Source organism: Bombina bombina, chromosome 2 (genome assembly GCF_027579735.1).
Source record: "Bombina bombina isolate aBomBom1 chromosome 2, aBomBom1.pri, whole genome shotgun sequence".
Lineage (NCBI taxonomy): Eukaryota > Metazoa > Chordata > Amphibia > Anura > Bombinatoridae > Bombina > Bombina bombina.
This window is the reverse complement of record NC_069500.1, coordinates 73817505-73961683: the sequence shown is the minus strand read 5'-3', so window position 1 is coordinate 73961683 and position 144179 is coordinate 73817505.

Here is a 144179-nt window from a genome sequence, read left to right as displayed (position 1 = left end):
CTCTCTCTGAGTCTGATGTCAATTAGGATCCAAAAAAGACACCAGTGCCTCGAGATCCTCTGGTAAATCTCTGGCAGCAACTTCATCTTTAATTGCATCAGAGAGCCCATGAAAGAAGGCAGCAACAAGGGCTTCATTGTTCCAACCTACCTCTGCGGCAAGCGTACGGAACTCAATAGCATACTGAGTAACAGATCTTGTACCTTGCTGAATGGACATGAGTCGTTTAGCAGCAGAGGAGGAGCGAGGCAGAACATCAAATATCCTTCGAAAGGAGGAAACAAATTCAGGGTAATTTGAAATCACAGGTTTATTAGTCTCCCAAAAGGGATTAGCCCAGGCAAGAGCTGTGTCAGAGAGTAACAAGATGAGAAATCCCACCTTAGCTCTGTCAGAAGGAAACGCCTGAGGTAACATCTCAAAGTAAATGCCCACCTGGTTCAAAAACACCTCTGCACTGAATAAGGTCGCCTCCATATCGCTGAGGTAGCAAAGGCAGTCTTAAGACTATCAAAGGCCTTAATGGCAGTAGGTGACCAATGGAGTGGATCATTCTCTTTACGGGTCATGTCTGTGATAGGTTTGACCAAGGAAGAAAAGTTTTTAATAAACTTTCTATAGTAATTGGCGAACCCCAAAAAACGTTGAATAGACCGAAGACCAACTGGGCGAGGCCACTGCAGAACTGCAGATAACATGCAACGGAGATAACATAATCTAGGAAGGTTACTTGAGTTTGATTGAACTTACATTTCTCGAGTTTACAAAACAGGCCGTTCTCACGTAGTCTCTGACGAACCCGTGTAACATCAGAACGATGAGCCTCAAGTGTGGGTGAGTGTATGAGGATGTCATCTAAGTACACCACAACACACTGTTGCAACATATCTCATAGGACATCATTAATAAATTCCTGAAAAACAGCAGGAGCATTACATAGGCCAAAGGGCATTACAAAATACTCATAATGCCTGCTCCTGGTGTTAAATGCTGTTTTCCATTCGTGGCCCTCCTTAATCCTAACGAGATTGTACGCTCCTCTCAAATCAAGTTTAGTAAAGACCGTAGCTCCCTTGAGGCAGTCAAAGAGTTCCGTAATGAGCGGAATAGGGTAAGCATTCTTAATGGTAAGATGATTAAGACCCCTATAATCGATGCATGTTCTTAACTCGCCACCCTTTTTCTTCACAAAGAAGAAGCCAGCCCCTGCAGGAGAGCAGGATTTGTGGATGATCCCTGCGACAGAGCATTGGCAACATACTCCTCCATAGCACAATTCTCTGCAACAGACAGAGGGTACACCCGGCCCCGAGGAGGAATGGCTCCGGGTTGCAGGTCTATGGCACAATCGTAAGACCGGTGAGGAGGCAATGTACCGGCACGCACCTTGTCAAAAACATCTAGTAACTCTCGGTTCTCCTCTGGCAATTGAGATACCGAAGAAGTGCACAAGACTTTAACTGGTTTCCGAAGACAAGTGGAAGTACATTGCGGGGACCACGACAAAATTTCGGACCTGCGCCAGTCTAGACTGGGATTGTGCTTTTAGAGCCAGGGATAACCCAGAACAACCAGAAAATGCGAAGAGTTTATCACCTGGAACTGGAGGGTTTCAAAATGGAGAGCCCCAACAGCCATGGACAATGGAGCAGTTTCGTGAGTAACGAGTGTGGGCTGAAGGGGCCTGCCATCAATGGCTTCAATAGCAAGCAGAACGGACCGAGGCAAAACTGGAATGGAGTGCTTTGATACAAAAGCACTGTCAACGAAATAGCCCGCAGCAAAGGAGTCAACAAGAGCCTGAGTGACTATGGAGGAGTCCACCCAGGAAAGGACAACCGTGACCAAAGGTTTCTCCTTAAGCGGTTCCGGGGACAAGGATAAACCACCCAAGGTCTGCCCCCGACAGGACCTTAGGTGTGAGCGTTTACCGTCCGTGTAGGACAAGACTTCAAAAGGTGGCCCTGTAACCTACAATAGAGGCAGAGCCCCTCCCTCCTCCTAAAGGCCCTCTCTGCTGCAGCGGAGAGACGCGTGAATCCCAACTGCATCGGCTCAGCAGTACCTGGTGACTCGCTTCTGCAAGCGCTCCTTGAAAGAGGGCCTCTCTCTGAGTCTGATGTCAATCAAAAAAGACACCAATACCTCGAGATCCTCTGGTAAATCTCTGGCAGCAACGTCATCTTTAATCGCATCAGAGAGCCCATGAAAGAAGGCTGCAACAAGGGCTTCATTGTTCCAACCTACCTCTGCGGCAAGCGTACGGAACTCAATAGCATACTGAGCAACAGATCTTGTACCTTTCTGAATGGACATGAGTCGTTTAGCAGCAGAGGAGGAGCGAGCCGGAACATCAAATACCCGTTGAAAGGAGGCCACAAATTCAGGGGATTTGAAATCACAGGTTTATTAGTCTCCCACAAGGGATTAGCCCAGGCAAGAGCTGTGTCAGAGAGTAACGAGATGAGAAATCCCACCTTAGCTCTGTCAGAGGGAAACGCCTGAGGTAACATCTCAAAGTAAATGCCCACCTGGTTCAAAAACCCTCTGCACTGAATAGGATCGCCTCCATATTGCTGAGGTAGAGGTGCAGAACCGGACATGCACTTGGTAGGCATAGGTGCAGCAGCGGAAACAGGAGCAGCCATAACTTGTGGGATACTTTGGTCCAAATGTGCAGTGCGAGTCAGCAGGGTTTTCAGGGCTAGTGCAAATTGATCCAAGCAGTGATCCTGTACATCCATCCTTGAAATGATGGCAGGTAAAAGTGGATAATTAGCACTATCAGGATTCATGGCCTTTGCGCAATGTCAGGGTGCCAGGAATCAGACTGAGACGAGAAGTGCAAAAATAATCACACCTTTATAAATAGCAAAAAATAATAAAAAGTCCACAAGTCAAATAACAAGCAAGGAGTCAAAACCAGAGCTGGTAGTCAGACGAGCCGGAATCAGGAACAAGGAAAACAGCAGAGTCAGGAACAAGCCAGGGATTAGGAACCAGGAAGGACGTCAGGCAGCCAGGTAATACACAGGAACTCTCACAAACAGGTCTAAGACAATGCAAAGGCAAAGCATACTGAATAGAGGCCCTTTAAATAATAAGTGATGACATCACAATTCTGAGACTGCATCCTGTCTCACATGGATGATGCACACCAGTCTGGCCATAAAAGGAAGTGCAGGAAATGAGCAGCATCCCTCACAATGCACCATAGTCAGGAAGAGAGGTGAGTAAAATGGCTGCCATCAGCACATGGTAAACAAAACAGGGAAAAACCCTGACAAAAAGAGAGGGGGAGAGAGGGCAAAAGAGAGGGGGAGAGAGACAGCAAAAGAAAGGGGGAGAGAGTAAAAGAAAGGGGGTGAGAGCAAAAGAGGGGGGATACAGAGAGCAAAAGAGAAGGAGAGAGACAGCAAAAGAGAGGGGGAGGAGAGAGACAGCAAAAAAGAGGGAGAGAGAGAGCAAAAGAGAGGGAGTAAAATAGAGGGGGGAGAGAGAGAGCAAAAGAGAGGGAGAGAGAGCAAAAGAGAGGGAGAGAGAGCAAAAGAGAGGGGGGAGAAAGAGCAAAATAGAGAGAGGGAGAGAGCAAAAGAGAGGGGGCAGAGAGAGCAAAGAGAGGGGGATAGAGAGAGAGAGAGAGCAAGGGGTGGAAACGCTGTACTGCAAAAAATGGCCCATGTACACAGGCTTTAGGACTAGTTAATAAATAATTAAAAATTGATTCCACATATACATTCAAAATTACAGTCACCACCGGTGGTCTAAAAAGACTAACAATTACAGTATCACACTTCAAAATTATAACATATATACTAAAAACAATAGTCCCGCTATATTAGTCCAGTATTGTGAACAAGCCTCTGTATATCTAAGAGGAATTTGTTAATGCCAACAAATTCTGGTGTATGAAAATCCTTAGGGGCAACTATGGAGATCTAGTAGCCGTCCCACGGATCACATGCAGACACTCATATCCGCTACCTTATTTTCTTCTGTTGGGCCGCCCGGTATACCTCACCACTTCTGACCTTTTCGGTTGTGGTTGCAGTGATGCACTGGTATTCTTAGTTGGTCAACCTTGCTATTCTTTCCGTACTTCAGTTAGGGTAATGCTTCCGCTTATCTTGATCGCGGTCACATGTATACTCTCCTCCAATCAGGTGTGGTATTTTGAGTGTGTCTTTCAAAAAGATTGTCTTAGAGCCTATCCGTGTCTTCACAGCTGTTATGGCAGAGCGCTTTGCATCTCCTTAGTAGATACTCATCTACACGTTTCAGCCCAAGATTTGCCTTTATCAAGATGTATCCTTTTCATGGAGATTGCCTTTTTATACTGATCTCAATAGTTGCCTCCAATGTTCCCAAGCTCCACCTCTTAAAGGGATTATTCATACACTTCTTAAAGGGATTTCTCATTCACCTCCATATTTATATACCTTGACGTTGCCAAGTTGCCAGAGATAGGGGTATACAATGACAAGAATTTGTGATAAAATACAAAACTTAACACACTAAACAAATCTAGTACAGGAGGAAGAGGGCCCTTCTCCGGAGAGCTTACAGTCTAATGATTGAGGGTAGCTTGCCACATGGTTTGTAGTTGCAGCAGTGAGTTTGTATATAAAAAGTACATGCTAAAAAAAAACATCAATTGCAGAATTTTCACCAAAACATATGAAATGTTTCCAACCACTTGGCTGCCAGAGTAATGCACAGCAATGTATTGCAACCATCCTTGGCAATTAAAGAATTAAAGTAAAATGAAACGCCAATGTTTTCTGTCATGATTCAGACAGAGCATGCAATTTTAAAACAATTCTAATTTAATGGTATTATCTAATTTGCTTCATTCTCTTGCTATCCTCTGTTGAAAAGAGCACGCTCAGGAGCAGCAATGCATTATTGGAAGCTAGCTGCTGATTGGTAGCTGCACGTATACGCCTCTTGTTATTGGCTCACTCGGTATGCTCAGCTAGCTCCCAGTAGTGCATTGCTGCTCCTTCAACAAAGGATACAGAATGAACAAAGCAAATTTGATTATAGAAGTAAATTGGAAAGTTGTTTAAAATTGTATGTTGTAATTGGATCATGAAAGAAAAAGTTTGGGTTTCATATCCCTTTAATAGCACCCATATATACCAAGAAAAATAACAGATTAGCATTTTGTTTCGCTGTATATAAAACATCCCTATTTGTTCACTATTTTTTAATTATTAAAGGGACACTGAACCCAAATTTTTTCTTTTGTAATTCAGAAAGTTTAAGCAACTTTCTAATTTACTCCTATTATCAATTTTTCTTTGTTCTCTTGCTATCATTATTTGAAAAAGAAGGCATCTAAGCTTTTTTTTTTGTTTCAGTACTCTAGACAGCACTTTTTTATTGGTGGATGAATTTATCCACCAATCAGCAAGGACAACCCAGGTTGTTCACCAAAAATGGTCCTGCATCTAAACTTACATTTTTGCATTTCAAATAAAGATACCAAGAGAATGAAGAAAATTTGATAATAGGAGTAAATTAGAAAGTTGCTTAAAATGTCATGCTCAGTCTGATTCACGAAAGAAATTTCTTGGGTACAGTGTCCCTTTAAACCCTTTAACAATAATCTAATAATCAATAAACATGGGGGAAATGTACACAGGCTATAAAGTAATTTGTAATTTATGTTGCTTTTCTGCTACAAGTGGTGTTTATTAAAAATTTAGAAGCGAAATATGAATTTATGGTACTGAAGTTGAATGTAGCAATTATGTTTTCAAATTATGCAAATGCACGTTCAATGTGTACTAAAGCAGAGGTCCATAACTTACGTTTATATGGGACATAATTGTTGAAATTGTTCTAGAGTATTTATGAAAACACGTTTGGAGCTTTAATTACTCCCAACAGAATCTGAATTTGAAGTTAGGTCATAATCTGAGGTTGAATTAGTAATAAGATATAATGATCACAAAGACGTTGATGGGATTCTGAAGCTAACATGTAATGCACTTCATTTAAAGCATTTAGGGAACTCATTCAGAGTTGCATTCATTACCATTTCTTCATTGCGTTCTTTGCTTTCACAGATCTGCAGAAGAAAAAATATTTAGCCACAGAAAAGTCTTGAGAGTTAATTAATTAATTGTTAAAAAAGACTGCCTAATGTGTTTAAAGGCATTTTTTATTTTTGCTTAACCATTAATACAATCCAAGGCATTAACAATTTCATATCATTTTGATGCATAATAGATTAATTTAAGGCACATCTGCATATTCCACCATAGAAGCCTTAACAGTATTTCCAATGAAGGGATAGATTGCGCACTAACTATTCCACATGAGCGAGAAAGGGTTTATTGCAGCTATTTGCGATATTTATTACGAGTTGAAAGTAAACATGTTAGCTTGAGCGCAATCGAATTTAATGCACATCCGTTTAGCGTGACTTCAGAGCTCTGGTTAACTGTTACGTGAGACAAAAAAGTTGCACAAAATACATAAAAAAATACATTTAATTGTACAGTTACACTCATATTAACACGATCTAATAAAAAATATTAAAAAAAAATATTGCATAGAAAAGTTATAATGGCTCAAAGATGGAACTTGATGCCCCGTGTTTCCGGGGAGCCTGCAGGCTCGCCAGAAACCACAGTTATGAAGCAGCGGTCATAAAGACCGCTGCTCCATAACCTGTCTGTCTGCTCTGAGCAGGCGGACAGACATCGCCGGAAATCAACCCGATCCAGTACGATCGGGTTGATTGACACCCCCCTGCTGGCGGCCCATTGGGCGTTGCACCAGCAGCTCTTGTGAGCTGCAGGTGCAAGCTGAATACGGCGAGCGTATTGCTCGCCGTATTCAGCGAGGTCTGTCGGACCTGATCCGCACTGTCGGATCAGGTCCGACAGACCTTGATAAATAGAGGCCAAGGTCTCAGATGTTAGAGAAAAAAGGCTGCAAAGGGCTTTAACACAGAGATACATACTGTACATATACATGTCTAACTATGAGTATATACTGTATATTTATAGCCAAGCTCAACCTCAGCAAAACAAATAGGGACATATGAGGGAGAGAGCAGACATCCCTCCAGGGACTGTTGGATTCTGACACTCTGAGAGTCATAGACCACAGACCGCAGATGAATTAGTGAATGGGAGATTGGGAGAAGCGCAGAAGTGATCGAGACGTTGACGTCTACAAGTGACTGATCCATCCTTCCTTTGGAAGCAAGCACAAATATCCCCACTCCATACTTACCTCATATGATTGGGGTATAAGTAGAATTCCATACGGGACAATTTGTGGGATTTTATTCTGCTTTGTTTCTCTGTGACTAGAACTGCATATTTATAGTCATTTCCTTAACATAGCACACGTACATTACTTTGCTATACAAACATTGTCCCATTCCTATTTGTTCTTATTTGTACTGACTCGCATGTTGTCCTTTAGTGCCAGAGTGGACACATATATACAGAATTTATTCATTACAAGTTGGCCTGTTTATGCTGTTTATGCTATTTATGATGTTTTGAGACTCAGCTTTACATACGGGTTATTGCTTCAACCATAAGCGTGTCATTTATATATAGTCCACCTTTTACGCTCTCATTTATTTTTATATGTATATACATTTTTAAATCCAGTATACACATCTTCTTGCCATTGTATTTCTTTTTACTGAGCGCTGTATACACTCCAGTTTCTTCCTTCTCTTTTCTTTTCATTAGGGAATTCTTGGAAATTTCCCGCATTTCAGGGTAGTGTATTTTCAGCAGCTGCTTCTGATCCAGATCAAATAGTTATTCTGATTGTGTATACACACTCTACATTTACTTATTTACTTATTAACTATAAACTAACTTTTTGTAAAAACGAATTAATCTTTAAACTAGCAGAAGAGATCTGCTTGTTTCTGTTCCCAGCCCCAATTCGTTGTGCGCACCTATTACAAAAGCTTACTACTCTACTTGTTAGAGGAGTATTCTAATTCTTTCCTATATATATATATATATATATATATATATATATATATATATATATATATATATATATATATATATATATAGGGTTGCCAGATGCCCAGCATTCAACCAGACCTTCCAGTATATTAGTAGACTGCCCAGTAAAATCTATACAAAAATACCGGACACTCATATGCCCAGTATTTTTGAAAGTCTGTTAAGTGTCAACTAAATATCAACTAAATATAAAGGGCCTCATATGCCTCTATGCATTACAAATATGACCCCCAAAAAAAGATACACTGTGCATTTTTATTATATGTGTTACAGGCTGCTAATTGTGTTAAATCATTGCTGTGAGTGTGTGCTCCTGGCAGTCAAGAGGATCAAATCACTAGTGAGAATGTTTGTTACTGGCAACTGAGGGGATAAAATGACTACTCAGTTGTAAAAATATAAATGGTTGAAACAAGGTGGAGCTTTTGGGGGGGGGGGGGCATTATGTGACCACCCAATGCCCAGTCATCTATAGATTGTCTGGTATTTTCATAAAGCACAGCTGGTAACCTTATATGTTTCTATGTGTGTACATATGTATGTATGTATTTATTTATTTATATGTGTATATATGTATTTACAGACATATTTACACATATAAACGCATAAATACATATGTATTCATATATGTGCAATATTACATATATATAAGTGCATTGGAGCCCTTTTTTCAGGGTTTTTTTCCTGTTTTGTTTGCCATGTGCTGCTGGCAGCCATTTTACTCACCTCTCTTGCTGACTCTGGTGCATACTGTGTGATGCTGCTCAATTCCTCCACTTCCTTTTATGGCCAGACTGGTGTACATCATAGGTGTGAGACAGGATGCAGTCTCAGAATTGTGATGTTATCACCTACTATTTAAAGGGCTTCTGTTCAGTATGCTTTGCCCTTGCGTTGTCTTAGACCTGTTTGTGAGAGCTCCTGTGTATTACCTGGCTGTCTGAGGTCCCTCCTGGTTCCTGATCCTTGGCTTGTTCCTGACTCTGCTGTTCTCCTTGTTCCTGATTCCGGCTCGTCTGACTATGCGCTTTGGCTCCTTACTTTGCTCGTCTGACTACCAGCTCTGGTTTTGATTCCTGGCTTGTTATTTGACATGTGGACTTTTTATTATTGTTTGCTATTAATAAAGGTGTGATTATTTTTGAACTTCTTGTCTGATTCCTGGCACCTTGACATTACGCAAGGGCCATGAATCCTGATGGTGCTAATAATCCACCTTTACCTGCCATAATTTCCAGGATGGATGAACAGGATCACTGCTTGGATCAATTTGCACTAGCCCTGCAAACCCTGCTGACTCGCACTGCAAATTTGGACCAAAGTGTCCCGCATGTTATGGCTGCTCCTGTTTCTGCAGCTGCACCTAGTCCTACCAGGAGCATGTCTGGTTCTGCATCTCTACCTCAGTGTTATGGAGGTGATCCTAATCAGTGCAGAGGGTTTTTCAACCAGGTGGGCATTTACTTTGAGATGTTACCTCAGGCGTTTCCCTCTGACAGAGCTAAGGTGGGATTTCTCATCTCGTTACTCTCTGACACGGCCCTTGCCTGGGCTAATCCCTTGTGGGAGACTAATAAACCTGTGATTTCAAATTACCCTGAATTTGTGGCCTCCTTTCGAAGGGTATTTGATGTTCCGGCTCGCTCTTCTTCTGCTGCTAAACGACTCATGTTCATTCAGCAAGGTACAAGATCTGTTGCTCAGTATGCCATTGAGTTCGGTACGCTTGCCGCAGAGGTAGGTTGGAACAATGAAGACCTTGTTGCCACCTTCTTTCATGGGCTCTCTGATGCGATTAAAGACAAAGTTGCTGCAAGAGATTTACTAGAAGATCTCGAGGCATTGGTGTCTTTTTTGATCCTAATTGACATCAGACTAAGTGTCTCCTGTTCCGTTGTCTCCTACGTGTTCGTTCCCACCCATGCCTCCCTCTCCTCCCATGCCTCCTGGTCCCGAGTCACCAGGTACTGCTGAGCCAATGCAGTTGGGATTCACATGTCTCTCCGCGGCGGAAAGGGCCTTTAGGAGGAGGGAGGGGCTCTGCCTCTATTGTGGGTTACAGGGCAACCTTTTGAAGTCTTGTCCTACATGGCTGGGAAACGCTCACACCTAAGGTCCTGTCGGGGGCAGACCTTGGGTGGTTTATCCTCGTCCCCGGAACCGATAAAGGAGAAACCTTTGGTTACGGTTGTCCTTTCCTGGGTGGACTCCTCCATAGTCACCCAGGCTCTTGTTGACTTCGGTGCTGCGGGATATTTCATTGACAGTGCTTTTGTATCAAAGCACTCCATTCCTGTTTTACCTTGGTCCATTCCCCTTGCTATTCAGGCCATTGATGGCAGGACCCTTCAGCCCACACTCGTTACTCACCAAACTGCTCCATTATCCATGGCTGTTGGGGCTTTCCATTTTGAAACCCTCCAGTCCCAGGTGATAAACTCTCCACATTCTTCAGTTGTTCTGGGTTATCCCTGGCTCCAAAAGCACAATCCCAGTCTCGACTGGCGCAGGTCCGAAATTTTGTTGTGGTCTCCACAATGTATTTCCACTTTTCTTCGGAAACCAGTTAAAGTCTTGTGCACTTCTTTAGTATCTCAATTGCCAGAGGAGTACCGAGAGTTGCTAGAAATTTTTGACAAGGTGCGTGTCGGTACGTTGCCTCCTCACCGGTCTTACGATTGTGCCATAGACCTGCAACCCGGAGCCATTACTCCTTGGGGCCAGGTTTACCTTCTGTCTGTTGCGGAGAATTGTGCTATGGAGGAGTATGTTGTCGATGCTCTGTCACGGGGGATCATCCGCAAATCCTGCTCTCCTGCAGGGACTGGCTTCTTCTTTGTGAAGAAAAAGGGTGGCAAGTTAAGACCATGCATCAATTATAGGGGTCTTAATCATCTTACCATTAAGAATGCCTACCCTATTCTGCTCATTACGGAACTCTTTGACTGCCTCAAGGGAGCTATGGTCTTTACTAAACTTGATTTGAGAGGAGCGTACAATCTCGTTAGGGTCAAGGAGGGCCATGAATGGAAAACAGCATTTAACACCAGGAGCGGGCATTATGAGTATCTTGTAATGCCCTTTGGCCTATGTAATGCTCCTGTTGTTTTCTAGGAATTTATTAATGATGTCCCACTAGATATGCTGCAACAGTGTGCTGTGGTGTACTTGGACGACATCCTCATACACCCACCCACACTTGAGGCTCATCGTTCTGATGTTACACGGGTTCTTCAGAGACTACGTGAGAATGGCCTGTTTTGTAATCTCAAGAAATGTGAGTTCCATCAGACTCAAGTAACCTTCCTAGGTTATGTTATCTCCGTTGCAGGGTTCTCCATGGATCCTGACAAGTTATCTTCAGTTCTGCAGTGGCCTCGTCCAGTTGGTCTTCGGTCTATTCAACGTTTTTTGGGGTTCGCCAATTACTATAGAAAGTTTATTAAAAACTTTTCTTCCTTGGTCAAACCTATCACACACATGACCCGTAAAGAGAATGATCCACTCCATTGGTCACCTACTGCCATTAAGGCCTTTGATAGTCTTAAGACTGCCTTTGCTGCCGCTCTATTTCTGGCTCATCCTAACCCTGTCCTGCCTTTCGTTCTTGAGGTCGATGCATCTGAGACTGGAGTAGGAGCCCTCTTGTCTCAATGTCCTACGCCTGATGGTTCCTTGCATCTGTGTGGTTTCTTCTCTAAGAAACTGTCTCCAGCGGAGTGCAATTATGAAATTAGCAACACGGAATTACGGCCATAACTTTGGCACTCAATGAATGGAGGCATCTTCTCGAGGGTACTAGCGTGCCAGTGCTCATTCTTGCTGATCGCAAGAATTTTAACTTATCTATCTGAAGCAAAACGTATGTCGCCCCGACAGGCCTGATGGGCGCTATTTTTGTCTCAGTTTAATTATGTGGTCTCCTACCTGCCTGGTAGTAAGAATGTTAGGGCTGATGCCCTCTCTCTACAATTTTCCCCTCTGTCCAAGGAGGAGTCTGTACCTACTCCAGTTATACCTCCTGACCATATTTTTGCTACCATACGTACTAATTTGAATTCTCCATTGGGGGAGGAGATCCTGGTGGCACAAACCAATGCACCTCCTGAGAAACCTAGTGGTAAGTGTTTTGTTCCTGAGAATCTTCGAACTAAACTTTTGCACACTTACCACTATCCTAAAGCCGCAGGTCACCCAGGCAAGAACCAAATGATTTGGTCTGTCACTCACAAATTCTGGTGGCCAGGTCTTCGTTCTGATGTTGCTGCATATGTTGCCTCCTGCTCAGTTTGTGCACAGAATACGACTCATCGACGTCTTCCTGTGGGTCTTCTTCAACTTATTGCTAATGGTGAGCGTCCTTGGACACATCTTTCCATGGACTTCATTGTCGAGCTCCCTGTTTCCAATGGCAATACTGTTATCCTTATGGTGGTTGACCGCTTTTCTAAAATGTCACATTGCATTCCATTGAAGAAGTTGCCTACCGCTCAGGAGCTTGCTTCAATTTTTGCCCGGGAGGTCTTCCGTTTACATGGGTTAACCAAGGAGATAGTGTCGGACCGGGGTAGCCAGTTTGTCTCCAGATTTTGGCGTTCCTTTTGTGCTCAAATGGGGATCCAGCTTTCCTTCTCCTCTGCATATCACCCTCAATCCAATGGGGCTGCGGAATGGTCTAATCAAGCTCTGGAACAGTTCCTCCGTTGCTATATCTCAGATCACCACAATAATTGGTCTGAACTGTTACCTTGGGCAGAGTTTGGTCGTAATAGTGCTATTAATGCTTCCTCCAAGTTATCCCCGTTCATGGCGAATTATGGGTTTCAACCATAATTTTTGCCCGATTCATTCATGTCTCAGGGTATTCTGGCTTTGGAGGAGCATCTCCGGCAACTCCGTTCCACGTGGGTGCAGATTCAGGATTGCCTTCATCGTTCTATGCAGCACCAAAAGTTCCAGGCTAATCATAGGCGTCTGCCTGCGCCTTCCTACCAGGTTGGTGAGAGAGTTTGGCTGTCCTCCCGCAACTTGCATCTTTGTGAGCCTTCCAATAAACTGGTTCCCTGTTATGTTGGTACTTTAGAATACTCCGACGGGTCAATCCTGTGGTCTACGCTCTTGACCTTCCTCCTGCAATGCGCATCTCCAATGTTTTTCATGTCTCCCTCTTGAAACCATTGTTTTGTAATCGGTTTACCACTGTGTTGCCTCGTCCTATCTTTGTTGACAACCATGATGAGTATGAGGTCAGCAGCATTATTGACTCTCGTATGTCCAGGGGCCGCGTATAGTATTTGGTTCACTGGAGGGGCTATGGTCCGGAGGAACATTCATGGGTTCCCTCCTCTGATGTTCATGCTCCTGCCCTTCTCCGTGCCTTCCATGCCCGTTTCCCCAATAAGCCATTTGTCCTCCCGAGGGGGAGGGGTTGCTGAGGGAGGGAACTGTCAGGATTTTTTCCTGTTTTGTTTGCCATGTGCTGGTGGTAGCCATTTTACTCACCTCTCTTGCTAACTCTGGTGCATACTGTGTGATGCTGCTCAATTCCTGCACTTCTTTTTATAGCCAGACTGGTGTACATCATTAGTGTGAGACAGGATGCAGTCTCAGAATTGTGATGTAATCACTTACTATTTAAAGGGCCTCTGTTCAGTATGCTTTGCCCTTACATTGTCTCAGACCTGATTGTGAGAGCTCCTGTGTATTACCTGGCTGTCTGACGTCCCTCCTGGTTCCTGATCCTTGGCTTGTTCCTGATTCTGCTGTTCTCCTTGTTCCTGATTCTGGCTCGTCTGACTACTCGCTTTGGCTCCTGACTCGGCTCATCTGACTACCAGCTCTGGTTTTGATTCCTGGATTGTTATTTGACTTGTGGACTTTTTATTATTTTTTGCTATTAATAAAGGTGTGATTATTTTTGCACTTCTCGTCTCATTCTGATTCCTGGCACCCTGACACCTTTGTAGTAAAGTAGCTGAAAACATGTAAAATAATATTGATACAATATTCATATTTAAATGCTGGAAGATGGACCACCACCGCCACGTAGAAGCTGGATTTAGCTTTGGTGAGTACTATCTTTGGAGTTTAGTGGGTAGTTTGTTTGGGTGTTGTGTTTTTGTAGAATAGGATTTTATTTTATTTTTTATTTTTGGGCAGCAAAAATTGGAGCTAAATGCTCTTCTAAAGGCAAACAAATTTAGTCGAGCAAAGTTAGCATTCGAACAGGAACGATTAATAGCGCTCTACTTGTAATCTTGCCCCATGAGTCTAATTTGTTAAAGGGACAGTCTACACCAGAATTTTTATTGTTTTAAAAGATAGATAATCCCTTTATTACACATTTCCCAGTTTTGCATAACCAACACAGTTATATAAATATACTTTTAACCTCTGTGATTATCTTGTATCTAAGCCTCTGCAAACTGCCCCTTTTTTCAGTTCTTTTGACAGACTTGCAGTCTAGCCAATCAGTGCCTGCTCTCAGATAACTTCTCGTGCACGAGCACAGTGTTATCTATATGAAATACATGAACTAACACCCTCTAGTGGTGAAAAACTGTTAAAATGCAATCTGAAAGAGGTGGGCTTCAAGGTCTAAGAAATTAACCTCCTAGGTTAAGCTTTCAACTAAGAATACCAAGAGAACAAAGCAAAATTGGTGATAAAAGTAAATTGGAAAATTGTTTAAAATTACATGCTCTATTTGAATCATGATAGTTTATTTTTGCCTAGACTGTCCCTTTAAAGTTACACAGAAAAAGTCAAAGCAGAATCAGAATTTGTAAAATCACAATCCTAAATGAACTGATGTATACAGAATCTATATGCATTAAATAGTAAATAGAAAGTGCAACGTTTAAATGTTATAAAGCTTAATATGAAGTTTAAAGTAATTTAAAATGCAAAGCATAAAAAGTGTAAATGCGGCAGAACTCTTGGGCTTGTCTCTCCTTTGCATACAGAAATGCAGTAAAATGCCCCTTGGAGAAGTATAGCAATGTCTGCCTTTTTAGAATCTCATTAAGGATCTTACAGGGCTGGAGGATCATTTTATATATTGTTTGTCTAAAATGAGAGCTTTACATTATCAGGTCCTAAGTACTGGCCTTTGAGTAAACAGTGATAAATATGCTAAGGAGGATTTTTTGTAAATAATTAGACAAATAAGATAAAGGTCTGTTTAAGTAACTTCAGGTTTTTCTCCCCACAGACTTTAATGAAGAGCACAGAAGGCAAAAACCTAACATTTATCGCTTGCGTGCTAACGTACAAAAAGTACAAAAAGTCCAGCACTCACTATACTCCGTAAAGCTGGGGTGCATCCCACATTATATACAAATAAAGGATCCAAAGAGAGCACTCGCCATAAACCAAAGAATATATTTAATCCAACATTTTGGATTAAATATATTCTTTGGTTTATGGCAAGTGCTCTCTTTGGATCCTTTATATATATATATATATATATATATATATATATATATATTTACCCCTATACCTATATACCTATTCCTATAGCTAGATAGGAATAGATATATCATATATATTGTACATTAACATTATCACATATATATATATATAAATTAAAATAATTTCTATGTGAAGAACATAGGAATGTAAAACATGCATAACTTGCCTCATATTTCACGCTTTAGGTCTAAAGAGGTGTCAAGTTAGCACACATGAAAAATGAGTTACCTTAAAGTAAAAGTAAAGTTAGATCTTCTGCTTTGCAGATTTACATAATTACTTACAAAACAATAGCACTTTCATTCCTGATATTTTTTATTTCTGTACCTAAATACCTTTTTCGCCGCTTAGAATCGCAGATTTTTATCTTCCTCAATTCAGCCCGTTGCTGAGGAGTTAATTTATTTCCTGGTCACGTTTCTGAAAAGCACCAATTGACTTTCTGGCCGATCGGCGGCCAGAAAGCTACGTCACAGCCTGCTCGCAGCCAATGCGCATGCGCCGAGTACAATATTAACATGGAGATGTTAGGTGCGCGTTCACAATTTGCGCATGCGCATAATTGGGATTCATTTGTTGCCAAGATACAGCTTGACACATGCGCGTTTTCATTAGGGGATGAGAAAGTTTGCATGCGCATTTGTACCCGGATCAGCGAGTAGCGCATGCGCAATAGATAACAATAACGTGAACAAGCTTTTAGCCTACGTATAGAGCGGGTGGGACCGCTCTATACGTAATGAATACAAAATCCAGGAAGAGGAGGGTGGGAGGAGCAACGGACAGAACGGTAGGGAAATAAATTATACAAATATCAAATATTAGATTGAAGAAAAAAATAAATAAAACCAGCGATAATGTTATATTTGGGCTGTAGATTGTAATGATATATTGCTATGTGGAAAAATTTACTTTCCCTTTAAGGCATATTATTGAAATATTAAATTTAAAATATTAATAATAATTATTAAAAATGATTATAGATATGTTAAAAATAAATATATATATATATTGTGAAAGAGAAAGGGGAAATGTGATTTACCAGGTTTATATTTCTCCTACATTGTTTAAATGTGTATTTGATTTCTAAACCCCAGGGAAACGTATTGTGTAAACAGTGGCTAGGAATGAAGCTGCTGTATTTGGGGTGTAGAGAGGGCGTGGCAGCGTTCCACTCCTCCGTTTACACATAGCTGAAAGTGATGAATCATGAGGGGATTTTTCCTCAACTATGTTCCATCAAATGAGTGTAAATAATTATCCAGCTGCTAGGTGGAGAGAGAGAGCCTCCAGAGCGTTTTCTGACTTGGAGAGACGCACATTGCAGGTAAGCTGAGAAAAACTGCTATAAGTGAGGTTGGTAAAAACAGCATGTTTTTTTTTTAACGTTAATTTACCTGGATTTACTAAGGGATGAGAAACCATGTCAGTAAGAGCTCCAACTGAGCTAGGCTTTTGGTTGTAGGAGTCAGTGTGTTTTATCGTTATAAACACACATTGCTGTAGTCTGCACTTGCAAAAAAATAAATAAAACTGACAGTTAAAATACCCTAGAGGACCGTGCTATTTCCCTATATATATATATAGATTATTTAGAATTTTTTAACACATCTATAATAGTTTTTAAAGTTGCAAAAAGCCAAGATATTGACTCACATCACAATAGGCCTAAATAATGTTGAGGCTGTTGAATATTAAAAGTTCAACAATCCTTTGAAAAGCTACTGGAGACTTTGTTGGTGGACAGAAATTAGAGAAATTACACTGTTGACTTTACATGAAAAGTATAGTGGTGTCACTTGCCATAAACGCATTAGAAAAGCTTATAAACTGCCTGCACACTTTTCTAATGGATTATAATGGTTTTAGTTTACAACCTTAAGAATATAGATGTTCATGATGTTGCTGAGAGGCCTTAATGTAAAGGTAAGGTTATGTTTTCAAAATTGAGCATCACTGCCCCTATACTTTCTGTTTAATTAGTGGGTATAAATGCCATTAACATCTATAGTGCCCAATACATGAAATCTCTCATGAGAAAAATGAATTAAAACAATTCCAACTTTATCAACTTCAGAAATATGTCTGTTTTGTTATAGAAAGGTAGCGTCACTGGATGGACAGGAGGCATCTCAGAAAGCTTGCAGACAGAACGGAGGATTGACTGTGAGCATTCCAGGGCCTTATCAGGTATATTCTCCAAAATGATGTTTAATTCATAGAGACTCTTGCCCTTGTTTCAATGGCATGTCTCTCTATTTTAAATCTGACCAGGTTGTCTCATTTTATTTTTCTTTGATTTAACTTTATAAAGTTTTCTTTTGTACATCAGTTTTGTAAGGTTTTGAGGTTTTTTTTTTATGATGCCAGGATCTCTCACAGTGGAATTAATTGTATGTGGTAAGAAGTTGCACAATAGATGTAGTTCCATTAATTGTAATGGAGATTAATTCACTCACGGATGTGACAAGGAGGATGTACAAATCTCATTGTTACTGCAATTATTTTCTCCACAAGATATTAGTTTTACAGGTTTTATTAAATCTATGTTTGTAAAATATAGAAACTTTATTGAATGCTGCCAGTCAAAAAACCCACCAATCAGCATTGTTCTGTGTAGAACTTATGGGCGCGATCCGATATACGGCGCAGGTTTCGGCGCAATCGTGGAAACCTGCGCCGCCAATAGTTTCAGCTTGCAACTCGAGCTATCACATATACGGCGCCGTCAGATGCTAAAGTGCCGTAAGTCTGACAAACTAGCAATGTCCAGAAATCTGCATAAGTACAAATTTCTGGAGTCGCCAGTGACTTACTGCACTTTAGAAACTGCCGCCGCCTACAAAAACTGACTAAATTATAAAATCACCCGTAACTGTCTAACACGCCACCCAAACATAGCCCGACACGTATACCCCTCTATCTGCAATCCCCCCTCTCACTCCTAACAATAAATGTATTAACCCCTTAACCGCCGCTCCCGGACCCCGCCGCCAGCTACATTAACTATATTACCCCCAATATGATCCCCCTACACCGCTGCCACCTATTTTAACTATATTACCCCCTAATGTGAGCCCCCTACCCCGCCGCCACCTATTTTAAAATGATTAACCCCTAATCTAATCCCCCTACCCCGCGCCACCTATTTTAAAATGATTAACCCCTACTCTAATCCCCCTACACCGCCGCCACCTATAATAAATGTATTACCCACTAAAATACTAAAATGTCCCTACCCTAAACTAAATTACAAATAGCCCTGAAAAGGGCCTTTTGCGTGGCATTGCCCCAAAGTAACCAGCTCTATTACCAGCCCTTAAAAGGGCCTTTTGCGGGGCATTGCCCCAAAGTAACCAGCTCTATTACCAGCCCTTAAAAGGGCCTTTTGCGGGGCATTGCCCCAAAGTAATCAGCTCTTTTACCTGTGAAAAAAAAGAACAACCCCCCCATTACAACCCACCACCCACACACCCCTACTCTAAAACCCACCCTATCCCCCCTTAAAAAAAACCTAAGTTTAACCCCCAAGTGCTCCTTAACTGTCCTGAAGACAGGCTGAGAAGGTCCTGTTCCAGGCAGAGAAGTCTTCTTCCAGGCAGCGACCTCTTCTTCTTCCAGGAACCAGCCGGCGTGGAGCGGAGAAGTTGAAGACCAATGACTGCGGAGCTGAAGAACGTCCTCCCTGGAACTGAAGATCGGCGATGCTGGAACTGAAGACCGGAGCCATGGAGTGTGGAGGATCCTCTTCATATGATCGTCGCCGTACACTGAATCGGAATTCAAGGTATGCGATTAAAAATGGCGTCCCTTGAATTCCTATTGGCTGATTTGAGCCTTCAAATTCAAATCAGCCAATCGGATGAAAGCTACTTTAATTCTGTTGGCTGATTTGATTAGCCAGTAGAATAAGAGCTACTGTAATTATATTGGCTATTCTAATCAGCCAATAGAATTACAGTAGCTCTTATTCTATTGGCTATTCAAATCAGCCAATAGAATTAAAGTAGCTTTCATCCGATTGGCTAATTTGAATTTGAAAGCTCAAATCAGCCAATAGGAATTCAAGGGACACCATTTTTAATTGCGTACTTTAAATTCCGATTCAGTGTACGGTGGCGATCGTATGAAGAGGATCCTCCACACTCCATGGCTCCGGTTTTCAGTTCCTGCATCACCGGTCTTCAGTTCCAGGGAGGACAGTCTTCAGCTCCGCGGTCATCGGTCTTCAACTCCTCCGCTCCACGCTGGCTGGTACCTGGGAGAAGAAGAGGTCGTCGCCTGGAAGAAGACTTCTCAGCCTGGAACAGGTCCTTCTCCGCTGGTCTTCAGGACAGGTAAAGAGCACTTGGGGGTTAGACTTAGGTTTTTTTAAGGGGGGATAGGGTGGGTTTTAGAGTAGGGGTGTGTGGGTGGTGGGTTGTAATGGGGGGGTGTTCTTTTTTTTTCACAGGTAAAAGAGCTGATTACTTTGGGGCAATGCCCCACAAAAAGCCCTTTTAAGGGCTGGTAATAGAGCTGATTACTTTTGTAATTTAGTTTAGGGTAGGGACATTTTTTTATTTTGGGGGGCTTTGTTATTTTATTAGGGGGCTTAGATTAGGTGTAATTAGCTTAAAATTCTTGTAATCTTTTTTTTTTTGTAATTTAGTGTTTGTTTGTTTTTGTAATTTAGTTTAGTGTATTTAATTATATTTTAGTTTAGATAATTGTAGTTTATTTAATTAATTTATTGATAGTGTAGGTGTATTTGTAACTTAGGTTAGGATTTATTTTACAGGTAAATTGGTAATTATTTTAACTAGGTAGCTATTAAATAGTTATAAACTATTTAATAGCTATTGTACCTAGTTAAAATAAATACCAAGTTACCTGTAAAATAAATATAAACCCTAAAATAGCTACAATGTAATTATGAATAATATTGTAGCTATCTTAAGGTTTATTTTATAGGTAAGTATTTAGTTTTAAATAGGAATATTTTAGTTAATAAGATTAATATTATTTAGATGTATTGAAATAATAATTAAGTTAGGGGTGTTAGGGTTAGATAGGGTTAATATAGTTAATATATAATATAAAATTATTAACCCTAATATAATTAGGGTTAATATAGTTAATATAGGTGGCGGCGGTGTAGGAGGGTCAGATTAGGCGTTAATATAGTTAATATAGGTGGCGGCGGTGTAGGGGGGTCAGATTAGAGGTTAATATATTTAATATAGGTGGCGGCGGTGTAGGGGGATTAGATTAGGGGTTAATATATTTAATATAGGTGGCGGCGGTGTAGGAGGGTCAGATTACAGGTAAAAGATCACCTTTGACCGTGACAGCCTAGAGTCTTTCTGGTCTGCAATAAGTATTCCAAAGATACAAGCAGAAGAGTTGGCTATGCTGAATCAGCCGATTTCGCGTGAGGAGATTGGTATTGCTATTGATAATCTTAAGCTTAATAAAGCCGCTGGCCCTGATGGGCTTCCGGCCGAATTCTATAAGTTATTAAAAGAAGAACTGCTATCACCATTAGAGGCCATATTCAACAATTATTATCTTTCAGACAATGGGATTTCTGATAATTTCGCGGCAGCTAATATTTCACTTATTGCGAAAAAAAATAAAAATCCAGAGGATATGGCCTCATATAGGCCAATATCTGTACTTAATACTGATTACAAGCTTCTTGCTAGTATTATAGCCTCCAGATTGAATCGTTGCCTGCAGGGTCTGATCCATCCGGATCAGACTGGCTTTATGACCTCTAGAAATTCGTCACGGAATATACGTAAGGTTACTACGTTTTTAGATTTTATGTCGAATTTGCTACCAGAGTCTAGTAATGACGAAATTCGTGATTCAGCAGTCTTAACCCTTGACGCAGTCAAGGCTTTTGACTCTATTGTCTGGGAGCATTTATTCTGCTCACTGCAGAAATTCGGCTTTTCTGGTAACTTTAAGCTCTTCATTCATAAACTTTATTGCAAACCGATTTCCTATCTTTTTGGTTAATGGGATACGTTCACAGGGGATTGTTTTACAGCGTGGCACCAGGCAGGGGTGTCCATTATCCCCCCTCTTGTTTAACTTGGCCTTAGAACCCTTAGCAGTTAGATTCCGTGAGGTTTTAATAGGTATTTCTCTGGGTCTCCACCGTTTAAAAACTCTCCTCTATGCGGATGATATGTTGATTTTTGTAGATAAGCCCTTGCAATCGATCCCAGTTATTCTCCAACTCCTAGCACAGTTTAGTTCCTTTTCCGGCTACCGGGTGAACTTGGAGAAGAGTGAACTCATGTACTTGGGTAATAACTCACTTTGCCCGGGAAAATTCCCTTTTAAAGTGGTTAACGCAATTAATTATCTAGGACTGGAGTTGCACAAAAATCCGAAATTATGGTATAGTGCGAATGTTGTCCCTTTGCTGAAAAAAATTAAAATAGATCTTCAATTATGGGCTTCATTTCCCTTATCAATTTCGGCAAAGGTAAATCTAATAAAAACGATTGTTTTTCCCCGTCTTCTGTATGTGCTTCAGAATCTGCCACTCTTCATCTCCAATGCAGATATTAGGAATTTATATAGTTGTTTTTCCAAATTTATATGGAAAGATAAGAGACCCAGGATAGCATTAGCTAAGCTTATGCAGAAATCAAACTGCGCCGGGTTCGCCTTGCCCGATGTTAGGCTTTATAACACGGCGGCGCTGGTGAAGTTCACCTTGGATTGGGTAGCGGATTCCGACAGGTTAGCAGTTAGTCAAGAGGAAGCCTTTTATACCCGCCCATTTGCGCTTAAAGCACTGTTACATTGTAATACAAAACAGTTGCCCTCTAACATTAGTAGAATGATATCTTTTAAAAATGTCGTAGTTGCGTGGCGGAAGTTTTGTATGTGTCTCGGAGTAGATCCCTCTGTCTCAGAATACCTTCCGATTCAGGGTAATCCGAACTTCATCCCGGGCTTATATCATAAGGTGTTTAAAGTATGGGGAAATAAAGGCTTGTTGTGGGTTAAGCAATTATTAGGGCCCGATAATCTGATTCAGTCCGCTGAGTTTTTGTTTCAAACTTATGATCTTCCAAGGTCCGATTTATTTGCCTACTTTCAGATTCGCCATTTTATGCGTGAACAAAGCTGGGAGAATAGTGTGCCACTAGAATGGTCCCTCATTAGAGCTGTAATTAAGAAATTTAACACGGGAAGCTCCTCTATCTCTTTAATGTATGATATGATGCTTTCTAAACAAAGTGATAAGTATCTGCAGAATATAAGTAATTGGTTGCTTCCGGTTATCACTGATGTTTCCGAGGAGAGGATCATTCAGAGTTGCAATAGGGCGTATAAATGTAGGGTCTCGATGTCCTGGAAGGAATCGCATACGAAGCTTTTGAATAATTTTTATTTGCATCCCCTGAAATTACAAAAATTTTCTCATATTGGAACAAATAACTGTCCCAGATGCTCAAATTCTAGGGCTGACTTATTTCATATGTTTTGGTCCTGTCCCAAAATTAATCAATTGTGGTGTAAATTGGGTCACTGGTTTAATACATTGTATGGGGTAAATTGTGTTCTCACACTTCAAGATGTGATTTTATTGATCACAGAAACACACAGAAACTTGGGGTCATTAACTCGTATTCTGAATACGATTATCTTAGCCGTGCGTCATCTTGTCTTATTAAATTGGAAATCGAGGAGAGCACCGAGCCTTGAGAGGTCTTTTAAAGAAATCCAAGGTCAAATTATATTTGAGTCATATCATTTACTGGAAGCATCTGAGAAGAGAACCAAGGAGTTCTTGCAGGGATGGTTACCAATTATCTTGTCTTATCCGCTTCGGATACAAAGGCAGATTCTTGCCCCGGTGCGATCATCGGTTTGCTTTGCTGAATTAGTGTTATTGGGGAAATTCCCGGCATCCTGGTTAGTTTCGGCGGCATAACTGGGTGTACATTTGTAGTCGTATTCTGGCTGAGGAGAGGGTGCAAGGTATTATCTTGTATGATGGGCACGCGGAGGGGGGCTGTGGGTTTTTTTTTTTTTTTTTTTTTTTTATTGCAGATGTATTTTTTATCTTTAGGGAAGGCAAATAAGAAGGCAGGGGAAGGGTAAAGGAATAAGAGGGAGAAAAAAGTCAAAAAAGTTAAGCTGTTGATATTTATTGTAACGGTATATGTACTATTTGGTGATATAGAATGAACATGTTTTTTGATTTAAGATATACCAGAAAATGGCGCCTCTGCTATTGAATGTTTTGGTGCACTGCTTTTGTATTATTGTGTTTTCTTTGTTTTGTTTTTTTTTTTTGTTTTTTTGTTTTTTATCTGTACACTTCTGCTCTGTTTCTTTTTTGTATAATAGAATTGATAAATCAATAAAAAGAATTATAAAAAAAAAAAAAAAAAAAAAGATTACAGGTAAAAGAGCTGATTACTTTGTGACAATGCCCCGCAAAAGGCCCTTTTAAGGACTGGTAATAGAGCTGGTTACTTTGGGACAATGCCCCGCAAAAGGCCCTTTTAAGGGCTGGTAATAGAGCTGGTTACTTTGGGGCAATGCCACGCAAAAAGCCCTTTTCAGGACTATTTGTAATTTAGTTTAGGGTAGGGACATTTTAGTATTTTAGTGGGTAATACATTTATTATAGGTGGCGGCGGTGTAGGGGGATTAGATAAGGGGTTAATCATTTTAAAATAGGTGGCAGCGGGGTAGGGGAATTAGATTAGGGGGTAATATAGTTAAAATAGGTGGTGGCGGGGTAGGGGGATTAGATTAGGGGTTAACCATTTTAAAATAGGTGGCGGAGTGGTAGGGGGATTAGATTAGGGGTTAATCATTTTAATATAGGTGGCGGCGTGGTAGGGGGATTAGATTAGGGGGTAATGAAGTTAAAATAGGTGGCAGCGGGGTAAGGGGCTCACATTAGGGGGTAATAATTTTAATATAGATGGCAGCAGTGTAGGGGGATTACATTAGGGGGTAATAATTTTAATGTAGGTGGCGGCGGTGTAGGGGGATCACATTAGGGGGTTAGACATTTAATGCAGGTGGCGGCGGGGTCCGAGAGTGGCGGTTTAGGGGTTAAACACTTTATTAGGGATTGCGGCGGGGGATTGCGGTTGACAGGTAGATAGACATTGCGCATGCGTTAGGTGTTAGGATTTATTTTGCAAGATAGACATTGCACATTCGTTAGGTGTTTTATTTTGCAGCCAGTTTAGGGAGCTAAGGGGCTCCAATACTCAGCGTAAGGCTTACTACGCATGCAATTTGTGGCGAGGTGAAAATGGAGTAAGATTTCTCCATTTTCGCCACGTAAGTCCTTGCGCTTTATATTGGATAGCAAACTGCGCGGGTTTGTTATACCTGTCTATGGGCCAAAAAACTACGGTCGAAGGCAGAAATATACAAGCGTAACTTCTATGTTACGCTGTATATAGGATACTAAACCAGTGCAATATTTGGCGTCGCCGGCTTTTGCGGGTGACGCTGCATATCGGATCGGGCCCTTGATGATTACAGAGGTTAAAAACACAACTTAAGGTAAGTAAAGCAATTACACATTTTAACAAATAGGAGGATACAAGTTTTACATTAGAATGCCCCTTTACAAAAACATTTCTATCTTGTTTAGTTAATATGCTTTAACAAATTGTGAGGAGCTACGATTTTCTAGTTAGTACAAATATCTGTATAGCAGAATATCAGGGGTCAAGTCCTACAAGCAAAAGTGTGGGAACTCACCAAGACTTCCACCTCCTCACAATTAATATTGTTTTAAACACACACACATACATACACACACACACGTATTTATATGTATATAATCTATACACTTTGGTTAATGAAAGCAAATAAAATCCTATGAAGGGTTGAATGGTTGCCTGAGAATCTTCCTCTGTCCCAGAATCTCACCCACTGAAAGTGCAACAGTCCTACTTCTGCTGTGGGGAGCTAAATAACCCCAGAACAAGCCACACAGAAATGTAAGTACCATGTGTTCCACACAGTGTGAGGTGTTCACACAACAGGACCGCTGACCGGCTTGCATTTAGTGTAGTGTAGGAAGTGTTTCTGCCCATTACTAGAGTATCTCACTATCCCTCTAACCAGACTGTGCGCCAGCTCCTTCCACCAGCAGCAGCAGTGTTTACTGAAGCGTTCCTGTTCTCTTAGTTCCTCCTGCAAAAATAGAGCAGGAACTCCGTTACCACGCGTTCCTGCTCGACTTGACCCCTGCAAAATATCCATCTTTAATTAAAGTAATGGTAAATCCAAGTGTTTAACAAACTGTAAGATTTACCATCACTAAAAATAAACTCTAGTTTCTGTCATCAATTACTACAGAAGGGGTGCTAAACTCATCCTTTCTGTGCTGAAGTATATCAGCGCCTCCCATGGCACAGCGCTCTTCTTCAATGAGGTGAAGTTTCCACCTCTAAATCTATAGCCGTGCGTTTCAACTGACATCCTAGTACGGCTAGAGGTGGAAACATCACCTCATTGATAAAGGAGCGCTGTGCTTTGGGCCGCAGGAGGCGCTGATTTTAGCGATATACTTCAGCACAGAAAAGGTGAGTTTAGCACCCATTTTTTATTAATTGATGACAGAAACTAGAGTTTATTCTATTGATGGCAAATCCTAGCATTTGTTAAACACTTGGATTTACCATCACTTTAAATCACCATTTATTCACCTTTGCAATAGAATTTTTAAATTAACATTTAAAATATAATCCTAATATACCCAACAACTTTATTCCTTATCCCCAAATGATATACAATTTAAGGAAAACATAACCCTGCCAATTGTGACTGCTAAAGTAAATAAAGAGCTACGATTTACAAAGCCACAAGCAATTTGGAGACAATTTTATATTTTTTTTTTTATACATTTAGCAAATGTCTTCTTCATACGTCTTTTAACATTTTTTTTCCTACAATCATCTCTAATATGTCAAACTTTTAAAGTAAAATAGGACATATTACAATTATAACGGTTTACAACTGTCCATGGTAAGTGTTATAACTGATGGAAAGGGCAGATGTAATTTGTAAATGTCAAGATAAAGAGTATTAAAATGAGTCTTAAAATGAATAGCTTATGCATTCACCTCTTTTCCCAAAGGCATGTTATTTCAGTTTGGAAAGTAATTGCATTAAATAACTCAATGTTTTGCAGTAGAAGATTGGCCCTTTAAATTTATTTAACCATGAATCTTCAGTTTATTGAATTTGTTACAAGTCCCTTATGAAAACTTACATCTATCTATCAATCTTTATCTACATATCTATTAACATATTTATCTTAATATCTATCTGTCTATCTATCTATATTTATATCTATATATCATCTCAATAGAATGTGTATATTTTTCTTTTGTTAATTGGAATCAATGACCCAAGAGCACTTCATATCATGGGAATTACATGTCTACACCTTTGGAACATACACAAGAGTGTCTGACTAGGATATCATCATCATGGGTTCCACAGTGTCCCACCTAAATATTCCCATGGTTATTATGCCGTTTCTAACATTTATTGGCCACATCAATGTCAGAGGGTTAAAGTAAACAAGATACCTTTAGTTTGATCTTTTGAAAAAATAAATAAAAGGAAGGCTAATGAACCACTCCTTTAAATGAAGGCAGACTCTCAATGAGCCACTTGGCATGTAATATTTTTCAAATAAATTGTGTAGTAAAAAGCATACAGAGGAGAGAAGCATACATACCATACATTTTAAAGGCAATCAGCCATAATAACCACAATACCCAAGCAATTGGCAATAGAGTCCACATTTAGGAATACAAGATAGGAAACAGTTAATTGCATGGAGTGGACAATTTTCTAATTTTAACAGTAGCAAATTAAAATCTTCAAAATTAAGTTTTTGTAGAAGACCATGTTCAATGGAAAGAATTGCAAGATAGTTGATGAATGCAGACAATATTTAAGCAACATAACTTGCTTAATGCTTTTTATCCTTCAGTCACATACAGTGGGAAGGTTGTAAAAAATCAGAGAACAACCCATGTTTCTCCAAATATTCCTTCAAGTTGTAGTTCATATATGGAATTCAGCAGGTGAAGCGGGCATAAGTTGTTTGCAAATATGGCATCATACACTGTGAAGTGTGGACGTTCACTTACTAGAGACTGTGGGGCATATCTATCAAGCTCCGGATAGAGCTTGAGGCCCCGTGTTTCTGGTGAGCCTGCAGGCTCGCCAGAAACACCAGTAATGAAGCAGCGGTCTAAAGACCGCTGCTCCATAACCTGTCCGCCTGCTGTCCAGCCTGCTCTGGTGCAATGCTGAATACGGAGAGCGTATTATTACTCTCCGTATTCAGCGAGGTCTGGTGGACTTTGATAAATAGAGGCCCCTGTGTCACACATATGGTTAATATGCCTGTACCTTTAACTAGTCTCCTTCTCTTCCTCTCTATGATGTCAGCATTCTATAAAAGGCACCTGTTCTATATGGGAGGTGCTTGGTTATCATTCAAGCTTGTGTGTGTTAGTTCTCCCAGAAGCGTGTTGCTAATCCTCTTGCTGTTTTATTTTGGAATTCCTCCTGCATTTCCTTATCCAGATTGTTCCTGTCTGCCTACATCAGTCTGGGATCATCACTCCGTTAGTGCTACCGCTTCTGCTCTCACATCCTGCTACTTGAATCCAGATTCAGGTACACTTATCTTTCAGCACTTCTAATTAGTATACTCTCAGTGCGCAGCCATATCAAACCTCCTTTTCAGCTGCTGCTGATTACCTGCAAAACATTATGGGCTCCATGTACGAAGCAGCGAAAGCTGCTCTGGAGCCTTTGCGGGGCAGGTTCGCATATGCGAGCCTGCTTTCCGCAATGTAAGAAGCAGCGATCACTAGACCGCTGCTTCCTACACCCTACGCCACCTCTTAGGTGGCGAGGCAAAATCACCAAGAGCACGCTAGCTATCGGTGATTGACAGCCCCTTTAGTCACGTGATTGGTCGCGAGCTGCTGGTGCAACGCCGCCCCCTACAGACTCGAGGCCAATGGGCCGCCAGCAGGGAGGTGTCAATCAACCCGATCGTACTCGATCGGTTTGATTTCCGGTGATGTCTGTCCGCCTGCTCAGAGCAGGCGGATAGGTTATGGAGCAGCTTCATAACTGTTTCTGGCGAGTCTGAAGGCTCGCCAGAAACATGTGCCCAGAAGCTCACTACGGAGCTTGTTAAATGGGCACCTATATATCTATTTGCTGATATATATTTAACTATAACTGTACCTGGGACTTTCTCAGCTGTGTCCTCTACCTTCCTCTGCTTTGGGGATAATACTAATCCAGCTACTTCTCCAAATTTGACTATACTAATTTGTAGAGGAGACGTGGAAGTCATTTCTCCTATAAATCCTTTCCCTGCATACAAATATACCTTTTATTCTAAACTATTTCTGGTGTGTATTTAATTCCCTTCTTACATTACATAGGAATTTCAGGTTTCGCTGGCACATTTGAGGTGTGATACTGTGTAAGTAGGAAATAAGAAGAGTAGGAAATAAGAATTTCCGTAGATCTTATCAATTCTTCATATCATTCTTAACTTTAAAATAGTAGTGAACAAATTGCAAATGTTCTTCATGGATTGAAACTGCTGGTCCAGCTCACTAATGATAGAATCAAGTGCTACAAGAAAAATATTAACCTTGAATGCATTTTTTGCTTCTTCCACTAGTGGTTTCAGGTTCTTCAGAATGTTCATTTAATCTGCCACAAGTTTTGCCTCAAAAAGAAAATCAGGCCCCCTATCCCAAACTGATATATTTGTGGCTCCAGTTACCATTGAAATTAATATGAGTTGAAGAATCTTATTCCTCTCTTCAAAACTCTGCAGAACTTTCATCCAGAATGTCGTTAGTAGAATTTCCATAAAGTTTGAGAAGTAAATCTTCAGGTCTACTGCTTCAGAGTAAGCTTTACTTGAAAAATTTTGTAACACAATATTGTCTAAGGCCTAGATTTGGAGTTCGGCGGTAAAAGGGCTGTTAACGCTCCGCGGGTTTTTTTCTGGCCGCACCATAAATTTAACTCTGGTATCGAGAGTTCAAACAAATGCTGCGTTAGGCTCCAAAAAAGGAGCGTAGAGCATATTTACCGCAAATGCAACTCTCGATACCAGAGTTGCTTACGGACGCGGCCGGCATCAAAAACGTGCTCGTGCACGATTCTCCCATAGGAAACAATGGGGCAGTTTGAGCTGAAAAAAAACCTAACACCTGCAAAAAAGCAGCGTTCAGCTCTTAACGCAGCCCCATTGTTTCCTATGGGGAAACACTTCCTACGTCTGCACCTAACACTCTAACATGTACCCCGAGTCTAAACACCCCTAACCTTACACTTATTAACCCCTAATCTGCCGCCCCCGCTATCGCTGACCCCTGCATTACACTTTTAACCCCTAATCTGCCGCTCCGTAAACCGCCGCCACCTACGTTATCCCTATGTACCCCTAATCTGCTGCCCTAACATCGCCGACCCCTATGTTATATTTATTAACCCCTAATCTGCCCCCCACAACGTCGCCGACACCTGCCTACACTTATTAACCCCTAATCTGCCGAGCGGACCTGAGCGCTACTATAATAAAGTTATTAACCCCTAATCCGCCTCACTAACCCTATCATAAATAGTATTAACCCCTAATCTGCCCTCCCTAACATCGCCGACACCTACCTTCAATTATTAACCCCTAATCTGCCGACCGGAGCTCACCGCTATTCTAATAAATGTATTAACCCCTAAAGCTAAGTCTAACCCTAACACTAACACCCCCCTAAGTTAAATATAATTTTTATCTAACGAAATAAATTAACTCTTATTAAATAAATTATTCCTATTTAAAGCTAAATACTTACCTGTAAAATAAATCCTAATATAGCTACAATATAAATTATAATTATATTATAGCTATTTTAGGATTAATATTTATTTTACAGGCAACTTTGTAATTATTTTAACCAGGTACAATAGCTATTAAATAGTTAAGAACTATTTAATAGTTACCTAGTTAAAATAATAACAAATTTACCTGTAAAATAAATCCTAACCTAAGATATAATTAAACCTAACACTACCCTATCAATAAAATAATTAAATAAACTACCTACAATTACCTACAATTAACCTAACACTACACTATCAATAAATTAATTAAACACAATTGCTACAAATAAATACAATTAAATAAACTATCTAAAGTACAAAAAATAAAAAAGAACTAAGTTACAGAAAATAATAAAATATTTACAAACATAAGAAAAATATTACAACAATTTTAAACTAATTACACCTAATCTAAGCCCCCTAATAAAATAACAAAGCCCCCCAAAATAAAAAATTCCCTACCCTATTCTAAAATACAAATATTACAAGCTCTTTTACCTTACCAGCCCTGAACAGGGCCCTTTGCGGGGCATGCCCCAAGAATTTCAGCTCTTTTGCCTGTAAAAAAAAACATACAATACCCCCCCCCCCAACATTACAACCCACCACCCACATACCCCTAATCTAACCCAAACCCCCCTTAAATAAACCTAACACTAATCCCCTGAAGATCTTCCTACCTTGTCTTCACCATACCAGGTTCACCGATCCGTCCTGGCTCCAAGATCTTCATCCAACCCAAGCGGGGGTTGGCGATCCATAATCCGGTGCTCCAAAGTCTTCCTCCTATCCGGCAAGAAGAGGACATCCGGACCGGCAAACATCTTCTCCAAGCGGCATCTTCTATCTTCTTCCATCCGATGACGACCGGCTCCATCTTGAAGACCTCCAGCGCGGATCCATCCTCTTCTTCCGACGACTAGACGACGAATGACGGTTCCTTTAAGGGACGTCATCCAAGATGGCGTCCCTCGAATTCCGATTGGCTGATAGGATTCTATCAGCCAATCGGAATTAAGGTAGGAATTTTCTGATTGGCTGATGGAATCAGCCAATCAGAATATAGTTCAATCCGATTGGCTGATCCAATCAGCCAATCAGATTGAGCTCGCATTCTATTGGCTGTTCCGATCAGCCAATAGAATGCGAGCTCAATCTGATTGGCTGATTGGATCAGCCAATCGGATTGAACTATATTCTGATTGGCTGATTCCATCAGCCAATCAGAAAATTCCTACCTTAATTCCGATTGGCTGATAGAATCCTATCAGCCAATCGGAATTCGAGGGACGCCATCTTGGATGACGTCCCTTAAAGGAACCGTCATTCGTCGTCTAGTCGTCGGAAGAAGAGGATGGATCCGCGCTGGAGGTCTTCAAGATGGAGCAGGTCGTCATCGGATGGAAGAAGATAGAAGATGCCGCTTGGAGAAGATGTTTGCCGGTCCGGATGTCCTCTTCTTGCCGGATAGGAGGAAGACTTTGGAGCACCGGATTATGGATCGCCAACCCCCGCTTGGGTTGGATGAAGATCTTGGAGCCAGGACGGATCGGTGAACCTGGTATGGTGAAGACAAGGTAGGAAGATCTTCAGGGGATTAGTGTTAGGTTTATTTAAGGGGGGTTTGGGTTAGATTAGGGGTATGTGGGTGGTGGGTTGTAATGTTGGGGGGGGGTATTGTATGTTTTTTTTTACAGGCAAAAGAGCTGAAATTCTTGGGGCATGCCCCGCAAAGGGCCCTGTTCAGGGCTGGTAAGGTAAAAGAGCTTGTAATATTTGTATTTTAGAATAGGGTAGGGAATTTTTTATTTTGGGGGGCTTTGTTATTTTATTAGGGGGCTTAGAGTAGGTGTAATTAGTTTAAAATTGTTGTGATATTTTTCTTATGTTTGTAAATATTTTATTATTTTCTGTAACTTAGTTCTTTTTTATTTTTTGTACTTTAGATAGTTTATTTAATTGTATTTATTTGTAGCAATTGTGTTTAATTAATTTATTGATAGTGTAGTGTTAGGTTAATTGTAGGTAATTGTAGGTAGTTTATTTAATTATTTTATTGATAGGGTAGTGTTAGGTTTAATTATATCTTAGGTTAGGATTTATTTTACAGGTAAATTTGTTATTATTTTAACTAGGTAACTATTAAATAGTTCTTAACTATTTAATAGCTATTGTACCTGGTTAAAATAATTACAAAGTTGCCTGTAAAATAAATATTAATCCTAAAATAGCTATAATATAATTATAATTTATATTGTAGCTATATTAGGATGTATTTTACAGGTAAGTATTTAGCTTTAAATAGGAATTATTTATTTAATAAGAGTTAATTTATTTCGTTAGATAAAAATTATATTTAACTTAGGGGGGTGTTAGTGTTAGGGTTAGACTTAGCTTTAGGGGTTAATACATTTATTAGAATAGCGGTGAGCTCCGGTCGGCAGATTAGGGGTTAATAATTGAAGGTAGGTGTCGGCGATGTTAGGGAGGGCAGATTAGGGGTTAATACTATTTATGATAGGGTTAGTGAGGCGGATTAGGGGTTAATAACTTTATTATAGTAGCGCTCAGGTCCGCTCGGCAGATTAGGGGTTAATAAGTGTAGGTAGGTGTCGGCGACGTTGAGGGGGGCAGATTAGGGGTTAATAAATATAACATAGGGGTCGGCGATGTTAGGGGCAGCAGATTAGGGGTACATAAGTATAACGTAGGTGGCGGTCGGCAGATTAGGGGTAAAAAATTTTAATCGAGTGGCGGCGATGTGGGGGGACCTCGGTTTAGGGGTACATAGGTAGTTTATGGGTGTTAGTGTACTTTAGGGTACAGTAGTTAAGAGCTTTATAAACCGGCGTTAGCCAGAAAGCTCTTAACTCCTGCTATTTTCAGGCGGCTGGAATCTTGTCGTTAGAGCTCTAACGCTCACTGCAGAAACGACTCTAAATACCGGCGTTAGGAAGATCCCATTGAAAAGATAGGCTACGCAAATGGCGTAGGGGGATCTGCGGTATGGAAAAGTCGCGGCTGAAAAGTGAGCGTTAGACCCTTTAATCACTGACTCCAAATACCAGCGGGCGGCCAAAACCAGCGTTAGGAGCCTCTAACGCTGGTTTTGACGGCTACCGCCGAACTCTAAATCTAGGCCTAAGTGTTTTAGAACTTCTGGTAGTTTTTTTGGGCAATAGGGGAAACTGCTTCCCTTTTAATACTCCCTCTGGTCTCACTCACCATGCAGTGAATGTCCAACCTTCTCTTTCAAAATATTCCACCTCTCAGGGCTATTACTAAAAAGTATATACAGACAATTTAGATGTCCAAAATTGTGATCTTATTAGCGCAGCATGGTGTTGCATGTAAACCAGCAATATTTAAAGAATGGGAAGCAATAAGACAAAATATGGGCTATTTTTCCTGTATGTGGTGGTCTAACTCCTTTATTTTTCTCAGTCATATTTAGCTACATTATCAATTTCTTAATCTCTTAAATTTTCAAAATCAATTCCATGTTCCTCCTCTCTTTATAAATGTTTTTTGCTATTTCTGCACCTCTCTTTTGGGAAAAAAGCGCTTCTCTCTTTTTATTTATGCAAATTTTGACTCTTAGGGAAGTCTCCCTAAGGGTGATGCAAGAATCCAGACGTGGACCCGTTGCTCAGTGTGCCTAGAGGGATATGGCTGCACCTCACTGATGAGGCCCACAATAGGCCGAAACATACGTCTGGGGTTTTGTTTTTTCTCTCGTTCAGAGAGGGATTGCCTGGTATTTCGGGGCTGGACTGTACTGTGAAGTCAGGATCAGACTGATATGCTTCAGGAAAGGCACATGTTGAGCAAAAACAAGCCATAGAACAAGCTATTATGCTATTGTTCATTCTCAGGTTGAACGCTTCTCTCTTAATATTTACACTATCCTCTCTCTGTCTTTTGCCTTTAAGAACATCTGGCCAATAGTAAGATCGTTCCAATCTCGTTCTTCTTCTAAACTTTCCATACTGTAGGAATTGGTGAGGGCAGACACAGTTATACTACTTATTGTGGATGTTCATCATAAGCCCTTTGGACTGGTGACTTGCTGCAGCTTGTGGCCTCTCCTTCTATTTCTTCATTATAAATTTCTCCCACAGAGAATCCACATATTCTTCTGTGACATTCTCAGTTCATTTTTGTTTCTTAAAGTATTTTAATAATAATTTTTCTTTATTTTTCCTCTTCTTGCTCTCATTCTCCCTTCCCCTTTCTTTTCTGTGAACCAGACTTATAGTGATACAGTTTGAATTAATTATTTTAGTACACAATAAAGGTTATTGGATGGAAAAACTTGAAACAATACTTGAACAAAACTCTCACTAAATTGTACAAGGATTTTATGTCTTTTTAAAAAGTTCAAATAGAACAATAGAATCAAATATAAAAGAAGCCTTAAGGGACAAACCTCCCATTACGTCTTTACTTATTCTAGACCCTTACTAAAATAAATACACAACACCATATGTGGGGAAAGACCAGTCACGGTCGCGTTTATTAACATAAACCTTTATCACGGCAAAAATGCCATATCAGGCAACTTTTTCAATTTTTATTAACTTGTAACAAGTTCATCAAAAATTGGTGGCGGAATCTAAATCCTATCCTAACCCCTACTGTCAGCCGGCCAGGACCCCCATTCGGGGGACTGCAGCGCAGCACGGGTTGCTTGCACCCAATTGGCAGAGAGAGATAGTTTCAAAACTATATATCTTCACCCAAAGATTTGTAAGGGGGAGAACCCCCCGGGTCGGCACCTGGTGGGCGTCCCTCCCCCATCTAAGGACGTCACTCACATCTCTCTCCGCCCGCTTCAGGGGTCCTGGCCGAATGCCAGCTAGGGTGTCCAATTCCAGCCCGAGAAGGCGCCCACGCCTGGCGAGTCGTAAAAACACACCATCACATGGTGGAAACTAATGTACAAGACCTGGACTTAACAGGCTAGCTCACTTAAAGCTACCCGGGCCAAGCCTGACTAGGCCCTAACCATTACCACTACTATGCTGACATATCTTCTCTCCGGGCTGGGTGGGTGGGAAAGCTCTTCTTGAAGTCTGGACGCAGGAACAAAGAGGCCAGATCTACTGCAACAAGAACCTTTAAAGGTGAGTAGAAACCCCCGCCCCCTTACTTGCAACATTGTATTACCTAGAACTATCCAGAATTCAAGTCCTTTGTCCCTTAATTTTGCTACAGGCCCACTAGAGGGCCCTCCACTTCCATAAGGGACAAACCTCCTATTACGTCTTTACTTATTCTAGACCCTTACTAAAATAAATACACAACTGATAATGCTAAATGTAAACTCTGTTAGATAAGAGATAAGAAATAAATAGGTAAAAAAATCGTTTTTTGACGTTTCAAATAACTCTATTAGCTTAACTCAGGTTAATACAAATTTAATACAAATCTAATAAAAGACAAATTATGTTAAAATCATGGATCCATGGTACAATATATTCACAAATTACATAAAACAATGTCACATAATTTATAGAATAAAATCATGTGATAACACTAATGACATACAAAATTAGCTGAAAGTCAATATCGTTGGGGAATAGAACTCCCTGCGAACAAATGTGAAATGTTCAAAAAACAGTGAAAAAATATAAAATCCCTAGTGAGTGATCAAACAAAAATTCAAAAAATAAAAAACAAAAAATGAAAAAAATGAGTGAATCGTGGTAAAGTCAGTGAGAAAATGATAATTCCAATATGAAAATTCAAATATGAAAAAACTGTGTGTCTGTTAATAAATCCTCCTTAAGTGTGTCCTCAAAAAAGTCAATACAGGTGTTAATGTGGTAGGTGAGGGGATGTCCGGTAAACCCTGGGTTCAATCCCTTAATCCAACCTGTAGAAAGAAATCTGAAATAGTGCAATAATGCTAACAATAAACAAATAATTAAGAAAAGTGCTCACCAATATCTGCCAACGTGTTTCGGCCCTTATCTGGGCCTTTTTCAAGACTATCAAATGGTGTGTAATGGTGGCTCTATTTAAGACTGTTGTTATCCAATCAAAATTATCAGTATTTTGGCGACAATTCTTTAGTTTCAACCCGGAAGGGAATATGTATATCTTAATTCCAAATGTGTTCCTTTATAGGTCACCCTTACAAATCACTTGAGACTAAGTTTCAGTTATAATCAATAGTGACCTGGAGCTTTGTTTGTACCTTTATTTCTTAATTCCTTTGTTTCTAGCAATCGATGGAACCGGAAGTGCCTTGACAGTACCACGCGTTAATACTATTTCCGGTTTCGCTCTTTATTTTACTTCCGTTTAATATTGGTATCACTTCCGGTAGCGGTAGCGAGCGGTAAATGGCACGCGTGCCTATTCTATAGGTGTAAATGTAAAGAGCTGACTAGCCAAAGGACCAATAGTATATTTGAAGGACTTACTGGCCAAAGAACCAGTAGTGTATATCTGAGACATAAATGGGGTAGACTAAAATCGTAAGGATAAAACCGATGGGGAATATACATATATAAAAGCGAAAGTTGGAATTAGGCAAAATAAATAAATTAAATTAAATTAATGCCAAATGCATTGGATATCGGCATGAATTAACATTATAAAAAGGCATAAATCAACATTTGTAAAATACATGGTTATGACCTAAAAACCGCTTAAAAAATATATATAAGTATGACATAAAAAGAAGAAGTTACAAAACTTAAAAAATACACAGAGGAACAATTCTAAATATGAGCATATACATATACATGATAATGTGCTCCTAAAACCCTACACATTGAGAGTTATACACATTAAAAATATTGTCTAAAATATCTAAAACTGACTGAAAATACAGAGATAAATATAGAGATAAATATACTTGATTCTCCAAATAAGTAAAAGGGGAAGATCAAAATTGGTGTGCAACTAAGTGACATAGGAGTTACAGTGGATATCATAAGTTCCCTATAGTACCTAATGGGATACCTATCCCTATTGAACATCTAATATTCCTTAAACGAGTTCAAAATAACTGGTCTAGCTAGTATGAAAATACATGCACAGTGGTTATGTGATCTCTCAAATAAACTGATTCTTAAGAGGATTCATTTTAGGCTCAATAGGTGTGATAGGTCTTCCCTATTATTCAAACCCCTAGGGTATAGGCAATCTATGTTAAAAATCCATCTAGATTCCGCAGTTAGTAATCTTTTTTCTTGGTCTCCACCCCTCCAATTTGGTGTAATTAATTGGATACCAATATAGCTAAAATCTTTTTGCTTAGCTTGGTGTTTGGTTAAGAAATGTCTGTATAGTGCTGTTTTGGTGTTTTTATGTTTAATCTTTAATAGGTGTTCCCTGATTCTATCTCTCAGGGTTCTGGATGTTTGTCCTATGTATTGGAAACCACAACTGCACCATATCATGTAGATTACTCCTTTGCTGCTACACTTTATGAAATCCTTGATCTTGTATTTAACCCTCGTATTAAACGAGGTAAACTCCTTGGTTCTCACTCCCCTCTGGCAGGCTTTGCAGCTCACACACGGAAATAAACCCTTGACTTCTCTACCATATACAACTCTTGTATTGGTCATTATATATATATGAATACTGGGCGGGGCGTTAGCCTATCCCCTATAATTTCGTTGTTTCTTAGTAGTGGCCAATGTTTCTCTACGATCTTTTCCACAAAATATCTATTTTCGCTGTACTCCATAATAAAGGGGATGGTTAGTTGATCTCCGTCAAGGTTATTGTAGACTTTCTTTGGTTTATATGACAGGAGATCTTTCCTATCTCTCTGTCTAACTTCTATGTCATTTTCAAGGGCTTCTTCTTCATAACCCCGTTCCAGAAATCTGTTTTTTAGGATAATGGCTTGCTCTTCCCTTTTCTTAGGGTCTGAACAATTCTTCTTTAATCTCAACAGTTGTCCCTTAGGTATATTCGACTTCCATCTGTTAAGATGGCAACTGTCTTTATGGATATCATTGTTACAGTCCACTTCTTTGAAGAATGTGGACGTTTCCAATTTGCCATTCCTCTTAAGAATCAGTTTATTTGAGAGATCACATAACCACTGTGCATGTATTTTCATACTAGCTAGACCAGTTATTTTGAACTCTTTTAAGGAATATTAGATGTTCAATAGGGATAGGTATCCCATTAGGTACTATAGGGAACTTATGATATCCACTGTAACTCCTATGTCACTTAGTTGCACACCAATTTTGATCTTCCCCTTTTACTTATTTGGAGAATCAAGTATATTTATCTCTATATTTATCTCTGTATTTTCAGTCAGTTTTAGATATTTTAGACAATATTTTTAATGTGTATCACTCTAAATGTGTAGGGTTTTAGGAGCACATTATCATGTATATGTATATGCTCATATTTAGAATTTTTCCTCTGTGTATTTTTTAAGTTTTGTAACTTCTTCTTTTTATGTCATACTTATATATATTTTTTAAGCGGTTTTTATGTCATAACCATGTATTTTACAAATGTTGATTTATGCCTTTTTATAATGTTAATTCATGCCGATATCCAATGCATTTGGCATTAATTTAATTTAATTTATTTATTTTGCCTAATTCCAACTTTTGCTTTTATATATGTATATTCCCCATCGGTTTTATCCTTACGATTTTAGTCTACCCCATTTATGTCTCAGATATGCACTACTGGTTCTTTGGCCAGTAAGTCCTTCAAATATACTATTGGTCCTTTGGCTAGTCAGCTCTTTACATTTACACCCATAGAATAGGCACGCGTGCCATTTACCACTCGCTACCGCTACCGGAAGTGATACCAATATTAAACGGAAGTAAAATAAAGAGCGAAACCGGAAATAGTATTAACGCGTGGTACGCTCAAGGCACTTCCGGTTCCATCGAGTGCTAGAAACAAAGGAGTAAAGAAATAAAGGTACAAACAAAGCTCCAGGTCACTATTGATTATAACTGAAACTTAGTCTCAAGTGATTTGTAAGGGTGATCTATAAAGGAACACATTGGGAATTAAGATATACATATTCCCTTCCGGGTTGAAACTAAAGAATTGTCACCAAAATACTGATAATTTTGATTGGATAACAACAGTCTTAAATAGAGCCACCATTTCACACCATTTGATAGTCTTGAAAAAGGCCCAGATAAGGGCCGAAACACGTTGGCAGATATTGGTGAACACTTTTCTTAATTATTTGTTTATTGTTAGCATTATTGCACTATTTCAGATTTCTTTCTACAGGTTGGATTAAGGGATTGAACCCAGGGTTTACCGGACATCCCCTCACCTACCACATTAACACCTGTATTGACTCTTTTGAGGACACACTTAAGGAGGATTTATTAACAGACACACAGTTTTTTCATATTTGAATTTTCATATTGGAATTATCATTTTCTCACTGACTTTACCACGATTCACTCATTTTTTTCATTTTTTGTTTTTTATTTTTTTAATTTTTGTTTGATCACTCATTGACCCTTTTTTGATCACTGTCACATTGTTTTGGATTTTAGGGACTTTATATTTGTTCACTGTTTTTTGAACATTTCACATTTGTTTGCAGGGAGTACCATTCCCCAAAGATATTGACTTTCAGCTAATTTTGTATGTCATTAGTGTTATCACATGATTTTATTCTATAAATTATGTGACATTGTTTTATGTAATTTGTGAATATATTGTATGATGGATCCATGATTTTAACATAATTTGTCTTTTATTAGATTTGTATTAAATTTGTATTAACCTGAGTTAAGCTAATAGAGTTATTTGAAACGTCACAGAATGGTTTTTTTACCTATTTATTTCTTATCTCTTATCTAACAGAGTTTACATTTAGCATTATCAGTTGATTTTACTTCCTCGGCCTTTGTTAGGTGCTCCTAGGTCTTTTACATTATATCACTTCTATCTAAGGGCTAGCTAGGTACCCTTTTGTACCCAGGAGCTAGTAGGAATACTGTGTGAGCGCTGTGAGATACCTTATTCATAAAATAAATACACAACACCATATGTGGGGAAAGATTGGTCACGGTCGCGTTTATTAACATAAACCTTTATCACGGCAAAAATGACATATCAGGCAACTTTTTCAATTTTTATTAACTTGTAACAAGTTCAGCAAAAATTAGTGGATGCATCTAAATCCTATCCTAATCCCTACTGTCAGCCGGCCAGGACCCCCATTCGGGGGAATGCAGCGCAGCACGGGTTGCTTGCACCCAATTGGCAGAGAGAGATTGTTGCAAAACTATAGAGATCTTCACCCAAAGATTCATAAGGGGGAGAACCCCCTGGGTCGGCACCCGGTGGGCATCCCTCCCCCATCTAAGGACGTCACTCACATCTCTCTCTGCCCGCTTCAGGGGTCCTGGCTAACCGCCACAAGAGAACAGATCCCTGCCCTCTTGCCGCCACCTATAAAAAACCAACTAGCTCCATTAACTTCAGTAACATTGTAAAATTTTCTTCTTTTTTTTTTTTAATATAAAACATTTAGCAAACTCTTTCTGATGTCGGCCAGAAAAATGTAAACCCCAGCATCTGCCAGGTGAACACCATCTGGGCAGTATAGAGCCTTGTTGTCGGCTGTAATGGAGTCATGCCTGATGACGAAGCCGCCTAAAGCCGTGACCGCTCTCCCCACCTTGTACGCTGCCCTTTGTGTCACAATATGTCTCCAACGCAGCCATGCAACCACATTAGACCACCCAACTTGCACACCTTGGAGCCATGCATACACCCACTGCAAGTCAGCGACCATCTTTCTTATCAGGTAGAATGCTGGGACCGCCCCTAAGTCATTGCCCCCCAAATTCAAAATCACAATGTGAGGTTTCCCCCACCTCCTGTGAGCATCCTGGAGGAGGGCTGGCAACTCATCCCAAGCCAACCCCTTACAACCCAGCCAACGAATGTTGGCTCTTGATGCCGGAAATCCCAGCTGCTGCCCATCCGGTAGTCGCAGTGCCCTGATGGCCGCCCAATGAATGAATGAGCGGCCCACTATCCAAACGCGAGTTGGGGGGGAGTTCTTGCCTGTAAGGACATGATATAAATGCTGAGCAAAAGCGCTGACAATGGTTGCGCACCCCTGCAAATAGATAAATACCCCCGAGCGACCCCCCCAAGCCCTTGGTGACTAGCAGAGTGGGTCCCGCCCACTGGGCTCATGGGCTGTCCCTTATTCACCCAGCACTGGACGAATATATACAATTTGTATCTCCCAGACTTCCAATGCCCTAGCCGCTTAATAACTTTGCTAGAAGAACCGTCCGCAGTGGCTGACATCGCCGCCCCAATACGGAACGAATGAGACTCTATCTTGGTAGGGTCAAATCCTGCTGCCCCTGCTGCTTTTGCCAGGACCTTATGGAACTGGAAGACATATAAGGATGACCCAACCTTGTGTATGAGCAGCTGCGGGGGGCCTACCGGACGCACCTTACAGAATGCTTAGAAATTCCGCACCAGGCAGCAAATCTCTAAGTCTAACCTGCCCAAACACAGCCAAGCCCCTTTTCCCGCCTGGTCAGTCTTAAACCTAGGTACAAGCAACATGAGCCCGTTCTTAAAAGGCCGTACATGTTCCCATAGTATACCACCTACGCCCCAGGAGCACGAAGATGCCACTAACTTGCCAATCCTAAGGGCACCCGCGAATGCTAACACGAATGCCATGTGAAATTGCAGTTCTTCAAACTCTGAGGAGCATACCTCCTTCAAGCCCCCCATCAAGGCCCGCAGCCGGAGAAGTGTTATGGATTCCCTGTGGTCTTTTAGGCATGGGTCCAATCGGCCCAATCCCTTCAGTACTTGCCTAACCAGGAATGACCCAGAGAAGTCCCCAATGCCGAATGTTTTATTAAAAAACGCCATGGCAGCTAACCTACTCTGTGCCGCTAATTTGGAGATCCCTTCCTTGCACAACCACGCCAACCATTCCAAAACCTGTACTTGCGATGCCTTATGAACCGCAAACCCTTGCTGACCAGTAAAACATTCCCACCCCTTCCAGTGACTCACAAAAGTTTTTCAGGTCTTAGACGCCACTGATGCCTGAATCAAGGGGATAATAGTTTCCCAGCCTCTGCAATCTGCCAAAGAGGAGGGCATGTCAAGCCTGTCTGCTCATTCCTTGGTGAGGCCTGCCTAAATAAACCCCAATTAAACCTAGACAGAGCGTCAGCTATCACATTCTGCACACCCGGCACGTGCCGCGCCACAAAGCAAATGTTCAGCTGCAAACAGCGTAACACCAAGTGTCTCAAGTAAGTGACTACTCTCGGGGAGGATGCGGATAATCTATTAATGGCATACACCATGCTCATGTTATCTGACCAAAACACTACCGATTTGTTAGCCTGTGCTGAGCCCCACAGCTCCACTGCCACTATAATAGGGAACAGTTCAAGCAGCATCAAGTTCTTAGTGACACATGCGTCAACTGAGTCCCCAGGCCATGGAGCAGCGCTCCCCGACCCCACCAGGTAAGCACCATAGCCATGCCCCCCTGCTGCATCTGTAAACAAGTGCAATGCCTGATTAGACCGGGGGCTGTCCCGCCACAGACAAACGCTGTTGAATTTCTCCAGAAATTCTTCCCAAACCCTGAGGTCGTCCCTCTAAACCGACGAGCCAGACCCTGAGGACCCTTCAATTGTTCTTCCAACCTCCGATTGAAGACCCTCCCCATAGGAATAGCCCTGCTGGCAAAATTTAGCATGCCAAGTAAGGATTGCAACTCCTTAAGGGACACCCAGGATGCCCTTTTAACCAACAAAACCGCTTATGACAGGTGGACAACCTTGTCTTTTGGAAGCCTGCAGACCTCTGCGGCTGTATCAATTTCTATACCCAGAAATGTGAGACATGTGCATGGCCCCTGAGTCTTATCGGCAGCCAAAGGGACCCCAAACCTGCCCATCATGTCATGCATGACTTCCATCAAGTTCCCACATTCCGTGGAGCCCCCACTTCCCACCAGGAGGAAGTATTCCAAATAGTGGGCCACGGCCCCACCACCCAACACCTGCACCACCCAGTGTAAAAATGTGCTAAAACTCTCGAATAGAGCGCATGACAATGAGCACCCCATGGGCAGGCAACGATCGACATAAAAGTCGCCGTCAAACTTCATGCCCATCAGCCTAAAAGCCGACGGATGTAAAGGGAGCAGCCTGAAAGCTGATTCTATATCCAGCTTGGCCATCAGGGCCCCCCTACCCTTATCCCTGACTAGATCCAAGGCCTCGTCGAAGGACTGGTAGTGCACCGAACTAAGCTCGGTGTCAATGGCATCGTTCACTGATGCCCCTTTTGGGTAGGACAAGTGATGTATCAACCTGAACTTGCCAGAGTCCTTTTTTGGTACTACCCCCAGAGGGGATACCACCAAATCCGGTAGAGGCTTAACCGTAAACGGACCCCCCACTCTACCCAACAATAATTCTTTAGCTAATTTATCCCTAACCACCCCCGGGAACTCATAGGCTGATTTTAAATTCCTATGCACCATGGAACCTACCACCTGGCCCGACACAGGGATCCTAAACCCCTCATTCAACCCTTGTCTGAGAAGATCAGCTACCACCTTATTCGGGTACTGCGCCAGCCAGATGGACATGGCCTCCGGCCTAAGGGGCGTTGGCGCCCTTGTTTCCAGTGCCCCCTTTTGAGAACTGTTTTCCCCACCAGCCTCTTGCTTCTTAATACATTCCACCCCTGGGTGTGGACCGCTGCAGAACTTGCAGATGTGACGAAAGGAGCAACTTGCCCCTCTGTCACACTGTTTCTCCTGGAACTTCCAACATTCCCGCCCCAGTCTCTAAGGACGTGGGGGGGCCAGGTCGCCTGCACCGTAGGCCCATCTTGCCCCAATTTAGACCACAGGTACAGATCCTGAGTCCAAAAATGGAGCATGGGATTCCCTACCATATTTCTACGGAAGGCCATGTCATACTCACGCCATGCCCCTTCCCTAAATCAAGCATGAACATCATCAATAGTGTCCTCATACTTGAACAGGTTGTGCCCTTGCATCTGCCATTTATCCAAATAGCAGGTTGCCAGCACCCTGAAGCACCTCTGCCATTCTTCGTAAGTTTCTGGCCTCTGAACATTCTTAGCGCCTGTGCCGTCCGCTGCCCTCTGTTTCGCCCTGCAAGCCTCAGGTGAAAGTTCGAAGATGTTCACATAGCGACCATCCTGAATCCTTTTCACCACCTTTGCTTTCAAGTGACCATACAGTGAGTGGACTAAACACGGGTAAGTATCACACAGAGAAGCCACCTTTCTCTCTACAGCAACACCTAGAGAGGTCTGAGTTACAGATCCCACAGGGACAAATGGAACCATCTCAGAGCCCGCAGCCTACGCCACCTGGTTCTTAACCTGAGCTGCCACCAACTTCTTAATCATTTTAAACATTTCCTTCTGGCCTTTACCCAGTAGCCCCAGGTCCCCCACACTATCTGAACCTGATTCACTAGAAAATGCAATGTGTTCTGCGTGTATAGATGTGCCAAGAAGGTACTCACCGCTGGGAGCCAAAGGTGGCGCGGGTCTTGCTCCGCCCTGTGTCAAAGCCGCTGATGGTGAGGGGTTAACCGGCTGTGATCCAGCTGATCCTTGCCTGCTTGTTGATGCCACCTGGGCTACTGCAGTATCCCTGCCAACCTGGGGAGAGAAAGGGACATGGGGAGTACTGCAGAATGAAACCCCCGAGGGGCCCCCCGCCACCTCACCCACAAACAATTGCCCCCTGTTACCTTCCCCAGCAGTCATACCCAAAGCAGATGCCACAGCCTTCCTTATCAAATCCTCACTCACACTCCCTGCTTGCCCAATGGCCATCACCAACGACTCCTGACATTGAATCGTTACCCCCTTGCGCTCATGTGCATATCAGCAAAATCACTATGTCTGCCCAGCTCATTGCCAAGTCCCTCATCATGTGCATTTGCGATATCCACACCCGCCCAGGCTCTTTCTGCTCACACATGTCCCAGAGCCATCCTTTCTGCTGCTTCCCCCTTCTGGGGTCTTTGCTGATGCCTTCCAGCCTGTGCATCTAGCCCCCCTCCCATCAGGAGCCTCATCCTCCACCCGGAGCCTCCCCAACTTACTTGGGGCGCCTCCGGAAGACCCGCTCCTTTCTCTGCTGCAGCACCTCCCCCCACTTCTGCACCGACGCTGATTGCCCCAACCACACCCAGGGACATAACTGCCGCCAGGGACTGGGCCAATGAGGGACAGATGCCAAGGCCACAGGCGGTAGGCCCCTCAACTGCTGGCATGTGGCCAGCCATACATCCATGGCCGTGTTCGGCCCTGCCACGCAGGGAACCGCTTCTCCATCCTGACCTATACTGGGGGCAAATTGAGCAGCCGCAGTATCAACTGCCGGCCACTGCGTGCGCATACCGTGAACCACAGGGCCCACCGGAGCAGACGCACTCCCTGTGGGCCCAGCTACAGCTGCTTTGTTCTGCCCCTAGCATAGGGAACCCCTAGCAAGCCTGGGGCATGAGAACCCTGGACATTTGGGCCCTGCTGTACCACCTGACTCACCACCCTCCCTTGCATACCAATCCCCCTCTTAGCTACGGGCCTGGGTCCTGCCACTCATTTAGTAGAAGGTCTAGCCCTGGGGGTGGGAGGTATAACTCCCTCAGAACCTGATTCTTCCATGTCTCTTGCAGGGTCTTGCATCCCTGGAACCTTCTTCACCACTGCAGCATATCTCTTTGGAGGGACAGATTTCCTCTTCGCACGCCGCATCTTGCTCAAGAAAAACACCCGTCTGTCACAAAGCTCTTCTTGAAGTTTGGACGCAGGAACAAAGAGGCCAGATCTACTGCAACAAGAACCTTTAAAGGTGAGTAGAAACCCCCCGCCCCCTTACTTGCAACATTGTATTACCTAGAACTATCCAGACTTCAAGTCCTTTGTCCCTTAATTTTTCTGCAAGCCCACTAGAGGACCCTCCCCTTCCAAACTCTCAGATTAAAAAAAAACTCAAGAGGAGTAGGTAGAAACATATCACAGCAGGATGACTCCCATAGTGTCCATATTTATTTATAACAGCAGCCAAAGTCTATGTTGGCATTCAGTCCTCGAGGTGTTACTGTGTCCAAGGATGGAGGCTCGGTGGATTTTCACCTTGGACACAGTAACACCTCGAGGACTGAATGCCAACATAGACTTTGGCTGCTGTTATAAATAAATATGGACACTATGGGAGTCATCCTGCTGTGATATGTTTCAACCTACTCCTCTTGAGTATGATGCCAATACAATGTTAATATACTACATTTTGACCATATTTGGCTTATGGTTGCTTGCTACACCCCACATGCCCTGATACCATATTGGGTATAGAGGGCTGTGTTATTTGTTGAACCATTGGTTTTTGTAGCGGAATAAGCCATTTTCTACAGTTATGTGGTTAATCACCCTGTTGCTAATAATATAGATACCTGTTTTTTATGTAAAAATGTTGTTTCACTATTGTTTGATTAGGGCATCCATCTATGGCCCTTGTTTTGTTTACCACTTTGTCACTTTACATTTGTGCCCATTGGATGTTTGGCTGCATTTGCGACTTCTCCCACGCATCACCATGGTAACCGGAGGTATTTGTTTACCCGGTGTTTGCCATGGATACCTGTGACACAGACATTTCCATGCAGCGCGGTGTGGCGTGATGACGTCATGACGCGCTTGCCAGGAATCAGCTGTTCTTGGATGTCCAGGTGAGTTTGATATGCGCGGGAAGGAGCGGCGCAGCCGTGCAAGCTGATTGGCTGTCACTTTCTATACCATTGAGAAATGCTCACAGTAGAGCCGAAACGTCTGGTTTCTCTTTTGTTGAATAAATCGGATCTTTGAAAAATTCCTGTGTGCCGGCTGTTCTTGGATCACATTCAACAACGGAGGCCGTCCGTTGGACCCAGTTCAATTCTACTGTGTGTATTTTGCCCTGCCGAGCACCTAGTGGATGCTTATTTGGCGAGTGCCGTTTCCAACAATCGATATATATATATATATATATATATATATATATAAATAGAAAAAGATAGAATATACCCCTAACTAGTAGAGGTATAAGCTCTGGACCTATTGAGGCGCACGAGAAAAGAGAACTTGCCCTTAAATTGAGTGGAACAAATCTATTCTACTAAGAGTATGGGGAAAATATTGAGAGTATTATATATACATACGAAAAAAATAATAATAATAATAAACAAATGATGAAATATGAATATATATCAATGCACACTTTAGAAAGTGTAAACTGAGGACCAAATTAAATAAAAATCCAATATATAAAAATATCTTAACTAGAATTAAAATATATATAAATGTGTGGACCTTTCTATAAGAGCTGCTAAGAGCACAGGACCCCCAAAATTCGAAATATCTTTTCCAAATATTTCTAAAATGGAGTATTATGTGAAAGAGGAGTATGGGGGAAGTGCTCAAAGCGCTAGTACAGGGTGGTCTGTTTTAGGAAACTGTAAACCAAAATAAAAAAATGCCTGATAACAGCTCTGTGAAAGTTATTACAAAACTATTAAAAAACATAAAAAATAAAATAATAAAATAGCGCAAAATTACTACAACATAACATCAACATTAAATAAACAGAACCAAATGTGCAGATACAGATGGAAATATGGTGGAGTGTGTGCTGAATGCTGCAGAGAAATGAATAAAAGTCAATTATATCTGGGGAGAGCCCCAATATGTGCCGGCAAGTGGTGAGAAAAACAGAAGTGCGGTAGGTATATAGTTCTTTTCGCACCCCTCACACTGTGACCTCCGATCCAGGTGAAAACCCCTTAAAGGGCCATTAAACCCAAACATTTTCTTTCATGATTCAGATAGAGAATACAATTTTAAACAACATTCCGATTTTCATCTATTATCTAATTTGCTGCAATCTTTGTATATACTTTGTTAAAGAAATACCAATGCACATTAGTGAGCCAATCACATGAGGCATCTATGTGCAGTCGCCAATCAGAAGCTACTGAGCCTATCTAGATATGCTTTTAAGGAAAGAATATTAAGAGATTGAAGCAAATTAGATAATAGAAGTAAATTAGAAAGTTGTTTAAAATAGTATTCTCTATCTGAATCATGAAATAAAAAATGTGGGTTTAATGTCCCTTTAAGGATGTGTACTCACAGCAAGCACCCTCAATCAGTATGAGGTAAGGTATCGGCAAAAATACTCTCTGCAGCTTGTGAATCCTGGGTAGAACTAAAGTGCTCTTTTCACTATGATTTGCAGCTTCTCCTCAGAATCCAATCTGTGTCACTCCTTTCACTACGATATCCAAAGAGGCTTATGCAAAGCCGTGGAATATGTGGATGACAAAAGTGATGCAAGGACTAGTGCAATATTGTCACACACAAGTTTATTTATAACAACCAAAATACAGCGTTTGTACTCACATTTATATACCTCAATGTGGTCTAAACAAAGACTATGATCTTCATTTGTTTTTATAGTAGTTTTGTATAGTAATTTTGTAAATTTGTAATTTTGTATGAAATGTTTTTAATAATATGTGTTGAAATATAGTCTTGGGTTATAATCACTAGACAGAAAAATTAATTATACATAAAAAAAAATATGATTTAAATGTAAAGATTACTGCTGAACATTCTGACCCATTGGGGGGGGGGGTAAAAATCCAAAATGGAAACTTGAATGTATACAGATAAATCAAGATAATTAGTACACAGGTGCGATATAAGAAGGTGATTTCCCATAATCCATAGCATGAATAAGGGTCTGTGTTGACTCGAAACGTTGCTGTTTTTTACTTTGTTTGTTACCTCAATAAAGTGGAATTTTTTTACCTACAAGTGCTGACGCTATTTGCTTTACTATATATATATATATATATATATATATATATATATATATATATATATATATATATATATATATATATTAGAAAAATATAGAATATACCCCTAACTAGTAGAGGTATAAGCTCTGGACCTATTGAGGTGCACAAGAAAAGAGAACTTGCCCTTAAATTGAGTGGAACAAATCTATTCTACTAAGAGTATGGGGAAAATATTGAGAGTATTATATATACATATGAAAAAAATAATAATAATAATAAACAAATGATGAAATATGAATATATATCAATGCACACTTTAGAAAGTGTAAACTGAGGACCAAATTAAATAAAAATCCAATGTATAAAAATATCTTAACTAGAATTAAAATATATATAAATGTGTGGACCTTTCTATAAGAGCTGCTAGGAGCACAGGACCCCCAAAATTCGAAATATCTTTTCCAAATATTTATAAAATAGAGTATTATGTGAAAGAGGAGTATGGGGGAAGTGTTCAAAGCGCTAGTACAGGGTGGTCCGTTCTAGGAAACTGTAAACCAAAATAAAAAAATGCCTGATTCACAGCTCTGTGAAAGTTATTACAAAACTATTAAAAACCAGTTATTAAGAGTTATATTGCATGATAATATAAACCTCTTACATTCACCAAAAATGATACAGCGATGAATAAATACACATATATATATCTAAAATAGCGCAAAATTCCTACAACATAACATCAACATTAAATAAACAGAACCAAATGTGCAGATACAGATGGAAATATAGTGGAGTGCGTGCTGAATGCTGCAGGGAAATGAATAAAAGTCTATTATATCTGGGGAGAGCCCCAATATGTGCCGGCAAGTGGTGAGAAAAACAGAAGTGCAGTAGGTATATAGTTCTTTTCGCACACCTCACACTGTGACCTCCGATCCAGGTGAAAACCCCTTAAGGATGTGTACTCACAGCAAGCACCCTCAATCAGTATGAGGTAAGGTATAGGCGAAAATACTCTCTGCAGCTTGTGAATCCTGGGTAGAACTAAAGTGCTCTTTTCACTACAATTTGCAGCTTCTCCTCAGAATCCAATCTGTGTCACTCCTTTCACTACGATATCCAAAGAGGCTTATGCAAAGCAGTGGAATATGTGGATGACAAAAGTGATGCAAGGACTAGTGCAATATTGTCACACACAAGTTTATTTATAACAACCAAAATATAGCGTTTGTACTCACATTTATATACCTCAATGTGATGACGTAACTTAGAGCATGAAGTGAGGTTATAAACCGATAAAAAAACAGTCAATGCGATGGTCTGCGATGTGCCAGTCTCAATATAATGTTCTATTTCAGCCTTACGCGTTTCGAAGGAATGTTACAGAACCTCCGTTCTCCCTTCTTCGTCAGAGGCTTAGAGCATTATAAGAGAGGGCAACTCACCGCAACATTTTAAACTCAAGTGGGGACTGGCTCCGTCCTGCCCACTAACCATTTGGCCTATTCTATTGGATGGCTAATAGGGGTGTGTAGCGAAACCGGAAGGAGTCCTTATGATTCCGATTGGATGTCATGCCTAAAAACAGGGCGTGAATAGAAAGCCCTCATCACTCGTTCTGACAGTAATGCTACACGCCCATAAAGAAATACCGTATGTTATTCATGACTTGGGTAGAAAATGCAGGACATTCGTCTATATGTTTGTACCTATTATTTTCAAGAACGGGCTTAGGTGCTAAAAGTATTTGATCAAATGGCTATTACTGCAATATTTATTCACTAACCAAAGTTGGCCAATTAACATTTTATCGTAGTTTTTACTTGCACCTATAACATTTCAGAAAAAACACTCATTGCTATAGTCAGCTTAGGGTTATGAGGTTTATACATGTCATTTTTCATCTAGTAAAACAAGTTAAAAGAGTATATATTTTAAAAACATTTATCCAATACATTTAAAATGCCTCTAAAGAATATATATATATATATATATATATATATATATATAAACAGTTACGAAGTTACTAACGATCTTTAAAATCAGTTTTAAACAAGTAGATAAATAACATCATATATGTATATATATACACCCGCATATGTGGATATTGATTACTTCTAGATGTATAACCCACATATACTAAACAAATTACTAATCTGTGGAACTTATAGATGCACAAGTGACTAATATATGAACCACACAATAAATGAACCACACAATAAAGAACTGGCACTAACGCAGACAATCTAAAATAAAAATCAAACTACTGAAATAATGCTGAGTATTAAATATTACATAAAACAATTAGGCCTAGATTTAGAGTTTGGCGGTAGCCGTGAAAACCAGTGTTAGAGGCTCCTAACGCTGGTTTTAGGCTACCGCCGGTATTTGGAGTCACTCAAAATAGGGTCTAACGCTCACTTTTCAGCCGCGACTTTTCCATACCGCAGATCCCCTTACGTAAATTGCGTATCCTATCTTTTCAATGGGATTTTTCTAACTCCGGTATTTAGAGTCGTTTCTGAAGTGAGCGTTAGACATCTAACGACAAAACTCCAGCCGCAGGAAAAAAGTCAGTAGTTAAGAGCTTTCTGGGCTAACGCTGGTTTCTAAAGCTCTTAACTACTGTACTCTAAAGTACACTAACACCCATAAACTACCTATGTACCCCTAAACCGAGGTCCCCCCACATCGCCGACACTCGGAAAAAATTTTTTAACCCCTAATCTGCCGACCGCCACCTACGTTATACTTATGTACCCCTAATCTGCTGCCCCTAACACCGCCGACCCCTATATTATATTTATTAACCCCTAATCTGCCCCCCTCAACGTCGCCTCCACCTGCCTACACTTATTAACCCCTAATCTGCCGACCGGACCTGAGCGCTACTATAATAAAGTTATTAACCCCTAATCCGCCTCACTAACCCTATCATAAATAGTATTAACCCCTAATCTGCCCTCCCTAACATCGCCGACACCTAACTTCAATTATTAACCCCTAATCTGCCGACCGAATTTCGCCGCTATTCTAATAAATGTATTAACCCCTAAAGCTAAGTCTAACCCTAATACTAACACCCCCCTAAATTAAATATAATTTAAATCTAACGAAATTAATTAACTCTTATTAAATACATTATTCCTATTTAAAGCTAAATACTTACCTGTAAAATAAACCCTAATATAGCTACAATATAAATTATAATTATATTATAGCTATTTTAGGATTTATATTTATATTACAGGTAACTTTGTATTTATTTTAACCAGGTACAATAGCTATTAAATAGTTAAGAACTATTTAATAGCTAAAATAGTTAAAATAATTACAAATTTACCTGTAAAAGAAATCCTAACCTAAGTTACAAATAAACCTAACACTACACTATCAATAAATTAATTAAATAAAATACCTACAATTACCTACAATTAACCTAACACTACACTATCAATAAATTAATTAAATACAATTGCTACAAATAAATACAATTAAATAAACTAGCTAAAGTACAAAAAATAAAAAAGAACTAAGTTACAAAAAATAAAAAAATATTTACAAACATTAGAAAAATATTACAACAATTTTAAACTAATTACACCTACTCTAAGCCCCCTAATAAAATAACAAAGCCCCCCAAAATAAAAAAATGCCCTACCCTATTCTAAATTACTAAAGTTCAAAGCTCTTTTACCTTACCAGACCTGAACAGGGCCCTTTGCGGGGCATGCCCCAAGAAATTCAGCTCTTTTGCCTGTAAAAAAAAACATACAATACCCAAGCCCCCCAACATTACAACCCATCACCCACATACCCCTAATCTAACCCAAACCCCCCTTAAATAAACCTAACACTAAGCCCCTGAAGATCATCCTACCTTGTCTTCACCATACCAGGTTCACCGATCGGTCCAGAAGAGCTCCTCCGATGTCCTAATCCAAGCCCAAGCGGGGGGCTGAAGAGGTCCATGATCCGGCTGAAGTCTTCATCCAAGCGGGGCAGAAGAGGTCTTCCATCCGATTGAAGTCTTCATCCAAGCGGCATCCATCCGGAGCGAAGCGGCAGCATCCTGAAGACCTCCACCGCGGAACATCCATCCTGGCCGACGACTGAACGACGAATGACGGTTCCTTTAAATGATGTCATCCAAGATGGCGTCCCTCGAATTCCGATTGGCTGATAGGATTCTATCAGCCAATCGGAATTAAGGTAGGAATATTCTGATTGGCTGATGGAATCAGCCAATCAGAATCAAGTTCAATCCGATTGGCTGATCCAATCAGCCAATCAGATTGAGCTTGCATTCTATTGGCTGATCGGAACAGCCAATAGAATGCGAGCTCAATCTGATTGGCTGATCGGATCAGCCAATCGGATTGAACTTGATTCTGATTGGCTGATTCCATCAGCCAATCAGAATATTCCTACCTTAATTCCGATTGGCTGATAGAATCCTATCAGCCAATCGGAATTCGAGGGACGCCATCTTGGATGACATCATTTAAAGGAACCGTCATTCGTCGTTCAGTCGTCGGCCAGGATGGATGTTCCGCGGTGGAGGTCTTCAGGATGCTGCCGCTTCGCTCCGGATGGATGCCGCTTGGATGAAGACTTCAATCGGATGGAAGACCTCTTCTGCCCCGCTTGGATGAAGACTTCAGCCGGATCATGGACCTCTTCAGCCCCCCGCTTGGGCTTGGATCAGGACATCGGAGGAGCTCTTCTGGACCGATCGGTGAACCTGGTATGGTGAAGACAAGGTAGGATGATCTTCAGGGGCTTAGTGTTAGGTTTATTTAAGGGGGGTTTGGGTTAGATTAGGGGTATGTGGGTGGTGGGTTGTAATGTTGGGGGGCTTGGGTATTGTATGTTTTTTTTTACAGGCAAAAGAGCTGAATTTCTTGGGGCATGCCCCGCAAAGGGCCCTGTTCAGGGCTGGTAAGGTAAAAGAGCTTTGAACTTTAGTTATTTAGAATAGGGTAGGGCATTTTTTTATTTTGGGGGGCTTTGTTATTTTATTAGGGGGCTTAGAGTAGGTGTAATTAGTTTAAAATTGTTGTAATATTTTTCTAATGTTTGTAAATATTTTTTTATTTATTGTAACTTAGTTCTTTTTTATTTTTTGTACTTTAGTTAGTTTATTTAATTGTATTTATTTGTAGCAATTGTATTTAATTAATTTATTGATAGTGTAGTGTTAGGTTAATTGTAGGTAATTGTAGGTAGTTTATTTAATTAATTTATTGATAGTGTATTGTTAGGTTTAATTGTAACTTAGGTTAGGATTTATTTTACAGGTAATTTTGTAATTATTTTAACTATTTTAGCTATTAAATAGTTCTTAACTATTTAATAGCTATTGTACCTGGTTAAAATAAATACAAAGTTACCTGTAAAATAAATATTAATCCTAAAATAGCTATAATATAATTATAATTTATATTGTAGCTATATTAGGATTTATTTTACAGGTAAGTATTTAGCTTTAAATAGGAATAATGTATTTAATAAGAGTTAATTAATTTCGTTAGATTTAAATTATATTTAACTTAGGGGGGTGTTAGTGTTAGGGTTAGACTTAGCTTTAGGGGTTAATTCATTTATTAGAATAGCGGTGAGCTCCAGTCGGCAGATTAGGGGTTAATGTTTGAAGTTAGGTGTCGGCGATGTTAGGGAGGGCAGATTAGGGGTTAATACTATTTATGATAGGGTTAGTGAGGCGGATTAGGGGTTAATAACTTTATTATAGTAGCGCTCAGGTCCGGTCGGCAGATTAGGGGTTAATAAGTGTAGGCAAGTGGAGGCGACGTTGTGGGGGGCAGATTAGGGGTTAATAAATATAATATAGGGGTCGGCGATGTTAGGGCAGCAGATTAGGGGTACATAGGGATAATGTAAGTAGCGGCGGTTTACGGAGCGGCAGATTAGGGGTTAATAATAATATGCAGGGGCCGGCGATAGCGGGGGCGACAGATTAGGGGTTAATAAGTGTAAGGTTAGGGGTGTTTAGACTCGGGGTACATGTTAGAGTGTTAAGTGCAGACGTAGGAAGGGTTACCGCATAGCAAACAATGGGGCTGCGTTAAGAGCTGAACGCGGCTTTTTTGCAGGTGTTAGGTTTTTTTCAGCTCAAACAGCCCCATTGTTTCCTATGGGGGAATCGTGCACGAGCACGTTTTTGAGGCTGGCCGCGTCCGTAATCAACTCTGGTATCGAGAGTTGAAGCTGCGTTAAAAATGCTCTACGCTCCTTTTTTGGAGCCTAACGCAGCCTTTTTGTGGACTCTCAATACCAGAGTTATTTTTATGGTGCGGCCAGAAAAAAGCCGGCGTTAGTTTTTTGGGTCGTTACCGACAAAACTCCAAATCTAGCGGTTAGAAATTAAAAATAGTTAATTCTGTGATAGTAAACATCTATTTTTTTGTTATTTGTTACGACACTGGATGGTTAATTATTGCTTCCATAGGGAACCTTAAAGTAAGAATGTTACTAGATCCACATCCTTATTAAGTCCTAATGGTGCTAGGGTTCCCTTTTTATGGATCCAAAATGTCTCTCTTTTTCGAAGATCTAAGGTTCTACTTCCTCCCCTTTTCTTTTGTTTTACTATTTCTAATATACAACCTTTTAGGCCTTTTGGATCCTTATTGTGAAAGTGTGAAAAATGTACCGGGACATTGTGTGTTGTCAAACCTGCTTTTATATTGTTAATATGTTCCAAAAGCCTAACCTTAAAGGGGCGGGTGGTGCGCCCTATGTATTGCAATCCGCAATCACACTGCAGAAGATAAACCGCATATGTTGATTTGCAGTTGCATAGGGTGTCAATTACACACACTGTATCTTTACTAGTAGACCTGATTTGTTTTGTGGGTTTCCTATTATAGTGGTGCTCACATGCCACACAGTTGGCTCTATTGCACTTAAAAAATCCCACTGATTGTGAGTTAAGCCAATTCACCTCTTTTTTACATTTTCCTTTTAATTCGCTCGGTGCCAAGATGTTCTTAAAATTTTTGTTTTTTCTAAAAATTATCTTGGGACCCGAGGTTGTGACATCTTTGAGCAATTCGTCCTTCTCTAGAATGTGCCAATGTTTCTTCAGTACTTCTTGTATTGATTTTGCAACTTCGTTATATGTAGTCACAAACATAACCTCTTGTTCTTTTTTCCTATTTTTCTTAGTTTGTTGTGACTTTAACAGATCGTCTCTACAAGTATTTTTATCTTTATGGTATGCTTTCTCAATATTTTTCTTTCTATATCCTTTATTTATGAATCTTTCCTTCAAATTTAAAGATTCAGCTTCAAAGTCTTCCAACTTACTACAGTTTCTCCTTATGCGTTGAAACTGTCCGTAAGGGATATTTCGGATCCAATTAGGATGATGGCAGCTACTAGCATGAAAATACCCATTTCTGTCATTTTCGTTTTTAAATAATCTAGTAAGAATCAAGTCATTTTCATGTGACAACACTAGATCCAGAAACTCAATTTCTTTTTTGCTTGCCTTGAAAGTAAATTTCAAATTTGAGTCATTTTTGTTTATAAAATCAATGAAGTCTATAAGGGTTGTGTCTTCTCCTTTCCAGATCATCACTATATCATCGATATAGCGGCCCCACATCCCTATATCTGATGTAAAGGGGTTGTTATTCCATATCATATTATCCTCCCAGTGCACCATATAGAGGTTCGCAAAGCTAGGGGCAAATTTTGTGCCCGTAGCCATGCCACTGGTTTGTAAAAAATACTTATATTCAAAGAGAAAGAAATTGTGTTCCGTGATGAACCTGATGGCTTGCAAAAGAAAATTCTGAGTACTCTCGGGTAAGGTGGTCCTCTGGTGGAGCCAATACTCAACTGCTTTAACCCCCTTTATATGGGGGATGCAGGTGTATAGGCTTCTTACATCTAAAGTAACCCATTGGTACTTCATTTCCCACTTAATAGGACTTACTTTATTAATGATATCCGTTGTGACCCTAATGTATGATTTTAAAATTGGAACCAATGGTTGTAGATATACATCCACGAATTCCGATGATCTTGTGGTTAGAGAATTTATGCCCGACACTATCGGTCTGCCGGGGGGAGCATTTGTTCTTTTATGCACTTTCGGCAAGTGATAGAATATAGCAGTCACTGGGTCATATTGAGAAATTTAAATTCATTATCGCTTAATGTTCCTTAATGCTTAGCATCATCCAGTAGGCTGTTATATATTTTCAGGAAGCGTGAGGTTGGATCTCTGTCCAGTTTCACATAAACTTCCGAATCCCCTAGTAATCTATTTGCTTCATCAATATAATCAATTCTTTCCTGGATAACAATCCCCCCCCCCTTTGTCCGCTTCTCTAATGACTATTGAACTGTCATCTTTCAATAGATCCAGCAAGACTTTCTCTTTTTTGTTTAGATTCCCATCCTTAATTTTGAAATTACTGCACATTTTATCCAAATCCCTTTGTACCAAGCTATTAAAAACCGGGATAAAATTTCCTTTGGATTGTGATTGAACACTGAGTTTGGTTTGAAGGATGTATGTGGTTCATAGGTCAATAACGGATTCACACTATCAGCTTCTCTCAAGTATTCATTTTCTTCCTGAAGGGCCTCCAGGACCCTTAATGCTTCAGTATCATCAGTATTGAACTCTTTATTTTTGGTTCCTGATGCTTGTTGAGAAGCCTCAATTTTGTTAAAATATCTATGTAAGGTAAGTTTGCGTATGTATTTACTAAAATCTAAAAACAAATTAAAAGCATTTGGCCCCCTCGTTGGTGCAAAAGAGAGACCCCTTCTTAGGAGTTTTTCTTCATCTACTGTAGGGGTTATTTTGGATAGATTAAATACTTTCATTAAATCTTCTATTTTTACATTTTCCGTTTTTACATCCATGAGGGTTTCCTTCTTTTGTTTCCGAAATCCCTTTCCTCCTCTACATCCTCGTCTAGTTTTTCTATGCCTCTTTTCTTTCCTTTCCCCCTCCATGAGGGGGGGTCTCCTGTCTCTCTAGCCTCTCGTCCCAAAACTGGGACTCTCGATTTATGTTTGGGGGTCTGTGATAGTGGGCCCCTGGAAAACCCTGATGGTCTATAGGTACTCTAGTTTCATGATAGGGTGCATACTGATCTCTATCATGATTGTCGTAGGTGTTATAATGTCTCTCTTGTTTAAATGATTTTTCCTGATCTCTTTGCTTACTAATTGAATTCGTAGAATATGAATTTTTAGTTTTATGTCTTAATTTGTTTTTGTGGAAATTATTGTTTGTGGTATTTGTGAAATGTTGTCCTGGAATATAGCTGTGACGTTTATTGTACGTCCCACTATTAATATAAGACCCCCTAAGTTCATGTGTTTTTGAGAATTTTACATTTCTTTTAGATTTATTATCTGTACCTGGTTGGTCCTTGTACAGTTGTCTAAAACTCTTATTTGTGGCATAGTCAGCTGAACAAATGTCAGCCCAATTTGAACTAGAGGGATTTAATCCTGGGGTATTACATAAATTGGAATCAATTACATCTTCACTCTCCATCCCTGGTTCCCCATCCCCTTGTGTATCAAGGATATTCATTTTTCTTTTCATTAAGAGCCCTTAAAAATTTGTTGAGTTTATTGGACTCTACTTGGGTTTCAAATCTCTCTATTTTCTTTTTGTTTTAATTATCAAGTTCTCTATAGTATACGTCTCCCTTGAAATTATTAAGTTTCTCTCTTATATCCTTAATCTGATCCGTTAGCTCTTTCACTTTCTTTTGTCTAAATCTGATAAGTATATCTAGGAAGGTAAAGGAGCATGTTTCAAGAGCTGTTTCCCATTTGGATAACAGCTCCACCTCAGTATTATCCATTATGGAGTCTTTTTCCATTTTCAAACCTCGAGGGATAATTTTGTACTTCACGTATCTCTCGAGGTTAACACTGTCGTGCCAGTTTACCAGTTGTTTTTTGCTCAACTTTTCAAGTTTTTCAAATAATTTTTTAGGATCTGTCATATTTAGATTTTCCAATAGTACCCTACCCTCTTCTTCACTAATAGATAACCTTTTGATTTTTTGAGAGGGATCAAAATATGTCCCATATTCTAATTCAGTCATAATTGGCTGGTCTCTTCCCTCTGCTGCCTCTTCCAGAAGGAAAAGAAATGCAAAATACTAGAAAAAGATAGAATATACCCCTAACTAGTAGAGGTATAAGCTCTGGACCTATTGAGGCGCACGAGAAAAGATAACTTGCCCTTAAATTGAGTGGAACAAATCTATTCTACTAAGAGTATGGGGAAAATATTGAGAGTATTATATATACATACGAAAAAAATAATAATAATAATAAACAAATGATGAAATATGAATATATATCAATGCACACTTTAGAAAGTGTAAACTGAGGACCAAATTAAATAAAAATCCAATGTATAAAAATATCTTAACTAAAATTAAAACATATATAAATGTGTGGACCTTTCTATAAGAGCTGCTAGGAGCACAGGACCCCCAAAATTCGAAATATCTTTTCCAAATATTTATAAAATGGAGTATTATGTGAAAGAGGAGTATAGGGGAAGTGCTCAAAGCGCTAGTACAGGGTGGTCCATTCTAGGAAACTGTAAACCAAAATAAAAAAATGCCTGATAACAGCTCTGTGAAAGTTATTACAAAACTATTAAAAAACAGTTATTATGAGTTATATTGCATGATAATATAAACCTCTTACATTCACCAAAAATGATACATCAATGAATAAATACACATATATATATATATATCTAAAATAGCGCAAAATTACTACAACGTAACATCAACATTAAATAAACAGAACCAAATGTGCAGATACAGATGGAAATATAGTGGAGTGCGTGCTGAATGCTGCAGGGAAATGAATAAAAGTCTATTATATCTGGGGAGAGCCCCAATATGTGCCAGCAAGTAGTGAGAAAAACAGAAGTGCAGTAGGTATATAGTTCTTTTCGCACCCCTCACACTGTGACCTCCGATCCAGGTTTATATTATCATGCAATATAACTGTTAATAAGTGTTTTTTAATAGTTTTGTAATAACTCTCACAGAGCTGTTATCAGGCATTTTTTTATTTTGGTTTACAGTTTCCTAGAACAGACCACCCTGTACTAACGCTTTGAGCACTTCCCCCATACTCCTCTTTCACACACACACATATATATATATATATATATATATATATATATATATATATATATATATATGTCTATATTTGTCTATATATGTCTAAATATGTATTAATGTGTATATGTGTATATATGTATTTATTACACTTTTAATGTGTGTGGGTTAGCACGCATATTACACATTGAAAGTAAACAGTTAATGTGAGAGCGTAAGTCTGATGCCCGTTATCTTTAGAACTTCGGATATCGTGACCGGGTTAACTTCTTCTCCCATAGACTTCAATAGGGCATGCTGTTCAAAAACACTTATCACTCACACATAGTGTGTTAGACCAAATGTGCTAAAGCCAAAATTAGTTATGCATATTTAACATTCTAATGTTCTTCACATAGAAGAAAATGTTCTTTTTATTTTAAAATGTATATCTATTTCTTTAATCATATATATATATATATACAGTCTCCCACAAAAGTGAGTACACCCCTCACATTTTTGTAAATATTTTATCTTTTCATGTGACAACACTGAAGAAATGACACTTTGCTACAATGTAAAGTAGTGAGTGTACAGCCTGTATAACAGTGTAAATTTGCTGTCCCCTCAAAATAACTCAACACACAACCATTAATGTCTAAACAGTTAGCAACAAAAGTGAGTATAGCCCTAAGTGGAATGTCCAAATTGGGCCCAATTAGCCATTTTCCCTCCCGGTCTCATGTGATTCGTTAGTGTTAAAAGGTGTCAGGTGTGAATGGGGAGCAGGTGTGTTAAATTTGGTGCTATCGCTCTCACACTCTCTCATACTGCACCAAACAATTCACTAACAGCACCTTTTTCCTTCTGTTTTTTTGTTGCCAGTGGAACAGAGGAGACTTCTTTCCTCTCCAATATCCAAATCTTGAAAGAATCCACAGCACCAAATTTTATAAACCAAACTTAGGAGTTTATTGTAGCAACGTTTCGGGAGCAATTCCCTTAATCATGCAACTATCTCATACTGGTCACTGGAAGTTCAACATGGCACCTCATGGCAAAGAACTCTCTGAGGATCTGAAAAAAAAAGAATTGTTTTTCTACATAAAGGTGGCCTAGGCTATAAGAAGATTGCCAAGACCCTAAAACTGAGATGCAGCACGATGGGCAAGACCATACAGCAGTTTCACAGGACAGGTTCCACTCAGAAAAGGCCAGAGGTTGTCTTTGGGAAATAGACATATGAGTGCAGCAAGAATTGCTGCAGAGGTTGAAGGGGTGGGGGGTCAGCCTGTCAGTGCTCAGACCATATGCCGCACACTGCATCAAATTGGTCTGCATGGCTGTCGTCCCAGAAGGAAGTCTCTTCTAAAGATGATGCACAAGAAAGCGCGAAAAACAGTTTGCTGAAGACAAGCAGACTAAGGACATGGATTACTGGAACCATGTCCTGTGGTCCGATGAGACCAAGATAAACTTATTTGGTTCATATGGTGTCAAGCGTGTGTCGCGGCAACAAGGTGAGGAGTACAAAGACAAGTGTGTCTTGCCTAGAGTCAAGCATGGTGGTGGGAGTGTCATGGTCTTGGCCTGCATGAGTGCTCCTGGCTCTGGGGAGCTAAAGTTCATTGATGGAAACATGAATGCCAACATGTACTGTGACATACTGAAGCAGAGCATGATCCCCTCCCTTCGGAGACTGGGCCGCAGGGCAGTATTCCAACATGATAACGACCCCAAACACACCTCCAAGACAACCACTGCCTTGCTAAAGAAGCTGAGGATAAAGAGACCTAAACCCTATTGAGCATCTGTGGGGCATCCTCAAACGGAAGGTGGGGGAGCGCAAGGTGGACTCCAGTGGCAACATGTGAAGCTCCGGTGAACTCCATGCCCAAGAGGGTTAAGGCAGTGCTGGAAAATAATGGTGGCCACACAAAATATTGACACTTTAAGTCCAGTTTGGACATTTCTACTTAGGGGTGTACTAATTTTTGTTGCCAACAATTTAGACATTAATGGCTGTGTGTTGAGTTATTTTGGGGGGACAGCAAATTGACACTGTTATACAGGCTGTACACTCACTACTTTACATTGTAGCAAAGTGTAATTTCTTCAGTGTTGTCACATTAAAAGATATAATAAAATATTTACAAATATGTGAAGGGTGTACTCACCTTTGTGGGATACTGTATATATGATTATTTTGTGTAAAGTATATACCTATACCTACAGTTGTAATCAAAATTATTTAACCCCCATTGCAAATCAGGTTTATTGTCAAAATTTACAGACTTTCAGCTGTTTGCAATTTAACAAATAAAAAAAACAATTGAAATAGTTCAACACAAAGAATGCTTCAATTGAACTGAAAATGCAACTTTTAATGAATTCTGCAGTCTCAAAATTATTCAACCCCCTGAATAGAATCCCTCACAACAGCACAGATATGCAAAACCGGTGTTGTCTCAAGAACACCTGATGCAACTAATCTAGGGCTTCATTAGTTGCACCAAGAGTGTTTGAGGTAGAACACATCAAATATCTGAACTAGCTAGGGGTTTGTTCAGTGTCACATTTGACTGCATGTTAAACATAAGTCAAAAGAATGGTCCAAAAAGTTAAGAGATCATCGCCCTTGACAAACAAACAAGATAAAATTGATAGTACTCAATGTTCCTAGAGACAACATTAGAAGCATAGTTCGCAAATTCAAAGTTAAAAACAACAGTGATTACACTACCTGGACGGGGCAGAAAAAGGAAGCTATCAACTGCTGCAACCAGATTTCAGAGAAGGCAGGTTGAGAAAAACCCTTGAGTGACTGCAAAAGACCTGCAGCAATATTTGGTAGCAACAGTAAATAAGATGCGTTCTAAACGCAGAAGGTTTCCATGACAGAACTCCAAGACATACACGAGAGAGAGAGAGAGAGAGAGAGAGAGAGAGAGAGAGAGAGAGAGAGAGAGAAAGAAAGAACCTTTAACCCCTTCACTGTCTATTGATCTAGGCCCATTTTGGTATTTTTCATTCCACCATTTTCCCGCCAAATGCGATCATATAAAAAATTCATTCACTTTTTCACAAACTTTGGGTTTCTCACTTAAATTATTTACATACGGCTTGTGCAATCATGACACAAATAGTTGTTAAAGCTTCTCTGGGATCCCTTTGTTCCGCAATAGCAGACATGCATGGCTTTGCCATTGGTTTTGGTAATTAGAAGGCCGCTCATTGCAGCTGCACAACAGACTAAAAAAAAATAATAATAGGCACTTTTACATTAATACAAATTAGACATATTGATAAGCCAATAAACACACATGCCAATTATACTGATAATGACCCTGTTCAAATCCTTTAAAGAGACATGCACACATATTGCTATGGTTTTGGAACACAACAGGTTAATTGCACACATGTCACCCTTTAGCATCACTACAAACAATTAAAAAGGATCAGTCAATTCACAGGCTCTTCAACCTGTGATATATTTGTTAAACTCGTGAAATAACCATTTTATTTGAGGTTATTTGTTCACATTTTGTTTCTTGATTACAAAAATTGGAAGATTTATGATGCAGATAATGATTTTGGGTTGTCTGCCAAATACGGGCAAGATTGTTGCTATTGGTTAGAAAAAAGACCTAATAAATCAATTAGCTGTCAGGTTTTACTTTCCTAACGATCACATATATTTTGATTATTTGTAGGAACCTTTAGAACAGCATACTTCCTATGTCTTTAACAAAATCTGTTAGAAAACTTGGTTCTATAGCATTCTTGTCATTCAGTAGAATTAACTAGTTAAAAGTATGAGAGTAATAGTTTCAGAACTAGCATTTAAAGGACTTTAAAGGGATAGGAAAGGCCAAATTAAACTTACATAATTCAGATAGAGCATGTAATTTAAAGGCACTTTTAAATTCACTTCTATTTCCAAATGTGCTTTGTTCTTTTGGTAGCCCTTATTGAAAAATAATAAATATATATCCTATACTAGAGGTAGCTAACTGCTGATTGGTGCCTGCATACATTTGTCTCTTGTGATTGGCTAACTAGATGTGTTCAGCTATCTGCCAGTAGTATAATGCTGTTCCTTCAGCAATGGATAACAAGAGAATGAAGAAAATTTGATATTTTAAATATATTAGAAAATTGTTTGAAATTTAGTGTTCTATCCAAATAATGAAAAAAAAAGTTGGTGTTTCCTGTCCCTTTAAGCACCTCTTCCTGTTTTTCAGTAAAAATAAATGTGCCTGCCGCATGTTCTTAGAGCGGTAAAAAAACAAATTCTAGTTTTACAAAATGCTACAAATTGCCTAAGCCAGCTATTGGTTGCAGCATTTTGAGAATCTAGACTATAGAATCTTCTATAAGGCCTCTCTAGGAAGCATTTTGAAAACTTAGTATACAGAATTTTTATTTAGTCTCTCTAAAGAGTGTGTGACAATCCTTTTTAATATACGAAAACAAGAGGTGATTAATGTTCTCTTAAAGGGACATGGAACCCTAAATTTTCATTTGTTTCCTTTATATTACTTTTAAAGGCTTAATACTTACATTAAACAGTCTAGGCCAAAATAAACTTTCATGATTCAGATAGAGCATGTAATTTTAAACAATTTTCCAGTTTACTTTTATCACCAATTTTGCTTTGTTCTCTTGGTATTCTTAGTTGAAAGCTTAACCTAGGAGGTTCATGTGCTAATTTCTTAGACCTTGAAGCCCACCTCTTTCAGATTGCATTTTAACAGTTTTTCACCACTAGAGGGTGTTAGTTCACATATTTCATATAGATAACACTGTGCTCGGGCACGTGAAGTTATCTGGGAGCAGGCACTGATTGGCTAGACTGCAAGTCTGTCAAAAGAACTGAAATAAGGGGGCAGTTTGCAGAGGCTTAGATACAAGATAATCATAGAGGTTAAAAGTATATTAATATAATTGTGTTAGTTATGCAAAACTGGGAAATGGGTAATAAAGGGATTATCTATCTTTTAAAACAATAAAAATTCTGGTGTAGACTGTCCCTTTAACATGCTAACCTGATAGGCTGATACTCTTCTTGCCAGCTTTAGTATCGGTCCTGGGAGCCGTATGGCTATGCTTCCTGTTAACGTTGGCCAGGGCTCTGGCAAGAAGAGTATCGGGTTAGCGTGCTCTCCAGAGCATATTAGGGTACGTATGTAGCTACAGGTTGAACCATTTACAATTCTTTATTGAAAAACAATGTACATTTTTAATAAAAATGCAACTTTCGTTTGGTTTTAAATTTTTTGTCTGAAACAGTACTGAGAGCAAGCTGAAAGCCAATAATAAGAGGTATATATGTGCAGCCACCAATCACCAGCTACTGAGCCTACATAGGTATACTTTTCAACAAAGGATATCAAAAGAACAAAACGAATCACACAATAGAAATTAATTGGAATTTAAAATATTATGCTCTATCTGAATCATGAAAAAAAATGGGTTTCATATCCCTTTAATTACAATATCAAAAACAAACGGCTAGATTTAGAGTTTTGTCGGTAACGACCCGCGTAGCTAACACATGCTTTTTTTCCCCCTCACCTTTTAAATACCGCTGGTATTTAGAGTTCCCTGAGGGGCTGCGTTAGGCTCCAAAAAAGGAGCGTATAGCATATTTACCGCCATTGCAACTCTCGATACCAGCGGTGCTTACGGACGCGTACACCTTTAGCTATAGTGCTCCTGTTTAAATATTACACCTTTAGCTATAGCGCTCCTGTTTAAATACTTTTTATACACCTAAATTAGGGACATTTTAGGTATATCAGGAGTTTGGTGCTTTTACCCTGCGCTTTTTAATCCACTCTTTTAGTACTTACAGACGCAGCCAGCTTCAAAAACGTGCTTGTGCACGATATCCCCTTAGGAAACAATGGGGCAGTTTGAGCTGAAAAAAAACCAGCGTTAAGCTCCTAACGCAGCCCCATTGTTTCCTATGGGGAAACACTTCCTATGTCTGCACCTAACACCCTAACATGTACCCCGAGTCTAAACACCCCTAACCTTACACTTATTAACCCCTAATCTGCCGTCCCCGCTATCGCTGACACCTGCATATTTTTTTTACCCCTAATCTGCCGCTCCGTACACCGCCGCAACCTACATTATACCTATGTACCCCTAATCTGCTGCCCCTAACACCGCCAACCCCTATATTATATTTATTAACCCCTAATATGCCGCCCCCAACATCGCCTCCACCTACCTACAATAATTAACCCCTAATCTGCCGACCGGACCTCACCGCTACTATAATAAATGTATTAACCCCTAAAGCTAACTCTAACCCCAACCCTAACACCCCCCTAAGTTAAATATAATTTAAATCTAACAAAATAAATTAACTCTTATTAAATAAATTATTCCTATTTAAAGCTAAATACTTACCTGTAAAATAAACCCTAATATAGCTACAATATAAATTATAATTATATTGTAGCTATTTTAGGATTAATATTTATTTTACAGGCAACTTTGTAATTATTTTAACCAGGTACAATAGCTATTAAATAGTTAATAACTATTAACTATTTAATAGTTACCTAGTTAAAATAATTACAAAATTACCTGTAAAATAAATCCTAACCTAAGTTACAATTAAACCTAACACTACACTATCAATAAATAAATTAAATAAACTACCTACAATTATCTACAATTAAACCTAACACTAAACTATCAATAAATTAATTAAATACAATACTTACAAATAAATACAATGAAATAAACTAACTAAAGTACAAAAAATAAAAAAGAACTAAGTTACAAAAAATAAAAAAATATTTACAAACATTAGAAAAATATTACAACAATTTTAAACTAATTACACCTACTCTAAGCCCCCTAATAAAATAACAAAGACCCCCAAAATAAAAAAATGCCCTACCCTATTCTAAAATTAAAATAGAACAGCTCTTTTACCTTACCAGCCCTGAAAAGGGCCCTTTGCGGGGCATGCCCCAAAGAATTCAGCTCTTTTGCCTGTAAAAATACCCCCCCCAACATTACAACCCACCACCCACATACCCCTAATCTAACCCAAACCCGCCTTAAATAAACCTAACACTAAGCCCCTGAAGATCTCCCTACCTTGTCTTCACCACGCCGGGTTCACCGATCGATCCAGAAGAGCCTCCGATGTCTTGATCCAAGCCCAAGCGGGGGGCTGAAGATGTCCATGATCCGACTGAAGTCTTCATCCAAGCGGGAGCTGAAGAGGTCCATGATCGGGCTGAAGTCTTCTATCAAGCGGCATCTTCAATCTTCTTTCTTCTGGATCCATGTAGTTCATCCCGCCGACGCGGAACATCCATCTTCACCGACGACTTCCCGACGAATGACGGTTCCTTTAAGGGACGTCATCCAAGATGGCGTCCCTCGAATTCCGATTAGCTGATAGGATTCTATCAGCCAATCGGAATTAAGGTAGGAAAATTCTGATTGGCTGATGGAATCAGCCAATCAGATTCAAGTTCAATCCGATTGGCTGATCCAATCGGAATTCGAGGGACGCCATCTTGGATGACGTCCCTTAAAGGAACCGTCATTCGTCGGGAAGTCGTCGTGAAGATGGATGTTCCGCGTCGGCGGGATGAACTACATGGATCCGGAAGAAAGAAGATTGAAGATGCAGCTTGATAGAAGACTTCAGTCGGATCATGGACCTCTTCAGCTCCCGCTTGGATGAAGACTTCAGCCGGATCATGAACATCTTCAGCCCCCCGCTTGGGCTTGGATCAAGACATCGGAGGCTCTTCTGGATCGATCGGTGAACCCGGCGTGGTGAAGACAAGGTAGGGAGATCTTCAGGGGCTTAGTGTTAGGTTTATTTAAGGGGGGTTTAGGTTAGATTAGAGGTATGTTGGTGGTGGGTTGTAATGTTGGGGGGGGGGTATTGTATGTTTTGTTTTACAGGCAAAAGAGCTGAATTCTTTGGGGCATGCCCCGCAAAGGGTCCTTTTCAAGGCTGGTAAGGTAAAAGAGCTTTTCTATTTTAATTTTAGAATAGGGTAGGGCATTTTTTTTATTTTGGAGGTCTTTGTTATTTTATTAGGGGGCTTAGAGTAGGTGTAATTAGTTTAAAATTGTTGTAATATTTTTCTAATGTTTGTAAATATTTTTTTATTTTTTGTAACTTCGGTTTTTTTTTATTTTTTTGTACTTTAGTTAGTTTATTTCATTGTATTTATTTGTAGGTATTGTATTTAATTAATTTATTGATAGTGTAGTGTTAGGTTTAATTGTAGATAATTGTAGGTAGTTTATTTAATTTATTTATTGATAGTGTAGTGTTAGTTTTAATTGTAACTTAGGTTAGGATTTATTTTACAGGTAATTTTGTAATTATTTTAACTAGGTAACTATTAAATAGTTATTAACTATTTAATAGCTATTGTACCTGGTTAAAATAATTACAAAGTTGCCTGTAAAATAAATATTAATCCTAAAATAGCTACAATATAATTATAATTTATATTGTAGCTATATTAGGGTTTATTTTACATGTAAGTATTTAGTTTTAAATAGGAATAATTTATTTAATAAGAGTTAATTTATTTCGTTAGATTTAAATTATATTTAGCTGAGGGGGGTGTTAGGGTTAGGGTTAGAATTAGCTTTAGGGGTTAAAAAATTTATTAGAGTAGCGGTGAGGTCCGGTCGGCAGATTAGGGGTTAATGCTTGAAGTTAGGCGATGTTAGGGAGGGAAGATTAGGGGTTAATACTATTTATTATAGGGTTATTGAGGCGGGAGTGAGGCGGATTAGGGGTTAATACATTTATTATAGTAGCGGTGAGGTCCGGTCGGCAGATTAGGGGTTAATAAGTGTAGGTAGGTGGAGGCGACGTTGGGGGCGGCAGTTTAGGGGTTAATAAATATTATGTAGGTGTCGGCGGTATTAGGGGCAGCAGATTAGGGGTACATAGGGATAACGTAGGTGGCGGCGGTGTGCGGTCGGCAGATTAGGGGTTAAAATTTTTTAATAGAGTGGCAGCGATGTGGGGGGACCTCGGTTTAGGGGTACATAGGTAGTTTATGGGTGTTAGTGTACTTTAGAGCACAGTAGTTAAGAGCTTTATGAACCGGCGTTAGCCCAGAAAGCTCTTAACTCCTAACTTTTTTCTGCGGCTGGAGTTTTGTTGTTAGATTTCTAACGCTCACTTCATCCAAGACTCTAAATACCGGCGTTAGAAAGATCCCATTGAAAAGATAGGATACGCAATTGACGTAAGGGGATCTGCGGTATGGAAAGTCGCGGCTTGGAAGTGAGCGTTAGACCCTTTAATGACTGACTCCAAATACCAGCGGGTGGTAAAAACCAGTGTTAGGAGCCTCTAACGCTGGTTTTGACGGCTACCGCCAAACTCTAAATCTAGCCGAAAGACAGTGTTCCTAAAAAATCCTACTCAGCAATAATTACACTGGTCCCTACTCCAGTGTAAACACAAAGGACTTAAAAATGTATACACATGCAAGTGTATACAATACTGCCCTGCCTATATAATATAATAAATAATACAATATTGTTCAATACATACAAATAAAAAACTATTTATTTAATAATATAAAACATAAATATAAAAATAAACACAATGCATCCAAGTAATCAGTGCTGTGGATCCGTGAAGTTCTGAGTATACTGTATGTAAGAAGTCCATTGGACAAATGAATGTAACACAGAAAGGGCCTCTTTATAAAATATTTGCTTTCTCTGTTTCAAAGCAACAAATTGCAGCTGCATGTAATGTGGCACTCCTGTAAATTTCTCTTGTGCCAGTCTGGATTGGCAGTAGGTGATAGGTGTCTAATCCTGACTTTGTTGCGTGATCTTTATCCAGTGTTTTTTAAGATGATCCCAAAAGCTGCACAAAGATCTGGACGACTGAAATTGGGATTTTTTTCTGAAAGACGAGTCTTCATGTAAAAAAAAAAAAAATCCTGTTAGGAGCTTCTGATGCAAATTCATACTCACAAATCTTTTGCAGATCGTTTTGCAGCTTTTGGGATCATTTTAAAAATACTGGATAAAGATCCTGCAACAAATTCAGGATTAGACATTTTTTTTACAAAATTCTACACAAATTTGACTTTCATGATTCAGATAGAGCAAGTTATTTTTTCATTTTTTTCAAATCAACGTTTTTTATTGAGGTATTTAGTAATACAACGTTTACATTATGTTAGCATATACATGGATTGAAATAAACAGATACATGTTTTAGATAAAATGCCCCAAAGGCCATGTCAAACAAAAAGGTAAAGGAAATGAAGCATATATTTCACATCAAATCTAAAAACAACATATTACGTTCACAAAATATAATATAAACCAGATTGTCACTAGCATCCATGTGTATCTTAAAGAGCATAAAATAATATAATACCTCGATTTTTTAAATTATTAAATTATGCGTTGCTCCCTGATTAAGTAGATCGCCTTGTAGTGTGATGTCCGAAAATTATGAGGAACGAGGAGTAAAAATGATCTGTAAAAGAGGGGAACAGAAACAAGTTGTGACTATTAAAATATTGCAATTAAGGAGTCATTAGTCATTAGTGTGTAGCTTCTCAAACGAATTTTACTAGATTCGAGACACCATTACCTTGACTTCTAAAAGAAGCATCAAAATAGAGTATTGGGGAGAATTAAAAAACTAGAAGGTGACACACAATGAGATAGGCGTAAGGTAAGGTGCGTTCTTAGATTACGATGGAATTATGTCTCTATTTGTAGTAGGGCATTCGCCTATACTTTATAATCAACCTTATATAGTATAAATTATTTGCCTAAATATGTTAGTTGACTCTATAAATAATGTCTGCATTATGACAACTTGTATTAGTGAAGATAAAGATGCAGATTAATTCAGCTAAAAATTCACAGAATTGGGTGAATGTCGACCAATTGAAAGAGGACTATATGTCAGCTTTAAAAGAAGTCTTAGTAAATGGGGGGAGGAGAGAATAGTGAAAAATGCAGTCTTTCTAGGAGTAGGCAATGTTTTCCTCAGTTTATCAAATAAACAATCTTGCAGGTGGGTTAATATTGAGAGAACAAGAATTGTGTTATAGTAGGAGTAATGTGACAAGTATAGTGGGTAGACAGGTTTCTCTTGGGCTCTGCATAATAGGGTTAGAATTGGGTATGTGCTAATCAATACGCTTAATGGGCTAATAATTAGTATAGCTATGGGGTATGTCTATCTAAGTGTAGAATAGCTAATGGTGCTCAGAAGGTAGATTCCATAAAATGATTTGTACGTACATAAGACTAGAATGAGAATATGAGATCGTATTATATCTCTCTGGAATATAGTAGACGTTTTAAGTTTGTGATTTCAGTAGCAATAACCAAGACATATCGGCCGCTGACAACATGGCAACGTCACTTCCATCTTGAGAGTCATGTAAAATAGACAGTAAGAAATATTGACTTAAATTGAAATGGATACACCTATACACAGAACATATTGGTAGTAGTTCACTTCTACAGCATATAATAATAACAATACAATACGGGTCCCATAGCTTCTTGGAAAAACAGCAAGACAAACACATCTGGCTATCAAATATTTAAGCCCGAGCCCTTAAGTTAAAACAAGCTGTTGTAACATCTCAGTCTATTATATAGATATAAGAGTATGTTGAAGAGCAAATCCAAAATTACTCAACTATAAACCTTTTAAACTTAGTAACAACTTTAACACACTTAAGTATGACATTTTAAATAAAGGTAAGTGTCCCGAAATTGTATAGTCCAGAAACATTAATTTATGTGAGGATCTTATGTCTAGTCTACAACTGAAAGATTCAAGAGCTGTACACAAAAGCTCGCCATTGGGTTACCCAACTAGATAGGAACATTTCGTACATTGTAAGAGCAAAATCTGGAGATGCATGTGTATTGTTTTACTCAGTGAGTAATGTCACCTACTTCTAAGTTTAACACTAGAGCACCATATTTATGTTCTCTATAGTTTAGCAGCTAAATGCTATTTCACACTTAGATGGCTTAAATGCACTAAAAAGCTATATTAGGCTAAGTATCACATGGAAGCTATATCGTGGTTTGTGGTACTTCAATAAAATATTAAGAACCTCCCTCTACTCTTTGAGAACATCTATACAATGCAAACATATTGAGAGGTGTAATATAACTCTAAAGGAAAATATGTAAAGATACAGCAAATCTACTCATAAACTAGTCAGGACAGAAACATACAGCAACAAAAACAACTGCCAATTTAAAAAGAGTTGTGCCTGATGGTAACTGGTATACTAAAGGAAGTAAGGAGCTAGGAAAAGTTAACCCACCTCAATCCTAATATAGCTGCAGGGTCATTAGCGCTAACCAATAGTCAATAGTTCCTACAGAAGATCAGAGCTCTATAACAATGTGTATAACAGATTGTATAAATAAACATACAAAAAATTATGGAAATGAAATGGTAGCTGCATTTTCTGAAACTAGCTCAAGTTAGCTCTAAACTATAGCCATGCTACCTAGGTATGGTATTATCAACTGGGATAATATCATTTTACATTATAAAGAGCAAGTCGATAAGAATAGGGATCTCCCTCCGAAGCTTATATGATTATAGTAGAGCATTTTCTGTCAGCAGAGAGCACATTGGTAATTAGTCGTCATTAAAAGGCTATACTGACACTCACATTTTGTCCATAAAAGTATACATGAAGCGTTCATAGGATATGTCTCGACTACACAGCAATGCAACACCTATCTTATATCTTGCCTTTACCCAACCCCCACCCTGCAAACCCTATAGCAGAGAGGTCCCGTAGTTAGCGTGTTCCTGGGCCGCTTACAGAGAGGGGGTATCTGCGTGAATGATATTGCAAGAGTCACCAGTCCCATATCCCACAATCCAGTGAACAACAAAGACCTCTCCAGAAATAAAGTATACTTATTCAGCACTGGTTGCCAGACTGAGGTGTCCGCAATCTTAGTCACATTTAGCCCTGAAAGAGAGCCCAGCTTGTAGGGCAGAGGCCATGCAGGTGCCGGCTCGAGCTGTGGGAGCCTAGCTGTCAGGTGACATCTCTCATTTGTCTCCATCCAATTAAATACACATTCTTTAGTGTATGCTGGTATGTCCTGATGAGGATCTTCACTAGGAGGGCTGTGTGAAGCATCTCTTATGGTATTGAGATGATCTTCTTGGTACCAGTCCAATAAAGGGCTGAGTTCAGCTAAAATATGGGCCGTTATGTCCATGATTTATAGGGAAGTGAATACCTCAGTCGATAATGTGCGTGGTGGCTCTCACTGTGTTTTATGATTTTTAGGGTATTCCAGTACTCCTTATCCCTAATGCCGGAGGGTGAGTATGTGGTAGCCCTTGACACTTGATCCCCTATAAACGCTAAGCAATTCTCTAGGGCTTAAAGGGACATAATACTCATATGCTAAATCACTTGAAACAGATGCAGTATAACTGTAAAAAGCTGACAGGAAAATATCACCTGAGCATCTCTATGTAAAAAAGGAAGATATTTTACCTCACAATCTCGTCAGCTCAGCAGAGTAAGTTCTGTGTAAAAAGTTATACTTCACCTGCTCCCAGCTGCAGGTAAAAATAAAAAAAAAAATGAAGAAATGAACAGCAGCCAATCAGCATCAGCAGTGCTGAGGTCATAAACTCTTACTGTGATCTCATGAGATTTGTCTTAACTCTCATGAGATTTCATAGTAAGCTTCCTTTACCTGATTGGTGAAATAATATGAGAGTTCACGAGGCTCATCCTTTCAGCTGTCCCAGGACAGACACACTAAAATGCTGCTTACAATGGAAGGTGGCTACTGAGGAACTTTTGAGGTAAAATATCTTTCTTTTTTACATAGAGATGTTCAGGAGATATTTTCTAATCAGCTTTTTACAGCTATGCTGCATCACTTTCAAGTGTTTAAACATTTGGTTATTATGGCCCTTTAAGAGCCGGTATGCTAGGATCATTGAATGGCACCCATATTGGTATAGCCGTCCGCCGCTTTGCTTTCTTGTCTGGTTTAAATTAGGCTTGTAAATCAACAGTTAGTTCCTAGAATCTCCCAAATCCTCCAAGAGATCGTCCCTTTGCTGCTACATTAGTTACACCTTGTAGGAAGTCGAAAAGATTGGAGATTATCTAAAAATTCTAAGCATAGCTCTGGAGCTAAACTAAAACACTTCCTTCCATAACGAGAGTTGGCTCCACCTCCCAGATCAAGTTATTTTAAACAATTTTCTCATTTATTTCTATTATGACATTTTGTTCTCTTGGTATCTTTTTTTGAAGAACAAGGACATAAGCTCATGAGCGTGCACGTGTCTGGAGCACTCTATGGCAGCAGTTTTGCAAGAATGTTATACATTTGTAAGAGCACTAGATGGCAGCACTATTCCCTGCCATAAAGTGCTCCAGACACCTACCTAAGTATATCTTCAACAAAGAATACCATGAGAAAATGTTTTGCATGCAATCAAGAAAATAAAGAGACGCACTCAACTGAGACAAAACAAAAGCTTGAAAAACATCTGTGATTGTTCACAAGGCCAGTGCCAGTCAGGGTGCAGTCTCTTTTAGCACACTATACCTTTCATAGAGGAGAAATATCCTGTAGCAAATCAGTCTAATCCTGCCCAATGACAGTCCAGTTCTGAAATACCATGCAATTCAACTCTGAACAAGAGAAAACAACAAACCCCATACATTTCGGCTTTGTCATTGATAACCAGCACTCAGATCTCTGGTTAATTTTCTAAATGTGCCCCAAATGCCCTAAAAAGAGGGCATTATAGATTGTTATTAAAAAAGAAAATTGTAATACCAGCGTACAATAGCGTGCACTGGTATTACAAAGTGAAGCATTAATATTGCTTGCGCGAAAGCAATATTTAGCGCTCCACTTGTAATCTAGCCCAAAGTGTGCTAAAAGAGAATACACCCTGAGTGGCACTGGGTTTATGAACAAGCAATGAAGTTTCCCAGCTTTTGTTCTGTCTCAGTTGAGTGCGTCTCTCTATTTTGTTTGTTGCAAACAAAGTAAGTTTGATAATAGAAGTAAGTTGGAAACTTCTTTAAAGGGACATAAAACAAGTTGGGATAGAGACAAAATATAATATGTACTTTAATTACTTTACCTGCAGATTTAAACTGTAATGCCTCATCATTAACCCACACAATTCCTTCTATGGCTGTATCTATATCCACCTTTGTTTGGTAGAATGCAGAAGTACACAGTGATTATCTGCTGGAGCATGCCTAGAAGCAAATAAACTGCATTGAACTCAGTTTAAATACAACACCTGTGTTTCTGATGCTAAACACTTATAGGGGGGGGGGTGAATCAAACTACTCTAGACAGCATGGCTATGTAACTTTTTAAAAAAAAATATTTTTAAATACCAGCAATTTTTAAACTATTTTTTAATGCAAACTATTTTTACTTAATTAGCCATTTTAGGATATGCACAGATCTCAACCTGTTTTATGGCACTTTAAAATGGTATGCTCTGTCTAAATAACAAAAGAAAATTCAGGGGGTTTATATCCCCTTAAAAAGCAGCTCTTTACAGAAAGAGTTTTTAGTTCTTCGTGGTTGTTACTGAAAAAAATATAACTGACCTCACAAACTGAAAAAAATCAAAAGTTTGGCGTGTATATACAGTTTCGTAACGGTCAACAAAAGCAGTCTCCCTTATAGAAAGACAAAAGTCCCATCCAGTTTGTGTCGTTTAAAATGTAACTTTTATTAAGTATTTGTAAAAAACAAACAAAATTGTACAGACCTGGATCGAGTTCTGATAGTAGTACTGTGTACTTTAGTAAATACCTCCGACTCCCACTGTTGCGTCACTAGACGCGTTTCGCCGAAGCTTTCTCAATAGTGACTTACAGAGTAATCTAAACCGCCAACCTTTAAACACCCCTCTGATCACGTGACGACCATTTACAAAAAACGGAAGCCTTGTTTCAGTTAATATTTTAACCAATAGTAAGGAAACAATGTTACTGCTCAATTGTTGCTAGGTGAATATTATATCCACATAATTGAACTGTTTCAATATTTGTCGCAACATTATATCCACAATTCTATTTAACAAAGTATATAACAAAATAGTATATAGAATCGTTAACATATGTTAGAGCAAAACTGTCCACTTTACTCTTGGTGACTTTAAAAAAGACATATATTATATACAATTTAAAATTACAATAAAGAGAGAGGATATAGAATAATGAGGATCAATGAACAAAAGGCTCAAAACTTTGTAATTTGTGATAGGGCAGCAATAAATGTTCATTTATCATACAGATAAATATAATATTTTTATATATTAGCGATATATTTTTATGTGTCTATATACACAGCACTTTATTAGGATAACCTCATTGATCTGTGTTAGTCCACTTTCTGCAAAAAGGAGAACCATAAAAACATATAATTACACCAGGACATGAATTATAACATTATTACTACACCAAATAAAAGATTACCAAATCTAGTTCTCAATTAGATAACCAAAGTTTTTTTTAAAAATTTAGGTTTTCTTTATTATTGGAATTAGTTCATTTCCTTCAGTTACTTATATATTTTTAAGTAGTTTCATGGTCTTAACCTTATTTATCCTAAGAAAAGATCAACATCCCATCTGGCATTTATACCTTTGGGTTCTTTTGTTTGTAGGAAAAATATCCACTTGGTCTCCTTAAATAATACATTTTTGAACCTGTTACCTCCTCTTCGAGAGCTGTGTATATAATCAATTGCCTGTATCTGAAAAACTGCTTCAGGATTAGGATGCATGCAGAAATGTTTCGCTACCCTAGTCCTTGGTGGATCTGCCTGTATGTAATTTAAGTGTTCTCTGGCCCTGTCTTTTAACATACGACTGGAGCACCCTACATACTGCTTATTACATAATGAACACGTAATAAGATATACAATAAATTTTGATGTGCAATCTAAACGATACCTAATTTGGTATGTCTTTTGTGTACTTGAAGAGCTAAAAGAATCCCCTGTCTTTATGTATTTACATGTTAGACATGGATGATGTCCACATTTAAAACATCCCTTTTTGTTGAGCCAGTGTTCCTTTGTAAGTTTTTTGTCTGGTCCTGTATATACATATTCAATCAGTCTATCACCCAATGTGGGAGATCTTCTAGCTATATAGCGACAACCTTCAGACATAATTTCGTTAAGTTTAGTATCTGTTTGTAATATGTTTAGATTACTTTTGACTATATTTGTGATTTTTCTAAACTGCTTGCTATATGTGGTAATGAAATTAATGCCTTTATATTTATTTAATTCTTGTTTTCTGTAATTGTGTTTTTTGTGGTGTAATTATATGTTTTTATGGTTCTCCTTTTTTGCAGAAAGTGGACTAACATAGATCAATGAGGTTATCCTAATAAAGTGCTGTGTATATAGACACATAAAAATATATCGCTAATATATAAAAATACTATATCTATCTGTATGATAAATGAACATTTATTGCTGCCCTATCACAAATGACAAAGTTTTGAGCCTTTTGTTCATTGATCCTCATTATTCCATATCCTCTCTCTTTATTGTAATTTTAAATTGTATACAATATATATAGTTTTTAAAGTCACCAAGAGTAAAGTGGACAAATGTTAACGATTCTATATACTATTTTATTATATACTTTGTAAAATAGAATTGTGGATATAATGTTGCGACAAATATTGAAACAGTTCAATTATGTGGATAGAATATTCACCTAGCAACAATTGAGCAGTAACATTGTTTCCTTACTATTGGTTAAAATATTAACTGAAACAAGGCTTCCGTTTTTTGTAAATGGTCGTCACGTGATCAGAGGGGTGTTTAAAGGTTGGCGGTTTAGATTACTCTGTAAGTCACTATTGAGAAAGCTTCGGCAAAACGCGTCTAGTGACGCAACAGTGGGAGTCAGAGGTATTTACTAAAGTACACAGTACTACTATCAGAACTCGATCCAGGTCTGTACAATTTTGTTTGTTTTTTACAAATACTTAATAAAAGTTACATTTTAAACGACACAAACTGGATGGGACTTTTGTTTTTCTATATGGGAGACTGATTTTGTTGACCGTTACGAAACTGTATATACACGCCAAACTTTTAATTTTTTCCGCTGCCTGATAACAAACACTTGTATTAGTGAGATACAGGTGGAGATTTTTTGTTATCGTAAGCTGTGCTGATTTTAAGGGTTGAGCATTGGCATGTTACATACGCTGCTGCACCAGAGAGCTGCTTAATTTTTTCTGACCTCACAAACTGCCAATTTTTTAAATGAATGTGTTTTCCTTGTGTAACTTTGCATATTAACGCCTACATTTAGAGTTCTGCGTTAGCCGTCCAAACCAGCGTTAAGGGGTCCTAACGCTGGTTTTGGTCGCCCGCTGGTATTTCGAGTCAGTCAGGAAAGGGTCTAACGCTCACTTTCCAGCGCATACCGCAGACCCCTTACGTCAATTGCGTATCCTAACTTTTCAATGGGATCTTTCTAATGCTGGTATTTAGAGTCTTGGCTGACGTGAGCGTTAGAACTCATAACAAAACTCCAGCCGCAGAAAAAATCAGGAGTTAAGAGCTTTATGGGCTAACGCCGGTTCATAAAGCTCTTAACTACTGTGCTCTAAAGTACACTAACACCCATAAACTACCTATGTACCCCTAAACCAAGATCCCCCCAGATCGCCGCCACTCTAATAAATTTTTTTAACCCCTAATCTGCCGACCGCACACCGCCGCAACCTACATTATCCCTATGTACCCCTAATCTGCTGCCCCTAACATCGCTGACACCTACATAATATTTATTAACCCCTAATCTGCCCCCCCAATGTCGCCGCTACCTACCTAAAATTATTAACCCCTAATCTGCCGACCGGACCTCGCTGCCACTATAATAAATGTATTAACCCCTAAACCGCCTCACTCCCGCCTCAAAAACCCTATAATAAATAGTATTAACCCCTAATCTGCCCTCCCTAACATCGCCAACACCTAACTTCAAGTATTAACCCCTAATCTGCCGACCGGATCTTGCCGCTACTATAATAAATGTATTAACCCCTAAAGCTAAGTCTAACCCTAACACTAACACCCCCTTAAGTTAAATATAATTTTTATCTAACGAAATAAATTAATTCTTATTAAATAAATTAATCCTATTTAAAGCTAAATACTTACCTGTAAATTAAACCCTAATATAGCTACAATATAACGAATAATTATATTGTAGCTATTTTAGGATTTATATTTATTTTACAGGCAACTTTGTATTTATTTTAACTAGGTACAATAGCTATTAAATAGTTAATATCTAACTATTTAATAGCTACCTAGTAAAATAATTACAAAATTATCTGTAAAATAAATCATAACCTAAGTTACAATTAAACATAACACTACACTATCAATAAATTAATTAACTAAACTATCTACATTTATCTACAATTAAATCAACTAAACTAAATTACAAAAAACCCCCCCACTAAATTACAAAAAATAAATAAAGATTACAAGAATTTTAAACTAATTACACCTACTCTAAGCCCCCTAAAAAAATAACAAAGCCCCACAAAATAAAAAAATGCCCTACCCTATTCTAAAATAAAAAGTTAACAGCTCTTTTACCTTACCAGCCCTTAAAAGGGCCTTTTGCGGGGCATGCCCCAAAGAAAACAGCTCTTTTGCATTTAAATAAACATACAATACCCCCCCAACATTACAACCCACCATCCACATACCTCTAATCTAACCCAAACACCCCTTAAAAAACCTAACACTAAGCCCCTGAAGATCTCCCTACCTTATCTTCACCACGCCGGGTATCACCGATCCGTCCAGAAGAGGGTCCAAAGTCTTCATCCTATCCGGCAAGAAGAGGTCCAGAAGAGGGTCCGAAGTCTTCATCCTATCCGACAAGAAGAGGACATCCGGACCGGTAGACATGTTCATCCAGGCGTCGTCTTCTATCTTCATCCATCTGGAGGAACCATCTTGAAGCAGCCGACGTGGATCCATCCTCTTCTTCCGGCAACTCCCGACGAATGAAGGTTCCTTTAAGTGACGTCATCCAAAATGCCATCCCTCGAATTCCGATTGGCTGATAGGATTCTATCAGCCAATCGGAATTAAGGTAAGAAAAATCTGATTGGCTGATTGGAACAGCCAATAGAATGCGAGCTCAATCTGATTGGCTGATTGGATCAGCCAATCCGATTGAACTTGAATCTGATTGGCTGATTCAATCAGCCAATGAGATTTTTCCTACCTTAAGACTTCGGACCCTCTTCTGGACCTCTTCTTGCCGGATAGGATGAAGACTTCGGACCCTCTTCTGGACGGTGATACCCGGCGTGGTGAAGATAAGGTAGGGAGATCTTCAGGACTTAGTGTTAGGTTTTTAAGGGGTGTTTGGGTTAGATTAGGGGTATGTGGGTGGTGGGTTGTAATGTGGGGGGTATTGTATATTTATTTAAATGCAAAAGAGATGTTTTCTTTGGGGCATGCCCCGCAAAAGGCCCTTTTAAGGGCTGGTAAGGTAAAAGAGCTGTTAACTTTTTATTTTAGAATAGGGTAGGGCATTTTTTTATTTTGGGGGCTTTGTTATTTTTTTAGGGGGCTTAGAGTAGGTGTAATTAGTTTAAAATTCTTTTTATTTTTTGTAATTTAGTGTTTGTTTGTTTTTTTGTAATTTAGTTTAGTTGATTTAATTGTAGATAATTGTAGATAGTTTAGTTAATTAATTTATTGATAGTGTAGTGTTAGGTTTAATTGTAACTTAGGTACATAGTGCAGAATTATATAACATTATATTAGCCAAACATTATTAAAAGATAATTTCCCCTCTTAATTTTTTTTAAAAAGTGCTGTTTTACAGACCCGCTCTCCGCTCTCTGCTGAGCGGGTCTGTTATATTTACTGTATAGTCACAGCCCGGCCCGACCGCGCCATAAGACTAAGTGCAGCTCGGCTTGTATGACTGAAATTCGCAATCGAGTTAAGTAAATCATCCCAGGATGGAACGGTTACGGACATCACTCAATGCTCCTTACACCTATTCTTAAGTTTGAAACATTCAATAATGTAGCGCATAACTGACATTACAGGAGAAAGAATTGTGTTACAATAGGTTACTAGCCTGACGTCTGCCTGATACGATCATGTGATGAATCTTTTACCAATTACGTTAAGCCTCTTGTGATAGGCTGCATCTAGAGGTGTGTGCTTAGAACCAATTCTCATTGGTCAATGATGATACAAATACCGGGCTGATGCCTTGACTCTGGTTAGCCTCTGAGAAAGCCGTGCTAGCTGCGAAATGCGCATCAGGCGTTGTCTGTGTGCATGAGACTTGCTAATTTGTGTCTACCTGGGATCTTTCTAACCTAATATTGATGAGGCAATTGCCTTCCTTATTCAGTCACTTATTAACCGTTTCCTCTCCTGCTCTAGATACCAGTATTGCTCAGATTAGGTAATGTTGTTGGGGTCAATCCCCTTTTTAGATTAGCTTGAGAGCAATCCGTGTATTCTCTGAGCCTTGAGGGTTACGGTGTATTTGAACCATTACCCAGGGAAGTAATTCTGTTTTTGTAGTCTCACACACACAGTCCTGATCCTTTTTTAACCTAAGTTTTAATTGTATGTCTCACACATGTCTATGTTATACACTTGGTACTATTTACCACTCTTTTTATCCTAATAATAGTAAAAGTTACGTTTTAATAACCAGTTCTTGACACAATCCGGTTTAAAATGCATATTGTTACTATATATAGTGTTTTGTGAGTGCTGGGTACTGTCAAACTTCTCTCTTTCTTTTGTACCTGCATGATTAAGGGGTAAGACCTGAAACGTTGTGGTTTTTGCTTTGGTGCCAATAAATGATTATTTCACACTGTGCTGCTGCATCTTTGGGATTTTTATCTATATTGGGGTTTTTGCAATCTCCCCTGCAGCTTGCACAGTTGCTACAAGTGTGCTGGACTTATCTTTGATTTTGTAACTTTGCTTAGTGACATAATTGAATCTCTATTAAATTATTAAAAATAAAACATTGAATTATAAATTTCCCCTACATTTACTGAAAAATACATCTAAAATAAATGTTTTTCCCACTACTCAAGAAGAGTAGGAATTATTTGTTAAAGAAATATCTAGGTATGTGTCTGGCGTACTAAATGGCAGGAAATAGTGCTGCCATCTAATGCTCTAGCAAATTCATAACATTCATGCAAAACTGCTGCAATTAAGTGTGCATGCTTCAGAGCTTAAGTCCCTAATTTTCAACAAAAGATAACAAGAGAATTAAGAAAATTTGATAATAAAAGTAAATTAGAAAGTTGCTTAAAACTGCATGCTTTATCTCACTGGTTTTCAAACCTGTTCTCAAGGCTCCCTAACAGACTAGATTTTCAGGATAACCAGGACAAGAGCAGGTTGATAACCATGTTTACTAATTAGCTGATTATTTTACTTGTGCACCACTTCAGATATCCTCAAAATTTGGCCTGTTAGGGAGGAGAGGTTTGAAAACCCACGCTCTATCTGAATCATGAAAAAAAAAAATGGGTTTCATGTCCCTTTAATTATGGGAAAATATAACAGAGCCTGCAACATATCACACAGTGATTCTTTAGCTCAGATCACAAGGTTATTTATATCTTTCCCTGAACTCCTCTCGATCTGCAAAATCTTATAATTTACAGCATTTAATTAAAGAACATTATTGCTAATGCCAATGCCTTAGGTGATGATAACTTTTTAGTTCAGCAAATTGGAAACTGTTATATGATTTCTATTATACAAAGCAAACTGCTTAAAATTTTGCTAAGAGTAGAACACAGTGTTACGAAATAGGCAAGAATGTTCAATACTATTATAACAGCATGGATTTTTATCATGTACAAAGTTTTCAAGAAATTGCGCACCGAGCAGAATAATTCATATTCAAATTACAATAACTTTAACCAATGAGCAATACAATATTTTGAGAAAAGTAAATCTCTAGGATTAGAAATTATTGGTTCTTTTACACTTTTTTTTTTTTTTTTATAAGAGCTCTCCTTGCTCATTTTAAATTTCATTGGGCTTTGTAACACTGCATACTTTTTAATAGTGTTAATACCAATGTAAGACTTTGCTTTTCAATATGCAAAGCTATTATGCTAAAGAAATCTGATTAAAAAGACTCCCAGTGCACAAAAATACTTAGACATTATTAACCTATTTAAATTTTACTCCATTTTAAAAGAGAGTTCAAATTGAACAGTTTCATGTTACATGAAAAGCATAGTATATTTAGACTAAGGTTTTATAAATCTAAGTCTGTTACTATAGTTTCATATTATACTCACATTTCCGATTTGATTCTACTTTTATACTATGCTCAGCAATCTTTCCTAGCTGTAAAACTCTATCCCTTTGGGGCCAATTCTATAAAGTTTGCAAATCCACTCCAACATTCGTAGGGGCAACCCTCATTGTATATAAAAAAAAGGGGGCTGCCCCTGCAAGTGGCGAGATGTGTCCCATACAAATAGTGATGTAATGGTGGATGACATACAGAAGGGGAAATTGGAGTGTTTTAAAACTTAAATATTATGCTTAAACGGACACTGAACACAATTTTTTTATTTTGTGAATTAGATAGAGCATGCAATTTTAAGCAACTTTCTAATTTACTTCTATTATCATTTTTTTCTTTGTTCTCTTGCTATCTTTATTTGAAAAAGAAGGCATCTAAGCTTTTTTTTTTATTCAGGACTCTGGACAGCACTTTTTTATTGGTGGATCAATTTATCCACCAATCAGCAAGAACAACCCAGGTTGTTCACCAAAAATGGGCGGCATCTAAACTTACATTCTTGCAATTCAAAAAAAAATACCAAGAGAACAGGGCCGGACTGGGAATACAAAGCAGCCCTGGAAAAATATGAAGACCAGCCCTATTTTCCGTTGAGTCGGTAGGATTCACAGGCCCCATTTTTCTTAAAGATGATTACTGGGATACTCCTTATCCAATATTTTTTTCAGAATTAAATTATATTACTTTCCATTAAATAAAAATGCCAAATTGTTGTTATATAAGCACCCTACAACCCAATTGCAGCCATTAATCTCCCCTTTAAATTGTAGCTTCCCAGCCCCAACTGCTGCAGCCCACCGGGAAATCTCCTGGTATCCTGGTAGGCCAATCCGGCCTTGCAAGAGAATGAAAAAAATTGATAATAGGAGTAAATTGGAAAGCTGCTTAAAATTTCATGCTCTATCTGAATCATGAAAGAAAATTTTTTGGTTCAGTGTCCCTTTAATACAAATCAAATTGCGCTGTATTAAGTGAACTGTAGCTTAAATTCACTGTAATTTTCATATACATAGGTTTTCCTTTCAGATTTAGTAAGGGCTGATTCTCCAAATCTTGCCAGATCAGACGTGGTTTTTCACGCTGACCCTCTCAGGGGATGCCGTGGTAGAATAATTGTAAAGAAAGGGGTAGTCACCCCTGTTAATATGTATTCCCCTAACACACAGCAGCATGTGTATATGAGGAGACACGCTAACAAAATTCTACAAGTACAGAAAGTTGCTTTTATTCTAGGAGGGAATTTCAATATATCACTAGACCCTCAAATTGACACGTTAAAAGGGACCTCATCAATTCCACAGATGGTGATTAAAAGTTGCTGTAACAGATTAATTGAACTGGTAGTACACAATCACCTAGATTACAAGTTTTGCGTTCGTTTTTAACGCTGAAAAAATGGCCATTTCAGCGTTAAAATAGTAATGCAGCCATTAAGAGTCTTGTCGGTATAACTGTACCGCAAGCCTTTTAGCCTGTAACACAACATCAGTCCCGCACTCGAAAAAAAATCGTTTTTGCATGGGATTTCCATAACGCTGCCATTACGAGTTTTACGGTGAGGCTAAAAAGCTTGTGTTACAGCTTATACCGACACGATCGGTTCCGCAATCTGAGACCAGTAGTTATGGGTTACAAAGTACACTAACATCGTCGCCACTATACTAAAGTTATTAACCCCTATTCCCCCGCACCCCAACATCGCCCACATTATAATAAAGATATTTACCCCTATTCTGCCACTCCCCGACATCACTGCCACTAAATAAAGTTATAAACCCCTAAACCTCTGGCCTCCCACATCACTACCACTAAATAAACCTATTAACCCTAAACCGCCAGCTCCCCACATCACCAAAAACAAAATTAATCCCTAAACCTAACAGCCCCCTAACTTTAAATTAATATTACAATATCCCTATCTTAAAATAAATAAAAACTTACCTATGAAATGAAAAAAACGAAGTTTAAACTATGAATTAAACTAACATAACTATTATACTAAAAGTAAAATAACTATCAAATAAATTAAATTACTCATTAAAAATATCTAATACTACTAAACAAATTAAATCTGCAGTTACAAAAAAATTAAACATACTAAATTACAAAAAATAAAAAAATACTAAATTACAAAAAATAACAAACCAAATTATCCAACATAAAAACAACTACACCTAATCGAATAGCCCTATCAAAATATAAAAGCCCCTCCAAAATAAAAAAACCCTAGCCTACAATAAACTACCAATAGCCCTTAAAAGGGTCTTTTGTAGGGCAATGCCCTAAAGAAATCAGCTCTTTTCCCTGTAAAAAAATACAAAGACCACCCCCAACAGTAAAACCCACCACCCAACCAACCCCCTAAAATAAAAAACCTAACTTTAAAAAAAACTAAGCTACCCATTGCCCTGAAAAAAGGCATTTGTATGGGCATTGCCCTTGAAGGGGAATTCAGCTCTTTTAAGTGAAGTCCAAACCCTAATCCTTCACCTGGACCTCCGTCTCCGTGCATCGACTGCTCTGCCTCCGCAGGAGTGAAAAAGGTGCCAGTCCCTCAATGGATGAAGATGGAGCCGCCTGGATGAAGATGGAGCTGCTGGGATGAAGATTGTTAAAGCCGGACTTCAGCAACTGTGAGTACCTAAAGAAGGGTAGTGTTTTTTAAGGTTTTTTGGGGTGAGTATTTTTTTAGATTAGGGTATGTCCTTTTAAGGGCAATGCCCATACAAATGCCCTTTTCAGGGCAATGGGTAGATTAGGTTTTTTTAGTTAGGATTTTTTATTTTGTGAGTTTGGGGGGTGGGGTTTGTAATGTTAGGGGGTGTTTGCTTTTATTTTGTAGCAAAAGAGCTGATTTCTTTAGGGCAATGCCCTACAAAATGCCCTTTTAAGGGCTACTGGTAGTTTATTATAGATTAGGGATCTTTTATTTTGGGGTGGTTTTTTTTTAAACAGGGTATTAGAATAGGAATAATTTTTATTATTTTGTATAATTAGTTTGTTACTTTGTGTAATGTTTTTTTTTTCTTTTTGGAGTGTTTTTTTTCTTTTTGGAGTGTTAGTTTTTCTTTTTAGAATAGCCATTTTTTAATTTGTAATGGGCAGCAAAAGAGCTGAATGCCATTTTAAGGACAATGCCCATACAAATGCCCTTTTCAGGGCAATGTGTAGATTAGGTTTAACTTTATTTTTATTTTGTGGGTTTGGGGGTGGGGGTTTATATACTGTTAGGGGTTGTTTGTTGATATCTTTAGGGCAATGCTTGTTTTGGGGTATTTTGTTTTTTTAAACAGGGTATTAGAATAGGAATATTTTTTATTGTTTTGGATAATTTTGTTTGTTACTTTTTGTAATGGTAGTTTTTTTATTTTTTGTAATTTTGGTGTTTTTTATTTTTTATAATGGTAGGTTTTTTAATTTTTGTAATGTTTTTTTTTGTAATGTTAGGTTTTAGTGTAAGGTAGCTTAGGTTTTACTTATTTCACAGGTAAGTTTGTATTTAGTTAATCATTTAGGTCTATTTTAATTATGTTAAAGTTAGGGGGTGTTAGGTTTAGGGTAATGGTTAGGTTTAGGGGTTAATATAGTTTAATTTAGGTTGTTGCTATGTGGGGGCTGGCAGTTTAGGGGTTAATAGGTTTGTTTAGTGGTAGTGATGTGGGAGGCCAGAGGTTTAGGGGTTAATAACTTTATTTAGTGGTGGCGATGTCGGGGAGCGGCAGTATAGGTGTTAATACGTTTATTTTGGTGGTGGTGATATCGGGAGCGACAGATTAGGGGTTAATAACATTATGTAGGTGTCGGCGATGTCGGGGGCAGCAGATTAGGGGTGTTTAGACTAGTGGTGTATGTTAGGGTGTTAGGTTAGACATCAATGGGGCTGCGTTACGGAACTTTTCATTCAGCGATCAAAGGTGTTAGGTTTCTTTCTAACGTTCTCTCTCCATTGATGTCTATGGGAAAAGCGTGCATGAGCATGTCGAAGCAGCGCTTGTATTTTGTGCAGTATGGAGCTTAACGCAACCTAATCGCACGCACAAGGCAGCTTTTAAAAAACTCGTAATAGCAGCGCTATGAAGGGTGAAATAACGCAACTTTTGTTGCGTTCGTGTCTCACCCTCTATAGCGCAAAACTCGTAATCTAGGTGAATGTTTGGCGCAAACACCACCCTATACAATAAGACTTTACATTCTTCTAGCACCCCACACCAGTCATACTCGCAAATTGATTACATATTTGCAAGCCAAGTCAGCCTTGCGTTAATTAGTGAAGTGGATATTCTTCCTATCACTATATTGGCCTGTTTCTCATAGACAGCAATGTAAAGGCACTTTACAGTGTCTTTTTTTTTTCTAACACCACTCATCCGCTAACTTTAACCCCTCATAACTGCTTTTTACAGGGGGGGGGGGGGGTTATTAAAAAAAAAGCTAAATTTTTTTAACAAATAAAAAAAAGAATATTTTTTGGGTCTGACCTCTGGTTAATTTTCTGAGCGCTAATTCATACCGCTAGCTTGTGGTAGCAATAAGCAGCCACGTGTACTGGCTTGTTATTTATTGCACGCCCATAATTGGGCGAATTTGCCCGTTTATGGGCGCTCGATTAATTAGCACTCCACTTGTAATCTAGACAAAACCCAGGAATAATTGTGCTGATAGTCGGGTAATTGCAAATGCGTTAAAAGAATATTATCACTCTCTATATAATCTGAATAAGGACAGGCCAATCCAAGGGGATGCTGCTCTACATAACATAGAGGATAAAAGTATTAATAACTATCTTAAAAATGCGAAACTGCCCTATTTACAAAAAGAAGATATAGAATTTTTTTGAAAATACGTTTTCACCTGAAGATTTTTTTATGGCTATCTAATCTACTAGATAGCCTACTGAAAAAAGCCCAGGACCAGACATTCTTTTTACTAAATACTATAAACTATTTGCCAACACACTAGTACCTCATTTGACAGATATCTTCAAAGCACTGGGGGAGACTGGGGGCTTTTCCACAACCATGTTATATGCCCATATAACTGTTATCCCTAAACCAGGTAAGTACCCAGACAAACCTGAAAATTTTAGACCCATCTCCTTATTAAATAATGACATAAAAATCTTCATCAAGATCTTAGCTAAACAACTTTTATTCCCGAAAGAGAGGCAAGGGACAACACCATTAAAACTATATTTTTGACCAACTATGCTCACATTCAAAAAATATCTATGCTCCTAGTTTCCACTAAAGCAGAGAAAGCAGTCGATAGAGTGAACTGGAACTTCCTTAAAGTCACTCTGTCAACCATAAAAATCAGCAAAAAATGTATTAATGACATTTCCCCCTCTATACCTCTCCCACTGCTCAAGTTAAAATCTATGGACTATTGTCGGATCCCTTTGTTATACAGAATGGAACTCGCCAGGACTATCCCAATTTTTGTTTGCTCTATTAATTGTAGAAATGTGCGATTCGTTTCGGATCGATTCTGAAATTCGGCCAAATTCGTTAAATTCGGAGATTCAGATCGATTCGATTTCCGAATTGAAATAGTGCTGAATCTACCGAATAAATCCGAATTAGTTCGGATTTTTTTCGGTAGATTCGGATGGCCATGGATTACACTAGTATTGTACAGTATATTAGGTATATCACTCTGCTATGGGTTACACCTAATATACAGTACATAATACTATTCTAATACACAGCATATCCCACCTAACACATACCGAAATTCCGAATTTCCGAACCGAATCCAGCTGAATTTATTCAAATCTGAAACGAATCCGAAACGAATCCGAAACGAATTGATTCAAATTTTTCTGAATGCGAATCGATCTGAACCGAAATTCGAAAACATCCGAATCGATCCGAACCGAACCGAATTTTTTTGCCATGCACATGTCTAATCAATTGAGGTTCTCGCCAAAAAAATTAGAGATAACAGTTCAATAGCTGGCTTAAACATTGACGAGTCTGAACACGAGTTAGCAATGTATGTGGATGACAATCTGTTGACTCTAACACAACCCAGCATATTGTTACCTGCAGTTCTGCAAGAATTAAATTTGACTAAATCTGAGATATTGAATTATGTCATATTTTGCAAAACTGTACTTTCATTTTAAAAGCCCACAGACTCAAATACTTTGGGATTTTTTTAATTGCTTCTCCAGTTTTATTGTTTGAAGTCAATTATACAAGTCTATTGTCAGATATCTCTCGAGATCTCTCAAAATGGCTTAATAAACCTAGGTCATTGTTATGCTGTATTGGGGTAATTCAAATGAATGTTCTCCCACGTATTATATACTACTTGCAAACCTTACCAGTACCTTTACCATATACCTACCTCTCATGACTCAAAGGCCTACTTGAAAACTTTCGGCTAGATTACAATTTTTTGTCGGTAAGACTTGCGCAGTATATGCTCACCGCTCACCTACAAACAACGCTGGTATTACAGTAAACACGGCGTTAGCCGGAAAAAAGTGAGCGGAGAGCAAAATTTAGCTCCACATTTCACCTCAATACCAGCGCTGCTTACGGTAGCAGTGAGCTGGCTAAATGTGCTCGTGCACGATTTCCCCATAGGAATCAATGGGGCTGATTCGGCTGAAAAAAAGTCTAACACTTGCAAAAAGCAGCGTTCAGCTCCTAACGCAGCCCCATTGATTCCTATGGGGAAAAACATTTTATGTCTACACCTAACACCCTAACATGAACCCCGAGTCTAAACACCCCTAATCTTCCACTTATTAACCCCTAATCTGCCGCCCCTAACATCACCGACACCTACATTATATTATTAACCCCTAATCTGTCGCTCACGACACCGCCGCCACCTACATTATACTTATGAACCCCTAATCTTCTGCCCCAACATCGCAGACACCTACATTATATTTATTAACCCCTATTCTGCCGCCCCAATGTCGTTGCAACCTACCTACAATTATTAACCCTTAATCTGCCGCCCCCAACGTCGCCGCCACTATAATAAAGTTATTAACCCCTAAACCTAAGTCTAACCCTAACACCCCCTAACTTAAATATAATTTAAATAAATCTAAATAAAAATACTATTATTAAATAAATTATTCCTATTTAAAACTAAATACTTACCTATAAAATAAACCTTAAGATAGCTACAATATAACTAATAGTTACATTGTAGCTAGCTTTGTGTTTATTTTAACTAGGTACAATAGTTATTAAATAGTTATTAACTATTTAATAACTTCCTAGTTAAAATAAATACAAATATACCTGTAAAATAAATCCTAACCTAAGTTACAATTACACCTAACACTACACTATAATTAAATAAATTACCTAAACTAACTACAATTAATTACAATTAAATTAAATAAACTAAATTACGGGAAAAAACAAACACTAAATTACAGAAAATAATAAAATAATTACAATTTTTTTAAAACTAATTACACCTAATCTAATCACTCTAATAAAATAAAAAGCCCCCCAAAATAATAAAAATCCCTACCCTATACTAAATTACAAATAGCCCTTAAAAGGGCTTTTTACGGGGCATTTCCCCAAAGTAATCAGCTCTTTTACCTGTAAAACAAAGACAATACCCCCCCCCAACATTACAACCCACCACCCACACACCCAACCCTACTCTAAAACCCACTCAATCCCCCCTTAAAAAAACCTAACACTACCCCCTTGAAGATCACCCTACTTTGAGACGTCTTCACCCAACCGGGCAGAAGTGGTCCTCCAGACGGATCAGCCAATAGGAGTGAGCCAATAGGCTGTTCCAATCAGCCAATAGTATGCAAGCTCAATCCTATCGGCTGTTCTAATCAGCCAATGGGATTGAACTTCAATCCTATTGGCTGATTGGATCAGCCAATCGGATTTTTTCTACCTTAATTGCGATTGGCTGATAGAATTCTATCAGCCAATCGGAATTGAAGGGACGCCATCTTGGATGACGTCATTTAAAGGACCCATCATTGTTCCAGTCACCGTCGAACGAAGAGGATGCTCCGCGTCGGATGTCTTGAAGATGGACCCGCTCCGGATGGATGAAGACTTCTGCCCGTCTGGAGGACCTCTTCTGCCCGGATAGGGTGAAGACTTCGGATCATCTGGAGGACCACTTCTGCCCGGTTGGGTGAAGACGTCTCAAGGTAGGGTGATCTTCAAGGGGTTAGGGCTAGGTTTTATTAAGGGGGGTTGGGTGGGTTTTAGAGTAGGGTTGGGTGTGTGGGTGGTGGGTTGTAATTTTGGAGGGGTATTGTCTTTTTTTTTACAAGTAAAAGAGCTGATTACTTTGGGGCAATGCCATGCAAAAAGCCCTTTTAAGGGCTATTTGTAATTTAGTATAGGGTAGGGATTTTTATTATTTTGGGGGGCTTTTTTATTTTATTAGGGGGATTAGATTAGGTATAATTAGTTTTAAAACTTGTAATTATTTTATTATTTTCTGTAATTTAGTTTTTTTTTTCTCGTAATTTATTTTATTTTATTAAATTGTAATTAATTGTAGTTAATTTAGGTAATTTATTTAATTATAGTTTAGTGTTAGGTGTAATTGTAACTTAGGTTAGGATTTATTTTACAGGTAATTTTGTAATTATTTTAACTAGGTAGCTATTAAATAGTAAATAACTATTTAATAGCTATTGTACCTAGTTAAAATAAATACAAAGTTGCCTGTAAAATAAATATAAATCCTAAAATAGCTACAATATAATTATTCGTTATATTGTAGCTATATTAGGGTTTATTTTACAGGTAAGTATTTAGTTTTAAATAGGAAGACTTTAGTTAATAATATATAATTTATTTTGTTAGATTAAAATTATATTTAATTTAGGGGGGTGTTAGGGTTAGGGTTAGACTTAGCTTTAGGGGTTAATAAATTTATTAGAGTAGCGGCGAGGTCCGGTCGGCAGATTAGGGGTAAATACTTGAAGTTAGGTGTCGGCGATGTTAGGGAGGGCAGATTAGGGGTTAATACTATTTATTATAGGGTTTTTGAGGTGGGAGTGAGGCGGTTTAGGGGTTAATACATTTATTAGAGTAGCGTCGAGGTCCGGTCGGCAGATTACTGGTTAATAAGTGTGGGTAGGTGGCGGCGACATTGGGGGGCAGATTAGGGGTTAATAAATATAATATAGGGGTCGGCGATGTTAGGGGCAGCAGATTAGGGGTACATAGGGATAATGTAGGTGGCGGCGGTGTGCGTTCAGCAGATTAGGGGTTAAAAAAATGCATTATAGTGGCGGCGATGTGGGGGGACCTCGGTTTAGGGGTACATAGGTAGTTTATGGGTGTTAGTGTACTTTAGAGCACAGTAGTTAAGAGCTTTATAAACTACCATTAGCCCGGAAAGCTCTTAACTACTGACTTTTTTCTGCGGCTGGAGTCTTGTCGGTAGAGGGTCTACCGCTCACTTTAGCCAAGATTCTAAATACCGGCATTAGTAAGATCCCATTGAAAAGATAGGATGCGCAATTGGCGTAAGGGGATCTGCGGTATGGAAAAGTCGCGGCTTGGAAGTGAGCGTTAGACCCTTTCCTGGCTGACTCTAAATACCAGCGGGCGGTAAAAAGCAGCGTTTAATTGTAGTAATTTTATTTTGATTTATTTAAATAATATTTAAGTTAGGGGGGTGTTAGGGTTAGGGTTAGACTTAGATATTGGGGTTAATAAATTTAATATAGTGGCGGCGATTTTGGGGCCGGAAGATTAGGGGTTAATAAATGTAGGTAGGTGTCGCAATGTTAGGGACGGCAGATTAGGGTTTAATAATATTTAAATAGTGTTTGCGAGGCGGGAGTGCGGCGGTTTAGGGGTTAATACATTTATTGAAGTGGCGGCGATGTCAGGTAGGCAGATTAGGGGTTAAAATTTTTAATATAGTGTTTGCGATGTGGGGGGACCTCGGTTTAGTGGTTAATAGGTAGTTTATGGGTGTACTTTTTAGCACTTTAGTTAAGAGTTTTATGTTACGGCGTTAGCCCATAAAACTCTTAACTACTGACTTTTAAATGCAGTAAATGCTTCTGCCCGTCTGGAGGACCTCTTCTGCCCGGATAGGGTGAAGGCTTCTGACCATCTGGAGGACCACTTCTGCCCGGTTGGGTGAAGACGTCTCAAGGTAGGGTGATCTTCAAGGGGTTAGTGCTAGGTTTTATTAAGGGGGGGTTGGGTGGGTTTTAGAGTAGGGTTGGGTGTGTGGGTGGTGGTTTGTAATGTTGGGGGGGTATTGTCTTTTTTTTTACAGGTAAAACAGCTGATTACTTTGGGGCAATGCCATGCAAAAAGCCCTTTTAAGGGCTATTTGTAATTTAGTATAGGGTAGGGATTTTTATTTTTTTGGGGGGCTTTTTTATTTTATTAGGGGGATTAGATTTAGTTTTAAAACTTGTAATTATTTTATTATTTTCTGTAATTTAGTGTTGTTGTTTTTTCGTAATTTAGTTTATTTTATGTGGATATAATAATAGATTCCCTATCTATGGAAAAAAATTGACAGAGGTCAGAAAATCCAGAGTTCTCCCCGCTTGCCTCTCTCTACAGTCTACTGTTCGGCCATCAGTGGCTCAATGTATGGAGGTAATTGGTCTGATGGTCGCTTCCATGGACATCATTCCCTTTGCTCGATTCTATTTGAGAGCTCTGCAGTTATGCATGCTCAGACAATGGAATGGGGACTATTCGGATCTGTCTCAGAGGAAAGATCTAGATCAGTCGGCAAGAGACTCTCTCCCGTGGTGGCTTTCTCAGGAGCATCTGTCTCAGGAAACATTCTTCCCGAGACCTTCCTAGGTGATCGTGACCATGGATGCCAGTCAGCTAGGTTGGGGAGCAGTCTGGGATTCCTTAAAGGCGCAAGGACTATGGACTGAAGAGGAGTCTGCTCTCCCCATAAACATCTTGGAGTTGAGAGTGATTTACAATGCCCTGATGGTTTGGCCTCAATTGTCCTTAGCCCAGTTTATCAGGTTCCAGTCAGACAACATCACCTCAGTGGCTTCCATCAACCACCAGAGAGGAACTCAGAGTTCCTTAGCCATGAAGGAGGTGTCTTGGATTATTCAGTGGGTGGAAGCTCACAATTGTTGTCTATCTGCTGTCCACATTCCAGGAGTGGAACACTGGGAGGTGGATTTCCTGAGCAGACAAACTTTTCATCCCGGAGAGTGGGCTCTCCATTCGGAGGTGTTCTCCAGGTTAACCCTCAAGTGGGGGGTGCTGAAGTTGGATCTGATGGCATTTTGGCAGAACGCCAAGCTTCCAAGGTATGGTTCAAGGTCAAGAGATCCGCAGCTCTGATAGATGCTCTGGCGGTTCCCTGAAATTTCGATCTAGCATACCTGTTTTCCTCCATTTGCGCTACTTCCCCGAGTCATTGCTTGTATCAAACAGAAGAGAGCATCAGTAATTATAATAGCTCCTGCATGGCCTTGCTGAATCTGGTATGCAGACCTGGTGAGAATGTCATCTCTTCCACCTTGGAGGAATAGTTCTGACTAATCATTGAGATTCAGACTCGCAAGCCTGTCACTAGAAAAATTTACCCTAAAGTATGGCGTAAAAACCTTTATTGGTGTGAATCTAAGGGCTACTCTTGGAGTAGGGTCAGAATTCCTAGAAATTTGTCTTTTTTCTAGGAAGGTCTGAAAAAAGGGTTGTCAGTCAGTTCTCTAAAAGGTCAGATTTCTGCATTATCTATTTTGTTACATATGCGTCCCTTACATATGCGTCTGATGGATGTGCCAGATGTTCAATCTTTTTGTCAGGCCCTGGTCAGAATCAGGCCTGTGTTTAAACCTGTTACCCCTCCTTGGAGCCTTAACCTTGTTCTTAAAGTTTTGCAGCAGGTTCCATTTGAGCCTATGCATTCCATATATATTAAGTTGTTATCTTGGAAGGTTTTGTTTCTACCTCTTCTGCTAGGAGAGTTTTAAAACTCTCTGCTTTGCAGTGTGATTCGCCTTACCTTATCTTTAATGTGGATAAGGCGGTCCTTCATATTAAATTGGGGTTTCTCCATAAAGTGGTTTCGGTTAGAAATATTAATCAGGAAATTGTTGATCCTTCTCTCTGTCCCAATCCTTCTTCTCATAAAGAACGTCTGTTGCACAACTTGGATGTTGTGCGTGCTCAGAAATTCTACCTACAGGTGACTAAGGATTTTCGCCAGTCTTCTGCCCTGTTTGTTTGTTTCTCAAGAAAGTGTAAGGGTCAAAAAGCTACTGCTACTTCTCTTTCCCTCTGGTTGAGAAGTAGAATTCATTTTGCTTATGTGACTGCTGGACAGCAGCCTCCTGAGAGAATTACAGCTCATTCTACTAGGGCTGTCTCCTCTTCTTGGGCTTTCAAAAATAAAGGTTCTGTGGAACCGATTTGCAAGGCTGCAACTTTTTGCTGCATACTTTTTCCAAATTTGATACTTTTGCCTCGGCTGAGGCTTCTTTTGGGAGTAAGGTTCTTCAAGCGGTGGTACCTTCTGTTTAGGTCTGCCTGTCTTGTTTTCCCTCCCTAGTCATCCTGTGTCCTCTAGCTTGGGTATTGGTTCCCACTAGTAATTGATGACGTTGTGGGCTCTCCATGTCTTACAAAATAAAACAAAATGTATGCTTACCTGATCAATTTCTTTCGTTCAGGATATGGAGAGTCCACGACCCCACCCTTTATTAAGACAGTTATTTTGACTAAACCTCAGGCACCTCTACACCTTTGTGTTATTCCTTTTTCCATTTCCCTTCAGTCTAATGACTGGGGATTATGGATAGGGGAGTGGCACTTAACAGCTTTGCTGTGGTGCTCTTTGTCTCCTTCTGCTGGCCAGGAGTGATATTCCCACTTCTCTAAGTACTCATATTTCTTAAGCACTGTTCCCCATGACACCCTTTGTTGACAATTTAGATCTGCCACTACACAACTCTCTTTTTGTCAACAGGCACAAATACCATATTGGACAGGTGACTTTTCATATCATTTTCCGGTACAAAACTCAAACTGTGCAGCGAACTTCAAGACTTAGATACAAATCTGTAGTAGTTTTTTTTATGCCCAAATAAGGTATTTGATTCACATAAAAGGAAGCACTGCATCTTAAGATCACTTACGGTATACGAGCAAACGTGCCTTATGCAACACCTCCATAGACACCTAATTCATTTAACTTACCACTTTTTGCTGACATCTGGTGGGGGCTCTACCCAAACATTTACAAGAAAATCGGTAACAGTAAAGATCACTAAAGAACCAGTTTCTGCTAGAGTACTGAAGATAAATTATAACTTTATCTCCAGATGGTACGCCCTATAACCTTAAATTTTTACTGATGGGAAGTGCTGGAGGGGGTGCGGGGAGGAGGGTACTCTTTTACACATATGGTAGGGATGTGGGAGAATGGAGTGTTACTGGCAGAAAGTCTTAAGAGAGATAGAATTTAAATTAAATAACTCACTTAACAACAGTCTAACTGCTTTATTGTGTCATGGCCTTCCTAAGCTGAAAGGTAAATCCAAGAGAAATGTAACATACCTAATGCTTAATAGAGCTAAATCTCTTATTCCCAAACACTGGAAATCAACAACAATTCCATAATAAGGCAAATGGAAAACACAGGTGGAGAAGTGTCTCCAATAAGAACGTTATAGATTCCTGCAAGACGGTAGAATCGGAATCCATGAATACATGCTTGAGTTATGGGGATCACGTAAATTCCTTCTAATTAATATATTATTTAATTCGATTGAACGGACATGCTAAATGTGATGCTCAGCCTCCCGTCCACAGCTAGGGTACTATAGATGGCTCTCACTCACACCATCTATAACATAGTATTTAAAGCACTTTAAAGAAATAGTCTAGTCAAAATTAAATTTTCATGATTCAGATAGAGCATGCAATTTTAAGCAACTTTCTAATTTACTTTGATTATCAAATTTTCTTCTTTCTCTTGGTATCATTATTTGAATGTAAGGTGCCAGACCATTTTTGGTTCAGCACCTGGGTAGCACTTGCTGATTGATGGCTACATTTAGACACAAATCAGAAAGTGCTACCTAGGTGCTGAACAAAAAAATGAGCCGACTCCTATGCTTACATGCTTGCTTTTTCAAATAAAGATACCAAGAGTATGAATAAAATTGATAAAAGGAATAGATTAGAAAATGGCTTAAAATTGCATGCTCTATCTGAATCATGAAAGTTACATTTTGACTAGACTATTCCTTTAAGACAGGATTCATTAAAACTTTATTCAATCCCCCACCTTTTTTCCCTCTTCATCTTTCCTTTATGCATTTCTGTGCAAAAACCACAGTTGTTTTTGATGGTTAATGGTTATGTATACAAATATGTGGAGCTTGCGATGGACAAACATCTAGGACTCTCTCAATTTATAGTTAAAGTTATGTTTTAATTGGAAAAACAAAAATACAGAGCTGTTCACAATGAGTAAGCATGGACTATGGAACCAGACATGAGCCTTCGAATGGAAGTCGGCTCATCATCTCATTCTTCTCGTTAACTCTTTGTATCATCCTTCTACACAGTTATGAAGAAAGATGTATTTTCTTTGCATTTTAATGTGCTTACTTATATCACCTTTTGTAATTCACTATTGTTTAATAAAGCTCATAAAAAACAATATATATATATATATATTAATGTTTGATTTAAATGATCAAAAACTGATATTCTTTAAATATGTTTGTCACTGGTGGTTCTAGACAAGGATGACCGGATATCCCTTTTTGATAGGATTTTACTTGTTTCCGGGGATGGCCACATTGAATCTTCAACAACGATGCAATAAATAATATCTTTTAAATGTAGCTATTTGTGGTCTGGCTTTTGTGAGGGACTGTATTAAACTCACAATTATAGCTTATACATGCCCTGCACCTGCTTTGAGTTTACTTTCACTTAAACCTATTTGGCATATGTGCTTGTTTTCCCTCTCCTGTTCCTGTGTTTGTACTCTGGCTCATGGACTTTGGTGTGTTTCCAAGATTTAAGTTGTATCACCCCCATTGAGCTGCAAAGGGCTCTATATATTATGGCCTCTATTTAACAAGGTCTGGTGGACCTGATCCGACAGTGCGGATCAGGTCTGCCAGACCTCGCTGAATACGGAGAGCAATTCGCTCTCCGTATTCAGCATTGCACCAGCAGCTCACAAGAGCTGCTGGTGCAATGCTGCCCCCTGCAGACTTGCGGCCAATGGGCCGCCAGCAGGGGGGTGTCAATCAACCTGATCATACTCAATCGGGTTGATTTCTGGCGATGTCTGTCCGCCTGCTCAGAGTCTTTGTGACCGCTGCTTCATAACTGCTGTTTCTGGCGAGTCTGAAGAGCTAGATAGATAGGCTCCTATGTGTGCTATATCTTTACTACTTATGACAGCCCCCTAATTACCTCCCATCACCCCAAAAATATTAAAGGGACACTAAACCCATTTTTTTCTGATTCAGATACAGCATGCAATTTTAAGCAACTTTCTAATTTACTCCTATTATCAAATTTTCATCATTCTCTTGGTATCTTTATTTGAAAAGCAAGAATGTAAGTTTAGATGCCGGTCCATTTTTGATAAACAACCTGGGATGTTTTTGCTGATTGGTGGATAAATTCACCAACCAATAAACAAGTGCTGTCCAGGGTCTGAACTAAAATTAGCTGGCTCCTTAGCATAGATGCCTTCTTTTTCAAATAAAGAAAGCAAGAGAACAAAGAAAAATTGATAATAGGAGTAAATTAGAAAGTTGCTTAAAATTGCATGCTCTATCTGAATTACGAAAGAAAAAAATTTGGGTTCAGTGTTCCTTTAACTTCTAAAACCGCCACTGGTTACTTGATTCCTTTGGTTTGATAAAATCATAGAAACATACGGCTAGATTACGAGTTTTGCGTTAGACTTAAAAAGCAGCGTTGGCCGGTCCTAATGTTGCTTTTTAACGCCCGCTGGTATTACGAGTCTTGCAGGTACAGGTGTACCGCTCATTTTTTTGGCCAGACTTGGAAATACCGCAAATCCACTTACGTAAATTGTGTATCCTCTTTTTTCAATGGGACTTGCATAGCGCCGGTATTACGAGTCTGCCAAAAAGTGAGGGGTAGAGACCTCTCCTGTCAAGACTGGTAACGCATTTTAAAGTCAGTAGTTAAGAGTTTTACACTACAACTCCGTAGCATTAAACTCTTAACTAAAATGCTAAAAAGTACACTAACACCCATAAACTACCCCCAAAACCGAGGCCCTCCCACATTGCAAACACTAAAAAATTATTTTTAACCCCTAATCTGCCGAACCGGACATCGCCGCCACTATAATAAATATATTAACCCCTAAACCGCCTCACTTCCGCCTCGCAAACATTAGTTAAATATTATTAACCCCTAATCTGCCATCCCTAACATTGCCGACACCTACCTACATTTAATAGCCCCTAATCTGCCGCCCCAAACGTCGCTGCCACTATACTAAAGTTATTAACCCCTAAATCTAAGTCTAACCCTAACCCCCCTAACTTAAATATAATTAAAAGAAATCTAAATAAAAATTACTATCATTAACTAAATTATCCCTAATTAAAACTAAATACTTACCTGTAAAATAAACCCTAAGCTAGCTACAATATAACTAATAGTTACATTGTATCTATCATAGGGTTTATTTTTATTTTACAGGCAAGTTTGTATTTATTTTAACTAGGTAGAATAGTTATTAAATAGTTATTAACTATTTAATAACTACCTAGCTAAAATAAATCCTAACCTAAGTTACACTAACACCTAACACTACACTATAATTAAATTAATTCCCTAAATTAAATACAATTCAATAAAATTAGCTAAAGTACAAAAACCCCCACTAAATTACAGAAAATAATAAACAAATTACAAGATTTTTAAACTAATTACACCTAATCTTATCCCACTAACAAAATAAAAAAGCCCCCCAAAAATAAAAAAATGTCCTACCCTACACTAAATTATAAATAGCCCTTAAAAGGGCCTTTTGCGGGGCATTGCCCCAAAGTAATCAGTTCTTTTACCTGTAAAAAAAATTACAAAGCCCCCCCAACATTAAAACCCACCACCCAAACAACCAACCCTACTCTAAAACCCACCCAATACCACCTTAAAAAAACCTAACACTAACCCCTTGAAGATCACCTTACCGATCACCTTAGTCTTCATCCAACTGGGCCGAAGTCCTCAACGAAGCCAGGAGAAGTGTTCATCCAAGCTTAGCAAAGTGGTCCTCCAGACGGGCAGAAGTCTTCATCCAGAAGGCATCTTCTATCCTCATCCATCCGGTGCGGAGCGCGTCCATCTTCAAGACATCCAACGTGGAGCATCCTCTTCATCCGACCGCTAACACTGAATGAAGGTTCCTTTAAATGACGTCATCCAAGATGACATCCCTTCAATTCCGACTGGCTGATAGAATTCTATCAGCCAATCGGAATTAAGGTAGAAAAAATCCTATTGGCTGATGCAATCAGCCAATAGGATTGAGCTGGCATTCTATTGGCTGTTCCAATCAGCCAATAGAATGCCAGCTCAATCCTATTGGCTGATTGCATCAGCCAATAGGATTTTTCTACCTTAATTCCGATTGGCTGATAGAATTCTATCAGCCAATCGGAATTGAAGGGACGCCATCTTGGATGACATCATTTAAAGGAACCTTCATTAAGTGTTAGCCGTCGTCAGAAGAGGATGTTCCGTGTCGGATGTCTTGAAGATGGACCTGCTCCATGCCGGATGGATGAAGATAGAAGATGCCATCTGGATGAAGACTGCTGCCCGTCTGGAGGACCACATCGCCCGGCTTGCATGAAGACTTCTCCCGGCTTCGTTGAGGACTTCGGCCCAGTTGGATGAAGACTTCTCCCAGTAAGGTGATCTTCAAGGGGTTAGTGTTAGGTTTTTTTAAGGGGGTATTGGGTGGGTTTTAGAGTAGGGTTGGTTGTGTGGTTGGTGGGTTTTAATGTTGGGGGGGGATTTGTACTTTTTTTTACAGGTAAAAGAGCTGATTACTTTGGGGCAATGCCCCGCAAAAGGCCCTTTTAAGGGCTATTTGTAATTTAGTGTAGGGTAGGGCTTTTTTTTATTTCGGGGGGGCTTTTTTATTTTGTTAGGGGGATTAGATTAGGTGTAATTAGTTTAAAAATCTTGTAATTCGTTTATTATTTTCTGTAGTTTAGTGGGGGTTTTTGTACTTTAGCAAATTTTATTGAATTGTATTTAATTTAGGGAATTAATTTAATTATAGTGTAGTGTTAGGTGTAATTGTAACTTAAGTTAGGTTTTATTTTACAGGTACTTTTGTATTTATTTTAGCTAGGTAGTTATTAAATAGTAAATAACTATTTAGTAACTATTCTACCTAGTTAAAATAAATACAAACTTGCCTGTAAAATAAAAATAAATCCTAAGCTAGCTACAATGTAACTATTAGTTATATTGTAGCTAGTTTAGGGTTTATTTTACAGGTAAGTATTTAGTTTTAAATAGGAATAATTTAGTTAATGATAGGAATATTTATTTTGATTTCTTTTAATTATATTTAAGTTAGGGTGTGTTAGGTTTAGGGTTAGACTTAGGTTTAGGGGTTAATAACTTTAATATAGTGGTGGCGACGTTGGGGGCAACAGATTAGGGGTTAATAAATGTAGTTAGGTGGCGGCAATGTTAGGGATGGCAGATTAGGGGTTAATAATATTTAACTAATGTTTGCGAGGCGGGAGTGTGGCGGTTTAGGGGTTAATATGTTTGTTATAGTGGCGGCGAAGTTGGGGGCGGCAGATTAGGGGTTAATAAGTGTAGGTAGGTGGCTGCGAAATTGGGGGCTGCAGAGTAGGGGTTAATAAATATAATGTAGGGTTTGGAGATGTTGGGGGCAGCAGATTAGGGGTTCATAAGTATAATGTAGGTGTTGGCGATGTTGGGGGCAGCAAATTAGGTGTTAATAAGTGTAAGATTAAGGGTGTTTAGACTCGGGGTTAATGTTAGGGTGTTAGGTGTAGACATAACTTTTATTTCTCCATAAGAATCAATGGGGCTGCGTTAAGGAGTTTTATGCTGCTTTTTTGCAGGTTAGACTTTTTTCAGCCGGCTCTCCCCGTTGATTCCTATGGGGAAATCGAGCACGAGCACGTTACACCAGCTCACCGATGACTTAAGCAGCGCTGGTATTGGAGTACTGTAATGAGCAAAATTTTGCTCAACGCTCACTTCTTGTCTTTTTAACGACGGGTTTGTAAAAACCTGTAATACCAGCGCTGCATGTAAGTGAGCGGTGAGGGAAAACTGCTCGTTAGCACTGCATAGCCTCTAACGCAAAACTTGTAATCTGGGCCATAGATTTTGACAACAGGTAATAACCATAGGACCAAAAATTCTGCCCATATTTCTTATAAAGTATAAGTGTAAAGAGACAGTAACACTGTGTAAATACAAGCCATTTCTGTTGTGTTGTTACAGAATAACATATTAGTTAAGTCTAAACATTATTAAAAGATATTAACATCATGTTTGCTGCAACTACTTTTTAATAGCTAAAATCCATTCACCATTTGCCTTATCTGGAGGAGCCAATCCTGGCTTAATGTCTGCAGACAACAAGGCTAATCGTGGTCATAATGTTAGTGTAAAATGCCTTTTAAGGAAATATAAGTAGCAGGGTTAACCTTGAGTTTGCATTTCAATTTCAGAGAATTAGAGAAGTATATTGTAAAGTTATTTCATTGCACATAACTACACATTTTATATACAGTAAACATCTCAAGGCATAGGATAGCTTTATGCTCATCCCAGGCTTTTTTTTTAATTGCCCCACAGTGTTTGCCTTTACCAAGCTTATCTGCTTGGTTATCTGGAGCCTTCCTGACATCCTGAACTCTGGCCTGATTCGTGGACCATACTTTCCTTATACTCCTATGGTTCTAATGTCTTGAATCTGCTTCCCTTTTTGTCCCCATTTATTCCTGGTGAATATTTTTCACTTCTGGTCATCGCTACTATTGATGTATGCAATGATGGGCATCTCCCTGCATTCTGGTTTCAGCCACAAAAATTGTCAATAGCATACTTGTATTTTGTTGGAGCATGAGACCTGTAGATTTCATTTACACCCTTAAGCAAAAAACAGCCTGGAATCGGAATCTGGAATCTTTGAAGACTCTTATGATATATATATTATTTAGTGAATGCAGACCCCTGATCATCATACCTATATCAGTTTGTGGAACATCTCATTTTAAAACTTTGGGGATTAATGTGGAGCCACCCCCCACCCTTTCCTTTGCAGCTATAACACCTGCCACTCTGGGAAGGAGAGGAATGTGCCTGTGGAAATTTGCGCCCATTCAGCCTAAAGAGCACTTTTGAGTTAAGGCACTGATGTTAGACGAGAAGGTCTGGCTCAATATTGGCATTCCAATTCGTCCCAGAGGAGCTCAATAGGTTTGGTGGCTGTGCCCTGTGCAAGCCACTTGAGTATCTCCGCACCAGACTCAACAAACCATGTAAAAATCATGCTGGAACAGGAAAGGGCCTTCCCCCAAACTGTTGCCCCAAATTTGAAAGCACCCCATTGTTTAAAATGTCTTTGTATTATGTAGCATTAAGATGACCCTTCATTGTAATTAAGGGGCCTAGCCCAAACCTTGGAAAAAAACCCAGACCATTATAATTCCTCCATCAATATTTACAGGAAGCACTATGCATTCTGGTAGGTTGCATTCTCCTGGCCTTCGCCATACCCAGATTATTCAATCAGACTGCCAGAGAACACTTTTCCACTGCTCCAGAGTTCGGTGGTGACATGCTTCACACCACTTCAACCAATGCTTGGCATTGCACATGCTGATGTAAGGTTTGTGTACAGCTGCTTGGCCATGGAAGCCCATTTCATGAAGCTCTAGATGCACAGTTCTTGTGCTGATGTTGCTTACAGAGGCAGTTTGGAATTTTATAGTGAGTGATGCAACACATGATGTATGGTTTCTACACACTATGCTCTTCAGCACTTGACGGTCCCACTCTGGGCTAAATTATGAGTAGCGTGCTAACAGTTGCATGTAAGCGGAAAGGAGTTTACTTTGCACGTAACAGTTGCGTGTATTACAAGTTGAAAGTAAACACTTTCTCTTGAGCACAATTGAATTTAACGTGCATCAGGTATAAAAGTCCAGAGAGATCGCACTCATGGCTTCCACAAGCAACAACCCAGGGTGTGGCAAAACAGTTTATAAACAACAGGAAAGGAAGCGCACTCCAATAGGAATCCTCTTTCAAATAAAGTGAAAGATTGAAAAAGGATTCCTATTGGAGTGCGCTTCCTTTGCTGCTGTATATATATATATATATATATATATAAATATATAGTATTTTAGGAAAAGCACTCCTCCAGATTATTTCAAACAAATACATTTATTGCATAAATGTTTTCGGAGTTGCCCCCGTCCTCAGATACAGTATCTGAGGACGGGGGAAACTCTGAAAACGTTTATACAATAAATGTATTTGTTTGACATAATCCGGAGGAGTGCTTTTCCTAAACCTGCAATACTATATATATACATCTGTTCTTATATACAAACATTTATTCTTATATAAAGATATAAATAGATATGTAGACATAACTAAACAAATATATAAGTGCATAAGAGCCCTTTGCAACTGAAAACATAAAGCATTTATATTTTTGCAATATTCATATTATTATTTTATTTTTTTTATAAATATTTTTTATTGAGGTTGTGTAAGATGTTACATAAAAGATTCACCATTAAACAATAATAACATTGTGATGAGACAAACATTTGTAACGTATAAACATAGCAGAAAAGCAGATCAGTAATAAATCTAGGGATACCTACTGGAAATCTCTCAAAAGGTATAAGTACTGTGCCTATAGAGTATATAGCTTAATTATTCCACCTGTCTGTAAGTGGATAAAGCAATCTACAACATGGAACTAGCAGGTGGGAGGAAGAGCCTAAAATAAATTGGACTGGTATGTCTATAAGAATCTCATATAAAGAATAATGGAAACTCGGTTTTGTATTATATGAAGAATAGAAATGGTCCCGCATTGCTATAAGATAACTTGCATTAGGTTATCCATTCAAAATAGATTGGGGTAAAGGGGAGATGGCGTTGTGGTTTTTGGGGAAGGGAAATTCAGCGGGCGAGAGTCGCTCTAAATAAGGTAAGGGGGAAAATGGGGGGGGGGGAGGGCAGAGCCAGTTAGGATGCCAGACTAGTAAAAACTGTTAGGCCTCTAAACTTTGTAGTGCAAAGAACTCTAACATGCATAGTGAGCAGCAGCGGCGCAGCCGGCGCTATGATCAGTAACTCTTAGAAAGCTGGCAAGTGAACTATAAGGCTAGCTGCTAATAAGGCATATCACTTTAACATCGTCAAATTAGCCCAGTGGGCACAAGGGTCTCACTAATGAAACAGGATTGTTAACCCGCATATCTAGTGTAGAAACCTCGGACATATATTAAGAAATGGTCTAACCTGGTGATTGCAGTATACATAACATTAATTTAGTTATTGATAACGGTTTGAACCAGGCACAACATTTGTGTAACATCTGCAGTATTCAATTCACACCTATATGTAGTAAGGCTTGCTATCAAGATGAGCAGCCCATAATCTGGGTGATATAGAAAAATAGTAATATATATAGTGCAACATATAATAGAAGCCAACTTCACAACACTAAAGATGCTATTGTAATTGCGAGGTGAGAGCTTGTTTACAATATTTGTAAAATCGTAATATAGGTCCTGGTTTATAGCAATGCTTGACGGGAAATTGAAGTCATCAATCCGAGCAAGCTATAAACCTACATATAGGGCTCCATGTACTAAGCAGTCAGCGAGCTACCCGCAACAAATATCACGTCAAAACTCGCAAACTGATATGTACAAAGCCGTGAATTATGTTAAAACTCGCATCTTTAAAATTGCGAGCGTACTTATCCGCCAAACTTTGCTACCTCTCCATTTTTTACTGTAATTAGACACATTTGACCACCAACTCATCAAAAACGAATGTACTAAAAAATCTATTTGTCCGCTCGCGTCAGTCTCCGCCCCCACCTCGTTATTTTTGCCTCGCCACCTTTTAGGTGGTGGGCAAGGTACAAAACAATAGGAAAGTCACTCTAGACGCCAGTCTAGACATATATAAAAGGCAGTAATATCAGCATTGTACTATAAACTTAGAAAATAGTGCAGTAATAAAGGGTGACTCCTTATATAAGATAAGCTTAAAAGAAGTTCAGAACGGAGGGTTCTAACTATTATCAGGGCATCAACAAAACCTTGCCATGGGCAGAAGAGAAACGTACCCCATCATTGTGTTTCTGACATATCCTATTCAGCATATGCTACAGGCTATGCTGCCCCGGTCGCTGGCAGCATCTCCCTCAAAATCTAAATAGGATAGAAGATTTAATAGAGTTAAACACTCATCTTATGTGGGTACTCATGAAGGTGATAAAGATTAAGATTGATAAGGTAGTCAAAGAACCCCTGGTTATATGTGACATGCAGCGTTAAATAAAGCATCTCTCAGATATATGTAATTTATGTGTAGTTGGCTACTGTAACAGCAATGATATAGATGATGAATTAGAGAGCAACGGTAATGCATCTGGTTGATAATAGAGTTAGAAGGTAAGGTCTAATGGAATAAAGACATACATATCACAAAAAACATTTCCAAAGGAGGTTAGAGCATCCTGTGAGGTCATAAGAAACAAACCAATATTAAAAATACAAATGGATCCTTTCAAATTATGCAATAACATAAGATCAAGAATAACAAAGTATAAGGATGCAGCCAGTGAGGAAAACAACAAGAAAGAGGAAAAAAAAAACAAAAAACATCTAAATCTTGATGTCAATGTAACTTAACCTTGCTAATACCCTAGAACCTCCTAGAGTGGTCAATCAGCCAGAACCCAGAGTAACGGGGGGGGGGGGGTCTGCGGGAGGGGTAGAGAGCAAAGAAGAAACGGCTAAAAAATGTATACTTTCCAACTAGATGGGAGTAATCCAAGTTCCAAATGCTGGATAAACCAGCTAGAATCCCTTAGTGGGGCAATTAACTGTAGTTGTGCATCTAAAGGGAGAGTTATAATTACTTTTTCCCATTTAACAAAAAATCTTTGAATTGACTTATCACTAAAGTCTCTTAAATTAAATTGTTCCATCGTAATCTGATTGTGCATTTTATTTAAAAACTCCTTGAATTTAGGTTCCCGGGAGGACTTCCAGTTCCTGAGGATGACATTGCGTCCCACTAGGATTATTGTGTTTATAAGTCTCGAATTCGGATAGGGTTCCTCATGGTTTAACAAGAAGAAAATATATCTCGGCTCTAGAGTGAAATTACAAGCCTCCACTTTATTCAGCCAGAAACATACTTTACTCCAGAACTGCATTGCTTTGGGGCAACTCCAAAAACAGTGCATTTCATCTGCTTCTCTGGCATTACATTTAGGGCAGTTAACTTCCTTTTTATACCATTTTGACATTTTATCTGGTGTAATATATAATAGATTGATTAACTTAAAGTGAGAGTCTCTCCAATCTATAAAAACTTGTGTTTGATCGACTAGTTTAAAACTTTGAAGAATATGTCCTTTAGTGATTTTTACCGATTTATCCCATTTCCTCTCTAAATCATCAATATATATCAATCCATGATGTTTAATAAGCATATTATAGGGGATTGAGATGGAAACTTTCCCAGCATGGTATAGTCTAATCACATCTTCTAAATCCCCCAATAAGGGTCTAGAATCATCATCTGCACGTAAAGTTGCGATCCAATGCTGTATCTGGAGATACGCAAAGAAGGAAGTTTTTGCTATGTTAAAACTGGTTCTTAACTCTGCAAATGTCTTAAAGGATTACTTTCTGTTATAATTTTTAAGCTAAACAACTAACATATTAAAGTTAATAAACATTAATTAAAACCTACTGACCTATATTTTCTCCAAAACGAAGTTTCATAATGTTCTAAAAGTTATATCTTTTATTCGCTGATGATGTCACGTTATCCTGCCCACTATTTTCAGCACTGCATGTTCAAAATACTTAAACCAATAACTTCGTGTTTAAAGCGCCATTTTGAAACCTAGGTATTGTAAACGGATTGGTACAGAGCAAAGGATACCCACGGAGTGGGTTTGGAAAACAATTAAATTTGCAGACAAGATTTCTGACATACGGTAGAGATATGTTAATGAAATGCTATTGATAAAAAGCGTATTTGGGGTAGTTAGTTAGTAACAGGCAAATATTTATAACAGAAAATATTTACTTACAGTGGCCCTTTAATTGTTAGGGATTTGTTTACGCAAATATCTTTTACATTTTGGAGGCCATTCCTGGCCCATGTAGAAAAAACTTTATATGTAATCCCCGGGAGGAAAGCCGGGTTTCCTACTAAAGGAAGAAATTCAGATCTACGAAAATTGATATGCATCTCAGAGCAGAGTTTCTGCCATGCCAGAATTATATACTTAAAAGTGTACAAATGTGACACATTGACTGGTAAACTCACAGCTGGAATATGTATCAATGCTTTGAGTGAAAATGGTGCTACCAACTGTGTTTCTAATTCAAAAAAGGAGACATGTTCTTTTTCTGTTATCCAATCGAATACGAATTTGGTAAGTGCAACATAATTATAAAACTGAAGGTTAGGCAACACCAAGCCACCATGTGCTTTTAAGAAGGATAATTTGGCCAATGATATCCTAGCTTTCTACCCATGCCATATGAATCTAGTAAATAACATTTGTACAAGTTTTAAATCCTTTTTCCTAATCAGAAGAGGCAAATTCTGTAGTAAATACAGTAATTTTGGGAATAGAATTGTTTTAATTAGCATTACACAAGCAGAAAGAGAGATGGGAAGATTATGCCAAGCTAATAATTTCTGTTCAAACAAATCTATACATTTCCGAAAGTTTAGATCATACCATAATGAAGGGTTATTGCTTAATATGATACCTAGATACTTAATTTCTTGTACCTCTTTAAAAGGATGTAGGATGTGGTTCTTAGGTTTGTAAATCCAAAGCAGTTCTGATTTCCCCCAATTAATTTTATACCCTGAAATTGAACTAAATATTTCAATAATCTTTAACAATTGGGGTATAGCTTGTTTAGTGTTGCTTAGATAAAGCAGGATATCATCTGCGAATAGTGATGTCACAAAGTTCTTATCCCCCATCTTGATTCCTATTAATTCTTTTCTTAATAGTATTGCCAATGGTTCTAAAGATAAATTAAACAGTAGGGGGGAGAGAGGGCAACCCTGGCGTGTACCTTGTTGGAGAGTGAAACTCTCAGATATCTCCCCATTAATAATAATAGCAGATATTGGGGTCTGATATAGTGAGCCTATAAAATCATAGAAATTCCCTATAAGACCAAATCCTTTAAGCGCATTAAACAAATGGTCCCATACTATGCAGTCGAAAGCCTTCTCGGCGTCGACCGTAAGCAGGGCTAAATCGATACTATGATGCAACTTTTTTTTAATTGATCTATTGCAAAAATGATCAATAACTAACATCGCTTTTCGAAGGTTTTTCACTGAGTTTCTTCCAACCATGAAGACTGCCTGGTCCGGATGTATTAATGGCTCCAGGATATGCTTAAGCCTATTTGAGATGATGGCCATTAGAAGCTTATAATCTTGGTTTAGTAAAGATATAGGCCTATAGGAAGACAATATTTCTGGATTTTTATCCTTTTTTAAGATCAACGCCACATTCGACGCTGAGAAGAACCTCGATCGCAATTGGTTTTTGATGTAGTACTCATTGAAAAGGAGCGCTAGTGTAGGCAGAATTTGATCGTGTAGGAGTTTATAAAACTCGGATGGGAGAGCATCCGGACCTGGTGTCTTATTGGACTTGGCCTGTTTAATTGCATCTGAAATTTCACGTACTGAAATAGGTTCATTCAACCGGCTCAAGTCCTGGGGATCTATTTTAGGTAGCTCTATACCTTTCCAGAATTCTTTTTTATTCTCTAAATTAACTACTCCTTCCGAATAAACCTGTTGAAAATATTTAACAAACTCACTTCTTATCTCAGAAATATTGGTGATTCTTCTGTCCCCAATCTTAATTGTAGCTATAAAATTCTTCTGCGACCAACCTTTAGATAATTTTGCCAAATATTTGGCAGAATTGCCATAGTGACCTCTGAATCTAGCTTTTTGTTTTTGGATTTCTAATGCTAATCTTTGTTTCAGGAACAGATCTCTCTCTACTCGAGCAGCATTATAATTAGCTCAGGAAATCTGGTTTGGATAGTTTAAATATTTCTTATAAGCATTTTTATCCTGATTTGCTAATTGTTCTTCCCTATTTTTTTTTTCTTCCATTTGCATAGATACGCTTTGATCTTGCCCCTCAAAACTGCTTTCGCTGTTTCCCACAGAATTTCTGGTTTATCGCCGTATGCAGCATTAATCTGGTAAAATTCTTTCCAACTGGCTTGTAACCAGTTCTTAAATTTAGAATTATTAGCTAAATATTGAGGGGAAAAAAAACATAAATTATATGCGCCTGGCGAGCGCAATGCATTAATTTCCAAAGTGATAATTGCATGGTCGGAGATGACAATCTCACCTATATCTGTTTTAATCTCTAAACCGAACATATTGTTAGATATTAAGAAACAATCTATTCGTGAGAAAGATTTAAATGACTTCGACTCGCAGGTATACTCTTTACTGTCAGGGTGTTGCAGTCTCCATACATCTTTAAGAGCAAGCTTGTAACCAAAATTCTGTAAAACCTTCGCTTCCCTGTTATGTCTAGACCTTTGCATAGAGTTTGACCTATCTAAACTAGGGGTGGATGTCATGTTGAGATCTCCAGCCAATATAATATTCTTCCCTAAAAAAGGGAGTAATTGCAGGCTCAACTTCTCCCAGAATCCTCTATCCAAGGAGTTTGGACCATATACATTGCACAAAATAAAATTACACTTATTAATCAAGATTTCCAAAATCTGAAATCTTCCTTCTGTGTCTAATACCTGGGATATAATCTGATAGGAGAGTTGTTTATTGAACAATATGGCCACTCCTCTTTTCCTTTTCTCATACATTGTTGCGGGTACCTCTCCCACCCATTTAGTTTTCAGTTTAAGTAATTCGTGAGATTTCAGGTGGGTCTCTTGAATAAATGCAATGTAGGGCATCTGGTTGATAATAGAGTTAGAAGGTAAGGTCTAATGGAATAAAGACATACATATCACAAAAAAACATTTCCAAAGGAGGTTAGAGCATCCTGTGAGGTCATAAGAAACAAACCAATATTAAAAATACAAATGGATGCTTTCAAATTATGCAATAACATAACATCAAGAATAACAAAGTATAAGGATGCAGCAATATTGTTAAGGCTCAAATTTTAGCACCCAATTAGCTGCATTACACTCAGCAAATTATGATATGTAAAGAAAAACTAGTTTCCCAGTTATATGTTTTGAGTATTGTACTTAAGCTATATATAATACCATAGTATCATGAATTTTTAGGTTTTAGGATAATGGTATATATGCTTTAGGAAATCAGCTAATTAGCATCATATATACATATATACCTGCACATGAATACAATTACTTATGAAAAGACAGAGATTATAAGTCCCCGCAAAAAATCAGATTGGATCCATTTGTTGGGGTTGTGAGTGTAACCGGGTACTTAGCCAACTCCTTTTTTAAGTGCATGTCCCCCTCCGGGCTTGTAGGAATGTCCATTCAGGAGACTGTCCTGATCAATCCAAACGTTGTATCTCCCCTGTAGGTCTGGGGTAGTAAAGCTCACAAATGAACTGCCAGGACATATCTCACTGGAGCCGAGGTATAACCCTCCATGTCTGTTGCTCCTCCAAGACTTAGAAGATATGGCGTTCACCCCACCGGATATGTTGTTTGCCTTTTGTATCCAGGTAGGCAGCATGGATAGTTGGTGCATAGAGTTCAGTTCAGTTTTTGGGGTAGACGGTCCATTGTTCTCAATCAAGTTTATGTCTGCTATAGCCGCAGGATAACTCAGAGTCATCCAATCAATTAGGAGGGTTTCGCACAGGAATCTTTCGGCCTCAGCTGCTGGCCCATTGTGGGTATGATCCATAGATCCAAATGTATCAGAGCAATCTGACAGTCTTGCCACCGGTACATTGTGCTGCTTCTGGGTCACCTGTGCTATATCATCACTCGTAGTAGTAGCTAGGGCAAGAGCGAATGTAGCCTCTATCTCTTTAATAAGGATCCTGAAATGATCTGCCAATTGAATGCTCAAGCCGGTAAATAGCAAATCAATTCTAGTCTCCATGTTCAGAGTCCAAAGAATACCACTCCAGTGGAATCCGTTTTAGAGACTTTATTGATGGCAGTAAATTAGCCGTTAGCCGATATCGGTCTGCCTGCTAGTTTCCACATGGGTCAGAAAATGGCCGCTCTCAGAGGATCTTGTCAGTGAGATAGGTGTCCAGACAGTGAGGTGCTGTTCCTCTCTTTATATTTAGGTGTTTGGGTCGCCTGGGCTTCTGAATTGTTCAGTAGTGATGGAATATTTGAGCTTCAACGGTCACTAAGCTTGTTTTTTATAGATAGTACAGCCAGAGCTGTTGTGATATGCGATCGTTCAGCTCCAGAGTTGGCTCCGCCCTGCAATATTCATATTTTAATCAAATGTTTTACTGTGTATTAGAGATGTGCATTCGTTTATGGACTAATGCATATTTGTCACGAAAATCAAATTGAATAAATGTACCAACGAAAATAAAGAAATACTGAATAAAATAGTCACTATTTATTCATTTACTTTTTTTTTAAGCGGTTAATACTTACCTTAGTGTGCTCTCCATGCTCTCCAGAGCACATTAAGGTATTGTAGCTACAGGTGAACTTTTCACCTGCAGCGTTGAAACATTTACATTAGCTTTTAACAAAAACAAATGTCATTTTTTACCAAAAATTCAGCCTTTATAACTAAACAAATATTGAATAGTACAGCCACCGAATATTCGGGGAAACTAATTTTCCTGAATGTTCAGTATGAAAAATTAATCCAAAATGACATTTTCTTGACTGCACATGTCTACTGTATATTTACTGTAAATATTTCAAATTTCAATGTTCTTCACATAAGGGAATATAGTCTATGTAGTTATATCTATATCTATCTATCTATCTATCTATCTATCTATCTATCTATATATATATATATATATATATACTGTATATATATATATACATATGTATATGTATATGTATATATATATATATATATATATATATACTGTATATATATACATATGTATATATCTATACCTACCTACATGTAATCATATAAATATTTAAATTTAAATATATATATATATATATATCTATACATATATGTATAGATATATATTTGACCTAAAAACCGTCAGATATATTATATATAGAAATATGTATTTATGAATAAATAAACATATTCTGCTATGTAAAGAACATTGGAATGTGAAATATTGATATTTCATGTTGGGTTAGCGCATTTTAGAAAATGTGATCGGATTTGCGCACAGGAAAGGGTGTTCATTTTTTGTCCACTTTTCACTCTCCATTAAAGTCTAAGGGGAAATACGTTAACGGCATCACAATATTCGGACTTCGGCTTTTTGCACGTGTCGGGTTAGTGCTCATGTGAAAAATATTTACTTTAAACCTGTAATAAGTGCGCTACTTGACCCGCACAAAAAGCCCCTGTCTAGCGGAATTAACAAGCTACCGCTCTATGTGTAATCTAGCCCTCTATGAGTTTGTGTGATCTACCCCTACGTGGCTGTGCTGTTATTGATATAGACACTTCTACGTCACAATTATAGCACAGTTGACCAGGGCAAAAATGTCACAAACTGAATTGTGGAATATGTGGCTATATATGAGCTCTTCAGTAAACCTATTGTAATGACAATATTTTTCAAAGAAAATGTAATGGATATGTGCTGCATTATATGTACCTGTTACTAATGGGTGTGACTAAATTAAAACACCTTAACCCAAAAGTTAGGTAGGGGTGCCCGTATTCATTTTTTCCATATAGTGTATATATTGAGCTGATGTGTTTAGTAACAGATTGTTATTCAAGACACTTTATGCCATTTTATGCTCACTTTATGCTCACTAATTGTACTCAAAGCACAGTAAAATAGCATCATCTTTCTGTTATATATTTAAAAGTGATGGCAGAGGGTTGGCTTATTGTTTAGAGATAGGAAAGGGGTTGAGATAGAGGTTGGGAGAGGGTTAGAGACCTAAAAAGCAGAGTTTGCCTTTCACATCCCAAGGCAGATGAATGTCAAGAAGTAGAGCAATGACCATAAGCTTTGATATTTATAACTATTTATTTGAGACAACCTTAAAGGGACAGTAAACACCAGAATTGTTGTTGTTTAAAAAGATAGATAATACCTTTATTAACCATTCCCCAATTTTGCATAACCAACACAGTTATATTAATATACTTTTTACCTCTGTGATTACCTTGTATCTAAGCCTCAGCAAACTGCCCCTTATTTCAGTTCTTTTGACAGACTTGCATTGTTAGCCAATCAGTGCTGACTCCTAGGAGCTTCACATGCCTGAGCTCAATGTTATCTATATGAAACACATGAACTAACGCCCTCTAGTGGTGAAAAACTGTCGAAAAGCTTTCAGATTAGAGGCAGTCTTCAAGGTCTAAGAAATTAGCACATGGACCTCCTAAATTTAGCTTTCAACTAAGAAGAGAACAAAGCAAAATTGGTAATAAAAGAAAATTGGAAAGTTGTTTAAAATTGCATGCCCTATTTAAATCATGAAAAAAAATATTTTTTTTTAACTTTACTGTCCCTTTAAGATGTGATACTTCACAAGTGCAATAGAGTCTTTATGGCTGGGTTTTGTGGGGTTTTCATACTTATCTTTTTCTTCAGGCATTTGCTCTGTGTCCTTGGATGCTTGAGATTGCAAGTTCTCATGGTTAGAGATCGCATAACTTCTAGTGACTCTGGAGTTGAACTTTGTTGATGTTCTACAGATACATTATGTTAGGTCTTTGTACGAGTTGCTTTATCAGCAAGGATGTGTCATTATTTCTTGTTTTTACTTTTGGAAGAATAAATGTAACCGTATGCAACCCATTTGATTAGTGCACCCTCAATAAAAACACTGACTTATTTAGTAGCTTGTGTGTTGTTCCCAGCAGCTTTAAAATATTTGAAATAACGCTAAATACAGTCAGCCAACCTTTTTATTGGGTTAACATTTCAAATGCCCTCTCTTACTTCTGCCCAAAGAGGATTTTTTTTTTTATGATTAAAAAGATTTCTCTGTAGCAGAAAACAGTAAACTGTAGGTTTAAAGAACACCTTTTATCAACGCAAGATCGTGGTTAAAATGTGGACTCCTAAACTTATGAAGGAGCTTGTGGGGTCTATTGCAATATTGATTTGTGGGCTGCAGTTGTTCTGCTGCATCCTTAGGGGTCAATTTATTAAGCTCCGTATGGAGCTTGAGGCCCCTTGTTTCTAAAGACTGCTTCTCCATAATTTGTCCGCCTGCTCTGAGGTGGCGGACAGAAATCAACCCGATCAAATACGATCGGGTTGATTGACACCCCCTGCTAGCGGCCAAATCTGCAGGGGGCGGCATTGCACAAGCAGTTCACAAGAACTGGTGCAATGATAAATGCCGACAGCGTATGCTGTCGGCATTTATCGATGTGCAGCGGACATGATACGCTATATCGTATCATGTCCGCTTGCACTTACATAACTATAGCCCTATGTGTCACCCCCATCTATGGGCCCCATAGATGGGTATGACACTGCTGCTACCTAACCTCTACGCCACCGAAAGTGTGGTGGAGTAAAATCATCACAATCTGATCCGGATGATTGACAGACCCTGCTGCACAAGTGATTGGCCTTGCACGAACAGGGGACAGCATTGCACATGTTAAATGCAGCCATTAATAAATGGGGCCCTATATCTGTATAAGGTGTTGCAAATTCCAGTGCTCAGTAAGTTCTAATGACATATATTGGGTGGCATATTATATTCAAACACTAGAGCCAGAATTGAAATACTATTTCAACTGATGGCAAGAAAAATACAAACTCAGAAAATTAACAGAATGTACTTTTTAGATTGATATTCTTTAAATTCTATTTTTAAAAACATTTCTTCAATTAATTTGTTACCATTTAATTGCAGTTTTGGAAGGTATAAATCAGAATGAAACTCTGAAACTGACAGCACAAGAAATAAAAACATCAACATTCATTTTATCCAGTCAATATGGATATTTTTGTGACAGCAGCTGTACAGCGTATCTGCTTATGTTGCAGTTCCAGTGTGCAAGTTTATTTCTCTATTCTTTTTGCTGGTGCATAAACTTGTCATTGCAATATTGCCATCTTGCATAAAAAGCCTCAGACTGTAAGCAAGCCATAAACACATCAAGTCAGACAGCAGTAAAAAAAAAAATTACACTGTCAGTCACTGCCAGGGTGTTGTTATGAATCTCTGTAGAAGGGAGTAATGGAACGCTATTTCCAATTACTGTCATGACAAATTTTTCGTTGCTGCTTTTACACGTAATTCCAAAGAGCTGAAAAAAAGCAGCATGGTGAGAGTTATACCATTTTTACACATCGGTGATGAACACAATACAAATCATCACACCTATATGCTGTTATAGAATATTTTCTTGCCATCTGGTAGCCACTTTCAAGTTTTAATGTGTAAAGTAAAAAAAAAAAAATGAAAAAGAAAAGTGTGTTTTCTATAATTTAATAAAGCATTTTTCAAAAACTTTAAAATCTGAGTGGTTGATCACTTCAAAAAGAAATCTTAAGAGTTATTTCCCCCCTGTAGGAGAGATTTTGTGTATTAATATTGATATAAAGTTAGTACTTACATCAGCATTGTCAGAGCATCCTCTGGTATCACAGAGAATTAGGATTGAGACTCAAAACTATTCCAAATTACACATTGTATGTTTTGCTAAGCATTAAAGTTCTTAAAGGGGTGATTGGCTTCAGAAGCAAGGTAAGCATACACAGGTATCACAGCAGAGATGCTTGGCTTTCAGAAGTAAGGAAAGCATGAACAGGTATCACAGCAGAGATGGCGGTAAGGACCCTGACAATAACAGGGCGTGTAGGAGAAGCACACAGTGTCAGAAACACTGCAAGAGAAACCAGAAACAGGGCTGCATTTCAAGTCAAAAAAGGAAGGGTGGGTAACCCTGATTGGTAATAGCATTTATTACATGTGTTGTGTATACATTGGTATTGATATTTGTATTGATTATCCAATTGGCGAAAGATTGCAAATATATTTTATTCATTTTTTATATTTAAATATTGATGATGATGAAATATTCACTGTCATGTATTATTTGGAGTGAATCTATCTTTATTAAAAAGGGCCATCGCCATTGTGGCTGTGCCATCTTCTTTTTCTAGTCTGAGCATGTGCAAATCATTTACCTATATGTGTTATCTGTTGTTATTTAGGTTTTTTTGCAACCCAAAAATTCTATATAGATCTGATTTTTGTGTTTACATTTATTTTGTTCAGTCCAGATATTATTTACCAGCCCAGTGATGTGTGAAAAATGTACCTGTCCTGTTATAAAAGAAAAAGAAGATTACTACACAATCAGTAAAACCTCATAACCCTTTGTAAAAAAGTCTTCTATCTTAAATTAGCCAAAAAATAAATCTGTCCCAGAAGCCTATAGATCATCTGGTCCTGCTCTGGGAAAATCCTCAGGCCCAGTCATATCTGAATCCCTTTAATTGAAGCAGACAAATCCCTTGACCCTATGAACAGTAACTCCCCTGGCCCTCAAATGAGTACATTATCTAATTCCAGTGTTGTGTTAAATGAGGGCCATCATTTTATGATTAAATTAAGTCCTCAATGATCTACCACTTTATGTCATGGATGTGAACTGACTACAGATGTACTGACAATAGTATTAGAAATACACAGCCGACCTGAATTTGTTTCTCAATCTCAAAAAGCCGACCAAGATCAAAGAAATGTACTTTGGACATGGATGTAGGACGCTGGACTTTTTCGATTGTTTGAATGCTGAAAAAATATTTTATCTGTATATTCTGGAGCTTATGTTGTTTTTTAAAAGCAGTCTTGTTTGCAAAGAAGTCCTTGCAATCCTGTGTCTATACACCCTGCAATATTGTTTTTATCTTTGTTGTTGTAAATAAAAAAGGATATACTTTTACACTATGGAACCACTAATTCAACTTTAACCCATTCTGTTTATTATCTTGGTATAAAGAGTAGTATACTCTTTTGAGTATTATCGTAAAAGAATAGGATCTCTTAACTACCTGCAGATATATAATGTTCATATATATTCATGTGCCAATACCAAAATATTAAAATGTTCTCCTCTGTACCTCCGTTCCTGAACTGTTTTCATTATGTTCAAACTTTTTATTTTTTCCTCTGACTTACCTTCTTTTCAAGTCCATTTTCTAGGCTTTGATGTGGGCCTTTCTTTGGCTGTTTCACTACTGGTTTAAGTGCTGCTACACTGATTCATGAAACAAAAAGCGCAAAATGTCACACTCTGTCAGGGTAAAAAAAAGTCACTTAGCTGGGTTACTAGCTTACAAAGTTGATCTCCCCAGACAGTCCAGGTCACAGAAGTAGAAAAGCTACCCAAAAGGTAGTTCTTTGATGCAACAGCGTTAAGTCCTTGACCAGGCAGGAATTCCTTGTGTGTAGAGCAGCACTTTCAAAATGATCCCGGCAGTCTGCGATCTCAGATGAATTCTATTGAAAATAAGAGCACAAGAGCACATCTGCGACTCATAGGATTGTTTATTATAATCACAGAAGACACAGATAAAAATACATTTACAAGATAAAAGTTAAAAAAACACTTTTCATCCTCACAAACAGCTCTTTGGAATGGGTCCCCTTTTACCAAGCGTCTCTCTCAGTTTCAGACCTGCGATTCTGGGTATGCTATGAGGTGCTCTGTATTCCAAAAGTCTGTAATCCACACTCAACACTCCCAGTGTTATAAAAAAAATCTTCTTACTACTGGTTTTCTACGCGTTTCATTCGCACACAGGCAAACTTTCTCAAGGGTCTGAAATGAATGTCATTACTAGCTCCTGGGTGCTCAATTTAACCATAGATCTTGTATATGCCCCTACTGATGTGTCTGTTTACCACCGACCAATCAAATGTACTGTAGAGGCAAAACGGCTTATTTATTCCTAATGACATTCTTTCCATATTAAACTCTTCTCCCACATTTTTTCCCCAAACACTTATTGCTAAATTTGCTTCTACTTCTGAGTTGTAGACATACAACACAGAATTTGTATTGAATTTGTATTGCTACTCTGCACTTCTGTTACTACACCACTCCTGACTTCACACTTTACTTCATACATTTCCGATTCTATATAGTTTACTTCTGAACAGATCTTAAACTTTTACACGATCAAGGACAAAAAATTCTCTGCTTCTAGTGGTTTCACTTTAGTATAAGAAATGTAATTAAAAAATTACAATATACATTTGGAATCATGGACACTGGAAATAATTTCTTCTCTACATTCATTATATTAGTATTTACATATCTCTTGATAACTGTGTAAAATAATAATAATTATTATTAGAACAATAATTTGTTAGGCATCATGTCATTGTAGTTTGAGATATCCGACCTTAAAGGGACACTGTACCCAAAAATTTTCTTTAGTGATTCAAATTGAGCATGAAATTTTAAGCAACTTTCTAATTTACTCCTATTATCAAATTGTCTTCATTTTCTTGGTATCTTTATTTGAAATGCAAGAATATAAGTTTAGATGCCGGCCCATTTTTGGTGAACAACCTGGATTGTCCTTGCTGATTGGTGGATAAATTCATCCACCAATAAAAAAGTGCTGTCCAGAGTACTGAAACCAAAAAAAGCTTAGATGCCTTCTTTTTCAAATAGCAAGAGAACGAAGAAAAATAAATAATAGGAGTAAATTAGAAAGTTGCTTAAAATTGCATGCTCTTTCTGAATTACAAAAGAAAAAAATTGGGTTCAGTGTCCCTTTAAAGAGATAGTAAACAACAAAAATATTATTGTTTAAAAAGATAGAAAATCCTTTTATTTACCATTCCCCAGTTTTGCATAACCAACACTGTTATTATTATTATTCTTTATTTATAAAGCGCCAACAGATTCCGCAGCGCTGTCCAAGGGTAACAAGATAAAAGGACAGTACAATATGAGACACCAGACAAAATTTAACAAATACAGGGGCAATTGGGAGCCCTGTTCCAGTCAGAACTTGCAATCTAAATATATAGAAATATACTTTTTACCTCTGTAATTACATTGTTTCTAAGCTTCTGCTGACTGCCTCCTTATCTCAGATCTTTTTAAAAAACGTGCATTTCAGGCAATAAGTGCTGACTCTCAAATAACTTCACGTGCATGAGCACAATGTTATTTATATGAAACACATGAACTAACGCCCTCTAGCTGTGAAAAACTGTCAAATGCAGAGGCGGCCTTCAAAGGTTTAGAAATTAGCATATGAGCCTACCTAGATTTAGCGTTCATCTAAAAATAACAAGAGAACAAAGCAAATTTGATGATAAAAGTAAATTAGAACGTTGTTTAAAATTGCATGCCCTATCTGAATCATGAAAGTTTAATTTGGACTTTACTATCCCTTTAAATCTATTTCATTTGGATTTAGAGTTTTTTACCCATTTTCTAATCTCATTGTTATGTATTTTAACTAATTAATTTTATATAAAGTCATTTAATTTTCTAACAGTTACCTTTTTTTGTAATTACAGTTTCTATAAACTGTTCTAAAATAAATCACAATTGTAACAAAAAATACTTTTTTTAAATCTGCCTAGTTTCCTTTTTTATCATATCAACTATAAATGATCATTTAGACAGCGCTATTAATTACTCATCACCTGTAAATAGTCTTTAATGATGACAGATTGTATTATTCTTTGGGCAAGGTTAATCAAATTACTGCACATTTCTGATGGCTTAATAAAATCTGCTGACAAAATAAACATTCATTATAAATATGGAATTCTCATCATGCAGTGCGTTCAATGCAATTTAAATTAGGTTGATTAAAAAAACATAATGTTCACCAAAATGTATAAATTATAAAAGATGATTTTAAAATATTAAGATAACAAAAATACATGTCAGTTGTTTCCTGTTGTTTAATTGGTTTAATCAAACAAGGGTAGAAAATGAATATTGATCAGAATGATTATTATTAAACTGAACAAAATCTAAATATTTGTTCAGCTGGGCAATTAGTATTCTCCCTGTAGAACATTTTATAAGCAAATGTAAAAAAAATGTGTGTTTTTTGGACATTTGAAATAAAAAGGCTTAAATGGTCATAAAACCTATTATCACTTGAAATTAAAATGTAATTTAACAATGTTTAAATAACTTTTTTAATGTGTGGAACTTTTAAAAAAACAATACTTTATTAAAGGGATAGTCTAGTCAAAATTAAACTTTCATGATTTAGATAAGGCATGCCATTTTAAACAACTTTCCAATTTACTTTTATCATCAAATTTGATTTGTTTTCTTGGTAAAGCTAAACCTAGGTAGGCTTATATGCTAATTTCTAAGCCGTTGAAGGCCGAACTGAATGCATTTGACAGATTTTCAAAGCTAGAGGGTGTTAGTTCATGGGTGCCATATAGATAATATTGTGCCCACACCCGTGGAGTTACTTATGAGAGGGCACTCTCTCAAAAGAACTGAAATAAGGGGGCAGTCGGCTTAGATACAAGGTAATCACAGAGGTAAAAATTATATTAATATAAACTTGTTGGTTATGCAAAAATGGGAAATTGGTAATAAAGGGATTATCTATCTTTTTAAATAATAAAAATTCTGGAATTTACTGTCCCTTTAAATATTTCTCATCTTTAGAAGCGCATCAGTCTGCTGTTATCTTCTGAAACACTGCCCCTGTGCTGAAATCAAGATGCTGCAATTGCCAATAGGAGCTCATATTATAATGAGCTCTATGCCTGCTCCGGATCACATGTGCATTTGCAAAACTACAATCTATGCATGCAATCTGCTCTCCTTCTTTCTACAAACACCCCAGCTCGTGCTGCAGTGCCATGTGATAACCGCTCTGTGTGAAAACAGCAAACATACAGAGCAGTGAAGTCCTCCTCCCACAATGATTAATGCACAGAATCAGGGATAGCAACATGGTGGTGTGCACTCCAGAGAGCTATATGTATATCCCCACTATGGTTGGCTTGGTATAATGACCCCCACAGAAGGAGCGTAAAGCCTCAACAATGTCAATAAAATTTCTCCAACTTTCTTTGCAAAGTTGTAAGTTTTTTTTTTAGTTTTTTTTTTATGTCCCTTTAACTATGCCCATATTATTTAGATCAGTTAAAACATATAAATGTACAAAAAAGGTTACTTTTATATCTAAGATTCAAAACCTATTAAAAACCCATTAGTAAAACTAATATTTCATGGAAAAAACTCACCCGACACCACAAAATTTGTGCCCCTTCCTAGTCACTTTCGTGAGTTGTGGGTAACCCTCCATTATGTTCAGTGGAGTAGCATGTATCTTGTAGCTGTCACCGGCGCATAAAGGAAGCACCACTGTTAAGCACATCAGCATCTCGAAAATGCCTCCAAAAAGATAAAGAACAGATTTATTAAAACTGGAAAATAATTACCCATAGTAAAAAAAAGTCACACAAACAAATGCAAAATAAAATTACCCTTAGTAAAAAAAGTCACAAAAACAAATGCAACAAAAAAATTACCCTTAGTAAAAATGTTACACAAACATATGCAAAATAAAATTGCCCTTAGTAAAAAGTCACACAAAGAAATGCAAAATAAAATTATCCTTAGTAAAAATTGTGAAAAAAAGATGGCAATCCTGTATCCAAATTAAAAGTCCACTTTTATTATTGCAAAGTTAAAATATACAAGAAACTCTATAGCAATAGCATGGTCTCACGCGTTTCGGCGGAAGCCGTATTCATAGACCTAAAAAGGCACAGGTGAGTGTTGTTTAAAAAGAACCTCTTAACAGGCTATTGGTTGGTGTAAAAACACACCCCTATTAACCTGATACACACAGGGTGAGTGAATTTTGAGCTTATTTACACCCTTTCGCATAGTGCTTGTGTTCCTCTGTCATTTGATATGGACGGCTGTGTACACTGATATAGTTTTCAACTGTTGTTTGCCTTAGTAAAAAAGTCACACAAACATATGCAAAATAAAATTACCCTTAGTAAATAAGTCACACAAACATATGCAAAATAAAAGTACCCTTAGTAAAAAAAAGTCACACAAACAAATGCAAAATAAAAGTACCCTTAGTAAATAAGTCACACAAACATATGCAAAATAAAATTACTCTTAGTAAAAAAAGTCACACAAATATATGCAAAACAAAAGTACCCATGGTAAATAAGTAACACAAACACATGCAAAATAAAATTACCCTTAGTAAAAAATAGTCACAAAAGGGGGCGGAGCTAGCAGCTTAACAGAGCAGACGTGCTTCTACAGAGCTCCTGATACAGTACCAGATTTTGAGCCATTAAACCAGGCTATATTGGTCTAAATTGTCTAAAAACAGTACCTGACCTAACAAGGAACACTCCGGTCACTACTAGAGACCGTTTGAAGTAACGCCCGTGATGGGCGCATCCGCCGACCTCCAGCCCGGTTTAGGAAAGACTGAGGCTTCTGTGACCTCCACGGTAGTTGGCCAACCTGAGAGTAATAGCACAGGAACGGCAAGAACATCAATCGCGGCAGACATATAGCCACTTTCATGTTTAATGCACTGTTTGAAGCCCCACTTTCCACCACCAAACAGTACTCCTTTAGCCTAACCTGCAAGCATGGCTTACTAACGGCCCACCGACATACGCAGCTAAGCCTCATGATTAGAGCTGCTGAGGGACACTGAGAGCGACAGGCATAAAAAAGCAATCTGTGCTGGAACCCGGAGGCTGACCTGAGCTGTGTGAGCAGCCAAACAGACAAACACCACGAAAGCTGGGTGGTCTAGAGAGGCACTGCGGCTGCCACGCTGTACCCACCTGGAGTCGAAAGTGAAGCTGGTAGTGGCGCGAACGGCCGCCATCTTCTTTTCCTGGAATAGTGAAAGTTTTGCGGAGCCACAGCACACTCAGCCGGTTCACCAAGTACTGACGACTTCAAGATAGCCCCCGGTCTTTGGGTGCGGGCTCTGGGACCTCCCTCCTCTACACACCAGCTCTGGACCAGCCTGGACAGACCTGTTCCAGTGAGGACTGCAGCTCCGAACTTGTGGGTGAGATCTGTCCTAACTACATAACACAACACACACATGGAAGATATTTTACCTTAACCCTTTCTCCTACCCCCCTCTGTACACTTCTTTGACCACTCTGTTGGCTGTTTTGGGAGTTCCAGCTACTAACTGTCCCCTACCTTGGAAGTGGTTGCATTAGCTGTGGCCTGTTATATATATCTGATTCGGTCACTGCTTTAAGAAGCCTCCACCTTTTTTGCTCCCTCCTTGCTGCTTACACTTGGGGGCCACTAAACAGAGAAACTTACAAGAAAGATACCCCAACTGGACTCAGTACACATTTCTCCATAAAGGCATAAGAGAGGCCCCTCACGCTGCTTCCACCCCATTGGGCACCCTTGGGGCCTAGATAACCTTTGCTGGCTCACTACAAAAGGCACAGCGCAGTGGGCCCCCAGTCATGTCCTATGGGGTCCCTGCTACATGCCCACTGAGACTATTCCCAACCTATTGGATACATTAGGAGTATTTTGTGTCAGAGACCTGCCTAATACCACAAGGACACCTGAACAAACCGTTCTTGACTAATGTTGGGGTTTTCTTTAAACAAATATATTATTCAGAAGTGTTGTAAACCTCTGTAATCACATCCCGCCTCTTCCCTTCCGACCTGGTTTTCCAGGCTGGTCACTTCCATATACTTTATATCTTTTCCCCTTCCTATGGTCATATCCCTTTTGTCCCTGAGGTGGGGGTGTTGAGTCCTTGGGCATTTGCGTGGCGCCCTATAGGTCTATCCTGGGGTGACACGACATAGTGTTTATTTGTAACAAAACTGTGGATATTGTCCTCATTAAATGCAGATTGTGGGAGAGGTATTAATACCTAATATTGTTAATACAAGGCTTTTTTTTCTTTACCTTTACCCTACCCAAGTATCTTGTGAGCTGTCACTTTCTCTCTTCCCTCTCTGGAACTACACTTACTCTCTCTTTATCTAACTCTTCCTCCACCTCTCCCTTTCCTGCCTAGCTTGTCTAGGTGGGTCACTGAAACCTCCCTTTTCCCCTCGCCAGTGGGTCGTATCCAACTTTACCCAGGGGTGGAGATTGAGTGTATCATCTTATTTTTCTCTGAACTCTTCCTTTTCCCTCAGACCCTTGTGAATTACACCTGTATAGATCTATACTTTTCTATATGTGCCATGGTGTAGCGTTACTAGGGAAATGGTTTCCAGCCCCGCTCTAAAGGTAAATGTACAATGTCTGAAATATTAATGCTTTAGTTGATCTAACCCTTTTTCTCAGCAGTGGTGTATATATCTCGTTGGAACAGTTGTCCATTGTGAGGTTGCAACATTAGGTGTTGAGCGTTTTCCAAAATGCCTCACTCTGCCAGGGAACACCCCAAGTCCAATTCAAAGTTAAGAAAACGGTATATGACTATTTTACAAAGTCAGTTAAGGAGCCGACCACAGAGGTCCACAGATAACTTAGTGACCCTGATTCTCAGGATGAGGAGTCCAAATCTAGCATGCACTCTGCTATTGCCTCTCAACACTTTATTACAGAATCTACACACAAAAAAATGCTAGCCATGCAGACTCTGAAATTGGCGAGAGGGTAGATGCGTTGGAGCGCAAACAGGATGATATCGCGGTGGACCAATCTAGTCTGCTCTCATATTCCGAGAACCTAGCTGAGCAAATTACGTAATTGGAGTTCAAACTGGCTGATGCTGAAGACAGGTCCAGGCATAACAACATAAGGTTTAGGGGCATCTTGGAGTCTATCTCGTCAACAGAGCTACATGAATACCTGCAAGCTCTGTTCCAGGAGTTGGTGGTATCTCCTGAGGGCTTAACGAGCACCATGGAGCAAGCTCATAGGGCCCTCTGTTCTAGGATGGTGGCCCCGGGAAAACCAAGAGACGTCATAGCTCGTTTCCACAGCTTCCTTTTCAAAGATAAGTTAATGATAAGTGAATGAGAAATTCAGAGAAGTCCAACTCCTCCCTGACCTGTCGGCCCACACTCTCCAACAACGCCGGCAGTTCCAGCCTGTTACTACCATTCTCCACAAAACCAACGTCAAATACAGATGGGGCTACCCCACCAGACTCATTCTTACCAAAGATAACCAAACATCTGTGGCCACTACGGTTTCTCATGGACTAAAGATTAAAGCGCCCTAAGATGCACCACCCACAGGACGCTATCAGACCTCTGGGGGACATTGCCTGAACTGCTGGGTCAGACTTTAGGCCCGATGTGAATATTCTACTACCTTACTGGCATGCCAAGAAAACCTGGTAATTTATTACCTTTCTGTACTGTTATTTCTTGTTAACACCTACAAATGTTTAGAAATGCACTTTTTACAATGTTTTTTATACTGTTTAACTCAGGGTTTACTGTTTACTAGTTATTGACATAAAATTGACTGTACTAGAGCAGGGATGGTGTTCTGGCCCCTATCTCATCTGCACTCAAGCATAGTGTTCTCCCCCCCCCCCCCCAATTAGAAGCCCATCCTAGGGTTCCTTTGAGGTGGACTATTTCCACCACACTTTCAGATGCTTTACCAGTGTCTAATCCAACCTATCTACCCCTTCCCTTCCCCCTCTTTTTCACCCATCCTATATTGAAAGGTTTTCATACATCACCTTAGTTGTACCTACATTCTAATACATGGATAACTCAACATTACGAATTCTCACTCATAATGTTAGAGGACTCAACTCTCCTCATAAACGCAGTCTATTACTGTGTTCGTTAAAGCACCATAACCCCGACATTGTTTTCCTGCAGGAAACACACTGGTTAGCGAACGAACAGGTTAGATTCTCCTCCAAGTCCTATACTCACATCGAATATGCCCCTTTCACCAAGAAAGCCAGAGGCACTGCCATTCTACTCCATAAGCGACTCGCATTTGAGTCAATCCAGGTCATTCAGGTTCCTCAATCTAGATATGTCATCCTGATCTGTAAATTGAATCAAGTAGTTTATACATTGGCCTCTGTTTACCTCCCCAACACCCACCAGCCCAAATGTCTGAAACACATTCTTAATGTAATTGATCAGGTCAAACACGGTAGAGTTATTTTAGCTGGGGATTTTAATATGGTCTTGGATCCTAGAGCTGATAGGAAAACTGCTGACGTAGACAAGACACACTCGCCTACTGAACATTTGGCCAGCAGGTTCCGTATCAATGTCCTGCTCAGGTTACTATGATGTTTGGAGAGCTGTCCATCCTAAAGACAAGGACTACACACATTTCTCACACCCGCACAAGCAGTATGCTAGACTTGACTACATATTTTCCATGGCTGACTCATTAGACATCATTACGTAGCTAACATTTCCCTGTGTGTCTGGTCGGATCACAATCATGTCCTGGCTTGGCAAACACCCCGTATACTAGAGCCCCTTGGTGCATGCCTCATCTTCTCCTTGGAGATGTTGTGTTCAGAGAAGAGCTTCGTAAGGAACTTTTACATTTTATACAGACTAATGATAATGCTCTAGTCCGTGGGGAGCTGCGAAAGATACTATAAAAGGACTTATGATCTGTAAGCAAGCGCACCTTAGACAGCAAGCCGGACTCACCCTGTCGCAAGCCTATATCAAGCTTAGAAACTTAGAAACACAGAATAGGGATACCACATCTGCAGCCTTAACACTCTCATACATATCTCTCAAAATGAGCTACATAGAACCCAAATTAATTTAACTAAACTAAAACAGCTGTTCTACTATAAAAGTAATACAGCGGACACCCTTCTGGTCAACAAAATCAGAAACAGAGTAGGTGCCTCGCGTATCCACAGTATACGTTCTTCACACTCTCTCCTTAAAATCCCATCCCAAATTGGAGAAGAATTTGCCAAGTATTACCCAAACCTGTATAACATAAATAGCTCCGAAAGGCCCCAAGTAACTTCTTTAGAAAACACATGCACTTATTTGGAGTCTTTAAAGCTTCCCACACTTACTCTCAAAACAGCATGACCTTTTGAGCTCCCCCTTTTCTCTTATGGAAATCCAGCAAGTCATCAAAAATTTTAAATCCTTTAAAATCCCCTGGTCCAGATGGCTTCCCAGTCCATTTCTATAAAATCTTTATCCGAGAGCTTTCCCCCTTATTACTTAGGCTCTAAAATCTGGCTAGGGAGGAGGGCTGCTTCAAGAAAGAATTCTTGGAAGCTACCATTATAACTATTCTTAAACCAAATAAGGACCCTTCGTTGTGCTCCAGTTATAGGCCAATATCCCTCATTAACACATTGACCTAAAGTTCTATTCCAAGTTGTTGGCTAATCGTGTAGCGAATCTCTTACCACACCTCATCAACCTGGATCAGGTGGGGTTCGTCCTACAATGGGAAGGTCCAGATAATACTAGGTGATTGCTAAATATCCTTAGTCTTTCCTCTAGCCTTAACAAGCCTTTATCAGTTATCTCTTTAGATGCCGAGAAGGCTTTCGAACGTGTGCGTTGGCAGTTCCTATCGGAAGCCCTTGAGACTTTTCAGTTCCCCAGTGAAATGATTACTGCGGTTAAAGACCTCTACTCCCACTGCTTTGGTGAGAGGTCTCAGCTTTTAGTCTGCTCCATTTTCTATAATGAACGGCAGCAGACAGGGTTGTCCCCTGTTGCCCTTGTTATTTGCGTTGACCATAGAACCACTGGCGGAGCAGATTAGAACCGATTCTCAAATTAAGGGTGTCACTTTTTTGGCACTGTGCATAAGATAGCCTTGTTTGTGGTTGACGTTACTCTCTTTTCGTCAGACCCTCAACATACTATACCCAGACTAATGAAGATATTGGACTCCTTTGGAGCCCATTCCTTTTACAAATTGAATCTATCAAAAACAGAGATATATGCACAGGGTATCCCGTGTGCCCAATTAAGATCCTTGAAAGCCAGATTTGACTTTAACTGGACAGAGAATTTTATTCTACACCTCGGTGTTAAGCTATCCGGTGACTTTCCTCAAGTTATTAAGGATAACTATTTCCCCCTATTATCGGAGCGTCAAACCCTTAAAAATAACTGGAATTTAACCCACGTTTCTTGGCTGGGTAGAATAGCTGCATTAAAAATGTCCTTTCTGCCCAGGCTTACGTAACCTATTTTGATGTCTTCCCATTAAGGTCTCTAAACACATCCTGTTGCATTTCAAAAGAGAATTAACAAAATATATCTGGCAAGGTAAGCCCCCTAGAGTGGTGCACAAAATACTCCAACTTCCTAAGAATTCTGGAGGCATAGCGTTTCCCTCTGTGGTACAGTATTATGAAGAAGCAATGCTCACCAATGTTGCACAATGGGGAGTCAAACACTCCATGTGCAGGTGGAGGGCAATCGAACAGGCCTCGCTACCTTATAATATACACCTACGTGACCTAATATGGACTTCCCCACACTGCCGCAGAGAATTAGACCTGATAAATCCTATTGTTCGCGAAAGTCTAGATATGTGGGACAAGCTTCGACATTATCCCCATATAGCCCCACACCCCTCCCCTATAACTTCTATGGCTGGTCTCCTAATGGGATTACAGGATACTCACCGGCATAAATGGGCTCAACTGGGAGCCATTATAGTCTCTAACCTCTGGCTCTCCCCCTCTCGGGACTGCTTTAAACATATTACCCAATTCGGAACTGAACCCCTAATCCTGCCATACTTACCTTTTGAATACCACAGAATTAAAAGCTTTTTGGTTAGTTGGGGTTTCAAACCTATGCTAGCTTGACCACTGACCCCTTGGGAGGCCATCTGGAGCCAGGGGGATAGGCTCCGCAGACCCTTATCACTTCATTATGCACTAATAGGGAGTGCTCCATTCCCCAACATGCCGGCCCATCTCCAATGGTGGGAGTCTCTTCTTGGTATCCCAGTATCTTCAAGTACCTGGAGGTGCACTCTGGAACTCACAAAGAAAGCTATTCATTGTACAACATTATATTAAACCTTTTACAAACTCCTAGCGCATTGGTATTATGTACCCACTAGGTTAACTAAGATGTTCCCGAGTGCATCTCCTGCATGTTGGAGGGGCTGTGGTCAGAAGGGCAACATGATGCACATTTGGTGGGAGTGCCCTAGGAACCGCCCCTTATGGAACACCTGCTTTTTAGTTCTGTCCAAGTTGGGTACATCTTTTCCCAGGTCCCCATCTACAGCCTTACTGCATATAGGCATACATACTCCAAAACACCACTCGTACATATGTGGAACAATATCAGTATGAAACTGACGTTGATGTACACCTGTTAAGCACTCACTTTCCTGTTATAAAATTAGAGGGAATAGACTGGTTGAGATTTTTGGATGGAGTGTGGAGCTTAAATCATTAAAATTTAACCTTTAATAGAAATTTTAAAATGGTACATATAGACAAGGACAAAACAATTAAAATATACGTCTGCAGTTTAAATTGAATTACATTGGTTGAGATCTATAATAGTTGGATTGGGAATAATGGGCAATGACATACGATAGAGTTAAAGTTGTGGTTGATAACCAGGTATGTTGGTTTTTAGGATATATGTACAATCCTCAGGTAAGGCAGTATATCTAAATAACGTTGGTAAGATAACTGGTTGAGTAAAGTAAATGTTACCTTAATCGGAAAGATAATAAAATTTGGACCCTTTGACAAAGCCAGGTTACTGGCGAAACATGTTAGGGGATTGTGTCTATATGTAATTTTAGCTTGTCTGCTCTTTTGATCATTAATCTTAGGTGGAAATGTTTCACCACAAGCTTATTAGCTGAAATAATTACGGCTTTATTTGCCACCTCCACCTAGGTATAATTTATTACTATAGTTGTTTGAGGGAATGGGTAATGGCAAGTAATATTAGCTCGACCTAGATACTGATTGATATTGTAAATCGGTAACTCTATATTATTACCCGCATTTTGAAACGTTGATAACATCCATTTATAGCAATGGTATAGGCCGGTATTGATAGCAACTCTAACTTCTCTAAAGGTATAGCCCGGTATTGATAGCAATTCCAATTTCCTTAAAGGTATAGGCCGGTATAGATAGTAATTCTAACTTGCTTATGGTTTAGGCCAGCATTGATAGCAACTCCAATTCCCTTAACCCCTTAATGACCGGACCATTTTTCAATTTTCTTACCCTTAATGACAATGGCTATTTTTACATTTCTGCAGTGTTTGTGTTTAGCTGTAATTTTCCTCTTACTCATTTACTGTACCTACACATATTATATACCGTTTTTCTCGCCATTAAATGGACTTTCTAAAGATACCATTATTTACATCATATCTTATAATTTACTATAAAAAAAATATAAAATATGAGGAAAAAATTGAAAAAAACACACTTTTTCTAAATTTGACCCCTAAAATCTGTTACACATCTACAACCACCAAAAAACACCCATTCTAAATAGTTTCTAAATTTTGTCCCGAGTTTAGAAATACCCAATGTTTACATGTTTTTTGCTTTTTTTGCAAGTTATAGGGCAATAAGTACAAGTAGCACTTTGCTATTTCCAAACCACCTTTTTTCAAAATTAGTGCTAGTTGCATTGGAACACTGATATCTGTCAGGAATCCCTGAATATCCCTTGACATGTATATATTTTTTTTTAGTAGACATCCCAAAGTATTGATCTAGGCCCATTTTGGTATATTTCATGCCACCATTTCACCGCCAAATGCGATCAAATAAAAAAAATTGTTGACTTTTTCACAAATTTTTCCACAAACTTTAGGTTTCTCGCTGAATTTATTTACAAACATCTTGTGCAATTATGGTATAAATGGTGTTAAATACTTCTCTGGGATCCCCTTTGTTCAGAAATAGCAGACATATATGGCTTTGGCGTTGCTTTTTTGTAATTAGAAGGCTGCTAAATGCCACTGCACACCACGCGTGTATTATGCCCAGCAGTGAAGGGGTTAATTAGGGAGCTTGTAGGGAGCTTTTAGGTTTAATTTTAGCTTTATTGTACTGTAGTAGACAACCCAAATTATTGATCTAGGCCCATTTTAGTATATTTCATGCCACCATTTCCCCGCCAAATACGATCAAATAAAAAAAAACTGTTCAATTTTTCACAATTTTAGATTTCTCACTGAAATTATTTACAAACAGCTTGTGCAATTATGGCACAAATGGTTGCAAATGCTTCTCTAGGATTCCCTTTGTTCAGAAATAGCAGACATATATGGCTTTGGCGTTGCTTTTTGGTAATAATAAGGCCGTTAAATGCTGCTGCGCACCACACTTGTAATATGCCCAGCAGTTAAGGGGTTAATTAGGTAGCTTGTAGGGTTAATTTTTAGCTTTAGTGTAGAGATCAGCCTCCCATCTGACACATCCCACCCCCTGATCCCCCCTGACCCCCCTCACACAGCTCTCTTCCCTCCCCCACCCCACAATTGTCCCCGCCATCTTAAGTACTGGCAGAAAGTCTGCCAGTACTGAAATAAAAAGCATTTTTTTTTTTTTATTATTATTTTCTTCATACAGTCTGCAGTGATGGATCCCCCTTACCTTACAACCTCCCTGATCCCCCCCATACATCTCTCTAACCCTCCCCCCTACCTATTTGCCGCCATCTTGGGTACTGGCAGCTGCCTGCCAGTACCGAATTTGCCCCCAAAAATAGTTTTTTTCTAGTTTTTTATTTAAAACATTAGTTTTCTGTAGTGTAGCTGGCCCCCCTCAATAACCTACATCCCTCCCCCTCCCAGATCCCTTACGTGACAATGGAGATCCCTTCCTTCAACTGCATCTTTATTTTTTTTAAGAGGAGTGCATAAGTTGCGTGCGCACGTACGCGCGCGCTTACCCCCCCCCCCCCCGCCACCCCCGCCGCAACCGCCGAGAGTACTACATTTGAGCCGATCGGGCTAGAAGTAAGTAAAAAAAAATAAGCAAACGCAATTGAAAGGATTTGCTCCCACCCACCAACAAATGTATTAGCCGCAATAGCCGATACAGAGAGGGCCCCAAGGTATAGGCTGGTAACGATATTTAGCATAGGAATAACCTCCCAAGGTATAGGCCGGTAACTATTAACCATTAGGTATTACCACTATCTGAACATTAACGCAAGCTAAATTCCCAATCTACTTATAGGTAGAGGTACCGATCGACAGCCCTTTAGTGGCACCCTATTATATTTAAAAGTAAACTACTATTATTTATCTTTCAAGTAATTCATGAGTATTTAGTCCCTAAGGTACAGGCCGGTATCTTTTAGCCTCTGGCTCCCATTAATAAAAACAGCAATTGTGAAATTCCATCATACAAATTAGTTATAACTATATATTATATCCTTGTAGCATTAATATACAGTAGTTCAAGGAAACTGTATTGCAAATATCAAATATGCTATTGCTTGATATTCCCACAAATTACCCAGCATAGGTCAATATCTAGTAGAAACAAGTAAAGTAAACTACGGAAACAAAATATTAATGTTATCTGAATTTCTTCATTACATTCTACTTTTTTGCTAAGTTGGTTAAGTCTATAATAACGCCAAGACTAGTGATACTGTCACATCTCCAAAATCTCTATGGGTATAACCACACCGAATATTTAATGAAAAAGTTGTGATAAAAAGAGTCAATGATTGTATACAAATGTTGCAGTATTTCAATAACAAGTGAAATCAAACACGCAATTGTATCTAGATATTGAAGCGCAATCAGTGGCTACACCCCAGTGCATGTCAATCGCAAACACCCACCTCTGATACCAGTCTAGACAATACTGTAATTTAGTATTAGCAGTTACGGTAGCCTAATAATACCGATATTTTCCAGGGATCTGATACTTTACATTGATTAAGTAAGTGCACAATACAGTACCCTTAACTCACAAATTTTAAACCTCTAACCCTTGCCCTTGGGTACCGTAACTGTGAACAAGTGATATTGAGGACTACTTAACAATACCGATACTCTATATTAACCAGATATCAGATTTAGATTGAGCTATTCTACAATAGTGCTTTCAAATCTCCAAATACAATCTTTGATCTTAGCTTACATATTACTGCAGTGGAAACGTGACATTTTGGGTAATGAAATATTGTAGATACTTACAAGTATGATTAGTTAATTAACTTAGAAATCTCTAATTTACATGAACCATACCCTGTACATCTTTAGAAATTATCAAGGCCTCTATTAATATCAGCAATTTGTGAATACGGCACGTATTACTTAATAGGTGGGATATTTTAAAATAGTATGTGACACATCCAAAATCCAATGTAACTAGACCACTACAAGTGAGAGTTAACAATAGCTCAAAATTTTATTATCTTTCCGACTAAGGTAACATTTACTTTACTCAACCAGTTATCTTACCAACGTTATTTAGATATACTGCCTTACCTGAGGATTGTACATATATCCTAAAAACCAACATACCTGGTTATCAACCACAACTTTATTTCCATCGTATGTCATTGCCCATTATTCCCAATCCAACTATTATAGATCTCAACCAATGTAATTCAATTTAAACTACAGACGTATATTTTAATGGTTTTGTCCTTGTCTATATGTACCATTTTAAAATTTCTATTAAAGGTTAAATTTTAATGATTTAAGCTCCACACTTCATCCAAAAGTCTCAACCAGTCTATTCCTTCTAATTCTATAACAGGAAAGTGAGTGCTTAACAGGTGTACATCAACGTCAGTTTCATACTGATATTGTTCCAGTTCTTAGTCCAGTACACAGCACCCCTCTCTGAGTCTTCTGTACTCTACAACTAAGCTATATTGAATAGCTGACTATAGACAATAAACAGATTATTCCTGTACTGACTTATTAGTAGTGCCTTAGTAACCCCCTACTTTCGTTTGAAAACTCGTACATATGTATTTACCTTTTCACGACTGTTAAACATGCTGTAGCTTGTGCATGGAAAAAAGAGCTCCCGCCTAATTAGGCTAACGTTTGTAGTACTATGGCATATATATACACCATGGAGAAGGATCTATACTACAAACTGGACAACTCAGACCTATTTGAATTAACTTGGGCAGACTGGAAACATAACTATGACACAGACTGGAAACCCAATCTGTTGACATCCGACTGAGTTAGTGAAGGTGTAAGATGAGTAAGACTTACATTAAAACCCCATATATAAGTTAGCAAATATCCCATTCGTCCCTGTCCTCCCTCCCCCCTCTTCTTCCCCTATTCATCAAACCAGAAATATCGGTGACTATTAGTCCCCAGTGGTTCTTTGATTCCACAATTCTCTATGTTCACTAGAAATAAATCAATTATCTTAGCAATGACCTGTTATACTTATGTGATTGTAATGTATTGATCTGTTTATCCTTCGGGTCTCTTGGCCCTACATGTTCTCAGTTGATTTTCTTTCCTTATGTAATTCTCATTGAACGATCAATAAAGCTTTTGAAAACTCAAAGAAAAAAAAAAAAAAGTCACACAAACATATGCAAAATAAAATTACCCTTAGTAAAAAGTCACACAAACATATTCAAAATAAAATAACTCTTAGTAAAAAAAAGTCACAGAAACAAATGCAAAATAAAATAACTCAGTAAAAAAAAAAAAAAAAAAAAGCAACACTTATGCAAAGCAGAAAACTTGTTTAATAAGTTAAAAAAGAACTTTGATATTATGAAACATGATTGTGGGTAGAGATACTTCACAGGTACAATAGACTTTATGAATTCTGCAGGTCATTATTCATTCTTTACAGGGACAGTACTTTTCTATAACAAAAGAGACGTGACTATTTTACACTTACATAAACATTTAGAGTTCCTGTGTTTCCAGCCTTTTTCTGAAGTGGATGAAGCTGTAACTGTTTTAGCTGTTTAGCAATAGTTTCTCATTTCATGTGTGAGATTTCATGTCACAATGCAAATACAGATGATAATGTCTTTAATGCCCACTAACAAATCTGTAGAAAATATAAGTGAAGTGACCTTTATCTCACAAGCATCTATAAATCTTGTCCAATCAATGACCAATATTAAATGGACAGTAAACATGAACATGGGGGAAAAAAAGCAGAACGCACTCCTGGTTGTCTAACAAAAAGCAGTCACTGTAGAAAGTGTCCCCACAGCAAACTCTGCATTCTTGCATTGGAGCGAGCAATATGGCTGTACTGTCCAGCTTGTCATATGTAAAAAAAGAAAAAAAGCTTGAAACAGTGGGGCAGCAATAAATGGGAGTGGTGTTGCTAAATGGCCATAATAATGAAAAAAAAAATGACATGCTATAATTTGCTAGAACAGGTCATTTTAACCCTAGCAATGCCCCAACTCTATGTGTTTCACCCCTGCAAAAAGTTTAAACACATAGTTATAGTACTGATTGGGGAGTCACATAGCTTTGATGGTCCTAATGAGAAACTAGCAGTCACCCAATCAGAGGCAGTAGTCGCACATCTGGGTCCTACAACTATCACTGCTGATTGGCTAAGAGGCAATTTCTTTTCAATGTGTTGCGGGGGTTAAAGACATACATCTGGGGCATTGTTAGTGTTAAAATTAGATGCTCTTCAACAATATAGAACAATCACAATTTTTTTCCTTATTATAGCCCTTTTAAAATATACCTAATAGGCAATGCTGCACTTGGCACATATGAAGGTGCACTATAAACCTCAATCATTTTGATGTAGGGTAATATTTTTGATATTTACTGTCCCTTTAAGAAGTTTGAAAGCAACATTTGCATTTTTGCTGATACTTAATAGTGAAATGTTATTCCTATAATTTATTCTGTACAGAAAGTTTTTACTCAATTAATTTGTATAAGGTGAAAGAATGAGCTGCATTTAAAAGACCACTAAAGTAAAAAATAAACTTTAATGATTCAACTTTCCACATCCATTATCTAAATATGCACAATATTTTTATATGCACACTTTCCTACCGTGCATGTACAAGAGTCATATAATATATACGTATATGCATTTTGTGATTGGCTAATCGTTGTCACATGATGCAGTAGGAATGAAAATAAAAATAACTTTGAAATTAGTCAGAGAAAAAAAATCTACTGCTCACGTGAAATTCAAACTAAGTGCCTTTGCATTGTCTATTTATCATGCATTTATTGATTATGCTATTTTAATGTGTTTAGTGGTCCCTTAAAGGGACACTGAACCCAAATTTTTTCTTTTGTGATTCAGATAGAGCATGCAATTTTTAACAACTTTCTTATTTACTCCTATTACCAATTTTTCTTCATTCTCTTGCTATCTTTATTTGAAAAAGAAGGCATCTAAGCTATTTTTGGGTTCAGACCTTGGACAGCACTTTTTTATTGGTGGATGAATTTATTCACCAATCAGCAAGAACAACCTAGGTTGTTCACCAAAAATGGGCCGGCATCTAAACTTACATTCTTGCTTTTCAAATAAAGATACCAAGAGAATGAAGAAAATTTGATAATAGGAGTAAATTAGAAAGTTGCTTAAAATTGCATGCTCTATCTGAATCACGAAAGAAAAAATGTGGGTTCAGTGTCCCTTTAAGTTTAACACAGATACATGTAAAAATATGCATTTGGAAAGAAAGACTATTTAACCTACTTGCAACATAAATGTAATGACTCTTGGGAAAGCAAAGATGAAAATAATTTAAGGATTGTTTAAATGAAAAAGCAGTAGATAATGCCACAGACATGCATAAAAGGGACACAGATACAACTGGTGAAAATGTAATTCTTAATTCCTCAGCATAACCTCATCTTTAAAGGGACGTTAAACAGTAAAAAAATGCTATATATAATGATGTATTCAGAGCAAAGATTAGCTTTGAGAATAATGCAGATGGATGTTTTTAAATGATATAAGTTGTCTACAAAACTTAAAATATAAGTGTAAAGGTTTAGTTTATGTAAAGTACTTTAGTTTTTATAATGTAATGGGCTTGTGCCATATAACAACCTAGGTTTCCCCTTTATCCAACTTTTCTGTAGAAGACAATTAAGGACAGAATCAAAACAAGAAATGAAATAGGGTGTGCAAACAAATTTAACAGGGTTTCCCACATCCCTTTGCGTGCACTCCCTCTTTAATTGCCTGTTTCTATCTGCCCATAATTGTCCTCACCAAAAGAGATAAATAACTGGAAAGCTAGATTTCAGCAAGGTGGTGCCCTTTATAGAACCTCAGCATTTTTCTTTCATGATGCAGATAGAGTATAACATTTTAGGCACCTTTCAATTAACTTCTATTATCAAATTTGTTTCACTCCCTTCGTATCCTTTGTTGAAGGAGCAGCAATGCACTACCAGGAGCTAAGTTCAGTAGTGCATTGCTGCTGCTAAGGATACCTAGGCATGTTTTTCAACAAAGGATATTTAGCAGAGAATGAAGAAAATAACTTAATAGAAATTGTAATGTTGTCCCTTTAGTCATTTACTATATGGCAATATTACAAGTGGCGTACTAAATCATCTTTTGCTTGTGTGCTAACTGCGCTAACTGCGCTTAAAGTAAAAATGTATCATGGCCGCATTAGCGCTGGTATTACAAGCTGGTATTACAAGCTGAAAGTAAAAAGTTAGCAAGCGAGCAAAAGACCAGCACGAACTTCAGGACTTTGGATACTGTAACCGTGTTAACTTCTCCCCATAGACTTACATGGGGTGCGCTAAAAAAAACATCACTTGCGTTCTAACTCTACAACGAGTTAGACCAACTGCGCTAAATCCTAAAGTGAATTAAGAATACTTTATATTCTTCTGTTCTTCACATAAAAGAAAATGTTCTTTTTATTTTTAAATATATATATATATATATATATATATATATATATATATATATATATATATATATATATATGATTTTTTTAAACAAAATACCCAAGTGGTATCAACTGTAGAAACTATGTTGATTTATTTGTAAATTAATATTAGTATCTGCACTGCAATCAGAATATAAAGAAGGGTATTAGGAGATGGGATAGATCAGTAAAGATACTAAAGATAGAGGTATATTGGATACTGGTTTTAAAAACATAATACCCTTTAATAATAATAGTATCCCCAATGAGAATATTTGTGGTATTTATCCTCCATGATACATCATTCCTATAAACAAAGTTTTTTCTTTTTGGCCCAATGTATATACATTTCATTCTCATTTTTTACAAGTAATGTTATCTTTTTAAATTATTCCTAATTTACATATTTTGTATGGTATTAATTTATATTGAAAACTACTACTCCAACACAACATCATTTTTCTTTTTTACCTTTTTAGATAATGGCATTTTGAATTATCCAATTATTTTTCAATTCTTATTTATTACTTCTATTTCAAAGCACAACACATTTTGATTTAATTATATTTTTGTATTAAGTTAGGTGTTCTTGCATGTATGTATTATATTTGTGACATTGATAATTATGGCTTGTAATCATGACATACCTGACTAGAAGTTCCGAATAGAACTTGTTGTGCACCGGTGGAGTATGGGGTTAATATCTAATTGGTGCAACATATGTTGCCTTAATAAAGGTTTTGTAAGGTTAACATGTGATCATTCACTGACTGCTTACAGATTACACTTGTTATAATTATCAATGAATAAACAGCTATACAGCTTTTTCAAGAGATACCGTCCTCGTCTTCGTATTGTTCGCTTGTCCTTAATTAATATTAATTAATATTAAAATCATAAACTGTTTTTATGTCCCTTCAATAAACAATGTTGTGTACACACTTTTAAAATGTACATCACATAATTAAAAAGGTTCTGAGAAACTATGGAGAGGCTAGAAAAATTAGACGTGTTTTCTTGAGACGAGATATAATTAACTTATATAATATATTGAGGTATTGTACTGAGAAATCTAATGCAACTGCGTATGACAAAACATTACCCTATTAGGTTATGGAAATGATATGCAAAAGTTCACTGTCAAGAAAAGAAATTATCATAATTAAGAGCAGTGAAGTAAATTAAGTAGATAATTGTATACATGGACTATTTTTATTTAAAATTTTGTTGATGGTTGTGATAGGAAAAATGGTAACCAAAGTAATTTATAACTGTTAAATCAATTGACAGGGGTTTCAACATAATTTCATGGATCACATGAGATCTGGGAAAACTGAATTTGATGTTACAATTTAATTGCAATCTATTTTATTTGCTATAGATAAAACCATTTCTGAGAGCTACTTTTTAAAATGGATGTCAAAGTCAAAATAAAAATGACATGATTCAGACGGAGCATGTAATTATAAAAAACACTTTCCAATTTCCTAGTATTGGCAAATTTATGTCTTTCTCTTTTGTGAAAATGAGCTCCTCTCCATTTCAGAATGCCTAGATAGGTGTCATGCATACTATGGGCTAGATTAAAGGTGAAGTAAAAAGTGTAGGGCGCGCTATTGTTTGCTCAGTGTTGCAGAAAGAATAACGTACAATCTGGTATTAGGATCTGATGGCTAAATATTTTAACCAAAGCATGTTAACATAAGTGGGAGGCTACGGAGGGAGGCGGGTGGGGGGCCCATTGCTGTAGGGGGCCGCTACGCCACGCTACAGGCGTTTGAAAAAAAAAAAATTAACATGCATCACAGTGAGTGGGTATAGTTTTCTCTTTAGAAATACTCTCTGCAAGACATGATCTGGAATATAAATGCATCCCTAAATAAGAGATAATCTATTGTTAATTATACTGAGCTCCTTTATTTGTCAGAACTAAAAAAACTCCTATCACACTTTATGTGCACGGCACTGGTATACTGAACACGTTATTGTTTTTTGTCATTGTTTGTGTTTCTGGCACTGATAAGTAATAGCATAGATTTTTATTTTACAGAAAAACAGACAGCTTGCTTATAAATGGAGAATAAATATCTCTTGCTTTCTGTAAATACTGTACTTGTCCAAAGATCCCTAAAGAGGCCAAAATCACATTTCTGAGGCAAAAAGTCTAAAGCAGAGACTTGATTTGCAGCACTTTAAAGAAAACCTAGGTTAGAATGTGTTTTTTGCCTCTATAGGATACAAAATGTGTTTAATGTCTGTAAGTTATCCATGACTTGTGTGCCAATTTAAATTACCATTACAATGATATGCTGAACGTAAAATCTTATTTTATTAGCTTTAAAGGAACAAAAAGGTACAATTTTAAGCAACTTTGCAATGTACTTCTATTATAAAATGTACTTTGTTTTTTGTTATCCTTTGTTGAAAATCAGGAAAGTAAGTTCAGGGGTGTGCACGTGTCTGCAGCACTATATGGTAGCAGTTTTGCAACAATGTTATAGCAAGAGCACTATATGGCAGCACTATTTTCTGTCATGTAGTGTCCAGACATGTGAACGCTACCTATCTACACATCTCTTCAACAAAGAATAACATAAGAACAGAGCAAATTTGAAAATAGCAGTAAATTGGAAACTTTTTTTAAAAAAATTGTATTCTCTGAATCATGAAAGAAATATTTTGGGTTTTATGTCCCTTTAAATAGTTTTTTTCCCACACTTCCAGGATTCACAGATTTAACAGCCCCATACCAATTCTCTCTATCTGAAAATTGTTCACTTTAAATTTAAAAGCAATTAAAAACAATGGAAAGCTGGTTTGCTGGCTGGGAGGGCCCCTGAAAGCAGACCGGTAGGACACCAGTTAGCCATCCCTGTTCTACATTGATAAAACAAATAAATACTGCATTCATTATATTTAAGCAGTGGCAACTTATTCATTAGGCATAGCAGGCACAGTGCCTAGGGCCCATTATATGTTAGGGGCTTGAATTTCTTTTAAAATCAAAAGGAAAAAAGGTGAACTTTTTTGGTTTGAGGAAAATGTTTTATTTTTTTTCTCATATCCGAAATTCCTTATCTAAATAGATAGTAATCTACTGATGAAATGACTTATAATACAAGTCCTGAAGTTCTGGGGTGGGGTGGCCTCTCCCACTTGTGTTTGGGTAGGGCACAAGATGAAGTAAGCCATTACACATAGGGTTGTCACCTTGGCCATGTTTTCCTGGACACTTATGAGTTAAACATGCTGTAGGGTGTGTAGGGAGTACCATGCATTGTGCTTTTCATCAGCACTATTCATATGATGTCTAAAGACACAATACATGTTCTGCCCTTCTTACCCTGCAACATGTGTAACTCATAAGTGTCTAGGAAAACATGGCCGACATGAGGGGTTGATGCCCCATTTAGGGTTGCCACCTCAGCCATGTTTTCCTGGACACTTATGAGTTAAACATGCTGTAGGGTGTGTAGGGAGTACCATGTATTGTGCTTTTCATCAGCACTATTCATGTGATGTCTAGAGACACAATACATGTTCTGCCCTTCTTACCCTGCAACATGTGTAACTCATAAGTGTCTAGGAAAACATGGCCGACATGAGGGGATGATGCCCCATTTAGGGTTGCCACCTCAGCCATGTTTTCCTGGATACTTATGAGGTACACATGCTGCAGGGTGTGCAGAGAGGAACATGCATTGTGTTTCTGAACAGCACTATTCATTTTCCTCCCTGCACACCCTGCAGCATGTGTAACTCATAAGTGTTCTGTATTTTAAGGGACAGGTGGCAACCCTAGCCCCATTGCCCCTTTTAGTAATGCCAATACTCAGGTATAGGATGAATGGGAAGTCCATTCAGCACAATTAAATTCTTGCAATAGGCAAGATAATGTACATACTTCAACTGTATAAAATCAAATATAATCCAGTCTGGATTATAACCATCAAAACATAGTCATAAAATATCATTTTTAATTGTTTTTTTTTAATGGAGAAAAGGTGTCTAGTACCTACAAAATAACAATGCAGCACTTTATTTACTGTATTCATTGTGCTTTTATCAGTG